The sequence below is a fragment of the Ylistrum balloti genome, unplaced genomic scaffold (genome assembly GCF_031769215.1).
Source record: "Ylistrum balloti isolate Yb309-2 unplaced genomic scaffold, AGI_CSIRO_Ybal_v1 Utg370520, whole genome shotgun sequence".
NCBI lineage: Eukaryota > Metazoa > Mollusca > Bivalvia > Pectinida > Pectinidae > Ylistrum > Ylistrum balloti.
Genome location: NW_026782333.1, coordinates 86,403 through 230,581, shown reverse-complemented (window position 1 = coordinate 230,581; position 144,179 = coordinate 86,403). Strand labels below are relative to the sequence as shown.

General features: G+C 34.7%; 3 protein-coding genes and 1 pseudogene across 3 annotated transcripts; all 4 read right to left on the bottom strand.

Moving 5' to 3' along the window:
- Nucleotides 1-3,744: 3,744 nt before the first annotated feature.
- LOC132555854 (uncharacterized) lies at nucleotides 3,745-5,627 on the bottom strand. Its single transcript, XM_060220214.1, has 3 exons — nucleotides 5,584-5,627; nucleotides 4,429-5,342; nucleotides 3,745-3,899 (listed from the first exon to the last, which is right to left on the bottom strand). Exons 1-3 carry the CDS (start codon nucleotides 5,625-5,627, stop codon nucleotides 3,745-3,747), a joined length of 1,113 nt encoding a protein of 370 aa, XP_060076197.1.
- Nucleotides 5,628-24,923: 19,296 nt separating this feature from the next.
- On the bottom strand, nucleotides 24,924-52,485 carry LOC132555853 (uncharacterized; annotated as a pseudogene).
- Nucleotides 52,486-83,842: 31,357 nt separating this feature from the next.
- Nucleotides 83,843-103,582, bottom strand: LOC132555852 (DNA ligase 1-like). The gene is made up of 15 exons (XM_060220212.1): nucleotides 103,080-103,582; nucleotides 98,992-99,102; nucleotides 94,932-95,043; nucleotides 94,326-94,438; nucleotides 93,526-93,549; nucleotides 92,876-92,969; nucleotides 91,907-91,968; nucleotides 91,320-91,417; nucleotides 88,513-88,665; nucleotides 87,969-88,072; nucleotides 87,514-87,585; nucleotides 86,625-86,714; nucleotides 86,017-86,126; nucleotides 84,814-84,913; nucleotides 83,843-84,223 (listed from the first exon to the last, which is right to left on the bottom strand). Exons 1-15 carry the CDS (start codon nucleotides 103,580-103,582, stop codon nucleotides 83,843-83,845), a joined length of 2,127 nt encoding a protein of 708 aa, XP_060076195.1.
- An 18,320-nt stretch (nucleotides 103,583-121,902) lies between these two features.
- Nucleotides 121,903-132,669, bottom strand: LOC132555839 (medium-chain acyl-CoA ligase ACSF2, mitochondrial-like). Its single transcript, XM_060220199.1, has 2 exons — nucleotides 132,603-132,669; nucleotides 121,903-126,828 (listed from the first exon to the last, which is right to left on the bottom strand). The coding sequence occupies exon 2, from the start codon at nucleotides 126,817-126,819 to the stop codon at nucleotides 125,104-125,106; it is 1,716 nt and encodes a 571-aa protein (XP_060076182.1). The 5' UTR covers nucleotides 126,820-126,828; nucleotides 132,603-132,669; the 3' UTR covers nucleotides 121,903-125,103.
- Between the last annotated feature and the right edge of the window lie 11,510 nt (nucleotides 132,670-144,179).

Below are 144,179 nucleotides of genomic sequence, written 5' to 3'. Positions count from 1 at the left end.
ACTACCTGTCCTTACCATTGATGACGTCATTGATTTTGTCATGCCTATTTATAGATTGTTAGCCGTTTTCTGGTGATATTTGATAAGATATTGATGTTGTACCACCCGTTTATATGTTTCTCATCCTGGACGGTATGAGTGTCTTGCTAGGTATGCGACCCGGACGATGTTAGTTCCAAATGAACTAAATATCAGTTTATTATCAAAGAAATAAAAATGTTGAAAACTAAAGTCATCTTTGTAGTTTTTTTTTCAACAGGGCAAGGATTAGAGAAGTAAACAAAAACAGCATTCATTACGTACACGTACATATATCAGTTACCTGTGTTCGTTGTCAGACAAATGTTGGTTTATGTAATAGACAATGACGTACCATATTATTTTTTTGTGATAATATAACCATTTATGATTTTAAGCATTTGTCTTTTACCTGTTTTGTTTGGTGTAATTTCCTTTTTTGATCGCTGTGTGTTTTACCAGTTGATGGTCCTAAAGACCTTTTATATGTTGACGGGCCGTTAAGAATGTAATGATAATAATAGTCCTTAAACTCAACGACAACGCCTACATATTCACGTGAGTATGTGACATCACAACTTTCAGCTGTATTTGGACATATTCAATGTGTTCATAACACAAAGTTGGTTAGAAGATTGTTATAAGTTTGGATCATAAGCTGAATTTGATTTGATAATTAGAAATTTTAAGAAAAACCAGGAAGTGTGGAAATATACCATTTCCATTGTGCGATCATGTAATTTGTATTTTCATTGTCATTTCTGTAACACGTGATGTTTCATGGCCAATACATGACGATCTGAAACCGACAAACTTTTATAATGGAATATATATTCTAACGAAGGCAAACTACTAGACTCCAAAATATTTTCCTGTAGACGTTGGTATAGCGTATACGACTATTTAATGAATATCACAACATCCTCGATACTCTAGTGGTTACGGTCACTCACTGTCTGCGTTCCTACAACATGTCATGGCAAAATTTAAGGTTCCATGTGAACAAGACAAAAAGACCGATTTGATGTACATCAAATGAACATCGATATCACATAACCGTAGATTGTAGTGGCTTTGAAGTTTGGTGTCCTCCTTTGTACTATTCAAGAGGAGCGTTGCAGCCTGTGATTGGTCAGTTTGTTTCTCCTGGAACCAATCATATTACTTTGCTTGTACCTTCAATTTTGTCATGACATGTTCAAGGGGTCAGAGAGCGAAAATTGTCATAACCCCTGCGGGAGTATCGAGGATGTAGTGATCGTAACCCCTGCAGTATCGAGGATGTAGTGATCGTAACCCCTGTAGTATCGAGGATGTAGTGATCGTAACCCCTGTAGTATCGAGGATGTAGTGATCGTAACCCCTGTAGTATCGAGGATGTAGTGATCGTAACCCCTGTAGTATCGAGAATATAGTGATCGTAACCCCTGTAGTATCGAGGATGTAGGGATCGTAACCCCTGTAGTATCGAGGATGTAGTGATCGTAACCCCTGTAGTATCGAGGATGTAGTAATCGTAACCCCTGTAGTATCGAGAATATAGTGATCGTAACCCCTGTAGTATCGAGGATGTAGTGATCGTAACCCCTGTAGTATCGAGGATGTAGTGATCGTAACCCCTGTAGTATCGAGAATATAGTGATCGTAACCCCTGTAGTATCGAGGATGTAGGGATCGTAACCCCTGTAGTATCGAGGATGTAGTGATCGTAACCCCTGTAGTATCGAGGATGTAGTAATCGTAACCCCTGTAGTATCGAGGATGTAGGGATCGTAACCCCTGTAGTATCGAGGATGTAGGGATCGTAACCCCTGTAGTATCGAGGATGTAGTGATCGTAACCCCTGTAGTATCGAGGATGTAGTGATCGTAACCCCTGCACTATCGAGGATGTAGTGATCGTTACCCCTGCAGTATCGAGGATGTAGTGATCGTAACCCCTGTAGTATCGAGGATGTAGTGATCGTAACCTCTGTAGTATCGAGAATGCGCATTATCAGGTCGGAAGCAAAGTTTAATTTTCAAAAGCCATAATATAATCTGTCATGCTTGAAGTGTGGAAAATTGTTGGTTTGTAAGATATTTCATTTTATTACATAGTATGTGTCGTAAAAGTTTTCGGGAGCTTGTATTTTCCGGTATTTTCTGGGATAGAATGAAAAATAAAAGAGAAAAGCTTAGCCCATTTCATGATTACCGTGACAAATGCATACCTGTTCACGCAGGCTTTCGCATTTTAAATAAAACCGCCAATGCGTGGTTGGTTTCTCGGATTCTTTCGTGTGTTTTCATGTTGATACCAGCATTATCTTAATCATATGCCGGCTTAGTGCATTAAACGTTCCCCTATTCAATATTCTCTCAGTAATAAGCTTGCCTAGTGCTGTTCACGGACTTAGAAGTAAGTCCGTGTTAAGTGTTATACGTGTTGCCGTGTTCAGTAAACTGGGCTTTCAGAATCCTTTTAATTCACTGTGATGATGTCCGATTTTACCATAACGCTTTGGGGTTTTGTTGAATAGACCCGTTTCACATTCTAACTTCGTATTATCTCCCTTTGAAAAAACTCTCCGGTTAAAAAATGAAAACGAGACGCGAGGTGTTGACAACCCGTTTGACAGCTCTCATCCAATGGTACCCTGAGTTGACGTTGTACATTTAAAGCCGTTGAGCGAATCGCAGACTGTGAAGATTAGTATAAGTGTTCACTGCATTGGTATTGTAAGATCAAAATAGTTGAGTATCATATCTGGTTATAGATAACGAGGAGTGAATGCCTAACCGAGTGTGTGATCTCGGTGTGATGAGGGGTTTGTCAAAATGTCAGATAATAATGATAACCTTAATTTATCGTCGTGTACAGGTGAACAACAAACATAAGCTCTGCATTTTACCCAGGTATATCCATGACCCCTTGCGACTTAAACGGAGGAAACATTTCCTTCAATAAAATAGGTTTACTACCGGAGTTTTTTGTAACACGAACCCTTCATTTCCACGTTGTCCAACTTTTGTGTCCTCACAACTAAATAGTCATTAAGTTGATCAAAATTACACTCACATAGTCTTCTCAAATCATCGGACCACACACGACCTTTAGCTGATGCGTAAAGCATGTCATACTGAGTGATGATCTTCGAATTTCTGAAATAGGCAAAACGGTCGTGGCCATCTTTTTCAGAATTCACACATATCGGCTCATCAAATAATCGGGACTTCAGAGCGATACATCTTGCAACCATCATTTTCTTATTACCTTTTAACCCTTCACGATGCAGATTTACATTTGAAGCCATGTAGAATGGGAAGTTTTTACACCCTGCGCCTCATTTTTGAATGGAACTCTCCTTACTCGGTGTTCAAAAAGTCAAATAGTCGGGATCATGAAACTCAACGATTAATGGACGGCTTACGCCGTGCCGAGTTATAAACGAACAGAACCTTCATTCTTATGTTATGTATAGGCCATATAAATAAGGTTTATAGTGAGTAAGAGGGGAGACTATGGGAGGGGAGGTAACTCCCATCGCCTATTTTGTAACAGCTATGTAAATCTTCGTTGAAGAGATAGAAAAGAAGGGTTGGTGAAATAAAAGAGAAGACGGAAGCACATGGATGTGTTTTTAAGTCATTTGTGTCTTTAGTCATTAACACTTACAATATGCTATAAGCTTTGCCATTAGCACGAAGTATGTTTAGTCATATTCAATATTATATACAGATCTCTTTAATCTGCTGTCTTAGTACTGTACATTCCGATAATTTGTAGATTGTGTCGGTCTCTATCGCTCAGACTCGGTTGGAATACACAAATGAGCAGTCCAATCACACACCCAACGTAGACGAGGAACTCCATCCGAGTATAAACTTCATTTTGGGGCACTGCAACAAGCATGAAGTCAAATAAGAATGAGGTTATATATTTTAATGTCAATAATTATCAATCATTTTTACTGTCTCTTATAGATTGAACAAACACATTGAGTATGGCTTAAACATGTCCCCAACTGGTTCCCGTATGTTACAATACTGTAATGATTTCTAGAGGCGGTGCTGTTTGGTGAAACACGTAATGAACAAATTTTATACAAAAAATTAACATATTTTTACTTTAAAATACAAAAAGTAAATAGTTTTGTGTCATAAGTGGTTATTCATATTAGATAAAAGTGATTAAATGCCTTAAATGCTAATATGAATTACAAAGACACTAAAGTACGGCCTCATGACTACATCCTGCCTTTTAAACATTAATGAATTTTACCTTTTGAACATAATAAGAATATGAATGAACTTTTGAACAAAATTATCTTTTACGTTATGAACACGAAAATATCTTACCTTTTGAACGTTGAGCCAGAGACGCCTCTGGTTGAGCATATCATACTTTTTGAACATGAATATAGCTTACCTTTTGAACAATCCTTTAGGATCACTGATGATCTGTTCTCTTTTTCACCTGAGTTATAAACTACATACACAACAGTTGCTATAGAAACTACAACACTTCCTGTGATAATCGACACATACGATGATTGAGAAACATATATCATGTCCAGTAGAATCCGACTCCACAGATGTAATATTGATACAAAATAAACAGAATGTTTATTGAGGACCATTTCTAATAGAATATACAGAGTCACAACCGACGCAGCTGAGGAGAAGAGTCCAGCGATAATCAATGACGTCACGTTAGGGACACCAAGAAGTCCAACGATAAATATCAATAACATTAGTATCGAAACATAAGTACATACTACACGCATGCGCAAAACGAGACAATTACTTCCGGTAGCCATTTGTTTAAGCATTATATTCTTTAGATTAAAATAAAATGTGATAGCTAATGCAATATATCCTTGTCCATTGTCGTTTCCATGGTATGACGTCATCAAAATTGCTCCACACGTCAGAAAGAAATGACACACAATCCCTAGCGGTGTTTCCCAGATGCCGGTACACGATCGATTTTGTATAACCAAGAGCGGTAAACCAAGTAAAGCTGCCGGTGTGAAATATAAGGTCTGGGAATGATAAGCCAAATATCCAGATAAAAATATTCCAAAAGTATGACAAACCAACACTAGTACAATTCCTTCCACTTTGTCACTAATTGATGATAACGGATTGACAGTGAAAAAGAGGACAAATGAGACAGTTTCCAGGATGAACAGCAACGTTGGTGGAATAAGATAGTTGATGTCGAAAAACCATTCATCCGCGATAGCAACAAATTTATACTGCAGCCATTGACCAATCATAAACAGGATGACAACGATACAAGACAGAGCAATGCTGTTGTGACTTGCAGTTTCCGTCATTCTGAAATAATATCAAACGTGTAGTTTTAATAGAGGATGTAATGCTTCAACACAGCAGATGTTAAATATAACAGTAGGAAAATATTAATCAGCATATGAACTTATCATAAAAATCAAATTGTACAAATGTTACTCCAGTTCTGTGCGATTTCTTCGAAATCCGAAATGCACTAAAACCTTTTTCACTATATTTCGCAAGAAATCGAACCTTTCTGCGAATATTTAATTGAAAAAATACCGACTTTTCTAGCTTTTTAACGTGTTGAGGGGGCTGTGAACCGCTCATATTGTCCTCATCTAAATAAAGAAAAGAAAAATATTCACATACTATAGTACATGATGTTCCACAGAATCGTTACGGTGTTTTGAGAATACATATGCCACAATACTATTGAGTGTTTCATATATATATATTTTACTTATGATTATATGATTAAGACTGACATCAATTTCCCGTCCAAAACACACGGATATTTCCTTACAGTAATCGGTCACGTCTATTCGGGTAATTTATTTCTTCGTCTTTTGTCCTTGTTACACGGATATTGAGCTGGACTTCGGGTTTTCTTAAGAAACTGATATTTGCTTCTTATTTTGCAACGAACTAATTTATAATGTATACTAAAGTCTGACATTTTGTAGGGAATACTATTTTCAACTGGGACGCGAAGACAATAAAATCTACCGTCGGCTATCTTAATGACGTGTCGTATTTAACTGGGACGCGAAGACCGTTAAATCTACTGTCGGCTATCTTAATGACGTGTCGCATTTAACTGGGACGCGAAGACAATAAAATCTACTGTCGGCTATCTTAATGACATGTCGTATTTAACTGGGACGTGAAGACCATTAAATCTACTGTCGGCTATCTTAATGACGTGTCGTATTTAACTGGGACGTGAAGACCATTAATCTACTGTCGGTTATCTTAATGACGTGTCGTATTTAACTGGGACGTGAAGACCATTAATCTACCTTCGGCTATCTTAATGACGTCGTATTTAACTGGGACGCGAAGATGAACCCCCTCCCCCTTTCTTTTTTTTAACTGAATTTGCGATTTTTGTAAAGGCTTGTGTCCGTCATCGTTATCTCCTTATGGGATCTTACGAATTCTCTCTACCTTCCGCAATACATATATTTTCAGTCGCTCTTGACATAATCTTGTTTTTTTTCTCATATACACCGTTATCTCTCATTTTATCAATTCGGAAGTAGATTAACCACTCAAATATTGGCTTTACACGAAAGAAACACGAGTGTATTCAACTTTCAGTCACAAATTAAGAATGATAAACAACAAAACTACACAATGAAACTGATAGCAACACAACAAATAAAACTGATAGTCACGTAACCAATAAAAATTATAGTCACACAATCAATTAAACTGATAGCCACACAACCAATCAAAACTGTCAATCACACAACCGATTAACCTGACAGTCACACAACAAATTAGCCTGACAGTCACACAACCAATTAACCTGACAGTCACGCAACCAATTAACCTCACAGTCACACAACCAATTAACCTCACGGTCACACAATCAATTAACCTGACAGTCACACAACCCAGTAACCTGACAGTCACACAACCGATTAACCTGACAGTCACACAACAAATTAGCCTGACAGTCACACAACCAATTAACCTGACAGTCACACAACCAATTAACCTGACAGTCACACAACCAATTAACCTGACAGTCACACAACCAATTAACCTGACAGTCACAGAACAAACTAACCTGACAGTCACACAACCAATTAACCTGACAGTCACACAACCAATTAAACAGTCACACAATTAATTAACCTCACAGTCACATAACCAATTAACCTGTCAGTCACACAACCAATTAACCTGACAGTCACACAACCAATTAACCTGACAGTCTCACAATCAATTAACCTCACAGTCACATAACCAAGTAACCTGTCAGTCACACAACCAATTAACCTGACAGTCACACAATCAATTAACCTGACAGTCACACAACCATTTAACCTGACAGTCACACAACCAATTAACCAGTCACACAATTAATGAGACTCTCGGAAAATTACGATATATATTACAGTACACCGTCTCATCTAAATTTCTTACTCTTTTCGATACCTTTAGATTTTCTCCGGTCGCCTCCTATGCTTCAAAATTTAGTTTAGATCCTTTGCAACACAGAGAAGTCCTAGAAGGATGAAATAGCTGTGTGATGCAACTAAATTCATTGTTCTGCTCTACTCTATCTAACTCTAAATTTGTAAATATCCTACAATGTATAATTGAGATCACGCTATTATCATTTAGATAACGTTTTATTTGTATATGTGCCAGGAAATATGCAAAGAAAAAAAATGAATAAACTTCTACACCGTCGGACAGAAATATCCATACTGCCGGTGAGTGTACGATATCTTTTGCCGGAACATAAACACGTGCTGAACCGGAAGTTTGAGACGTGACTGATTGATACACTATCGGACAGAAACATCCACACTTCCGGTGAGGATACGATATCTCTTACAAGGGTAAGACAGCCTGTACACACAGAGAACATAAACACGTGCTGAACCGGAAGTTTGATACGTGACTGATTGATATTGATAGTTTAAAATAAGATGATAATCTTTGATTATTTAAATCAGTTTTAAATGCATTATAACAATGAGATTCCTGATAGTCTGATCCTCAGCAGAGCCTCTGGTTAACAACCCTGATATTCCTCCACGGGTAGAGATTTCTCTGTCTTACCTTCAAACTAGGGAAACATTCTAAAAAGTCTTTAAAATGAAATGTTGTTGGAAAAAGTAAATGTTGGAAAACTGGAAATCAAGTATATTACATGATAACTCACCTGTACCATGTACCATGGCAACTGCGTGATGTAGCACGGATTTCACGATACACAAAATGTTCTTTCGATTTTATGGAGCTTTTTGAAAATGATCGTTTAATTTGAGGCTGTACATGTAAAATATCAGATACCAGGTTGTGCTATCATATCAACAAAACTATTGTAACTGGAAGGTGTGTATTCCCATTACGTCAGATAGGTTTACGTTTAATGTGGATGGAAATGTTTAATTTCTTATATCTATTGATTTTCCATCATGATTTATGCTTAACATGTAGTTGTATCAATAAACGTTTAACATCTGCTACGGATATCAATACCTTTCAAACACTGAAGACTGATATCCATGGTCAGACAATGACATGTGACATATGGTCAGATATAGTCTAGATGTAACGCGTGGCTGATATATATGTGTACTATAAATAGAAAGACTATGGACGGGCATAGGGGAAGGAACGGCAGGTGACTTACGTTTTTTATGCCTGACCGTGTAATGTAATCGAACTTCAATCACCCAAGTAAATGCGTCATTCATCTTCCATGACAATGCTGAATGTTTTTTTTCTATTGTTGTTCAAATCAAATCAAATTTCACGTTTATTAAAATGTTCCTAAATTTATAATTTCAGTGATAAATGAACACCTGTATCTCATTTGGTTTCGAGATATGCCGGTCAAGCTAAAAAAAACAGATACAAAATAAAATTTAATGCAATGTTGTTTAAACATATATCGAAATCACACAGACCACCAACAAAACATTCGTGTTGCTAACTTAAGTACCGTATGATCAGTTAATATTTAGGGAAAATTATCTAATCTAGTCAAACAGCAAACACAAGAAAACAAATCATAATAACATGACTATATATGTATATGTATATATCATTAACTGTAATTAAATGAATAAGTAGATTGTACATTTACAAAGACACACAGGAAACCAAAAAACGATAATGGGCCATACAACTGAAATATATAGAGCATGTGACCTTAATTCTCCGTGAAAACTAGAAGGTAATATACAGTATCCCACGATGGTTAATATTAGTCCGATATAAAAACATAGTTATAATGAATAAATACAAAGTGTAAATGCACCAAGGCGATATAAATATAATATGTATAGATGTTATATGGTATTAACAAAATTCTTTGTATATGTAATGAGTTTACGACAAAATATGAAATTTCTATCACTTACCTGTCTCTGTGAAATAAGCTATAAATATCAGGTCTCCCACTACACCTTGTGTTTAGCTCATGAATCACAAATATCAACTGCAGCTATTTAAAAACTCCCTTGCGGGTTTAAACGAATACGGTATACATTAGCCAAAGTGCATATTACTGTGTTAGAAACAGCCCGAGGTTGTCTCGATTTTAATGTGTTCAATAATTATTCACATTGCCGCGACACGTATACAGTAACGATCGTAATGAGATAAGATAAATATTATTGATCTTTAAATGACAAAGTACAACCTTACCATTTATGTTTATCCTCCGTCTAGGATACAGGCAAAATACACGGTATCTACATAATATACAATGTATTTATATGATATACAACGTAACAAAACACGTGTCGGACCTGGATTCTGCATTGACTACATGTATACATAAAAGAATTCGTCGTTTCAACATACCTCATCTATAAGGATTAATGATTAGCTATGTCAACATGTAGTACACTTTAATATCTAGGCGCACGTAGCAACAGATGGAGGACCTATACATTGATGCGGAATCGGTACGTCAGGAGGGGAAAATCTTTAAAACTGTTTATTTCCGGTTCTGTACTGTACAAGTACTAATGATGTATTTTTATAGAAAAATCTTTTACTTAAAAAAGGTTTAGGATGAGTGTATTGATCTTTGGCTTGAGAAATAATAAGAAACAAAACCAAGAAAAAAATATTACTAGCTGATTTCAAGCAAACCTTTTTCCGGAAAATTACACCGTTGGACCCGACTGTGGTTTTGCACTTATACGTTAATTTTCAAAGAAAATTAATATTTCTTCAAATTTAAATATTTATCTGTTATATAACGTTTCATATAGGGCTACATGATGTTGATCAAATGATATGAGATTCGAACAAGAAACATTCTGGTTACTGGAAAGTATTAGTATGATCCTATTATTATTATAAAGGAGATGTGTGTGATGCGAATTTTGAGGTGCTCTGATGCCTACACACATATGTATTATTGTGTGGACCCTGATGCCCACACACATATGTATTATTGTGTGATGCCCTGATGCCTACACACATATGTATTATTGTGTGATGCCCTGATGCCCACACACATATGTATTATTGTGTGAACCCTGATGCCCACACAGTAAAATCGAAACCGTCTTGAAATGAGATGATTTTTTTTAATTAAAAAAGTTCTGATTAAAAAGGTCAACATGACATAATTAATTTCACGATAATGAAAACGATGTAACATTACTATGATGGCTCTGCCACTGAACATTACAACTAGCTGTTTAGACAAATACCATGTGATCTCCCTTCAAAAAGTAATCCCGATAGGAGCATTCGATCCAAGAACTTTGCAGCTGAGAGCAGGGATCTTATCACGGTGCTACCGTTTCGTTATTGATTGTAGGCCTATTAATTGTGGAGTTTGAAATGTTTAGGTTTCTTTCAAAAACGAAAATTGAACCCTATTTATTTGTTTGTTAAGCTTATTATTTAGTAAAATCGAAACCGTCTTGAAATGAGATGATTTTTTTTAATTAAAAAAGTTCTGATTAAAAAGGTCAACATGACATAATTAATTTCACGATAATGAAAACGATGTAACATTACTATGATGGCTCTGCCACTGAACATTACAACTAGCTATTGAGAAAAATACCATGTGATCTCCCTTCAAAAAGTAATCCCGATAGGAGCATTCGATCCAAGAACTTTGCAGCTGAGAGCAGGGATCTTATCACGGTGCTACCGTTTCGTTATTGATTGTAGGCCTATTAATTGTGGAGTTTGAAATGTTGAGGTTTCTTTCAAAAACGAAAATTGAACCCTATTTATTTGTTTGTTAAGCTTATTATTTATGCTGATAGAATTTACACTGGAATTTTAACACAAAGAGCAATCATGCAGTGTCTGTTGATCATTTTTGGGTGGATTTTCCTTAGTGTTGTCCTGGACTTAAAAGTTTTAACTCCTAAAGGGCGAAATTGTTGGTAGGTACAGTTTATTTGGCTCTACTGTATCTAACCTTTTTTATGTAAGAATTTAGTGTCGGCCGAAGGCTTCCTTTTGGTAGTAGGACACTCCCACCATCCACCCTTTTGTGAATTTCTTATATACGGCCCATAAATTGGGCTGTGTGGGTAAACACTCATTTGCATATATAGTACACAGTTTCGCTTAAAATCCAATGCAGCTAATAAAACCAACCTGTCGAGAGGTATTCATGTTTCAAATAACAAATTACGTAGCAATATTTTGACTTAAAAATATAGTGAGATATTGAAGCTATTAGGTTCATTTGCAACTATATTAATTTCTAGGGTATACCATGGGCTATGTCCCCTTATCTCTAGTCTTGTCGTGGGCACGTGAGCGTACAGGTAGAATGGGGTCAGTCATGGATGAGTGATTTTGTCAGACTTAGACACGGAGACCCGTGCAGTCATTATTAGTTATGTAGTTTGCTAGTGACCCCCTACAGGATCCCCCTACCAATCTGACTGAACCCCTATATTCCTGTAGGGGGTCACTAGCAAACTACATAACGAATTTATTGCACCAAGGACCCATTTAAATATATATATAATACGTCCCATCACATTTCCTGGCATCCATGTAAAAATGGCCAAGACATTCGTCCAGTCGGACTACATCGTAATCTTCAAAATCTGGGTTTTGCTGCTTTTCCACCAAATAATCTTTGAACACTTTAGCGGCCAACTTATTAGCTTTTAACGTCTTATCAGCGTTAAGTGCCAGGCGTTTTTTTCCCTTGTCTGCAGCTGTCGTCTGCCCGAACCGCCCAGCCATTTTTGATCCGAGTCAAATAGGTGCTTCGTGTAGGGGAAACAACTCGTACTAGATAATAGCAACTTCTAGGATCCACTCTAGCCAATATTCCGACACGGAACAGAATGTGAATATCGCCAATCTGTGATTTGAAATTACGAAGTGACGCCTTTCAGAGATAATGGATGGCGGCCATTGCCCCCTATATATTCAGCTGCCCCCTATAGATTTATAGGGGGCAAGCAACGTCCAATCAGATCAATGCATTCTAGTCCGAGGTGCAATAAGATTATATAGGTATCTATTGTAGCCTTCTTAGAGGTTACACACCTAGTAGTCCGTGCTTCATCCACGCTCAATAGTACAAACAAAAATAGCCACTTTCAATGATTATTGTAAAAAATAGTGTTACAATTCAGTTCAACAATATCTGTTGCATAAAAATATCACATGTTATTATATGAGTGCATATGGTCAGCTATTTCGAAGGACGTGCTAGTAAAATCGAAACCGTCTTGAAATGAGATGATTTTTTTTAATTAAAAAAGTTCTGATTAAAAAGGTCAACATGACATAATTAATTTCACGATAATGAAAACGATGTAACATTACTATGATGGCTCTGCCACTGAACATTACAACTAGCTATTGAGAAAAATACCATGTGATCTCCCTTCAAAAAGTAATCCCGATAGGAGCATTCGATCCAAGAACTTTGCAGCTGAGAGCAGGGATCTTATCACGGTGCTACCGTTTCGTTATTGATTGTAGGCCTATTAATTGTGGAGTTTGAAATGTTGAGGTTTCTTTCAAAAACGAAAATTGAACCCTATTTATTTGTTTGTTAAGCTTATTATTTATGCTGATAGAATTTACACTGGAATTTTAACACAACGAGCAATCATGCAGTGTCTGTTGATCATCTTTGGGTGGATTTTCCTTAGTGTTGTCCTGGACTTAAAAGTTTTAACTCCTAAAGGGCGAAATTGTTGGTAGGTACAGTTTATTTGGCTCTACTGTATCTAACCTTTTTTTATGTAAGAATTTAGTGTCGGCCGAAGGCTTCCTTTTGGTAGTAGGACACTCCCACCATCCACCCTTTTGTGAATTTCTTATATACGGCCCATAAATTGGGCTGTGTGGGTAAACACTCATTTGCATATATAGTACACAGTTTCGCTTAAAATCCAATGCAGCTAATAAAACCAACCTGTCGAGAGGTATTCATGTTTCAAATAACAAATTACGTAGCAATATTTTGACTTAAAAAATTAAATATAGTGAGATATTGAAGCTATTAGGTTCATTTGCAACTATATTAATTTCTAGGGTATACCATGGGCTATGTCCCCTTATCTCTAGTCTTGTCGTGGGCACGTGAGCGTACAGGTAGAATGGGGTCAGTCATGGATGAGTGATTTTGTCAGACTTAGACACGGAGACCCGTGCAGTCATTATTAGTTATGTAGTTTGCTAGTGACCCCCTACAGTAATTTTGGGGTTCAGTCATATTCCTGTAGGGGGTCACTAGCAAACTACATAACGAATTTATTGCACCAAGGACCCATTTAAATATATATATAATACGTCCCATCACATTTCCTGGCATCCATGTAAAAATGGCCAAGACATTCGTCCAGTCGGACTACATCGTAATCTTCAAAATCTGGGTTTTGCTGCTTTTCCACCAAATAATCTTTGAACACTTTAGCGGCCAACTTATTAGCTTTTAACGTCTTATCAGCGTTAAGTGCCAGGCGTTTTTTTTTCCTTGTCTGCAGCTGTCGTCTGCCCGAACCGCCCAGCCATTTTTGATCCGAGTCAAATAGGTGCTTCGTGTAGGGGAAACAACTCGTACTAGATAATAGCAACTTCTAGGATCCACTCTAGCCAATATTCCGACACGGAACAGAATGTGAATATCGCCAATCTGTGATTTGAAATTACGAAGTGACGCCTTTCAGAGATAATGGATGGCGGCCATTGCCCCCTATATATTCAGCTGCCCCTATAGATTTATAGGGGGCAAGCAACGTCCAATCAGATCAATGCATTCTAGTCCGAGGTGCAATAAGATTATATAGGTATCTATTGTAGCCTTCTTAGAGGTTACACACCTAGTAGTCCGTGCTTCATCCACGCTCAATAGTACAAACAAAAATAGCCACTTTCAATGATTATTGTAAAAAATAGTGTTACAATTCAGTTCAACAATATCTGTTGCATAAAAATATCACATGTTATTATATGAGTGCATATGGTCAGCTATTTCGAAGGACGTGCTAGTAAAATCGAAACCGTCTTGAAATGAGATGATTTTTTTTAATTAAAAAAGTTCTGATTAAAAAGGTCAACATGACATAATTAATTTCACGATAATGAAAACGATGTAACATTACTATGATGGCTCTGCCACTGAACATTACAACTAGCTATTGAGAAAAATACCATGTGATCTCCCTTCAAAAAGTAATCCCGATAGGAGCATTCGATCCAAGAACTTTGCAGCTGAGAGCAGGGATCTTATCACGGTGCTACCGTTTCGTTATTGATTGTAGGCCTATTAATTGTGGAGTTTGAAATGTTGAGGTTTCTTTCAAAAACGAAAATTGAACCCTATTTATTTGTTTGTTAAGCTTATTATTTATGCTGATAGAATTTACACTGGAATTTTAACACAACGAGCAATCATGCAGTGTCTGTTGATCATTTTTGGGTGGATTTTCCTTAGTGTTGTCCTGGACTTAAAGGTTTTAACTCCTAAAGGGCGAAATTGTTGGTAGGTACAGTTTATTTGGCTCTACTGTATCTAACCTTTTTTTATGTAAGAATTTAGTGTCGGCCGAAGGCTTCCTTTTGGTAGTAGGACACTCCCACCATCCACCCTTTTGTGAATTTCTTATATACGGCCCATAAATTGGGCTGTGTGGGTAAACACTCATTTGCATATATAGTACACAGTTTCGCTTAAAATCCAATGCAGCTAATAAAACCAACCTGTCGAGAGGTATTCATGTTTCAAATAACAAATTACGTAGCAATATTTTGACTTAAAAAATTAAATATAGTGAGATATTGAAGCTATTAGGTTCATTTGCAACTATATTAATTTCTAGGGTATACCATGGGCTATGTCCCCTTATCTCTAGTCTTGTCGTGGGCACGTGAGCGTACAGGTAGAATGGGGTCAGTCATGGATGAGTGATTTTGTCAGACTTAGACACGGAGACCCGTGCAGTCATTATTAGTTATGTAGTTTGCTAGTGACCCCCTACAGGATACCCCTACCAATCTGACTGAACCCCTATATTCCTGTAGGGGGTCACTAGCAAACTACATAACGAATTTATTGCACCAAGGACCCATTTAAATATATATATAATACGTCCCATCACATTTCCTGGCATCCATGTAAAAATGGCCAAGACATTCGTCCAGTCGGACTACATCGTAATCTTCAAAATCTGGGTTTTGCTGCTTTTCCACCAAATAATCTTTGAACACTTTAGCGGCCAACTTATTAGCTTTTAACGTCTTATCAGCGTTAAGTGCCAGGCGTTTTTTTTTTCCTTGTCTGCAGCTGTCGTCTGCCCGAACCGCCCAGCCATTTTTGATCCGAGTCAAATAGGTGCTTCGTGTAGGGGAAACAACTCGTACTAGATAATAGCAACTTCTAGGATTCACTCTAGCCAATATTCCGACACGGAACAGAATGTGAATATCGCCAATCTGTGATTTGAAATTACGAAGTGACGCCTTTCAGAGATAATGGATGGCGGCCATTGCCCCCTATATATTCAGCTGCCCCCTATAGATTTATAGGGGGCAAGCAACGTCCAATCAGATCAATGCATTCTAGTCCGAGGTGCAATAAGATTATATAGGTATCTATTGTAGCCTTCTTAGAGGTTACACACCTAGTAGTCCGTGCTTCATCCACGCTCAATAGTACAAACAAAAATAGCCACTTTCAATGATTATTGTAAAAAATAGTGTTACAATTCAGTTCAACAATATCTGTTGCATAAAAATATCACATGTTATTATATGAGTGCATATGGTCAGCTATTTCGAAGGACGTGCTAGTAAAATCGAAACCGTCTTGAAATGAGATGATTTTTTTTAATTAAAAAAGTTCTGATTAAAAAGGTCAACATGACATAATTAATTTCACGATAATGAAAACGATGTAACATTACTATGATGGCTCTGCCACTGAACATTACAACTAGCTATTGAGAAAAATACCATGTGATCTCCCTTCAAAAAGTAATCCCGATAGGAGCATTCGATCCAAGAACTTTGCAGCTGAGAGCAGGGATCTTATCACGGTGCTACCGTTTCGTTATTGCTTGTAGGCCTATTAATTGTGGAGTTTGAAATGTTGAGGTTTCTTTCAAAAACGAAAATTGAACCCTATTTATTTGTTTGTTAAGCTTATTATTTATGCTGATAGAATTTACACTGGAATTTTAACACAAAGAGCAATCATGCAGTGTCTGTTGATCATCTTTGGGTGGATTTTCCTTAGTGTTGTCCTGGACTTAAAGTTTTAACTCCTAAAGGGCGAAATTGTTGGTAGGTACAGTTTATTTGGCTCTACTGTATCTAGCCTTTTTTTATGTAAGAATTTAGTGTCGGCCGAAGGCTTCCTTTTGGGAGTAGGACACTCCCACCATCCACCCTTTTGTGAATTTCTTATATACGGCCCATAAATTGGGCTGTGTGGGTAAACACTCATTTGCATATATAGTACACAGTTTCGCTTAAAATCCAATGCAGCTAATAAAACCAACCTGTCGAGAGGTATTCATGTTTCAAATAACAAATTACGTAGCAATATTTTGACTTAAACAATTGAATATAGTGAGATATTGAAGCTTTTAGGTTCATTTGCAACTATATTAATTTCTATGGAATACCATGGGTTATGTCCCCTTATCTCTAGTCTTGTCGTGGGCACGTGAGCGTACAGGTAGAATGGGGTCAGTCATGGATGAGTGATTTTGTCAGGCTTAGACACGGAGACCCGTGCAGTCATGATTATATAGGTATCTATTGTAGCCTTCTGAGAGGTTACACACCTAGTAGTCTGTGCTACATCCACGCTCAATATCACAAACAAAAAAAGCCACTTTCAATGATTATTATAAAAAATAGTATTACAATTCAGTTCAACAATATCTGTTGCATAAAAATATCACATGTTATTATATGAGTGCATATGGTCAGCTATTTCGAAGGACGTGCTAGTAAAATCGAAACCGTCTTGAAATTGGATGATTTTTTTTTAATTAAAAAAGTTCTGATTAAAAAGGTCAACATGACATATTAATTTCACGATAATGAAAACGATGTAACATTACTATGATGGCTCTGCCACTGAACATTACAACTAGCTGTTTAGAAAAATACCATGTGATCTCCCTTCAAAAAGTAATCCCGATAGGAGCATTCGATCCAAGAACTTTGCAGCTGAGAGCAGGGATCCTATCACTATGCTACCGTTTCGTTATTGATTGTAGGCCTATTAATTGTGGAGTTTGAAATGTTGAGGTTTCTTTCAAAAACGAAAATTGAACCCTATTTATTTGTTTGTTAAGCTTATTATTTATGCTGATAGAATTTACACTGGAATTTTAACACAAAGAGCAATCATGCAGTGTCTGTTGATCATCTTTGGGTGGATTTTCCTTAGTGTTGTCCTGGACTTAAAGTTTTAACTCCTAAAGGGCGAAATTATTGGTAGGTACAGTTTATTTGGCTCTACTGTATCTAGCCTTTTTTTATGTAAGAATTTAGTGTCGGCCGAAGGCTTCCTTTTGGGAGTAGGACACTCCCACCATCCACCCTTTTGTGAATTTCTTATATACGGCCCATAAATTGGGCTGTGTGGGTAAACACTCATTTGCATATATAGTACACAGTTTCGCTTAAAATCCAATGCAGCTAATAAAACCAACCTGTCGAGAGGTATTCATGTTTCAAATAACAAATTACGTAGCAATATTTTGACTTAAACAATTGAATATAGTGAGATATTGAAGCTTTTAGGTTCATTTGCAACTATATTAATTTCTATGGGATACCATGGGTTATGTCCCCTTATCTCTAGTCTTGTCGTGGGCACGTGAGCGTACAGGTAGAATGGGGTCAGTCATGGATGAGTGATTTTGTCAGGCTTAGACACGGAGACCCGTGCAGTCATGATTATATAGGTATCTACTGTAGCCTTCTTAGAGGTTACACACCTAGTAGTCCGTGCTTCATCCACGCTCAATAGTACAAACAAAAATAGCCACTTTCAATGATTATTATAAAAAATAGTATTACAATTCAGTTCAACAATATCTGTTGCATAAAAATATCACATGTTATTATATGAGTGCATATGGTCAGCTATTTCGAAGGACGTGCTAGTAAAATCGAAACCGTCTTGAAATTGGATGATTTTTTTTTTAATTAAAAAAGTTCTGATTAAAGAGGTCAACATGACATATTAATTTCACGATAATGAAAACGATGTAACATTACTATGATGGCTCTGCCACTGAACATTACAACTAGCTGTTTAGAAAAATACCATGTGATCTCCCTTCAAAAAGTAATCCCGATAGGAGCATTCGATCCAAGAACTTTGCAGCTTAGAGCAGGGATCTTATCACGGTGCTACCGTTTCGTTATTGCTTGTAGGCCTATTAATTGTGGAGTTTGAAATGTTGAGGTTTCTTTCAAAAACGAAAATTGAACCCTATTTATTTGTTTGTTAAGCTTATTATTTATGCTGATAGAATTTACACTGGAATTTTAACACAAAGAGCAATCATGCAGTGTCTGTTGATCATCTTTGGGTGGATTTTCCTTAGTGTTGTCCTGGACTTAAAGTTTTAACTCCTAAAGGGCGAAATTGTTGGTAGGTACAGTTTATTTGGCTCTACTGTATCTAACCTTTTTTATGTCAGAATTTAGTGTCGGCCGAAGGCTTCCTTTTGGGAGTAGGACACTCCCACCATCCACCCTTTTGTGAATTTCTTATATACGGCCCATAAATTGGGCTGTGTGGGTAAACACTCATTTGCATATATAGTACACAGTTTCGCTTAAAATCCAATGCAGCTAATAAAACCAACCTGTCGAGAGGTATTCATGTTTCAAATAACAAATTACGTAGCAATATTTTGTCTTAAACAATTGAATATAGTGAGATATTGAAGCTTTTAGGTTCATTTGCAACTATATTAATTTCTATGGGATACCATGGGTTATGTCCCCTTATCTCTAGTCTTGTCGTGGGCACGTGAGCGTACAGGTAAAATGGGGTCAGCCATGGATGAGTGATTTTGTCAGGCTTAGACACGGAGACCCGTGCAGTCATGATTATATAGGTATCTATTGTAGCCTTCTGAGAGGTTACACACCTAGTAGTCTGTGCTACATCCACGCTCAATATCACAAACAAAAAAAGCCACTTTCAATGATTATTATAAAAAATAGTATTACAATTCAGTTCAACAATATCTGTTGCATAAAAATATCACATGTTATTATATGAGTGCATATGGTCAGCTATTTCGAAGGACGTGCTAGTAAAATCGAAACCGTCTTGAAATTGGATGATTTTTTTTTAATTAAAAAAGTTCTGATTAAAAAGGTCAACATGACATATTAATTTCACGATAATGAAAACGATGTAACATTACTATGATGGCTCTGCCACTGAACATTACAACTAGCTGTTGAGAAAAATACCATGTGATCTCCCTTCAAAAAGTAATCCCGATAGGAGCATTCGATCCAAGAACTTTGCAGCTGAGAGCAGGGATCTTATCACGGTGCTACCGTTTCGTTATTGCTTGTAGGCCTATTAATTGTGGAGTTTGAAATGTTGAGGTTTCTTTCAAAAACGAAAATTGAACCCTATTTATTTGTTTTTTAAGCTTATTATTTATGCTGATAGAATTTACACTGGAATTTTAACACAAAGAGCAATCATGCAGTGTCTGTTGATCATCTTTGGGTGGATTTTCCTTAGTGTTGTCCTGGACTTAAAGTTTTAACTCCTAAAGGGCGAAATTATTGGTAGGTACAGTTTATTTGGCTCTACTGTATCTAGCCTTTTTTTATGTAAGAATTTAGTGTCGGCCGAAGGCTTCCTTTTGGGAGTAGGACACTCCCACCATCCACCCTTTTGTGAATTTCTTATATACGGCCCATAAATTGGGCTGTGTGGGTAAACACTCATTTGCATATATAGTACACAGTTTCGCTTAAAATCCAATGCAGCTAATAAAACCAACCTGTCGAGAGGTATTCATGTTTCAAATAACAAATTACGTAGCAATATTTTGACTTAAACAATTGAATATAGTGAGATATTGAAGCTTTTAGGTTCATTTGCAACTATATTAATTTCTATGGAATACCATGGGTTATGTCCCCTTATCTCTAGTCTTGTCGTGGGCAAGTGAGCGTACAGGTAGAATGGGGTCAGCCATGGATGAGTGATTTTGTCAGGCTTAGACACGGAGACCCGTGCAGTCATGATTATATAGGTATCTATTGTAGCCTTCTGAGAGGTTACACACCTAGTAGTCTGTGCTACATCCACGCTCAATATCACAAACAAAAAAAGCCACTTTCAATGATTATTATAAAAAATAGTATTACAATTCAGTTCAACAATATCTGTTGCATAAAAATATCACATGTTATTATATGAGTGCATATGGTCAGCTATTTCGAAGGACGTGCTAGTAAAATCGAAACCGTCTTGAAATTGGATGATTTTTTTTTAATTAAAAAAGTTCTGATTAAAAAGGTCAACATGACATATTAATTTCACGATAATGAAAACGATGTAACATTACTATGATGGCTCTGCCACTGAACATTACAACTAGCTGTTTAGAAAAATACCATGTGATCTCCCTTCAAAAAGTAATCCCGATAGGAGCATTCGATCCAAGAACTTTGCAGCTGAGAGCAGGGATCTTATCACTGTGCTACCGTTTCGTTATTGATTGTAGGCCTATTAATTGTGGAGTTTGAAATGTTAAGGTTTCTTTCAAAAACGAAAATTGAACCCTATTTATTTGTTTGTTAAGCTTATTATTTATGCTGATAGAATTTACACTGGAATTTTAACACAACGAGCAATCATGCAGTGTCTGTTGATCATTTTTGGGTGGATTTTCCTTAGTGTTGTCCTGGACTTAAAGTTTTAACTCCTAAAGGGCGAAATTGTTGGTTGGTACAGTTTATTTGGCTCTACTGTATCGAACCTTTTTTATGTAAGAATTTAGTGTCGGCCAAAGGCTTCCTTTTGGGAGTAGGACACTCCCACCATCCACCCTTTTGTGAATTTCTTATATACGGCCCATAAATTGGGCTGTGTGGGTAAACACTCATTTGCATATATAGTACACAGTTTCGCTTAAAATCCAATGCAGCTAATAAAACCAACCTGTCGAGAGGTATTCATGTTTCAAATAACAAATTACATAGCAATATTTTGTCTTAAACAATTGAATATAGTGAGATATTGAAGCTTTTAGGTTCATTTGCAACTATATTAATTTCTATGGGATACCATGGGTTATGTCCCCTTATCTCTAGTCTTGTCGTGGGCACGTGAGCGTACAGGTAGAATGGGGTCAGTCATGGATGAGTGATTTTGTCAGGCTTAGACACGGAGACCCGTGCAGTCATGATTATATAGGTATCTATTGTAGCCTTCTGAGAGGTTACACACCTAGTAGTCTGTGCTACATCCACGCTCAATATCACAAACAAAAAAAGCCACTTTCAATGATTATTATAAAAAATAGTATTACAATTCAGTTCAACAATATCTGTTGCATAAAAATATCACATGTTATTATATGAGTGCATATGGTCAGCTATTTCGAAGGACGTGCTAGTAAACTCGAAACCGTCTTGAAATTGGATGATTTTTTTTTAATTAAAAAAGTTCTGATTAAAAAGGTCAACATGACATATTAATTTCACGATAATGAAAACGATGTAACATTACTATGATGGCTCTGCCACTGAACATTACAACTAGCTGTTTAGAAAAATACCATGTGATCTCCCTTCAAAAAGTAATCCCGATAGGAGCATTCGATCTAAGAACTTTGCAGCTGAGAGCAGGGATCCTATCACTGTGCTACCGTTTCGTTATTGATTGTAGGCCTATTAATTGTGGAGTTTGAAATGTTTAGGTTTCTTTCAAAAACGAAAATTGAACCCTATTTATTTGTTTGTTAAGCTTATTATTTATGCTGATAGAATTTACACTGGAATTTTAACACAAAGAGCAATCATGCAGTGTCTGTTGATCATCTTTGGGTGGATTTTCCTTAGTGTTGTCCTGGACTTAAAGTTTTAACTCCTAAAGGGCGAAATTGTTGGTTGGTACAGTTTATTTGGCTCTACTGTATCTAGCCTTTTTTATGTAAGAATTTAGTGTCGGCCGAAGGCTTCCTTTTGGTAGTAGGACACTCCCACCATCCACCCTTTTGTGAATTTCTTATATACGGCCCATAAATTGGGCTGTGTGGGTAAACACTCATTTGCATATATAGTACACAGTTTCGCTTAAAATCCAATGCAGCTAATAAAACCAACCTGTCGAGAGGTATTCATGTTTCAAATAACAAATTACGTAGCAATATTTTGACTTAAAAAATTAAATATAGTGAGATATTGAAGCTATTAGGTTCATTTGCAACTATATTAATTTCTAGGGTATACCATGGGCTATGTCCCCTTATCTCTAGTCTTGTCGTGGGCACGTGAGCGTACAGGTAGAATGGGGTCAGTCATGGATGAGTGATTTTGTCAGGCTTAGACACGGAGACCCGTGCAGTCATGATTATATAGGTATCTATTTTAGCCTTCTGAGAGGTTACACACCTAGTAGTCTGTGCTGCATCCACGCTCAATATCACAAACAAAAATAGCCACTTTCAATGATTATTATAAAAAATAGTATTACAATTCAGTTCAACAATATCTGTTGCATAAAAATATCACATGTTATTATATGAGTGCATATGGTCAGCTATTTCGAAGGACGTGCTAGTAAAATCGAAACCGTCTTGAAATGAGATGATTTTTTTTAAATTAAAAAAGTTCTGATTAAAAAGGTCAACATGACATAGTTAATTTCACGATAATGAAAACGATGTAACATTACTATGATGGCTCTGCCACTGAACATTACAACTAGCTGTTTAGAAAAATGTGAGAGACTCCTGAAATTTGTCAGCAAAGCCTAAAAATATGACATCGTTACTACATGAAAGGTACTCGTATATTGTGTAAGAGTTTACACGGCATGACTGATCATTGCATAAAGTTGATACCTTTCAGTCTGTTTATTTCTAGTAGACGTTATAATTTCATATTCAATTAACTAATCTCCATTCAAATCCTTTATTTCTGTATATATATTTTTTTCCAGAATAATTCAACACACGAAGCATATACACGTGGATGTAAGTCATTTGAAGGACTATCAACATACTAATTATGTCTTTAATTAATTATTATTTAATAAATTAACATTACAGTATTTGTATTTCTCTAATCCACATGATACATGACGTGTTTTTGTCTTTATCTATTTTTTTATTCGCGGACAATAATAACATATACACACATACATGCAATTTTTGATAGCGGAAAATGAAAACAAAAAAATCAAATATGTGCGCTCCAGAATGCATTGATCAATATTATTTAACTATTGAATAGAATTCAAACGGTATCTTTACTTTTATGGGAATTTCCCTCAAAATTCTAGCAAACAACATCGTTTGAAGTCAGGAATATTTTCATAATGTGCATTACTTATCAGGACTAGTATTTCAACTCGAATATCAGGTTATTAACACAGACAGCTGATTTATAGAACATATCTCCGATACAGCTGTGTACGGCCATACAAGTATCAATTTGGGAATCGGTTCAAATAACAAACGAAGGTGATGGTGTGTCACATACAGATATCTGTATATTTAAATGAGGTCACTGCAACCATTTCTTCGCCTTGACCATAGATACTAAGCAACAACGTGACATATATTTCTCGAAGTATTTTTCAATAAAAAAAAAAAAAATACAACGACGAAAACAATAGAGATTCTATATCACCAGAAGAGAATACAAATTATTTCACTTGGGAGCTGGTATAATTATTAATGCTAGTACATTGTTTGAGTGAGTAACATTTGAGATATAATGGCTTCTGTACTGGTTTGACCAGATACAAGATGCGGAGTTGTGAAATATTTCATGGGTGTAGAGGTCATCGCTGTCTCAGGAGCAAATCAACCACTATCGATAGTCCACAATAAACAATAAGCAACGTCTGTACAATATAGCGTCCAGAGATTAACGAGAAAGTACCATATAAATACCATTTTTACCATTGAAACCAGATTTTTAATTTTAATTTTTAATCTTTTTAATTGGAAGTGTTTTGTTTTAAAAAGTAGAGACGGAACCCCTCTCCCACCCCCCCCACCCCCCACCCACCCCCGCACGCATAAAAAACACAAGAAAAAGAATACAAATAAATGAAATATGTCTGCAAATTATTTATTTTGAAATTTTTCATAATCAATTAGAAATATAACCAGTTTTATATAGAAGCGTCATAACTGATCATAACAATACTGGTTTGCGATTGTAAGTTTACGCGATTTCTTACCACAAAATGGTGTAGTAGTTTCTAGCAGAATGGGTATAGCTATCTCTATTGTCTAATGGAATTTGAAACAACGAAATGCCATGTGTACAATCTTCAGAGGCTATCTGCAATCAGAAAAGATATCATTCAATTGTAGGACTTGAAATTGGCATTCAGAACCATGATATTCAAAAGCTTGTGTTATGGACAAGGTTTAAGGATCGATACCTCAACGAAATGTATTTCAAATTCATAACATGTATATAAAAATCAAATTCATTAAACGATGGTATGTATTGTTAATATATCATTTATTGAACTGATCTGTAAGCTTATGAAATTGGGGGGAAAAGTATCACGCAATCAGCGGTTTTCTTTATAAACATATTACTATGGACATATAACCTAAATCATAATCGAAATATATCTATCAAAGCAATGTATAAGATAAACAATCGTGAATGTAATATTTCACAAAGGAGACACAAACACGGATGTCATATTTCATCCCAGAGACACAAACGTGAATGTCATATTTCATACCAGAGACACAAATGTGAATATCCAATTTCATCCCAGAGACACAAACGTGAATGTCATATTTCATACGAGAGACAAAAACGTGAATGTCATATTTCATACCAGAGACACAATCGTGAATGTTATATTTCATACCAGAGACACAAACGTGAATGTTATATTTCATACCAGAGACACAAACGTGAATGCTATATTTCATACCAGAGACACAATTGTGAATGTTATATTTCATAATGGAGACACAAACGTGAATGTCATATTTCATACCAGAGACACAAATGTGAATGTCATATTTCATCCCAGAGACTCAAACATGAATGTCATACTTCATAAAGGAGACACAAACGTGAATATCATATTTCATACCAGAGACAAAAACGTGAATGTCATATTTCATACCAGAGACACAATCGTGAATGTTATATTTCATACCAGAGACACAAACGTGAATGTTATATTTCATACCAGAGACACAAACGTGAATGTTATATTTCATACCAGAGACACAATTGTGAATGTTATATTTCATAATGGAGACACAAACGTGAATGTCATATTTCATACCAGAGACACAAATGTGAATGTCATATTTCATCCCAGAGACTCAAACATGAATGTCATACTTCATAAAGGAGACACAAACGTGAATGTTATATTTCATACCAGAGACACAAACGTGAATGTTATATTTCATACCAGAGACTCAAACATGGATGTCATATTTCATCCCAGAGACACAAATGTGAATGTCATATTTCATACCAGAGACACAAACGTGAATGTTATATTTCATCCCAGAGACACAAACGTGAATGTTATATTTCATACCAGAGACACAAACGTGAATGTTATATTTCATACCAGAGACACAAACGTGAATGTCATATTTCATACCAGAGACACAAACGTGAATGTTATATTTCATCCCAGAGACACAAACGTGAATATCATATTTCATACCAGAGACACAAACGTGAATGTCATATTTCATACCAGAGACACAAACGTGAATGTTATATTTCATCCCAGAGACACAAACGTGAATATCATATTTCATACCAGAGACACAAACGTGAATGTCATATTTCATCCCAGAGACACAAACGTGAATGTTATATTTCATACCAGAGACACAAACGTGAATGTTATATTTCATCCCAGAGACACAAACGTGAATGTTATATTTCATCCCAGAGACACAAACGTGAATATCATAATTCATCCCGGAGACACAAACGTGAATGTTATATTTCATACCAGAGACACAAACGTGAATATCATAATTCATCCCAGAGACACAAACGTGAATGTTATATTACGATGGCATGTTTGTACTATATATTGTATATAATGGATCATTAATTAAGCTGTATCTTTTGTTTAATTTTTAATTGTAGAAGATATTTTTAGAATGAACTGTGTAAACTATAGCTTCAAATCTAAGAATTTTAAAACTTAAAATGCTTAATAAACGGTATCTACAACACAAACTCCAGTTTTTGCGCAGTAACACTATATACATTAATATGTTCTCTCACACTTCTATATATAAGATGAATGAACACGACAAAATACAATGAATGCTTCATGCGAAATTGTTCTGAAAGACGGAAATTTGAAGGATATCGATAGCTATATCACTAACGCTTCTTTTAATATGACGCAGAATATACTGGTCTATTTTCATGTCTTTTCGTCTTAATAACAACACGACTTAATTGTCATAAAAGATAAATCTTATGTTTGAAAAAAATAACAACTTGTCGTTCTTAAAAACGTTTGTAACAAACAGGAAAAATATGTTGTATCCCCCAGAAAGCCAGACCAGAAAAAAATCTTTTTGTACAATATATACATTTGTATAACAGATAGGTTAGGTTTAACTCACAATCACGTTTATCCGTTTTTACAAACATGGAATTTTTAGATATGACAAAATATGTTATCAAATCGAAAATAGTCGAGCTAATTAATAATGCAAATTTTTTTATGTGACTTACAGTCATATGGGTAGCGTTGCATCCAAGGAACACCCCGGCCAGTCCATCATGTGTGTAAATAGATCCTGCAAAGGAGGCGATGGCGGAATACTTTGGTATGCTGTCACAATTTGGAACCACCTGGGGACGTCAGAAACAAAACATTATCTTGATAATCTCTTTTGTTCCTATTTGTGTGTTGTATTTAAACAAGTCATAATATATGTTCTAACGCAAAAAAATCATGTTTGCACATCTTATTGCGAAATGAAGCAAAAATCCCTCAATAAAGATATAACAACCCTTCTATACTACTGTGAACATCTAACCAATCTGCCATAATCGTTTCACGATATATTAACTCACTAAACAACAACAGAAGTTATCGAGTGAAGGTTCTCTTAAACTCATATCAGTGTCATACATATGTTTATATATTTGATTTGCGCTTGCTTTTGATAGCGGCATTTTTATCAGGAAAAGTCTGACGTAATCGATTTCCGGAAAATGATAATCAGTCTGTTTTTAGTTAGCAGCGATAACAAATTGATTCTTGAAGCCTTTTTTAAATGATTAAAAACAATTAACAATCTCAGATGCATCAGGGAGAATTTTGATATAAAATTCGTGAAAACTTAACAGGTGCATTTTCAAAACGACCAAAAGAAATCTTGTAGGCTAAAAAGCAAATACATGGGTAAATATATTAGAAAATACATATCTTGTTTTTCTCACTTACCTGTTGTCCTTTAGTCCACATGGAGGAGTCGGTAGCATTACACAGCCTCATTGGTGCGGCTTCAGAGAGGGCGTGGCGTCCATCACTGCACGTGAATGGTCCTTCTTGAAGCACGTCGCCGTAGGCCAGGCCGACCGTCAAGGCGAGAGAATCACACATTCTGACATCTATTTATTGTAAAACAGAAATCAATATGCATCCGTAAACTGACAATTAAAGTATGAATGTATACATATCATTTAAAGCTTGGTACGAAGAAAACTGGACTACTGTCAGTTGTCTGTCGTAGCTAAACATTTACAGTAAAGTTACTGCAATCTCTTTATTGTATTATCATTTATGGCACTGTTACTTTATGTTTATCTGTATTTGTGGAGAAGTCTAACATAAGTTGGCAAATGCCTGTGTCCTGTAAGGTATGTCCCCTGTTCTATTGTATACATATATATTGAACAAAATAAGTTAAGGATCATAAACTTGAAACAGTGCAGTTTTACATACAAATAATAATATGATTATATTTTAAATTTTAATGACAGAACATTCATTTTAGTCTTTAATTACACAAAACAAATTCATTTGTGGTAATTGCTACCAAGAGCAGATAACCCTGAGTAACAGCACCCTTGAAATCAAAGTGTAAGAGGAAGTAGAGCAAGTTAATCATGTAGACAAGGAAAACTCATCAAACTGCAATTGGCAGTTTAATAGGCAGTATGACCTCCGTTGACATCAATAACTGCCCTGCAACGTCTGCACATGCTCCTTATTAGTCGTCGGTGGCTGATCTGTGGGATGCGCTGCCATTCCTCTTGCAGAGCAATCATAAGCTGTTGGCGGTTCTGTGGCGGATTAGGTCGAGCTGAAACCCGGCGTTGCAAGGTGTCCCAAGCATGCTCGATAGGGTTCAGATCAGGAGAACGACTTGGCCAGTCCATGCGAACGATTGCTTCACGTTGAAGATAGTCGTTGACCACACGAGCACGGTGAGGACGAGCATTATCATCCATCAGAATAAAATCATGGCCAACAACTCCTGCAATGGGCCTTACTATAGGGTGTAGAATCTCGTCCCTGTATCGAACAGCTGTTAAAGATCCATTGTCTATGATGTAGAGGTCTGTATGGAAGTCAACACTGATCCCTGCCCAAACCATCACTGACCCACCACCAAAGCGATCATGCTGGACAACACAGCAGTCTGCATAGCGCTCTCCTTGGGTTCTCCATACCCTCCTCCTACCGTCATGGAAGTCAACACAAAACCTAGACTCATCTGTGAACATAACATTTCTCCAATGACGTAATTGCCGATTCAAATGATGAGTGGCCCATTGATGTCTGGATTGTCGATGACCTCTGGATAAAATTGGTCGGACTGCTGGTCTTCTAGCTCGTAAATTAGAGGCATGGAGTCTGTTTCTGATTGTCTGGGATGAAATCCTTAGATTTGTAGCACGCTGAAACTGAAGATTCAAGACAGGAGCACTCCAAAACCGCTGACGTCGTGCCGTGATGCAAATGAATCTGTCCTGTCGGGTTGTCGTACAGCGTGGTCGTCCAGATCTGGGGCGTTGACGGACGTTATTTGTCTGTTGATAGCGATTCCATAGCCTACTAATCACGCTCTGAGAAACATGAAGCTGTGCCGCCACATTTCGTTGAGTTTGACCAGCTTGAAGGAGCCCTATAGCTCGCGCGGCTTCCATATCATTTAAATGTCTTCGCATGATTAGTTTTTCAAGTTTTCGTTACAAATTGATTAAATGTTTCCAAATTCAACTTTTTTTAGCTTAGAAGTAACAGAATCAAAACCTGCAAGATTCCTCTGTAGTAATAGACCAGTCAGTTTTTCACACCACCATAGTTAACTAGAGCGGAACGGCAAGACCTTCAGATGCACGTGCTTTCACCTTTGACATGACTTTAGGTACATATTGGAGAAACTACGAGTGCAATTACCGGCAATACATGATTTGAATTTTTAAACATATTATGGTCACAATTTATGATCCTTAACTTATTTTGTCCAGTTTATATTCTCAAATTACCTGGTGCAGCAGGAGCCGAAGTTGGTGGATGAGTCGGCGGTAATGTTGATGCTACTGTGAATAAAACCAATGTAATGATATGGAAATATGCGTAAAGCAAAATTTATTTCTTTATTTTAAAATGTTTACTTAATGTTAGAGAAAGTGGGACGTTAAATTTTTTTGTTACAAACACCAAACTAATGGTAAATCATATCTAAAATTTTGAAAAAGCTGTTACGTACTGTTGAGGGTAACAGTTTTAATATTCCTTGACAGAATTCCACTTAACATAATGCAAATAATTTGACAATCTTTAATTACGATTAAACGAGATTTCTGATTATACTTATTATATAAACAGGTATTACCAACACTGGATGGAGAACATGTGCACGGGTTGGAGACATGAGAGGCTGAGACTGAAAGTAAATAGATATCCATTTGTAATACCTGTGTCAATTTAAATGGCATTCTTACATCCTCCAAGAACTTTATTTTGACAGGTCATTAATTTTCCCCGATGATATCAAGTACATTTGCGTTGATTTTTTCTTTTTTTTATTCATTTTTTTATTTCATTTATCTATTTATTCTATTTTTTTGGATTTTGGGAAAAAAATATTGACTTCATATTTATCAGAGTCAGATATTTTCTCAAGTTTTTGTTCTATTACATCATATTTTGCACTTTTCATCAAAATAGCATTAGAAATCCGTATGTACATTAAAATTTGATATGTATTAACCTTTATAGTCCCCCCCATTGACAACCTAGAGATAAAACCCAGGAGTCGGGTGTAAATGGGCAGGAGTCCCTTTTCCAGCTGCATGTCAATCTGTCCTTATTTTTTATTTATTTCTACCTTATGTTTGGCAATTTCATTTTTAATGTCATTATAAACAAGAAGATATGAATTATTTGAGAAATATGAAGAATAAAAAAAACACCTATGTGATTGTGCTATTTCTTAGTTCAACGGACAAAATATTGACGCACTATGAGACATTGTTACATATTTATAACTCAATCAACCCAGGTGAATTTGATCTCATTCTCTTTATTATAATGTACTGAACACCTAACAGTTTAGATATCTAAGACACGACGAGTATACTCGGAGATACAGCCATTTCACGTGTGTATATTTTTTTCCATATCTTTATATTTTCTCGGTCATTATGTCATTCCGTATATAAATATGGCATGAGACAAACAGTTGACAAGATTATTTTTAAAAATAATACCTATACCACAAATATTTTTTTTATATTTTCTCGTTCATCATGTCATTCCGTATTATATGGCCAAATTTGAGCAATTTTGAAAGAGAAATAAAAAAAATATTTCATTAATCACCTGTGTGATTGTGCTCTATCAGAATCTATATATCTTTGTTGCTGTTGCAATGTCATTGATCTTGTTGTTTGTGAATGTGTTTATAGGTGTACATAAGTAATCTTCAAAACTATTATCTTTCAACTAAAACATCAAAACAACTAATTACACATCTATAGAATATGATAATACGTCTGAAGACATTATATCACAGAGTCGTATGTCCAATAGGTTATAGTCACCTGAGGCACTGACCTTAATTGTAGGAAATTTCAGACACTTCCGTAACTAATAAACAACATTAAGGAGTCTGACGAGTTAATTGGTTACAAATACACGGTGTTGGTCAGTTGGTTTGTCAGCGGACGGATATTATGGGAGGCCCCTTAAAACACGGTCGAACGGTAATAAATCACTCACTTCAGACCAGGGAGTCGTCTCTAGATTACAGAAAAGTCAACCCCCGACGACTCCAACCCATGAGGGGAGTACCCCTTTACGTCGCCAGAGAATCGACAAACGTCGATTGGACAATGCCCGGCGACGGGCAGAGTCACGGAGACGAGAAACCTTCATCATCATCATCATCATCATCATCATCATCATCATCATCATCATCGTAATAAATCACGGGCAGAGACGATAAACCACCACCACCTACACCACCACCACCACCACCACCATCATCATCATCATCATCATCATCATCAGTATAAATCAGTTCGTATTTCGACTCGACAACGAGTAATCATAGCAGCACAGTTGAGCCTTTGTATCTGTAACGCACTCTTGACTCAGGGAGTCAATATTACGGGCTATGACTACACTGTATACCATTAATGTTGTGCAAGTAAGATTTGATATAAATTCTTCATAGCAGTTACTGTCATGCATGTTTTGTTCATTTATAGGGAATTACAAATATTATAAAAAAAAAAAAAAACGAAACAAACTAGTTCATTTAAAGTCGAAATGTTATAATTACATGTATCTCATTTAACTTATTCCTTCGCATGGAATTGTTTTCAATCTATTTATCATACTCACGTTTTAACAGTAGTAGCAGTATATATCTTATATAATTATAGATTCACATTTTTCTGACGATGATTATTCGTTTTACGTATAGTTAAGATAAGTAACCTATTGATGTAGAATATAGATCTTGTAAACAGAGACAAAAGTTTTGCTTGCTCTAACTTACTCTTGTCGCATTGGTCGAATTGATTTTAATCAAACTACAAATATTTATTTCTCAAGCATCGTTTCAGATATATGTTATAATAATTGAACAAAGTAGTAAAGGTTTCTTAATGCTGATGACAATGAGAAAGGAAAGTGCATGACAAAAAATGACTTAAAGACGTGCATCATTTATGAAAATTACATTTGGAAATTTTACTTAGGTATGTAAATGAAATGCTATGTATTCTCCTGTCTATTAATAGTCGACATGCGTACCGCTCAAGCAGCACCGATATACGAAATGGCGACTTGATAAAGGACAACAACGAAGTAGAAACTGTAACAAAATAAGGCGTGAACAGCATTAAAGAGTTCTGGGTCAGTTATTGTTTAATGTATATCAAAATTAATCCCCCTGTCCTGTGATAGCGACACAGGATGCCGCCCCTGGTCAAATAGTGATGGTCAAATATTATTCACTATAGTTTGTAAATTAATTTGTCATTGAATTCTGACGTATTGTGCTGGTTATGAAACTGACCCTGGTCAAAGCGGCGATGGTCATCCTTTATACTGTTTATTATCCATAAGATTTATAGAGATAATAATCATTCACAGTTTACGTATACTTCGACTCTTAAATGTGGTATACAAACTGACCGTGGACAAATAGTATGTCACTAAAATCTATTGCTTGACCACAGCTTGAAAAGCCAGATGTTCCACTAAAATTAATTACTTGACCATTGCTTATAATACCAGGTAGTATAAATACGACACACGAGAGAGAGAGAGAGAGAGAGAGAGAGAGAGAGAGAGAGAGAGAGAGAGAGAGAGAGAGAGACAGAGAAGGGGGTGGGGATGGGGTTATAATCAGGATAAAGATTCAGTGAAAAATTTCCTTGATAAGGATGCAATCGAGCTTTATATACAATATTTATATAAGCCTTGGTAAATTTGAGGACATGACTTACAGTAAACAAATAACTGTTGGAAGTTGTTCATGGATTATAGACATATAGTTGTTCCAAAAGAATTTGCTGCAACCTTCAAACTACCATAACGTACCCGTCGTGAACTAGATACAAAAATTATATGCGGGGCGTTAGCGCATGCGTGAATATCTTATCAGGTGATTGCCTGTTTCCGTTGCAGGAGATGAAAACATTGCATTCGATACCTCATCTGCTATATTTTAAGGAGTATTGCTAGCGCGGGGAATACATTTTCCAGTGCGAAAAACCAAAATTGTCGTAACTCGGCAATAAAATCTGTATTATTGAAAATTTGACCGAGAATAGGAGAGCAAAAAAAATTTTTGAATTTAGCCATATAATTCGTTTTCTTGTTTGTCTCATCAATATAGAAAAAAATCAATGTAATTTGTTGTATATGATTGTAATATTAAGGGAAATATAGGTGTTCGTTTCCTTATGAAAAATAGGGGTAGGGATATAAAATCGTCTATGCGATAGCGCATGCGCGAATATATGATCCGGTGCTTATCTGTTTTCGATACAGGAGTCGCTAACGTTTGATTTACTGTATGTTTTGGGATAATCATTCCGCTATTCGCGTTTGAAATGCACCATTTTTTTTGAAAAAACAGCTGATTTTTAATAATAATAAAAAAATAAAAAAAATCAGGAGTAGGGGAGATAAATGTGAAGTCGACTTGATCTTCCCATTGTTTTAGTATATCGTGTTTGGTACCATTTTAAGCAGAAGGAAATTATCTTATGTATAATACTATTTCGTAGCGTAATATGCATTAAAATTATATTTGATCGAAATTATGCCCTTTTTGAATGGATTTTTTCTTCGCTTTTCAGCTGATATTTTCATCTATATAACACTATTTCAACACCAAATTTAACAAAACTTAAATATTTCTGAAAGAGTATCGCAAAACCTTCAATTTCCTATGACAGTTGCAATTATAGCGTGATTATCGACTGAGAATTGACAAAAAAAACCAAAACAAAAAACAATGTGACTGTAAAAAATTATGAAAGTTATTAAAAGTAGGGTCCTCTGAAGTCGGAGTAGGGTTTCAGAAAAAATTGGGGAGATGAGTAAAGGGTTGGAGTAGGGGAGATAAATACAAGTTTAAACCTATCTTCCTGTTATTGCATTCGAATATGTTTGACAGTTTTGTCATCAGCATGAAAATTACCTTTACGATGATATTATTGGTTCTTGTTATAGGTTAAAAATCATGAAAGTTATGCGTGATTGAAATAATATAACTTGGATGAGAAGGAGAAAAAATTAAGGTCAGATAGTAATAAAAAATCCCATAGGTTCAATTCACACACACAAAAAAAAAACTGTCGAAATGTTGAAGCCCGAAAAATCCTTTTAAGAAAGTACAGCTGTTCAGCGTAGGCATTCGTAACCCCATGGCGGTTTTCATTTCTCGGAAGCTGAGAAACAAACTGGTCTCTGCTGAAGTGATTGTGTCCTTGAGCAACACATCTTACTATACTTGTTCTAAATGACATGCGATGCGTTTCACTATGTTGTTCAGCAAGGACGTCATGAGGAAATTCCGCTTCAAATGACCCTGGCCGATCACGAGGCAACACACTCAGCAAGTATCCTAGTAGCAATATTGCTGATGTTAATCAATACACATTTATCGATACACAGGAAACATATAACAGCCCAGCCTTTATATTGGCATATCTAAATGTCCATCATTAACAGTTCATATGAGTAACTTACCTTGGAGATGTGAGATAGCGTCTTTTTGGCAGTAGGAATAACGATGATTGATGTAGTGAGGAATGGCAGACAGATCGCTCCACACTAACGAAATATAAATAATGCATGATAAACAAATTCTATCGTGTTATATGTAGCTACTTATAAATATGTAAATTGGCTTATTATGGGTATATTTATCTGTACAAATACACATTATTGATGACTCAATAAGTACAATAATTGAAATGCTGGAAGAGAAAGATAAAGTGCCTGAATGAAATGTTACAATCTTCCGTTGGGCTTTTAAGTATTTTATATATATTTAAGAGACAGTGGTCTCAAACGATACATAATGTAACAGTGTGTTTTATTTGCCCGTTGCAGTCCAATTACAACACTACTAGATGGGCACTGTAAAGATGAGCACAATGACCTTGTCCATTACAAGTTCCGGCTCTTTCCATCTCTAAATTGATTCAATCTTATATACATGTAAGATTTTTTTCATTCAATGCAGCTTCATGCGTAATTGATACTGACCAGAATGTTGCTGTTAAGGTCAATATAAGTATTGCTTTTTTCATGTTCTTTGAAATAAAACCTAATATAAATTAATTTAATTAATTGCTCTAAAGTATCTAACTCTAAATCTTTAGGGCAAACGTTTATTTGAGATAGCAGGTGGTAGACTCTGCTGGTGGACTTAAGTCCCTGAGGTTGGTCATAACCTGCACGCCACATTTTGCTATTCAGTCGAATACTGACAGAATATACACATGTACTTGACTATCTGATATATGAAAATTACGAAATGTATGTAATGATTGGGTAATGTACCTCTCCAAGGCCTCAACATATATGTACCCTTAGCGTCGCGTCACTGACGAGTCCTAGAAGGACGGAACAGCTGTTTGATGCAGTTTGACTCTACTGTATCTAACTCTAAATTTGTGTTAAAAGCTGCTATTCATCCGTGGTAGACACTGTGTTTGAAAAATCTTCAAGATGTAGCAACAGTACAAGTTAATGTCATTTCAGTTAACAGTTTTTGCTGTTGAAGGCCTGAACAAAATCAAAACATTGACATCAGTTTCATGTGATTTTAAAATATAAAGGTAGAGAGGTTCTTTGTAATTGTTGAAAGAGCAACACAGCCTTGCTCGGCATTGGCAACACAATAGTACACACTGAACAGTATATAATTATCAAAACATAAAATGTACAAGACTGCTTACATAATACAAGCACACACACTGTCATTATTTAATATATACAGTCTATAAATGTTCCCTCTAACGTCCTCTTTATAATCAACACATCTGAGATAAACATGTAGACATGGGCATGACCAGCCCACCTGGCTAGTGCACATCTCACACAAAGTGTACGGTTACTTCCATCATCTGAACAGAATTATATTCCAAGCAACAAAATCGACTTTAATTGGCGACAAGCAACTACAGTTTAAGCTGTTCTCTAGCAGACGATTACTTGTGATGAACTGCTCGATAATGAGGGTTCCGTATTACCGTCACACATTGATAGCAAATAACTGACCCTGTCTTGGTCAGATCTGATGTGTACTGGCAGGTCTGTATTCTTCTCATCAAACCCACGGTAAAAACAGTCAGTTATCGGCGTTTTCATCCATGGCACGACCTTTGGAACTTATACTTCTCCGTATTCAAAAGATACGAGCGGTTTCCGCCATGTTTCAAAACCGTCTCTTTGGAATCTCTCGTAACTTTTCAAAAATTACTCATCAAACTCGACTCGTATAAGGCAATCCACTAAGCAATTACAAAGTACAAGAAGCTCTGTATACCATGTATATGTACGAGTGTGACATTCTTATCTTATCAAATGATTTTACAAAGTCTCTCTAAATGAAAGTAAAATGTAAAATAAAAAAGTTTCTACGCCCCGAGTTACTCACCGGTATGATGTGATGAACACACCTGATTGTGTGAAGTCAACCGTGACATCAGAGCTGTACAGAACATAACAAAATGATTTTAAATGAACGAGGTAAAGACAGGTTACACGATCAAATGATAACATACAAATTTTTAAGTTTTGGATGACAGATCAAAATTTTGTAAGCCACAGCATTATATTTGAATATGTCATTATTCATATTGATTAAGAATTACTATCTTTTCTATCTAGCAACGATTGCAAAATACAGCAACGGGGTTTATAAAATTAAATAACTCCTGTTACTTCGGATAAGAGCGCACGTGACATTTTTCTGTACAGGAAAACCGAAATAATCACAGGAAAGCCTAGATGATAGGGCAAGTAACCATATTCCTTCTATTCGTTTACCATCGGGAATATCGCTGATCCCGTTTTACTAAAACCAAAAGCTCGTGGGCTACATCATATAACGGCAATATTGCTTTAGCATGGTCATTCAGACGTTTTAATTCATTCGGACAGTAGCATTGTATTAAGAATAAACACATGTACTTGACTTTCCCCTAAAATTATGAGGCTAGTGCACCTCCCGAGCTCGATTTTGATATTCTTTTGATTGCTTTTGATTTTCCACAGCTGTCTCCCAGATTTCAAACTTTTAGACCCTTAGCGTAGTCTTGAAATACAGAAGTAAAATGTCATTTACCTCGTCGTTTGGCTCTCCTGTATCTTATTGTAAATTTGAATTAAAACGAGCTTTTCACTTATCTTTTTAATAATGCTCTTGTAAGGTAACGTTTGATTCTTCTCGTGTTGTCAGGTTAAATCATGTCTCCCAATGACTAGATGAATATCCTTAATGACCATGATTAATTTTGTTTCATTAATTTGAAGTTACACATGAAAATGTTGTAACCATATTGAGCAAAACATTCAAATAACCCGGATACTACAATAGAAATGTGTAGTTATTTAATTTCATAAGTAAGATATTTCGTGTTTGTGCCGTTTTGAGCTAGATCCCTAGGTTTCAATTTCGTGCCTTTCTATTATTCGATATCAATGCACATTGATTCGCTGCAACATGTGTGCCGGGTATCTAATTTCGGTCTATTTTTAATGACTGCGATTACACTTGTGTATAGCAACATTAAAGCCCAAGAGATATTACCAGCTATAGAAAGTATAGGGTAGTGATATTATTTAGAGAAAATCTTTGGCAACTACTCTCTTAGTGTGAGCAACCAACGAAACGATCGTTTTAAAAATTGGATCTGAGACGCGGAAAACATTGTGTTAAACGACAACTGACAATGTGTCACAATGACAGATACTGATTTGAATTTGGTCGGTATAACGGATAACTTGAAGAAAAAGGAGAAAGCAAAAAAGCTGTATATATAAACCACGTACAAGTATTAATTGATTCATCATGGACAAAATCCACTTGCTTCATCCTGTTACAACATGATCCTAGCATATCGTAGGTTTCTTTCGAATAATCTGGTTCCCTCCCTCAAAAAGACCAATTTCACGCTTAAATCCGGACAACAAGCGTGGCTAGTGTAGGTTGGGTTACTTGTGTCGCATTTATTATAAATGATTTAAGTTTATAATTCTATATACACATTTAAAGTTCGGTGAATTTGTCACCTCCACTGGCGAATAAAATCTCTCCAAAATCAGTTTATTATGACGCAACTATTTTAGCTTACAAATAAACGGTATATTTAATACTTTATGATGCGTTCCGATCTGATGTGTTAGGTACATTATTATTGGATAATTCAGTACAATTCATGAATGAAAAAAATATGACACGCCGATGGCTTAAATGTACTAAAGCAGGCATGCAAACTTACCATAGTAATGGTGGTCGTTTTTGCAGTCTTGGTAATGTCCTGAAAAGAAATATCTCACAAATATATTTCTAGCTATGAACACAATATACTAACAAGATAACTACATACCACTGGAGTTATTAAGTCAGTAATAATTTGATTCAGTTATTAGTCGACCAAATGACTTCAATCATTAGTTGTACGTTGGAAGTGCCATTAGACTTTGTCAAAAATGACTTATAAAGATCAATATACTATAAACCTGCGATTTGATTTTGTTTTCTGGAATACCATCGACATAAACAAACGAACAGTATCTGGTCGTCACTTTGCTGACAAATATCGAAGCTACGACTGGAAATCTCTTTAAAACATAGTAGATTACATTATTTAATTGCAAAAATAACGATCGTGATAATATACTAACGGGGTTTTAGACCTACCATTCAGGGGTCAATTCACTGATGGACGAAATAACACTTACCGTGTGGGTCATTGTACAGTCGGAGTGAACTAAATTGGGTATTACACGTGCAGTTGGATGGTGTATGAGAAAAATGTCCATAGGTATCTGAAACACAATATATATTCGATAGATGAATAATTCTTTGTGTACGGTTTGGTAAATCAGAAGATATACCACTCATTAAAATAAAACCAGTCACACTGCAAAATTCAGGAATGACTTCCAACTACAAACTGTAGAAATAATATATTACAAAAAGAAGATACCAAAATTCCAAATTCCAAAAACCAATATTAAATTAGCTGGGGGCAAAGTAAAATTGAAATTACAAAGATGAAAGTGTTCCTGATCGGTAATAACCCTCTGTTTTATTAATGACACCATCCATTTAATATTTCCTTAACATCCCCATCAACCGGCATATCTCGAAATTCATTGCTGTGAGTTTATCCGTGAGCTGTCAACATTTACACAGAATCTTTGGCTATCGAAACGAATTCGATACGTAATCCCAAACAGTCATTTGTCCTTTTTTCATAAGATAGTTCTCAAAACCAGAAAATAAAGGCGTTCGTCAAAATTAGTGTTATCTTATGATGTGGTAAATTCAAAAGAGGATATTCGTAGGTAAGACATTTGTTTGGAGATTCCTTTAAGATGCCTTTCGTGGAATTAGAGTGATTATCGAAGCTATTACTGATGGCAGCCTTATAACATTTGTCGGCATCAAACTGAGAGCAAAAACTGAATATCTGTTATGTAATCTGATAAATCTTCATGAAACAAGAAAATACGTCATTCCAACTGACTTACAATCCAAAATCTGAAGTGTAATTCTACAGTACTGTATCAAAAGTGATGATATTTTCATACCAGGTGTCTCGATAAAGCAGGAGACGCTTTCTTTTTCGGAACGCATGATCTTATTCCCTTTGGTTTGTTATTTCATATAAAAAGGTGTAATTGTCTCTCCCTTACATCGATATGATAATAATTCGATGTAAAATGTGATTATATTTCAATTCCAATATACTTACTCCTTAGTCTGGCGATAATGTGTGTTCTGCAGTAGACACGTAGAGACGACAGATCATCAAGGTATTTCCATACTAAAACACATAAGATAAGAAATGTCCTCATATTGTTTTCTTTTTATTTCATCAGTGTTGACTTAAAAAGGGAAACAATAACAGAAATAAGTTATAAGAGTTTTCATTCTGTCCAATCTTTCAAGCTAGGTCTACCTCATTTTTTACGATATAAATAAGCTTTATATTTCTCGGGAGCGATTTTTCGCGCTGTATATGTGCAGAATTATTACGTTTTCAAAAATGGTTATACTTGAATATTAGTGCCGAATGCAAATAAAGAGTGTAAAACCGCCTGGTTCCTTTGGGAGACACATTTCTACTCGTATTTTCTATTGTTTTTGGACAATTGTCACTGCATTAGTATTTTAGTAAATTATGCTCACAAAAGTCAGTCCTAAGTCCAAAGTTGCTGCAGAAAAATAACTGATACATTTGTGTTTGCTAGATACTGACTTAATCTATTTTAGTCCAGTGACCTTGAACAAACAATATTTGACTTATCATCCCAGTATACTACTAATCAGATATGTATCCCAGGAAGTGATTTTAATGTTACCAGCCAAAGTTATAGACGGCATACAGCAACAAAAATGTGTAACGCTACTTAACAAGTACTGATAACCACTAACTAATGTTGTTACAGATCACATGGAGCAACGGTAACGAGGCTAAACCTTTCAACCTAGTTTAACGCTACTTACAATGCACTGATAACCAGAATGTCACTAACTGATGTTGTTATAGATCACATGGAGCAACGGTAACGACGCTAAACCTTTTAACCTAGTTTAACGCTACTTACCCTACACTGATAACCAGAATGTCACTAACTGATGTTGTTATATATCACATGGACCAACGGTAACGCCGCTAAATCTTTCAACCTAGTTTAACACTACTTACTATGCACTGATAACCAGAATGTCACTAACTGATGTTGTTATAGATCACATGGAGCAACGGTAACGACGCTAAACCTTTCAACCTAGTTTAACGCTACTTACCATGCACTGATAACCAGAATGTCACAAACTGATGTTGTTATAGACCACACAGAGCAACAATAACGACGCTAAACCTTTAAACTATGTTTAGCGTCTAAATACTGCCTTATAGATATTGATATCTCAGTTATAATCTTATCTGTCAATACGATGTTACCCATTTAATATTTGGCAAAATAACACACACTACCTTGTGCAATAATTGATAATACATTTCGCATACCTTTTCTCATTTACTTCAAACGGAAAGTTCCCTCTTCTATAACAGATCTGCATTTGATTATTTTTTAATAAGTTAAGATATGATCCAATCCATGTTACCTTCATAATGACTGACGCAGGTGTCATGTTCAATCAAATTGTTGAGATCTACAATAAAAAAGAAAGTTTTCTTGAGATCATGACGTTTATAAAGATAAGTTTGTATTGTCAAGAGTTTTCGTTTAATTCTTTATTTTCTTCATATTTTGCCCTTCTTTCATCAAACTTGATTTTTAATTGTCATGTAGGGTTTGTTTTTGTTTTTCTACTTCCGTGTATACCTTGTGTGGTGTACGATTTAATACATCTAGGATGAAGTGCCCTTTGTGACTATTTCTGTTTTCCTTTACACAAATTATCAAAATCCAGGCTGAGTCTGGAGACTATTTCGATTTCTAGAAGCAAACATCATCTCAAATTATCAATCGGTTGGAATAATCTTCAAGTTCAAAATTCAGCAAAAAACATAAAGAAGAAATATCAACATGACAACATAATCAAAATTCAAACTCCTTAAAACTAGGGGAAACTATGAAAAAAAGAAAGGTTTACACGGAGACTCGTGAAACAATTACAAGGAGAATAAGACCAGGTGTTCCGGTAGTGTAAGCATGTTCTGCTTCCTCGACGACACCACAACACATGTATTGACACTGCGGAGTATGCTCTTTAATGCCAAATGTTATTTGTAACTGAAAGTTATACGTTATTAGAGTGATGTTACACACTGCTGATAGACTTTAAGATCAAGATGATTTTCGTAACTTGCATACCACGGTTTAATTCATTCGGAAAGTGACTTGATTCAGAATATACATGTACTCGTGTACCTTAAACTCATTTGAAATTATCAGATGTATGAAAAGTTGCTTCGATCATTTTTCATGTCCTCCGATCTCCACCTAGGTTCAAAACGTAGACTCTTATCACTGACGACTCCTAGAAGGACGAAACAGCTACTGATGCAGTTTTATTATTTCTCCCTATGATAACTAATTCTAACTAACTAATTTGTGTTTAAAGGTGTAATTCATGTATATCTTTCGTACAGTCTTGAATATACGAATTAACAAAATTGGTTTAAGACGAAATGGGTATAAAAATGTTTCCTGCCAATGCAGGTAAGATAGGTATTTCGACGTACAAAACAGTATATATATATATGTATATATATGGCTTGAAATGATTAACCATGTAACAATGTATTGTACTGTGCAAATATGCTTTCATTTACTAACAGACGGGTAGAAGTTAAAACCAACAAGCTTTACAACTAATTGACAATACTATGATTTAGCATCATCAAGGAAAAACATTCTGAACCTGGACAAGAGGTGGAAAATACATTTTTTATAAAGCCAAAACTTACATCTGTACTGTGAATACTGCAAACACGAATCGGTTGTATGTTGGGACTGGAGCTGTGTGTTTCCTCCTCCGCCTGATAACGAAACGTCTTAAAGTTTAATGTCTGACCATACGTTATTTCACCCTCTAGTCATGAATGATAATAACAACTTACAAAAATATTTCAAATAAAGTTAAGTTCATTGCAGTCTTTCAGAGGCATAATGCACCCATGAATGTATGATAACTGAGAGATTCGGAAAATGCGTTTTGTCTGTAAGACACTCTGTAAGACCCTGCTGTTATGCAATCCACAATCTGATCAGGTGCAGGACGTGATGACATAATACTTCAGAGTAAATATGAATCAAAGATGTTGAGGGTTATTTTTTAATCTGGCATTGATTCCGAACGGATGGGTAGGACGGAAATGTTTAACATTATATGCCCGATGCAGTAAATTACAAAGATGGTGGTCTACACGGATGCTATGAGATAACTGTTGATGAAGTAGAAGAAAGGGTAAACCTGGTCAGAAAAAGAGTTAACAAGGACGTTTTCTACGTTATTATCTAACTATACTATTACAAGTAGAATGATATTCTTAATGCTGTTCATAGTGTGAGAGGATAAACAGGTGATACTTTGATGTTTTAATATTTACCGGTTGTTGAACTGCAGGAACATTTTCCGTCATGGTTTGTAAAGAACTTTACTGAAAATGTTAATTCATAAACTCTAGTAAGGCATTTAGTCAGGAGAACAACACGATAAAGGAAAGTTTCAAGATTTTTGGGATTTAACTCAAAATATCATGGACACATTAAATGACTTACGTTAATAGATAAAGGAATTCATGGCTTCATTATGTGTTTTAGTTTTAATGTCTCAGTAATAGAATTGTTTAAAGCATACATATGAGCAGTCTTACGATAGAATTGATGAACCAGCTCGATAAAACAGCTGTTTTCTGATACTGCCGCTAGTTTTTCCCATTCTGAAAAAAATAATAAAATTATAATTAGAAATGAGGATTTTGTGGAAGAACTATAACAACAGTTGATTCGTACCCTGTAACGAATCATATTAGCAGACTTGTGAGCATGTATTAATTTAACTGAATGATTTTAATGGTGAAGATTTTTTTCTCAACGATTATAGATATAGAGAGTGCGGGTCCTGGACACATGATCATTTCATCTTGATGCAAACGTTTTTCTTTTCACATCAATTTGAAGTTACTGGTACATTTTAGTTCGCGTATAAAGCAACTTCATTCGTATTTTTCTTTAATGCAATTTTCAAAATGATTGACATTGACTATAAACTATTACATGTTATTGTTAATTTCTACGATAACTGTTTACGTTGATTTTGTAAACTATTTAAAACTTCTATACCATGTACATTATAAGCAGAACATTTAACTGTATTCAGTACTCTGAAACACCGGAACTCAATTTTTCCGCTTTATCTTTGGCGTAATACTTAGTATTATTTCTCTCCCGCTAAGTAATTAAGTAATAATGCGGTATCCACACATTTATCCTTCGGCTGACGGAAATGTTAATCTATATTTACAAATTATTTCCTGTTTCCCTTTCAAAGAGATGATGCAGAAATGATAAAAAACTGGTTGTGGTAAATGAATGATTTTATAGAGTCATGGCGCTTGAACATAAAATCTGCTAGTTATCTCAAAGCGTAATGGGGTAATAGTTGGTTTCTGTTTCATATCATATAACGTCCTACCAGCAGCTATGGTCATTTAAGGATTGGTTCTCGGTGTATGGGAGGTGAGTGCGCAATACTGAGTGCATGTGATTTTGGGAAGTTATGATGTTCGTGTTAGCCTGTTTTCATATGCTATTTCACTGAAGCAATCTGCAATCTTCATGACACTCAGCATAGTTACATTAAACTTATAACGGACGAGGTACTGAACAATGCTAAGCTAATGTTAGACCTTCTTATAATATATGTCACGGGCAGGAGACAACACGCACACCTGTCCTTCCTTCCAGAACTGGACGCCAAAGGTGATAATAATTCATAATTTTGACCATTGTAGGTTTCATCATTATAAGTTCACATTACACTGTGGAACAGCGGCCGTCGTCCGTCCGGCGTCAACTTATTTATTTTTTCTTAATAACAAAACGATTCGTGGTATCAATAATATTGGGATGAAGTTCATACACTTGTTGAAGCAAATGACATTGACCCAATTTAAACGTCACAAAGTCTATAACCGAGTTGTCTAGGGTCATGATCATATTCCTGATGAGTACTTTTATCCGGCCACTAGACAAACGGAAAAGCGCTTTTGAGAGTTTTAACTCTGAAATGAAATCTTTTCAAGATTACGTGGTCAAATGTACTAAGAACTTCAAATCAAATAGTCGCTATCTGTACAGTAAGCGTGTCAAACGTGTAGAAATTGACTTAACAAAAGTATTCTTTGTAAGGTGTAGCACAGATGAGAGATTCAGTCCCAACAGGCTTGATCTGTTTAGTTTTATTTTTTGTAAATTAGTGTTAAATACTACATAATATCCTTTCACGATTTTTAATGAACTTCGATCAAATTAAGTATAGATAAGAACAAAGAATGTGTAAGATTATCTCTTGAATTGATTTGAAGCGGCAATTAATTACAATAATAAAAAAATAAATAAATGAAAAATAAGAAAAGGCAGTCATCATGATTTTTTTTATACAGCACTTCTAAAACCTTAAAAACTTCATGCTATTCTGCAAGGACGAAAAACTTCAAATATGAAATAATTACTACATTATAGTGAACAAGTCTATGGTTTTAGAAGAGAAAAGTTGACTAATCTATCCATATGGCGGCTATTGTTTTTTAATTTACATAACTCGAATTTTGTGAATCGGTCCTTTGACTGAAATTGACCAACATATCATTAACTTCATTTTAACACTGAAATAAAACCTTTCCATCAATCATACATGTAACGAAAATTTAGCTTTAGAGCGGCACCGGATACATGAAAAATCCTTGTGTCAGACCTCTGAAAGATGTTCTAAAATAGATGTCTCATTTTAGTTGATATGATATATGTGAAATAATATTAGTAAAATACCTTAATAAAAGTTTGATTCCATCATGAGGTAGCATTCTCGCATTAGGAAATATGATTGTAGAAAATGGTAATACGGTAAAAGCTTATTTTGAACAGCAATAGGTGAAACTATGAACCCAGCTCATCATGTTTTGTTCAATATATCAATCAAACAGTCTTTGACATATTTTTTGTTCTATTAAATAAAAATCAGAAAAGAAACTTCTAAAATAATTGTTTTTTTTTACAAAATTTAGAAAATGTTTATCGAGTTATAATTACCTTCAGCGTGATTCATGCATCTGCGTCCTAGAGAAGGATTGCTGGAATTGAATGTCGTGGAAAAGATATCTGTACAAAAAAGAAAAAGACAATTTTCTTTCGGTGTGAGTAAGGCTGTCAACTAGACGACAGTAGCTTCATACTGTGACAGGGCATACATACACCTATATGAAATATTTTTTGCCATGTATTCCGATTTTCCCCAGATTATCGGTCAGCCATAGAGACCAAAAAAGTTTATTTTACATGTTTTATTCAGTGCGAAATTAATTTATCAAATCTAAATATCGACTATTCCTTCGGGAAAGGTAATATGTAGTTCAAGATTCATAGCTATTTCTATGCTTGCAGTATTTATCTACGACAGACAGACCGACAGACAAACAGACTAATAAGTTGAAATGACGATATGGTCAAGTATCGGTACTGGATCCGAACAGGCAAATGTTTACGGAATGCGTATTACTAGAAGAAATAATACATGATTATGGTACAATAATCGCCCATCCTCCCCTTATATATAGATAAGGTCAATAAGAGAAGAAAAGTATCATGGCATGGCTGTCTTCTTTGATTCTGACTATCGGAGATATTGCTACAATAAATTCACATTAATCCTGGAATCATTTGATGGAATTGTTATTTTCGAACAATGTGGCATTTCACTTAGAACTCTTTCGATACCGATCTTTGGACAATACTTGAGAAAATACACGCACTTTGAAAAAAAAAGGTTACAGCATAAGATCTGAGTGCTACCATTGAACAGTTATAAAATCAAATTCTTGACCAACGTTAATACAAAAATATATTTATTATTGTGGATGGAAACGTGACAGACCTCTAAAATCCTTATCAGTTCTTCTGCAATGTCCAAGCGTATAAGCTGAAAATAATTATGAAAATAATTTCAGAAATTTGAAAAACCATGACCTGCGAATATGCATAAGAAATAAGCTACTTCAAACAGATCACAGATATAAACATAATTGTTATTTTTTGATATCTTAAATTATTAACACATAAACTACACATATAAAACAACAGTTTCAATTCGGTTTCAATAACGGGATAGAAAAAAAGTTGAACGTAAAATTAAAGATTCATTTAAGCAAAATCACATATGTTGTGTATTACGAATATTTCGCCTATTTCGTAATAATACGAAACTTAATCAAAATTCCAACACAAAACGTGGAAAACAAACATATCTTTGTAAAGATAAAGCACATATGTATTATCTAGAAATAAACTCATATTAGATATTAAATGATTTAAAATTAAAAAGTCCAACAAGACTTTTGAGAAACCCCACAGATATTCAGAGATTCTTTACCAAAAATATCAAATATTAAAAGTAAATCACTCACTGGATGATGGTGAATTAGTGAGTGTTGTATTAGTAGTAGAACACCCGCAGCTAGTACCTACAGGATGCGCTTTAAAGTAATCTACAATACAAGATATGTTTCATTTATACTTTGTTATAGCAATGATCCAAAAGAGAGATCAAATATAATTATCTGATGATCAAAGTCAAGAATCGTCTTATGCTATCATGATCGAAATAGTTTTTACCAACTATCTTCATAGGCACTTTACACAAGAGGGTTTGTCAACTTAAACGTTATTCTATTTATTTTGTAACGATAGAATGGACAAGCAATTTTTGGAGTATTTCTAACCATTCAAGTGTGTGGAATTAAGTATATTCATACACATTCATGTCATCGTAGGAATTCCCAATGCTTAAATAGCTAAACTAAAGCACATTATAAAATTACGTCGTAATAAAACAGCTGTGAACATCAATGTAAACCTGAACGAATTCAAAGAACGTTTTCACATAGTGTCATCAAAATATAAGCTATATGCAGAAAGCTACAAGAAATATTAAGTATTTACGTGAACGATGTATTTTTTAATACTTCTGTCAAAACTATCACTCAGAAATGTAATTGACTTGCGGAACTACCGAGATGCATTGATGTTGAGTTTCTAATGTTTCTACAAAACACACAAGTGAATAGCACCTATTGATAATTTAGAATTAGATACAGTAGGGAGGTCTAGGCTAAAACTAGTAGCAGTGTCATTACAGGTGCTAATATAAATATAAGACCTTTCAGTACAGAAGATTATCTAGAATACCTCGGATTTAAAAATCCATTAAAACACGAAAGTATTTTATTTCATATCACAATCGAAGAAAATTGTACATTTATCTTTTAACCTTTTATATATTTCACAGAAATTATGTCGAATCATATGCAACATATCAACCCTGCAGATCGAGGAAACAGCAATTTTGCTACGCATAGAAATAGGGTATTAACAATGGAGAAATGTGCATTTACCTCTAAAAATGTAATACGTACATCCACACATTTGTTTTACACACATCCCACAACAAACACACATTTACCTCTAAACTTTTCACAGATCTGTATAGAAACACACATTTACCTCTAAATTCAATTTGTGTTTGTAGACATATTGTTTGGGTAAATTTCTTTGAAGGAGTTATTTTGATTCCTAAAGTGTACATACACACACACAATTTACAAAAACTCAAAATAAACATTTACCTCTAAACGTTTGTGAACACAGGATCACACGACTAACACACATTGACATGTAAAAGTTTGTACACACAGGATCCCACAACAAACACACAAACACACATTTACCTCTAAACGCTTGTACACACAGAATCCCACAACAAACACACATTTACCTCTAAACGTTTGTACACACAGGATCCCACAACAAACACACATTTACCTCTAAACGTTTGTACACACAGGATCCCACAACAAACACACATTTACCTCTAAACGTTTGTACACACAGGATCCCACAACAAACACACATTTACCTCTAAACGTTTGTACACACAGGATCCCACAACAAACACACATTTACCTCTAAACGCTTGTACACACAGGATCCCACAACAAACACACATTTACCTCTAAACGCTTGTACACACAGGATCCCACGATAAACACACATTTACCTCTAAACGTTTGTACACACAGGATCCCACAACAAACACACATTTACCTCTAAACGTTTGTACACACAGGATCCCACAACAAACACACATTTACCTCTAAGCGTTTGTACACACAGGATCCCACAACAAACACACATTTACCTCTAAACGTCGTTTGTACACACAGGATCCCACAACAAACACACATTTACCTCTAAACGTTTGTACACACAGGATCCCACAACAAACACACATTTACCTCTAAACGTTTGTACACACAGGATCCCACAACAAACACACATTTACCTCTAAACGTTTGTACACACAGGATCCCACAACAAACACACATTTACCTCTAAACGTTTGTACACACAGGATCCCACAACAAACACACATTTACCTCTAAACGTTTGTACACACAGGATCCCACAACAAACACACACATTTACCTCTAAACGTGAAACTTGTACACACAGGATCACACACCCACAACAAACACACATTTACCTCTAAACGTTTGTACACACAGGATCCCACAACAAACACACATTTACCTCTAAACGTTTGTACACACAGGAAAAAAACACACATTTACCCTTTAATACACACAGGATCCCACAAAAACACACATTTACCTCTAAACGTTTGTACACACATTCCCACAACAAACACACATTTACCTCTAATGACACACATTTACTCAAGGTTGGATTGGATTGCAAAACTAGGCTGATAGAGATGTATTCCTGTGAGTAGTAACAAACCAAGCGGAAAACTTTTGTTGTGATGATAAATGTTTTGAACATTTTTTTATGAAGTAATTCAAAGGCATAGCAACCAAAAAAGGAAAATTTTGAAATACGATTAAGATTCTTTATTTGACCATTTAGTATTTAATAATCTAAGACTTTATGCTTCGATAGAGGAAGTGTCGAGGAAATATATAAATAAAAAAGGAGGGTTTGCCGTGCTTAATTTGTTATAATTTTCTCCAAAGTAATCAATTGTTTTTCCATGAACAAGAAACAAGCTGAAATATTTGTTTTCAGATCCTAAAAATCAGGTAAAGTGGAAATTTATGAACTTAAACTCTGTGATATGTGGTGATAATACGTGCCAAATTTAGTTGACATTTCCTTAAGGCTTTTAAAATAATAATCAAGTCAAGTGCCTTTGTGACGTAAATGTGTTGAAATTGTAGGGGCTATTTAAAGAATCGTGCTGTCTACTACGCCGTCAAAAAGATATTCAACAAGCATGATTTATTCAAAAACTTAAAAATACGCTTTTTCTGCCTATAAGTACAATTAAGTATTGGATCCTGCATGAATTGGTGCACACATATGTGCGATAGCTCATTACGTGCAGTTTCTCTACTATACACACATCGTGCAGATATCGTGCGCACATCGCACAACTAGATGAAAAAAGCACAAGTTCAGAAGAAAACTCATTTTATATTGAATTCTGTTCTTTTTTCGGTTAAATATCAGAAGAGTACATCTTTAGAAAATGCATGATAATGGAAATAATTTTCTAAATATCAGATAGACGCTGATGGCAGTCTTGAATATGCTATCATTCGCAAAATGTTGCATGCCCAAAAAGATGGAATATTTTAAATTTTTCATGTATTCCAATATATTTTAGATATCTGTCACATACCGCGAAACAAAAATTAAAGTTGTCCTCGATAGCATGTTAATCATCATATTAGTCATATAAACAAAACTAGCAAATATATTTATTGCTTCCTTAAACATACAAAGAAATCATTTCTGGTATTCTTACCTATATCCTTTTTTGCAATGTAAGAGACCATTGAAGGTAAAAGTATTGACTTACCGCTTGAAGAAGAACACCTGTGACACGACAGAACGCATTTGTTGTACACGTCTGTAGAGGTATGGCAATATCCCTTACTGGCCCAGATGACACAGTTGGGATCGCTCTCTGTACATGTTGGATCTTGGAATAGAAACGAGCAGTGAAGTTATATAAAGGATTGATGTTTTAAAATAAAGTATGATTAGAGGACTGTAACGACACTTAGATGAGAGTGAGGAGAGACAAATCACTTTTCACGCAGCGGTGACAGGAGATAAAAAGTTGAAAACAGAAAGGTTAAATAGTGGGAAAGGAAGAGAATGACGAGATACAATAAATAAAACACTAACATGTCAGCATTATCTTAGTCCAAACTTAAATTCAATCAAACTCGGGCAGGGGTTTTGCTATCCAGAAACGGAAATTCACCGTAGGAAGTTTTAAATCATTACGCTTATCATACAGTTGAGTGGAAAGCTGCTCTATCGGAAATGGTCGAGGTAAGCGTCCTTGATTTTAAACTCTGGTGGTATTTATGATAGGGGTTTTATCTCTTGTTAAAAAGCATGACGTCAATATATCTGGAAGTAGAATTAAACGAATTTGCTGTTGATGTTGTCAACCAGAAACTCGATTAATTTAATGCTTTCATCCTCTGTACATTTCTGCTTTGATTTGAACGCATGTTTCATGCTGCAGTATAGTTCACAACCATATATTTGTACCTTCGTTCTTCTTTTTTATGAAAAAAACCCAGCTCATAACAAGATAACGAGATGTTCTTTCGGGTTAGAATGGTATTTGGTGGTGTACAGAGATGAAAAACATCGGTACAAACAGGCAAAATTACAAGCCTCAAACACGTCCAACTTCAAATCGCACACAGAATATTTCCCAATGCCACCACTATGAAGGATGTGAAACTTAATTTTCATTAACCCGCATCTTTTAAAGCCTTGTATTCCGAGTTTGTCCGTCAGTTGACGACTTCTTTCACGGAAATCGTAATAGTGGGAACGAACAGACTCCTGAATATCGAGTTAACCTCGACATGTAAACACGTCAGGTTGATGATGCAGGAATGATGCTGTTCAGAAATGGAAAATTCACAATAGGAAAATTGAAACCATCACGCTTATCATAGTTTCGTAGTAGGAAAATATTTGGATAGCGGCTGATGTAAAAGAGGAGGTGAAGACTAAGAGAACAGAAAGTGAACAAAATGGCGCAAACGTATAATCCGATTTGTCAGCCACAAACACTATTTCATCCTGCGAGTCATGCTGACATTGCCTGAATACTCCTCCCACATGTATTTTTGCTGTTTTCGGCAGTGACGAAAAACAGCTGTATTTTAGCACGTGCATTAGTAATCTTACCGGAACAAAACACTGAATGACGTAAATATTATATTTTGTATACATGCTTAATTAAGCGATTGTTTGTTAAAAGACTTAATTTTGTCAAGACTATTTACGAAAATTCATGATATTGTTGTTCGAAACAATACTTTGGGCGAACGACAGGCATGCTGAAATATAATGTCGATGTCAGGTATGAAAAAGAATTCATGATAAACTGTTGCAGTTTCGATAACTAGAAAAAGAAAGTTGCCGGAAAAAACGCTCGCACCTTTTGTCTTTCTCTACCCTCGCCAAACATATCTTCTATTTCGGAACATAGGTGGCTGATCCCTATCATATGTGCAAAATTGCAGAAAAATGAAAATCCAGAACATCACTTTATTACCAGAGTTGTAATGGGACGTATACTCGGTTCAATGAGATTGTGCTTAACATGCCAGGAGCCTTTAAACCAGATCAGAAGTCCGATTGCAAAAAGCACGTCGTACCACTGCCACACATCAATGCCGTAAATTGGTCTTAATTATGAATTAGAAGTATGATAAGTATTATTATTGTTGATAATTAAGTTTCATTTTGCTTCAAAATAGTTATATATTTACCATATGAAATGTCTAAAGTGCTGAATATGAATATTCAATATCTAAACATTAGTGTACATGTTCCGTTGTTTGGTCTATAATTTTTTCAACCAATGCAAGGTAATTAAGTATTTTGAAGTATATTAACTGCCATTTTATAGTTCACAGTACTAGCGCAGTATCTAAGATTTCCCCTGGTTACAGGTATGAAGTGATTTTTCTTATTTGCAAAAGTTTCGGAAACTCCTGCAACATTTGTAGGGTATGTATGTATTGATGTTATTTATGAAATGAATATTATGAATCCAGTTCGTTAAACGAAAATAATACATTTGATAAGGTATTATTTATTTGTTTAACGAGATTAATGTTCACTATAACGGCCTTTTAGCGGAGGAGAAAAGATAGGAAAATGAGTAGAGAGGACATAGTATAAAGTGACGGGAGAGAGTGGAATATAGAGAAGAGGAAGAGAGGGGCTGTATATATAAACAGATATTTGTTTGTTTGAAGACAACCCCCTCAGGCTAATTATAGAGAAGCAGCTAGAAACCTAGTTTCCAAGAGAGGAAGAGGAATGTTTATTGAAGTCCGTAAAATGAATCAATTGATAGTCCTTACTTATTATCTAATCTTGTTCAAGCATACTAAATATATCTTATAGCAAATCTTCATGACATGCATACTTTATCTGTATACAGCGTTATCAAAATTTGATATGATGATTGTACGGCTAGATAACGAAAATTGTTTTTGACATACATTAATCTTACCTAACACTGAATAATCCCGAAGTATCCGAAATGTTTATCTTCAACAAGGTGACTATCGCAATGTAACTAATCGAGAGAGTGATTTTCACCTTGTGTCGAGGGTGACTAAATGTCATGACAATGAAAATACTGAATAAGAAATAAGAACATATTTACCAACTGCATGAAGTTCGTCAAGGAAGGATGCAAGTAGAATAAAGTATCCTAAAACAATGAAACGTGACGTATTAGTTAAAGTCTTCTTCTATAACACACACAACACGGTTATACAATAGTTATTCCCTCCAGTGGACTTGCGCTTATATATTTGTATGTTTTCCTTTGTGTGTATTTTTTATGTTGATCTTAAATGATATTCACATCTTACCAATAAGATTTGATTTTTCATTCGTTTAATTTAATGTTCGTTATATACAAGTATGTCATTTGATAAGTAACTAGAGTTCATAATTATATTGACTATTGGGCAAGATTTCGGAATAAAAGGACACGTCACTCAAACAAATATATACACACATACAGCCCTATTTTGAAAATGTCATCATAGATATAGGTATAATCCACTCAGTAGTATAAATATAAAAATACTTACCACAATAGTGAACTCTTAAGAGTTTCATGACGATTTTTATCTGAAACAATAGAGCTGCTCAGAGACATAGACGATAAGTTTTACACCATTATCTAGCTCATGACCTCAGAATGCTTATCACTGGCACCTTTAGTGCATATGTGGGCAGGCAACATTAGAAGGAACTTAAGACCAAACCATGTACAGGTTGTAATTTCTCAATATTATATAAAACCTCCAAATTTTACCTCTTCATTAGTAATTACCGAACACATTTTAAATTGTCTATTTCATCGAACTACAAAGTGATCGTTTTGAATACATACATAAGTAAACCAATGCAGTTCCTCCCTACTTCGCTAACTAAATAATATTCATCATTGGAGAAAAAACTAAAAATGCACTGTTTGTGAATCTGATGTCAGATGCATCTAACAAGCCAATACTGTATATAAGAGGTACGGTAGTAGAGATATTGAAATTTGGCGGGAAGATGATAATTTAGAGGTATTTAATACCATTTGCGGAGAAAATGACGGAAGACTAATATGTACAAACCAGTTACTGAACAAAGGTAAAAAATCAACAAATGTAAAATTAATAAAACAAAATAGTTCAATGTAGAAACGTCACAAATCTCCTTATTTAGAAACATCACAAATCCCCTTATGTAGAAACGTCACAAATCCCCTTATATAGAAACGTCACAAATCCTCTAATGTAGAAACGTCACAAATCCCCTAATGTATAAACATCACAAATCCCCTTATGTAGAAAGATCACAAATCCCCCTATGTAGAAACGTCACAAATCCCCTTATGTAGAAACGTCACAAATCCCCTAATGTAGAAACGTCACAAATCCCCTAATGTAGAAACATCACAAATCTCCTTATTTAGAAACATCACAAATCCGCTAATGTAGAAACATCACAAATCCCCTAATGTAGAAACATCACAAATCCCCTAATGTAGAACCATCACAAATCCCCTTATGTAGAAACATCACAAATGCCCTTATGTAGAAACATCACAAATCCCCTTATGTAGAAACGTCACAAATCCGCTAATGTAGAAACGTCACAAATCCCCTAATGTAGAAACATCACAAATCCCCTTATGTAGAAACATCACAAATCCCCTTATGCAGAAACATCACAAATCCCCTAATGTAGAAAGATCACAAATCCCCTAATGTAGAAACGTCACAAATCTCCTAATGTAGAAAGATCACAAATCCCCTAATGTAGAAACGTCACAAATCCCCTAATGTAGAAAGATCACAAATCCCCTAATGTAGAAACGTCACAAATCTCCTAATGTAGAAACGTCACAAATCCCCTTATGTAGAAACGTCACAAATCCCCTAATGTAGAAACGTCACAAATCCGCTTATGTAGAAACATCACAAATCCCCTAATGTAGAAACGTCACAAATCCGCTAATGTAGAAACATCACAAATCCCCTTATGAAGAAACATCACAAATCCCCTTATGCAGAAACATCACAAATCCCCTAATGTAGAAAGATCACAAATCCCTTAATGTAGAAACGTCACAAATCTCCTAATGTAGAAACATCTCAAATCCCCTAATGTAGAAACATCACAAATCCCCTTATGTAGAAACATCACAAATCCCTTAATGTAGAAACATCACAAATCCCCTTATGTAGAAAGATCACAAATCCCCTAATGTAGAAACATCACAAATCCCCTAATGTAGAAACATCACAAATCCCTTAATGTAGAAACATCACAAATCCCTTAATGTAGAAACATCACAAATCCCCTTATGTAGAAACATCACAAATCCCTTAATGTAGAAACATCACAAATCCCCTTATGTAGAAACATCACAAATCCCTTAATGTAGAAACATCACAAATCCCCTTATGTAGAAACATCACAAATCCCCTAATGTAGAAACATTACAAATCAGCAACTGTAGAACCGTGCCAAATCAATCAACGTAGAAACGTTACATAAGTAACTTGGATAAGCCACAAATTACTAATGTAGGAAGGTGGCAACAAATCTGTCACCATAGTAATTTCACAAATCGCTCGACGTAGAAACGTCACAAATCAACAACTGTCGACAGGATACAAATCAGCATCTGTATAAAGATCACAAGACAGCTACTCTTGCGAGGCCACAAATCCACTGGCATAAAAAGGTTAAAAATCAGCCACAGCAGAAACGTTACAAATCAGCTACAATAGGAAGGTTAACTCAACCAATGTAGAAACGTCACAAATCAGCCAATGATAAAACGTCACAAATCAGCATCTCTAGAAATGTCGTAAATAAGCTAACGTAGAAACGTAAATAAATCAGCCAATGAAGAGACGTTACAATTCAACAAATGTAGAGACATCACAAAACCATACACCATTGAAGATCATTAATAAACAACAAAGGAGAGGTCAACGTCACTTATGTAACGATGAGGTCCAATCTTCTGTGAGAAAATCTCATACATAGCAGGCGCTGATTAACAAAGTTTACGCACGGGTGCAGCTGACTCATAGATAATTCTTTCATTATTATTATTGTGTATTGTCGTCAAATTTCATTTCGTGATCGCTATATCGCATATATATATATTTACATTTTGTACAGCATTATATTTTTATGTACACATTTCGCAGCCGACAATATCAATGCACGCAAAGAAGACAGTTATATGTTTTACCCGTGAAAACCGCCGTGTCAACACATCAGATACAGATTGATTTAAGATCTAAGATTTAAGTTGTAACAGATGGACATAGTTATTTGTGTTGGATCGGTACCTCTGTAAAGAACAAACTTCTGTACACATAATTACAATACCCCTATATTTTTTTAAAGAAAATTTGTATATGTTATGTGTAGGATGAAACTACCATGTCATCTGTCAAACAAAGAAAAAGAAACCTGCACATGAAAATCAATATCAGTTGAAACAAACTTTTCCCCCACATGACCAACACACAATTCCCTCTATTGCACTCAATTTTAGTAAATGATTATGAAAAATGATGTTTTGTCAAATTGATTTCTTTCTATATATGTAATATTGCCTGTCATTTATTACTGATAATCAATGATAATTAATAAGTTACAGATTAACACATTTTTCAAAAATATTTTAGATGGGTATATGTGTATTTTGTAATATCATTTGCGTCTTCAATCTATTATCTAGACTTATACCTTGATTTAATCTTGTCATATGATATAAAAAAGTTTTTAAAAATAGCTATGCGTAAAAAAGTCCTTTAATACAGGCAGCCGAACGGTAATATTTATTTGATCTGAAGCTTCGATATGGTTTTTTTTAAATACCTAGCTACGATTTATACCCTTTCAAGTATAACAATTAGATTATATATTGTAACACAATACAACGATGGAAGCCAAGATATACGTCTGCAAACCATTTACTTATTTTACCACATCAATTACAATAAATTACAATAAATTATAATTTAATTTCTAAATTGAAATTATAATTATTTTTCATTAAAAGAGCGTCTCTAATCATCATCAAGACGGTAGATTTCAAAAGTAAAGAAAATCGTAAGAGTTTTCTGTTGTTACCATGTAATGGTGTAGTAGTTATTTGCTATATGAATATAGCTGTCTCTGTTGTCTAACGAGATGTGAAAGAAAGAAAGGCCATGTGTACAATCCTCAGAGGCTATCTGCAATCAAAAACAATAACACCCACTTAATGCTAGTTTCTATAAAAGCAAATTGATATTGGCAAGCATATATCAGCATTGGGTTGTACAAAAGACATACAAGATAGTACATCTGTAAAAAAAAATATGTGATAAATATTAATGATATGTAATATGTATCATTTCAGTCATGAAAACCTAGAGAATATATTTAAAGAATAATTATATATTTCTTGAATTATTCCTGTAAAGCACGATTTCATATGATAGAGTTGTTAAAATTCAAAATGTTCGATAAAAACTTTTTGCAAAATGAGGTAAATAATCAGGTTTTATTTTCTGTAAGATTAACATTACAAAATACAAGTAGTAGTTCATTCAAGATTGTCCTGATAGAGGTAAAGTATGAAGAATACGGAGCAGATGAGTATGTGTTATATCAAATGTTACCTCACTTTTCTATTAAATTGAAGCAAAAATGTTTGCTCATTTACTTTTTTTATTAAATTGAAGCAAACTATCCTAGTCCTAGCTTCTTCCTTTTTGTTTCAATTAGGGGGATTTTAAATGATTTTGATAAAAGATGGAATAATCTTAAATCAAATTTATCAAAAAAGAAAAATTATATATTTTTATATGGAAATTTCCCCGACTTCATAATATGATACAATTCATAACAATATAAATCTTTCTTAATACGTATATAAAATATAAACTTTTACAGCGTTGTGGTTTCTATGACATCACAATAACTGTTACAGCATTCTGATGGTGTAATATGTATTTACCCTATTATACGATAAAGTCAATTGTAGATTGCAGTTTCTAAGTAAATACAATTTTTGTATCAGTTTCGATTATAGGTCTGCATATATTCAAAATTTTACTTCAGCATTTTATCAAGTGGTCTAAGTGCTTAATAATGTAGTATATACATATTGTAAACATTGTACAACACGATAAACTGAAATAGTTCGTTGACAATGAATGATAAGGTAAGTATGTCATACATGTTTTGAGTACAATCAAGATAAGAAAATATGGCCTTGCCTGAAAAGTCTTATTATCTATATTTGCACAGTCAGACTATCCGACTTTTTAAAAGTAACCCATGGATATTGACAAAAGATTATAGAAATAAAAATTATGTCCCAAAATAAAAACGAAAACACATTTTCAGCTGTAACCTACAGAAATGTGTGTATCGTTGCATCCAAGGAACACCCCGGCCAGTCCATCATGTGTGTAAACAGATCCTGCGAATGACGCGATGGCGGAATACTTGGGTATACTGTCACAACGTGAAACTACCTGGTGACATCAGGAGAATGAAGAATTTAATTCATATATATATTTCTGTATTATTTTGTAAAAAATTGTTTTCCAAATAAGCGCATGCAAGAAAAATGGAAATTGAAAACCTCGGCATATTTCAGGCAAATCAAGCTATCGTGTATGTATCACTGTGAAAGTCGGTAACCATAATCTATGAACTTTTTTGGTTTTGCAATGCTTGCCAACAATTTTATATAAACTTATCTTGCAGGAGTGGACTGAAGTGAGTGATGTATGTAAATGTATCTCATCCTGAGAACTGTTCTATATCTTTGTGCGATACGAACTTAAAAATGGTTGAAACTTATACTTCTGTCCGTTTGTTTTTACCTTGTTTTCAGTTTGGAACATAACACAGAAGACCTGTTTTTGATAAGATTTATATAGCGTGTGTCGTCGATAAAGTAAAAACAGTTAACCTCTCTGGAATAACTAGTCTTATTCTCCTTATATTTTTTTAGTAGTGTAAATGAGGTTTTGTTCATGTTTCCCTAATTTCGTCGAAGGTTAATTTGAATTTAGAGCCTGTTAAAAGTCGATATTTTTGTATTTGTTCTTTTATGATAAAATAATTACACGAATGTATCTTTTTTTTATTTTCTAAAACTTAAACAAATTTACACAAATTTAAACAAGAATACAGAGTTTGTGTCCCTTCATTAAATCATTCTATATTTTGATATAAGTTAATATGATTTTTTTCATTTTTTTGCATGAGTAATTGTGCATTCCGTGATTATTTTTATTAATGTCTGTGATTTTTTGTTAGTTTTGTTTTTAGTTTAAATCCTATTGTTGTTTAATATGAAGTTTGTAGTTTAAACTTCATTCATGTATGTAACTTAGTAGATTTTAACTAACATTATTTTACTAACCAGAGGACCATGTGGAAGAGTAACCATTGGCTAAACATGTTTTATATCCTCAATAAATAAAGTTTATTATTATTATTATTACCAAGAATGTTCAATAAGGTTGAATCGGCTCTATGGAATGCACGAAATCCGAGAGCTTTACGTTTTTGAGCTTGAATACAAATCGTAAGATAAAGTTCATCTGGACTTGTGTCTGTTTATTACATTTGTTTATACATTTTTTGCTATTTCTGCATTGAATACACATTTTTGTAAACAAAATCCTGATGTTATTGCTTAATGTAGAATGGTAAATAGTATTTTCTGAGAATAAGAAATAACATACCTGACGCTGATCATACCGATCAGTGCAAAATAAAATAATCAAACATATGAAACAGGATGGATATCAAGACGAAATTCGCGAAATTTCATCTGATTCATCTTGTGGAATAAAAACAAATACAAATGTGAATTTGATACATGAACCTTTCTCTTATTTTATTTTTCCCACTGACCTGTTGACCTTTGATCCATACGCTGGAGTCAGGTGCATTACACAATCGCATTGGTGTAGCTTCAGAGAGGACATGGCGACCATCAATGCATGTCAAGGGTCTTTCTTGAAGCACTTCATTGTATAGCAAACCGGCAACCACGGCGGTTTTGTTACACATTTTGACATCTATCAATAAAAATATGAAATGTTGCGGGTTGTGTTATTTATAATACCCAAGTGGGATTTTCAATAATTCAATCTTTATTCTGATCGCTAATTTGGATACTGTACTGCTGCGGCAATGAAAATAGAGTAGGTGCTCTGTACATTATATCTTATATTTCCGAAATACCTGGTGCAGTAGGAACCGAAGAGGAAGGAAGTGTAGGATGAGTCGTGGGTGGTAAAGTCGCTGGTGATGTTGATGCTACTGTAAATTTGACCATACATACATATATAAGCGTAAGGTAATTCATAAGGTGTTAGTTAAGTCTTATTCGAAAGTTTAATAAAAGTATTAAAATAATTTTGAGGTTTACCCTTATAATATTCGTTGGCAGAATTTCAAGTAATGTATATAATAGAAATATTTTGGCACAGCATTTGATTACGATTAAATATTATTTTGGAATATTGATTATACAAGATAAAAGAGAATTCACCGACACGAGATGGAAAACATCTGCATGGATTGGAGACATGAGAGACAGAGTCTGAAAGTAAATAGATATCCATTTGTAATATTTGTGTTATTTTTTAAAATAAAGTACAATAACTTTTGATAACAGTAAATCTTCAATGAACTTCACCTTGATTGTTCTTCATCAGATCATGACTTACAAAAGTACGAATCAGTATATCATAATTAAGTCGCTTTGATTCATTGTGACATTGATAGATTTAATATACAGTTGTTTTTAATTTTCATATAATTTTGAATCATTATTTTTGGTAACGTCGCAAGACTGCTAGAGGAATTCTGGCAAACATGACATCATAAATGCGATGTTCTTGTGTTATGTTTAGTGTACTGATAATCACTTCCTAGTTGTTTACCCCAGAAGCACAATGAAACTGTCGCGTCGTAAGGACCGACTTTGAGGATTAGGTCTTTTTCAATGTTTTAAACTTTCTAGGTTTTAGCACTTCAAACGCGATGGATGACTTTCAGGGGAGTTGTGTTAAGGGCTATATTTATATATACATATATATATAAAACCGTTACACAATAAAGAATAATACAGTATTTAGATTCCTTCTGAGCAAAAATGCCACCCATCTGACAGCAGTAATTTACGTAAAATGCCTACATAAACGGAGGTGATGATACGTTGTGTGTTTCGACGCTCATTGAGCTTTCGGTTATTCTTTTTTTCGATCGGACTTCAAAAATGACGACCAGAGTCTCTGAGTGGTTAATATACAACATGCTATAAGTTGATCAGATTGAAAGGAAAGTTGGTACGAGTTTTGATAACAGTATAATGATTTGTTGGAGACATTTCTGTCCAAAATCTAAGATGGCCACCACAATTAATGTTTAAATGCTTTCCAATTTTGATGATAATTAATGCATACACTTGGTCAGATATAAGGAACACAACGATGCAAATAGTTTATTTAATTGAACAGCAAACATGGTCGCAAAAAATGTTTAAACGTTGAAATTATGATATTGGTAATTAAAGGCTTTTGACTATGTAATGAACCCATTTCTAGATATATAAGCTATCTGCTGCCCAGTGTTGTCTGCTAGAGTCCACTGACTTACCTAGGTCATGCAAGACTCTTTGGTCTAGAGTATGCACACCAGAGGTCAGGTGTCATGCTCTAGTGTAGATAATCTTACTTGTTGAGTAGGATTATTTTCTACTTCAATTAACATTACTTTGCGATAGCAGGGATAGTTTTGGGGTCTTAGGTAACGGTCTCGGTAACAATTAAATCTTGTTCATTAAATGTTTCACCCCGACAGCTCATGTGCCACAGAGCCCCAGTACTATACAGATATATAAAGATACCCATGACCGGTTTGTATGAAGAATTAGAAATTTGGGTATTGATAAGAAGTAACCTTCACAAAGAACCAATGTATAAGCAATCGATTTGCATACCGATCTTTATAAAAAAAATCATGTTAATTTATCTGTATTATGTACATTGTTACAAAATTTCCCTTTTCTTAAACTTTATCAAACTAAATATATGCCTCTTCTAAACGCTCTATTGGGCCTGCCTGGGATTATTAGCAACGTGTCTTCACTTTATTTTTAAAAATTGTCGATGTTTAAACCACATCCTCCAATACTACTTATGCGTGCCAACCCCTAACGAAACCGTCTATGAAAACAATTTGAATTTGTTGTTGGCTATTTAGACTCCTATCCAGGATTATTTGTATGAGTGTCACCCGGAAATGTAATCAAATTACGCCCCGTTCCTTCGCTTTACAGATACAGAGGATCTGACATACCTTAACCATCCAAACAGTTATTCCGGAAGATCTGAGTTGCTACACAGGATCCAATATATACAAATATAATATCTTACCATCTAATACAGCTCAATTTAAATATACAATTTACACAGGATATGTATGTCATATATACAAACAGTAACAGCCTATCATTTATATTGCCTTATTTAAATGTACATCAGTTCATTGGTATAACTTACCTTTGAGATGTGAGATAGCGTCTCTTTGGCAGTGGTAATGGTCGTTGTTGTGAGGAATTGCAGACAGATCGTTCCACACTAACGAAATATAAATATATTTATATTCTATCGTGTTATATGAAGCTACTTATAAGTATGTAAATTGGGTTATTATGGGTATATTTATCTGTACAAATTCACATAATTGATGACCCAATGAATACAATAATTAAATATGTGATGAGAAAGATAAAGTCCCTGAAATAAATATTACAATTTTCAGTTGTTATTTAACCTCTGTATGTTTTGAGAGGTGTTCCGTAACATTTTATCTTATTTTCCCTTTGTCCTCTATTTACAACACTACACAACGGTCTCTGTAAGGAGATGTCACAATGATCTTACTATTACATGTATAGGCTATTTACTGGTGTAAATTATAAGATTTTTTTTACACATGAATAAAATCCCTAAAATGTTATTGGTAAGGTAAATATCAATTGTAACGGGTTAAAATTCTGACGGGTTAAAATCCTCTCCAACATATATCATCAAAATTCATCAAAATCAATACATGTTGGGAAAAAATTCCAACTGAATGTTATTTCAATTCATAATATACGCTGTTGTACGCAGTGAACCAGCTATGCCATCGCTTTCATACGACAAATGTAAATTCAGGGAGCATATCATAAAATATCTCGATGTTCTTATTACCGGGTTCCTAGAGATAGAATGATAAAGGACTTGGTAGAATAAATGTCATTTTGGCCCAACATTGTATTTTTTACGTTTTTGTCAGCGTGCTCATGGACATCAACAAGTTGTATATTCCAAATATCAAATACCAGCGTAAAGTACTTTTTGAGATACAATTGTTCCAAAGAGGTATACAACGAAGACAAGGTTGTAGAAGTTTAGCGACATATTACAAATCGATGACGTCACGTTAAGTACAATTACAGCTACTAGGTAAGTATCTTAACAACACCACTAGACTTTTCTTGGAAGCTTAGTCTGCATGAAAATTCACAGACATATACATTTTTGGTATTAATTGGTTGGAGCTACCGTTGAACAGATTCAGCTCTCAGGAGAAGCACCATGTAAGAGTCATTTTCCACTTTGATATTTGGATAACTGGCTGAGTTATGACGAATTTAATCCTATGCGATCGCCCGCGGTTCACGTATTGTGTGAACCTTCGTTTTTATTATAAACCTTCGTTTCTTACGAGCGATGTAATCTACATAGAGTCGATTCGTACATATAATTCAGCATTATTGCGCATAGGATTTTTAACGACGGAATGAAAGAAAATTTGATGGATCTCTATTTCACAAAACGCTCAGTAAAGTCTGCGACACAAGTTGATATATTGTCCGTTCAGAATGTAATGTTGCAAACGCACAAAAACACGCTGAATCCACGTGTAACGATTAATATGCATTTTCGGGGCCGTGATCACATAATAACATCGGTGACGTCAATGTAGTTTAGAAATAGCGAAAGTAATGTTCGTTTGCACGTCTTTTTAGGTATAAGCGTCTACATCTTACATCATAATTTTGATAATATGGATTCTGGAAGTTTTGTTTTCTATCTGGTGTAAATATGATAATGTCACACAGCCTCTCCCATAGTTTAATACTTGCCAATATTTCATGTTTTGCACTATGTCTGTGGCGCCATTTTTCAGGCTTCAGAGAGTTCGTAATTAGTGCGACCGTACTGTCGTCCTAATATGTAGATTTAAAATGAAAATCACCCAAAATATAAACAAAAATATACCTATGTCTTGATATTTTTTTGTTTGTTTTGTTTTATCTTTGTAAATTTTGTACTACGTCGATATATAGGGATAATTGAAGCTCTTATCCTACCAAGTCCTTTGCATGAAACTAAAGTATCTGTTATACAAACTTGTAATAACGATAAAAGATAATAAAGGGCAATTTATTTCCAACATTTCTGTACAATGGCAGAAAGATAGTAAGAGGGAGTAGGTTTGTTTACTGTGCATCAAATTTCTAATTTGCAACCAAACAGGTTTGTTTTTTCAGTTTCAGACACACATTTAAGATATTCGAATACATCTATCGTCTAAACACATATCTTTCCCATTATATTTCATTTAACCAAAGTAAAATGTAATATACAACAGATTTTGCATGTTGGTATACTGACCAATATGATGCGAGGAGCACACCTGACGAAAGGAAGTCAATCGGGAAAACAAGGCTGTTCAGAACATGAAAAGTGTTAAAAGAATTACGAGAAAATGACAAGTTCCATGACCAAAAGACTATAAACTATACAACATCAACATAAAGCCATGAACATTCGCTATAACGTAGTTAAATCTGGACTAGATAGGAACTTTTTATTATCTAACCATAATTTCAAAACAGGTCATATCACCGTTAAACACTCTTGTTGAACCGCATAAAAACACACGAGAAGTCGTTCTGTGCTAAGAAACCAGTAACTGGGGGAAAAACCAATGTGGTCGGATTGGTGACTTCATGCAATTTCAGTATTCGTATTCGTATTCGTGTTCAACCTATGATATCGTTTATATCACGCTTACTTAAAGGGAACGTCGTGGGTTACCAACTAATTTAAGATTTGATTTTTAGCAACGTAATTTTTTTTTATTCTTTTTAAAACTTCTCTGATCAACAGGTCAGAGACCGTGTTCCAAGGACCAGAAAGTATACTTCATCAATCTAACTGTTTTCAGTTTACTGATCTAAAATTATATATGACAATTTAGTAACCGTCGAGAAACATATTCTAAGAACCAGGAGATTGCTTTAGGACATGACATCTGTCTTATGCAAAAACATTTTCGCTAGTTCACAGGCATTAAATAATGCACTTTCCAACTACTCTCATTGCAACTACGGCAAAAAATTAACAAAAAGAAAGATTTACACGGAGACTCCTGGAAAAGGACAAGGAGGAGCAAGCGTCATCAGCTGCATCGACGCCAACCAGCATGTAAACCTGTGTCTATTCAAGTAGGGTATATCACGTTATTCAAATGGGAACAAGGTATATAACAACACAACCAATTACCAGGCTAGTGAGCATCAAACACGTCTAGCTTCATATCTCACATAGAAATAGAATAATTCTTAATGGGATCACTATGACGACCGAATAAACTTTCCCATTGTTTCCATCAACTGGCATGTAAACCCAGCATAAACTAATGCAGAGCTTACAACTAATTACAAGGCATGACCAATGTTGCCTGGTACAACATGAAATGTTCGAACAACGGTCGCTTGACTTAATAAACAAATCTGGCCGAGTAATTCGAGTTTGATACTGTAGCAAGAAAATGAATCAGCTTTCTATTATTCAAATATGCCACGCTAATATCTTTAAAGATATCAATATGCTTAACTTACAATAGTAATGGCGATCGCTTCTGCAGACTTGGTAATTTCCTGAAAAGACAATATCAGATATATATAAATATACTTGTGAAATCAATACGGAAACAAGATACTTTACACCAGCATGTGTCGCCTCAGGTTATTTTCGCCCTTGTACTATTATTCACGAATTATCCTAATTTTCATTTCTCCCTCTGATGATTATATAAAGGGGTTATATAAGTGTATCAAAGTAGCCCCCCTTAGATTAATCATACATGTTCATGGATGAAAGGAGCTAAACATAAACGTGTCACAAACATCACAAGAATCACAACAATGACAATTCAATTATCAATCAACCCAATTATTACTACCATTTATAACAGTTTTGAAGGGTCAAAATTATTAATTAAAGCTCTCATACTGACTGAATTTGAATGAAAAAACCCATTCATTTTTATCATTCAGATCAATTCACAGATTGATGAAATAAGGCTTACCATGTGGATTATTGTAAAAAAGCAGGGCATCAGTGTGGGTATAACAAGTGCAGTTTGATGGTGTATGTGAAAAATGTCCATAGGTGTCTGAAATACATGTTAAAAATGATTTTGCTATCTTCGAAGAAAGAAGAAAATCGCATAAAAAGCAAAGTTAGAAAAAAAAATGAAAGAAAAACACAACTCAAACCTATTGGGTTTTTTTATAAAGAGTTTTTCGGATAATCAATTATTCTTGCTATGGAATTTTGGTTATACAGCGAAAAGATCAATCATTAAACCAATTACAGCTACAATGTTTAATACAAAAAGACGTTCAGCAATTACTCTCATGTATGTAGATTTTAAGAGCTCCAAAGTGCTTTTGAGCAATTAACATCCTCCTCTAAAATCATTTCTGAATTTGATTTTATCACAATGTACACCAGCATACCTCATTCCAAACTGAAAGAACGCCTTCGTTCTCTTGTTAAGAAAACTATATTTTCCAAGAATGACTGTACAAATATGTGGTTGGGAACAATGCTGAACCATATTTCGTACATCTATATCAAAGACGAAATATATGAAGGACGAAATCATAAAAATGATCGAGTTTCCGGTTGACAACATCTTCGTTGAATTTGATGGTACGTTCTTCAAATAGAGAATTGGCATACCTATGGGAAAGAACAGTGCCCCACTGTTGGCAGACCTGTTTTCAAACTAGACAGGATTTATACTGATGACGTTTTGCTTTAAAATACCAAGAAATGTATTGACCACGTCCATAGTACATATCCACCAAAATTGGAGGGGCGTGAAAGACTTTTTCCTACATAGAAACTAGCATGGACGACATTCAACTTGGCTGTATGATAAGCGTGATGATTCCAATTTCCCAATTGTAAATTTCCCATTTCAGGAGAGCAACATTCCTACATATCAAACCTATAGTATTTACATGTCGCAATTGATGCGATATCCCAGGGCCTTTTCCCAATAACACGATTTTCGTACAAGGAGATGTCAACTGAAGGACAAACTCGTAACACAAGGTTTCAAATTATTCAAGTTGATAAAAATTATACGAAAGTTTTAAAGTCATCAAAGTGATCTCATTAAGATTTTTTTTAATTTCTTAATGCTATTTTGTTTGCATGTTGATTCCGTTGTTGTATGCCGTTCCCATTTGAGAACGGGACATTACTTGGATTGACCAGGGTTTATTTGGTCGATAAAGCAGTAGCCGTACGCTTACTCTTCCGAAAAACCTGGTCTTTTTCACCTTGTGCTTTTTCAGGAGTCTCCATGTAAATCGTTCATGGGTTCATATTTGACATTGTTTTCTTGAATACGAGTTTGGATTATGACATTTTGGTATTTTCTTGTTTTTTTTTTTTTTTTGTTTTTGTTTTTTTTTTTTTTTTTTTTTTTTTTTTTTGTTTTTTCTTTTTGTTCCACAAATGGCAAATATCATATCCACTCTTAACCAAATAAAAACACAAACAAGCAAGAAAATACCGACATGTAAAAACAAAATCTGCAATTCGATAATCAGAGCGCAAATTAAATTCAATCACGTATATTCACTGCACTATAATATATCTAGTAAAATGACATATACATGTCAGGTGTTGTTGATAAAGCAAGACATTCCTTCGAAATGCATGAATCTATTATCTTTTTTATTCAGTTAATCAAAACTTTCCAAACGTTACATCTATCTATAAAATAATGCTTCGACTTGAATTGCCATTATATTTCTACTTAATATACTTACTCTTTAGTCTGTTGATGATTTGTATTCTACAGTTGGTATCTAGAGAAGACAGGTCATCGAGAAACTTCCACACTAAACAAAAACAAGATCAAAAGAAAAGACGACTTGTTTCGTCCAACTGCTTTTGGGTAATTTATTAAGACATCATATACTTGTGTGTCATTCTTCATTTAACAAAGTCTATTGGTCGATAGAACCCAACTAAAGTGTAATTAAATGTTGAATTAATTTCAGAATTGTGATCTCGACATGGTTTAGAGTTGTCCATTAGAACAACCCTTTTAGCGCATAATTGTAATATCTTTGCATATGTTAAATATACCGTAGAACGTTTTTCATAGGTAACGCTGTCAATAATCGATTGTGATGTCATGATATAAAAACAATGCTATTACGTCATGGATTGACAATGTCGAAACAAAAAAGCTACCTACATTTGATTTTCCTCTCATGTTCTTATGTAACATTTCTGAGTTATATGAAGGAAGTATATATAATTTGTTTTTTTTATTTCTTGAAGTATTTTGAAACTAATATCGAAGATTCGTTGCAGAGAATCTCCTCAGTGCCATTTTTCTTATGATAATAAGGTAAAACAAACTTTTGTTGAACATGAACATTATGTTGCAAACTTGTGAAATAAGCTTATAGTGTAAGGTATCATTATGTATATCATTAATTCAAAGTGAAGCGCATGAGAGTATTTATTTTCGCGAAGAAACTAGAAACTGATTTATAAGGATATATCTGTTATCATCTCATTTGCCAATAACATATACCCATTAAAACTGCATTTGTTGATACAACCTCCCATTGTTGTGATATAACTTAGACAATTTTCAATACATTTCAGATGATTGTTTTCTTCAGTGAGTTCAAGCAGACATTCTTGGTTCTATACCAGATATGCATTTATGCACTTGGAAACCGGTTAAGATATCAAATACTGGTTACCTTCAAAATGGCTGACGCAAGTGTCATGTGCAACCAATCTGTCGAGATCTAAAATTCAAAAAGAAAAAAACTTATTTTGACATATCTTTGTGTATCAAATAAGTGTATTTTCTCTGTGTAATTTTTCATAGAATTTGAGTTTGAGGAGTATTCGAAAACAGAAGTGAATACCACGCCATAATTCATCGTTAAATACACGAGAATCCCTAGAAGGCGACTGATGAAACTCAAAATGTGATCGAAAGTCAAGATATAGAGGTGGACTAGCCCAATATTTCGATAAATTTCCTGATTTTCTTTTAAATGGTAATTTTATAACAACATTAACGTAATATGATATGATCTGTGCTTTTATTCGAATTTATTAAAACATGACATGAAGATAACGGTCAATCTCGGAGGCTTAACGTCCATCAGCAATGTCTACTCTCTGATTTCTCAAAGATGTGCAAACGACACAAAAATGAATACCACTTTTCAATATAAATTTGGTTTCAAAGCAAAATGATAGAACAACAGATATATTAAAGCTGTAAAGCGTGTTTCTTATCGTTAAATGCTATGATAAGATGACGGAAAATTGCAAGTAATATGGATGATATTACTTATATTGCATAAAGATCCTTTTAACAGAAGTATAAGAAAATGAAATACGTATTGTTTCATGCCAAAGAAAGTGAAACAATGCGTTTGAAAATGACGTACGGTCGAGAAAACGTTGTTCGGAGGACAGAGAACAAAACCATGATTCATATTTGACTTGGCACGAATTGGCGCATGCCAAATCTAAATCTTGTGTGCCGCATTATTAGCTAAATAGCGATATACTGTCTAAAGATGACTTTCAGTCAACATTAATTAGCAGCAGGATTTGCTTATTAATTTCTATTTTACATTTACAATGACAACATTGAGAGCAGAAAGAATGAAAAATAAACTTTATTGTATCGTCATTAAAAAGTCATAATAGTGTGTGTAGACAGAAATTAATTGTTTGTCCCATCAATACAAATATAGCTGCCCAAACCTAATTGTTCTTCCTAATCTTGCGACTTATACCAATTTTTACCCTCGTCATTTCCTGTCTTTGAAACTGATTCTGGGAATTCCAAGTATCAATGTATTATTCTAACGTGAATAAATGATGTAATGATACAAATAAATAGATATGAAATGCGCATTTCTTTTATTTCAGACCCCATAAATATTCCAAAATTGAGAACAAAAATCTGAGATCTTTTGGTAGTGTAACTGTGGAAGCTGTCACCACGAAGGCTCATTCTGTCGAGATTCATGTATATTTCTTATGCTTTGAACGCGTAAAAAATGTTTTTAGACTCCGTACAGAATAAACTTAAGATATCTTTGAAATATAAAAAGCGTCATTGATTAAACAGTTTAAGTAGAGATTTTGATAAGGTTGAAACTAAACCGACTCCAGAAACGGTTTACTCGACAGTGAGCTATAACACACTGAATATGAGGGAAATGCTTAAGGATGTACTCCTTTGGGGTTTGTCGACTGTAACATTGAAAATGGACCTGCGATGAAAATGAATCCGGAGTCCCTTCAGATATCAATAATCGATCCTGGTTTTCTCCACACGTTGACCCCCGAGCTAAGATCCCAGTGACTGGGGATGATCCCTGGGTTCAGACCGGGTCATCACAAGTCCCTGGGTGTTAGCTAGAGGTCGACATCCTATATCCAAATATAAATTTGTTTGGGAATGGAAAGATACATACGTAATTTAAGAACTGATCCTTGGATTATCCTTAGTCCATTAAGTCTTTGCACGTGGGCCAAAGCGTGTAAACATTTGAGACCCCCTCAATATATAAATACATATACCTTTGCTGGAAATGGAGAGACGACACACATGATTTTAGAAATGACTCTGGTCCATTTCTAGCCTCAAAACAGTCTAAATCCCGTCGCAAAAAGTTAAAGTTGCTTTAGTCGTAAATTAAGAAACCAACACACTCATGTCGCCATATTATTATGCATTTTGACACTATTTAGCTTGTCGCCGTTGTTGCCTGAAGTGAATAGTGTACAATTCATGCTATGAATTGTAATTACGATTATTATTGAAAAAGTCATTAATACGTGAAAATAACAATTTTCTTCTCCGAGTTTTGAAATTTGATCTTTTTTCTGCAAGCTAACTCTGGAAAATAAACCCTGAAAGAGAATCATTTCCTGTTACAGATATTCTGATGCTTAAACCCGAGAAAGCAGGCCAGAATCATACTGATGTTTCCTTTTAATTTTCTTTCTTAAACCAAGTTATTAAAAACAATACTGCCAGAAAAAAGTTTGATACTGTTTTGTGTTTTTCAAAATCTCAATGGAGAACATCCTTAGAGTTAGGTATAAAAATTTAACTTACATTGGTACTGGAAATACCGCAGGCATGAGTCCGTTGTATGAGAGTAATGATGTACGTCTCTTGTGTCTATTAAAGAAATGAATGTCTTAAAGGTTAAGCTTAAGAACACGTTATTTCACCTTCTGGATATGCAAAGCAATGACATAAAAATGGTGTTTTAAAAAGTCACTTAAATACATAAAGACATAAAAAGGCATCGTGCGATTATTAGAATATTCAGATAAAAAAAAAGTAGGAGATGAATTCAAATCAGAATCAGACATGCGTAGAACTTGATGCTATGATACCTTAGAATAAGCATTAATCAAATCAGTTTAAGGTACCTCGAAATATAGCATTAACTTGGAACGAGACGTGACGCCTCAAGACGGGACGGTCGGACATGTTTAACACTCTAGGACCCTTCCATAAACTAACAACATCTTAAGAGGCACGTTACTCTTTGAAACATCGCAAACTCTCAAGTTGTCATGTTCATTAACATAAATTAGTGTTATTTTCTATGGCTCATCTATTGCTAATTACTATGTATTATACATCCTGCTTGTCATTGTTTATCGATTCTTATCAATGCAATATATCTATATTATTTGGTCAATACAAAGCAACATAAGGTATAGTCATGGTCAAGATAGTGGCCAAGAAAAGTCACTTTTCAAACTTTTTCTGTGAATATTTGATAAATCACCCTACGTCAAAGGCTTATTTTGTCAAATTAGCTATCGTGATGTTTAATTAAAGTGCTAAATCTTACTTGTGTCACACCTTTAAGACTATAACTGCTTCAGTAAGGCAGTTGCTTATGTGACAGTTTTTTTAAAGAAGAGCTTAAAGAGAACATACTTGTGTGAATAATGTTAATTGAAAGGAACTTATGTCAATGGTATTTATGCATATACTTTTATCTTTATTATGCATCAATTCGCTGTTTTAATACCCCAGAGACGTTCTTGTGGACAATATTTGCTTATACATACATTCTTTGGAGATGATGTTACAAAAGTGACGATGTCATAGTGTTGCAGCATCAGATTATTAGTTTAAAGCATAACATATATCAAAAAATTGTGTTTACTCAATCACACACAGTATACCCAAGGTAAGTTAACGTACGTTATAGTACCCTGTTTAGAAAGACTGATATGCATATGCTGCACTGTTACATGTTCTTGAAATTCAATGCCAATTGCCCCTTCAATGGCTCTAATTTCATTTCGATGTTTTCTCCTTTTACCTTCACCACTGCGATCAATCTAGAGAACATTTGCTTCTCGAACAGATATACGTCTTTGCATGTTACTTTCAAAACTGATATCTTCTTATTTGATAACATTGCACAACCGAAGCGGAATAGTTTCCTGTTTAATAAAATGCCTGACCTGTCGAATCCATTCGAACTTTCATTATCGATAAGATACAAAGTACCATTTGATTTAATCAAACAATATCATTGTCAATGAAGACTTTGGTTTTGATACGTTTTCCTAATCAACTGTAAACAAATTATAGCTTTAAGTCCTATACATTTATATAAATTCATCAAAAGCTACTTTCAAATTATGACAGTGGACAACAGATTATCTTGACACACGTCATAAGCATAGTTTCATGTAGTAACAATAATCCTAACCTTCATTGTACACTCACTTGCTAAAAATAGTGACTACGTTAAGTAATACACGAAAAAATCCCTGAAATAATTTCATTTCCGTTACACAAGAACGATTTTAGTAAACAAACGGATTCCATCAAACCATCACAACCATAAGCACAAAAAAGAACGATGATCTTTATTTTTTTTAACATGTTAGCCAATCTTCCAATTTCATTCTCCAGCATCACCGCGTAAGCTCCCTCCGGAGAGTTTAAAATATGAACACAATATCGAGATCACACGCATTTACAACAAAGAAATCGTGAAAAAGCTTAATCTACAAACGAAAGCATCCAAATGTGATACAATCTCGCGCATTTAGATAATAGAAAAACGTGTTTGCAATTTGAACTGTACAGAAATGTCATCATAATATCAGAAAAAGCAAAAATTGTTTTTAAAATATATTTACCCGCTACATAACGTCCGTCAATGAAGACTACCAGTAAAACTAGGTATCCTAAAACAACAAACAAAGAAATAGCGCCCTTATTGATGTTTATAGTCTAACTTAATATGTGGTTACTATTTATCAATACATAAACTGAGCATATGGTTTTAGGCATGTACAGGCATCTTATGGAGTTTGTACTAACACATTTCCTTGTAGAGATATATAGGTACTAATCAGAGAAAGACTTGTGCTCTATAAATCTCCATGTTTTCATTCGTCAAATTCCGAAACGTTTGTACATGGCATTTTGTAAGCAATATGACCTCATTTGAATTTGGAATATTAGACAAGATATCCAGATAGTAAGGTGAGAGGTCTCGTATATAAACTACTTTGTAGTATATGTAATTATAAACAACAACAACAATAACTCACCAAAGCAATGAATACCACGACTTATCATGGCTGTATATTCTGAAACAGCTGTTCCTGATTACAAAGACCTTTAAGGTTGTCTACATTATCTTTCATGCTCTAGATTTATCATTGATGCTATTTATATATGTGTAGACATGTACTTTAAAAAAATGACCATCTGTTTTTGATTCGGGATGTTAAAACCAAATGATATACACGTATGTGTAAATTGTCACTTTGAATAATTCATCTTTATTTACAAAATATTGAATAGGCATTCGAACAAAATTTGATTATCGTTTGGAATATACGTGTCGAAAATAAATAACTGGAATTTGTCATTAATTACTTATAATTTTAACCATTCTAAGGAAACACAATGCGCAACTTGTAAACTGTGTTAGATGTGTCTATCAGGGCAATATCACATATGAAATGTGTAGTAGGTTGTTTGTTAATTGTCGTCGATTAATTGAAGTTACAAAATTGCCATAACGGTTAAAAATTAGCCAACGAATGAAAGTAACAGATCAGCCAACTTAAAGAGGTCACAAACCAGACAATGTAGAAAGGTTACAAGTCAGCGTAAGACAAAAGGCTACAAACCAGCCAATGTAGAAAGGTTCAAAGTCAGTGTAAGACAACAGGTTACAAACCAGCCAGTGTAGAAAGGTTCAAAGTCAGCGTAAGACAACAAGTCACAAACCAGCCAATGTAGAAAGGTTCAAAGTCAGTGTAAGACAACAGGTTACAAACCAGCCAGTGTAGAAAGGTTCAAAGTCAGCGTAAGACAACAGGTTACAAACCAGCCAGTGTAGAAAGGTTCAAAGTCAGCGTAAGACAACAGGTCACAAACCAGCCAATGTAGAAAGGTTCAAAGTCAGTGTAAGACAACAGGTTACAAACCAGCCAATGTAGAAAGGTTCAAAGTCAGTGTAAGACAACAGGTTACAACGCAGCCAACGCAGAAAGGTCACAAGGTAACCAACGAAAATAGAATACAAATCAGCTAACACAAATGTATTATAAATCAGTCACAGTAAATATATCACAGATCAACCATCGTAAATATATCACAGATCAACCATCGTAAATATATCACACTACAGCCATCGTAAATATATCACAGATCAACCATCGTAAATATATCACACTACAGCCATCGTAAATATATCACAGATCAACCATCGTAAATATATCACAGATCAATCATCGTAAATATATCACACTACAGCCATCGTAAATATATCACACTACAGCCATCGTAAATATATCACAGATCAACCATCGTAAATATATCACACTACAGCCATCGTAAATATATCACAGATCAACCATCGTAAATATATCACAGATCAACCATCGTAAATATATCACAGATCAACCATCGTAAATATATCACACTACAGCCATCGTAAATATATCACACTACAGCCATCGTAAATATATCACAGATCAACCGTCGTAAATATATCACAGATCAACCATCGTAAATACATCACAAATCAGCCATCATCGCAAACCAGCCAACGTAAATGTAACACAAATCAGACAACGTGAATATGTCACAGATCAGCCCACATAAGTGTATTAAAAATTAACCAACGCAGATATATCAGAAATTAGCCATCGTAAAAAAATTACAAATCACACAGACTTTCTAACACAATATCATTCGTGAAGATGACCTTTAGCAGTCGACAGTAATATCATCAGAGTATACCAGCATGTTTGATGGATGGAATTTTCTCTATGGTAATGTTTTCAAGACTTCATTTAAGTCAAAAGAGAAACCATCTAAGACTTATGACGTTTCTAGCTGGAACATGACGGTTTATGTAATAAAGAGCAGGGATATATAAATCCGACTGCAATTAAGATGCATTAATCTCCTGTCCTCGTAACAGTCCGTGTAATATGTAGGTGTGTACGTAATCAGAAGTAACCATGGTCACATAAGGATAATTATTTTCTACAAATGTGCTGATTCAATGTTTGCAGATTTGAAAATGCACCCGTCAAAACTCTAAATGAGAGCACATTAAAATAGTGAAGGATTCAAGCTCCAGTTGAGTAGCAAAGTTTTGGCTGCAGATTCGTGTTGACCTCTGAGGTGACCTAACGTAACTAAATGACAACTAAACATGTGATTGTATGTTTCTATAAATGATAATACTTAACATTGAAGCAAGATAAACAGGTAGATGACTATTTAACCTTGAGTGAATTGAGTGATTATCGGACGTTCTACACGTGGAAAGGCACGGCACTGCTAATAAAGCAAGATGGATTTCTCTTCCAAATCTTGTGGATGCAACCAGGAACCATGGAAACAAAAATATCAGTAAAACTGATGAATGCTCTCCGCAAATGACTTTATTTGACATTACTGGACATTAATTACAGAATCATTGCCAATTTAGATATGGTGTCGCCTGTCTGACGACTTAATGGAGGATGAATCTGTAGGGGAATGGAATTATATATTCCGGGAGTAGGACGAAACGTTCATGGAACACTGACATCCAATCACACCTGTCACACAAGATGGCGTTCAGGCACGAACACGGGAAGTACATGTAACTGGCACATGCATGTTTCATGTTCCCGATGGCCAAAGCGGCAATTTGATAAGAGAAAATACGACCAGAAAACTTTTTAGATATTGAACAGGTGATAAGAGAATCTACCAGTCATTGTTTAACGTGGTTCTCGTGAGGAAGAAATGTGTCTCATTAAGATTCTGTATTGATAACCGCATGCACAGTTCATGTATCCGCAAAGATGTGGTCGGTAACCTAGGCTTCCGGGTAACTCACCGAGTGGGCTTTGGTCTCTGTTGTGTTCTTGCCACATTCTAAAGCATGATGGGAAAATGTATGTGGGATATGTGTATGATGAAATGCTTTATATAAGTTTTGCTTGTACTTTTGAAAAACACCTTACGCGGTTGGGCTAGGCCTAACCTTAAACTAAAACCTCGCAAGTGCTATCTTTTCAAAACATCTGTGGCATATTATAGACATGAAGTATCTAAGGAGGACATAGGTACAGACCACGAAAAGGTGTCTGCGGTCAAGGACTGGCGCCGACTGCAAAAACGTAAAGGAACTGCATTAGATATCATATTCCTGAATGAAAGACATTTGAGACGTTTCAAGTGAAGTCGATAGTTTTTTTTTTTTTTTGTATTTGTTTTATATTATTATTTCGTCACTAATCACGCTTTCAAATGAATATATCACATTTTTAAAAATTTTGTTGAGGCATAAAAAACTGTCTTTTTATCCTCTCGATCTGTTTAATTGACCTCCAGAATAAGCTGTATGATAAGGCTGATGTTTTCTAGTTCTCTTTTGTAAACTCTCCATTTTCAGATGATTTAATCTCTGCTCTGTTGGTTCCATTGTGTTATACCTTGTTCTTATTTGGGAACGTTACATTACTTACTCGAATTTACAAGATGGCGGATGTAGATGAAGCAGAAGACGCTATTCTTCCGAATACCTGGTCTTACATTCCTTGTAAATTTTCATGCATGTAAATCATTCTTTCGCTCATATTTTGCCCTAGTTTTATTGAATTAGCATTATGTTAACATGTTGACATTTAATTTATCGGTTATTTAAACACTTTATCTGATTATCAAAGTTAAACTATTGATGTGATTTATACCTTTTATCTGAAGTATACTTCAGTTTTATTGTTACAGATAAACGTCATTACAAAGTCACCAGTGACCAGTAACGGCTGTTCAGGTAAATAGTGTGTGTTCGGATATATCAAAACTAAAAAGTCTGCCAACAGAACTTTCTACTGACCCATATCATGTACATAAACAACAATAAAAACTTACTTTAATTCGATATTTTATTGTAATCTGCACATCAGAATACAATCATCAAAGCAAAGTTTCTATCACAGATCTGCATAAAAACATGTTAAAAATCTTTAAAAAATTAAAACTGAACATGGATTTTGTAAATTCTAGTATCATAATTGTTTATTTTCCAAATCAAAACTACAAAGCAGTTTATTTTGACACTTTAAACACAACTACTGCCTTCCAAGAAAACCAAAGACCTTTAAGTACTTGGTCACTTATTTTATCATTAACAACTGAACCACCTCTGATCTAAAACTATTCTTAACCTTTTTGCTCAGTTTTATTCTTATCTGAATATTCACCTTTTCTTTATCTACCAATAAACCCCTGGAACTACAAGCTAACATATTTACTATACTTAGAGTCCTCTGCATATATGTGTAAAAGTTATCTGACTGCTCTTGTAAGCCTTATATTTTGTGTACACTGGATTAATTACTTTCAAATGGCAGAATAGTGAGATCCAACATTCATATGAATTTCAAAAAAATTATATTTTCTATAAACCTGGCACTATTTTTTTGGTCATCATTTCTTCATGATTTCAGAAATATTTATGTAATTCAATTCAAAAATGAAGTGTAAGTTTCTGCAAGTGTGCTTGTTAGCTCCTGGAAACAATTCTGAGATATTTTTTATCTAAAATTTAAGACTTTCCAGTGCATGTAAATGTCATTGCATTCACAACTGGATGAATGACAAAACAAGAAAATTCAAATAACATTAATCAATACTCTATGATTATGGTAAAACCCAGCATAAAGCAACCTTTTCGGACACAAAGTATAATAAGTAAGGATAAAGAAAACACAGAATGATTTTGTTCCCCTTCCAGCAAGAAATTAATGCAGAGAAAACAAATTACTGTACATTTTTATTTTTCAACAAAGTGGATCTCTTTGTATCAGCAGATATACCAATGAAAAACAGATAAATTGATTCCATTTGGAATTATCTTCTTCTCAAATTAAAATGAGAGAAAACAATTTTCATGAAACAACCCTCAAAAGATCGATTAAACCTTAATTCATGAAATGATTTTTCAAATTCATAAAAAATTTTACTATAATTTTCTCAGATTACTTTCACATTTAGGAGAGAAAATCCATTTGAAATCCATATAACATTATCAAAATTCATATATTTCAAAAGAAAAGTATTGTGGAAAACCTCTGTAAAAATATTTACCTTTATCTATTACATCTTGACTAGATATAATGATTTAATCAAACAATGATGACCACGGTAAAACCGGTGACTGGTACAAATCCCAAGTACATTGAGTTTCTATAAAAATCATTAAATCACAAATTCATCTTGACGACATATTATTTACAAAATTGTCTCTTAAAGCATTACAAAATGCCCTATTTCCTTCAACACGATATATTTCAAAACTTCATGTCAAATTTATCAAGAGGAAAAAAGTAAACTTCAAAAACCTTAATTTTCAGAAAAATAAAAATTTCTGAAAAGTGATAAACTTAACTACAAAACACCACAAAATAACACAAAACCCCACTTGCTTAATGCCAATTCCTGCAGTTTGAATGAAATCATACTAAAAAAATTAGGCAGGTATAGAAAATAGAAAATGACAGAACAGTAACAATATGATCCACATTTTGTCTTCCAACAGGAACTACAGGTACAGTAAAATCAATCTATTAAATATTTGGTCTTGATTTTAAAATTTTAAAATGTTGGTTTGTAATAAATTGATTTTGATGACAGTTATTTTAAAAAATATTGTAAGAATTTTGAAAGTTTCTTAATTGAAAATACATGAACATAAAAAAGTGTACATAAAATCACGGAAAATACAACCTTCACAAACTAATTTAACGGTATCTGTCTAATTTGTCGATAATTAAAGGAACTAAACGGTTAGATTTTGTTATTTTTCCCATGTGTTTGATTCGGCCAAGCATTGTAACACTTAAAATTAGACTCTTCACAAAATTATAAAACCCTCTGAGAGACATTGATAAAGATTATCAGCTTCAAATTAACACTAGTCAAAACTCGTTGTGGTGTCTACCATCCATCGTTGTTTTGATCGGAGATTGCCAAGTTTATCGCATGATCTTTCTGAGCCTCGTTTTAACCCGCCATTTTTATATGATTTCCGACTTTGTATAATTATATAATTAGCCAAAACTTAATTAGCCAGCCATGTTTCAATTCTTACTTTGTAAAATGACCTCTTGTTTAACACTATACATGTAACAGAGCGTAATGAAATAATTTGAATTAATCTGAATGTAAAATTGCATGACTGTGCAAGGGCATTGTTTACTGTCTCTGAATGATAATGATAAGAAATAGTGTTGGGTCATTCCTATTTCATTTTAATTTTTGACTTGTTAGTGAAATGCTTATGCAAATTCTAAAATATCATAATTAACAGAACGTGCTCAATTTTTAACAGATATTCAAATGTTATAATGCTTTTTATCAGTTATGAAATGAACATCTAACCATTTAGTCCCAGACAGATTTTTATGTTATATTTCATCAAATGGAAAGTGATATCTGAAATACATACACACATACCTAACGTATGTAAAACATCTGAATGTGCTGAGATTCAATTCTTCTAAATTTGCATCCATCTTGAAATACAACATATAAATCTTGAAACATGATTATAAATATTTAAACTTTTCAAGAGTTTCCTGACAACTATACATCTATACTTGATATAACTTATCTAAAATATCACAAACTTTACCCTATAACTTATATATATATGTCAATATTCATCCTTGAGATCTCAATTCTAGTCAAAGATAAACAGTTATACCATCTAAGGAATATTAAAAACAAAACTTATAGTGGAACACTAATCAATCATTTAGTTTTAAAATGAACTTATGAATCATAGCAATAATATTAAAAAACATTAACAATTGTTCAACCTTAAAAAAATATTAATGTTTAGATGTTAAGTTTTCTAAAAATGTAAAAAATATTCATAAATAATTTATATCCAATTTCACTTCCGATATGACTGCTGACTCTCCTATAAAATACATATTTTGGCTTATGGAAATCTAAATATAGAATAACAATTAATAAATATTAAATAATAAGGTCATATCTATACTGATGGCAGCTGATTCAAGGCAGAAACTTTTCAAACTTTTGAAAATTGAGATTATGTATTATCTTTTTATTTCATTTCTTTAAATTAAATTAAAAAAGATCACAAATCTAATGTTGCAGTTAATCAAAACATTCTAGTCACGGATGCACTTCTTCATCTCAACTATTTAATTATGTATTCGTTACAGAAAATAAAAAAGTCATTTTTAATTTCTGCTATAAACTAGCTCAATATTAGATTTCTTTAATGGCATGACTGAAAATGTTAAATTAAAAATATTTTCCTCCATCAACCCCTTTCTTTTTTACAAAATCTAAAAAAAGGTATAAACTAGAATTATTTCTTAAACAAATATAATTAGGGAGTACCTATCTGAATATTTGATAAGAGAGAGAAAAAAGAATTCAAAGTAAAATGAAGGATGTCATACACAGTATCTTTATATAACTATTCACACTATACCTGTACACAGCATGAAAACATTTTGCTTTTACATTAAGATTGAATACTCCAACCAAACTAAAACACTTGGTTTCCCCTACCGTTTTGTAAAATAAGACACAGTGTCAAGTAAAGCATGTTATAGTCGATTCATTTCCTAACTACTTGCTGATTGGCTGGATTCACCCTGCTGCTACATAGCATTAGATACAGTACAATTATACTACAATTGATATTTCTTTTCTCTTTTAATACAATTAAGTCTTTATCACCTAATTCAGGTAGTGTTTTAAGACAAGACATGTTATCAATTTTGTGAAATTTTGTAAATCATTATGGTTGCTATACAGAAAAACATCAATTTTAAAAATCAAGGTAGAAAGCCTTAGACAGAAGAATGTGTGTATGTCATGATTACATAATGATAAATAAAGAATTTGTGTCAACATTTTAAGAATTATTAACAATTTGGAAAAAAAGTTTAAAAATAACTGGAAACATCACTCCAATGAGGTAGATCTACACACTAAAATGAAATGGATAATACCGCTACAAATCTTTAAAATATCAATATTTTTACATACTTTTTACTTATCTTTCCATAATTTGTGACTCACTGCCTGTGTACAATGTACCAAATTTAATGTTTTAAGGAAATAAGAATCCCTACTGACAAATATCGAAGCAATAAGCAGCAAAAGTTAGACTAATCCCCAGGAAATAATCCCAAAGAAATTAAATTGAATTAATGGCTAACACTATTTGATTTTCTTGTCATAAACTAATCTCTCTGACTTTGAGTCAGAGGTAAAGAGTTGATTCCCTTGGCTCATTGTAGGACTAAAATATAAGACGATTATACATGGACCATGGAACCTTAAAAATTGGCACAATTTTTCTCTAGAGTATGATAGTCTTGAGACAGTTTCTCTTTCAGCATAACATTGTCAACAACTTAACTTTGCAATGTTTAAAATTTTCCTTAAAGAAATTTTTTTTTGGTTTTACACTCCTCCTATAATAATAAAAACTACATCTTGTTTTGTGTCATATCAAATAAAATTGAAATCACTGTCCCAGTGAATCACTGATTTAGAAATCATCACCTCCATCTTCATCCTCCTTTTCGTCCTCCTCGTCATTCTCCTCTTCCTCTTTTCCTTTTTCATCCTCTGCCTCTGTTTCCTTCACCTTCTCTCTGATGTCCTTCATCAGTTCGTTTCTCATTCTTTCCACCTCTTCACTGTCGCCTGGCAGAATCACAGATGGACTGATGAGAGTTTCCTCATCAGCCTCTTCTCTCAACATGTCCTCAAATTTCCCAGCGAATTGCTGAGCACTGTCAGTCTCGGCTCTTGTTATGGGGGCACTGCCAGGACGCTCTGGTTTGGGCTGGTTAGGAAGTTGTTCTGATGAAGGTTCAACAGCAGGACTTAGACTGACATTTGCTTTGTGCTTAGATTTGATCATGGACTGAAAACACAAAAACCAATCAACATGTAACACAAAGATATAGTTACACATTTCATCTTTGAAGATATATATATAAATGTTTGAACCATCTTTATGTTTTCAGAGGTTTGCTAAGATGATAAACCATGGTCATACTGAAGTTGTCAACACATTTATCACATCTAATGTTAACTTATTAAATACTAGCAAAATCTACTCATTTTAAGGTATGATAGTAATACCCTAATTTGGTATGGCGGAGAATTAATCCTCATGTATTGACCAGAAGTTGGCCAACACAACAAAACATACTCATTGGTGGATTTATTTGAATGAAAATAAACTTCTAACCAAAGTTTTCACTTGTTGTGTAAGCTCTTCAGATCGTCAGTCAACAAAAGAAATTTGAGACAGGAATAAACAAGTTTTTTTTCGAAGTATCTATATAGGAAGAAGAGAAAAACCACACTGATTTTCAGAACAGGTGCCCCAATACCCAGATCAAGGTCAGTGTAGATAAGGATTACACAGGGAGGTTGTACTGGATCATGTTGTATTACATTTACAGTACATGAATTATTTATCGTAGCGTTGTGTAAATTTATTCTTACATGCATCACTTCCTTAGCAGAGGACACTCTTTTGGCCCGAGACGCTTCACCGATGACCTTTTCGTTGTATAATTCTTCACATTTTTCTACATACAGTCGACTGCGATAGAAAATAAGATATCACTTAAGACAATGTAATCAAGACATGCTTTTGATATAAGGTATTCAATTTTGTGAAATATGTATCATTTATAAAAATCCTCACTGAGCAAGGAATGTAGAACAGCCTGTCAGTTTAGTTAGAACTTTCAGTACGAGTGCATTCACAGTGTTAAGACATTTTCCAATTTTGTCATCCGAGTCAACTGAAACAAGCTGAGTAATTCTTGTTCAAGGATACAACACAGTGACTATACTGGATTTTGACTACCATCATAGCCTGACTTGGTAACACAAGACCATTGTGCTTCGCATTTCAGTAACAAAGTTTATTTTTTTTTAAGCATTAATGATAACTGATTTTAAAAACTAATTCATTGATTGGAAAATAGAATTTGAGAGTGAATTTACATTATGTACATAAAATAGTGTCATCACAAACATTTTGTATAAATGTATAACATACATATGATATTTAATGGCTTCCCATTGAATACACTGTATCACATGTATTTCATGAGTATTATACAGTATCTAATATAGTTTTCCCCAAGTGTGAAGCATGCATGAAAATCTGATATGTTTTGTTGTACAAGTGAAATATGTATACTATTCAACAGGAAACCATTAAATTTTTTTTATTACATCTTTAAAAAAAAAAATTTGAAAAAGAGAGTCAAACCAAACAATATGATATAAAAGCGATGTTCAAAAATATATTGTTCACTATCTGATGTTACACTTGGGAACAAGATATCATCACTTTGAATGGGCTAGTTTACCTCGTATTCTACTGTTTTTATATATCAAATTATAGAAATCCAGAAATGCAGAAAATAATTGGTGGAAAACCAACTTATTCAACCTTCAATTCAATTGTGTCCAAACAGGAAATATGGTGAATATCAATGCAATGACTAGAAGGCACCACTCAGGTTGGTCAAAATAACAAACGTTATATCATCAGTGGAAATGATCATACAGGTTTTATAGAACTGATAAATTCCTATATTTTAATCATGGTAAAAATATAACAAAAATCTATCATAATGTCACATTCTTAAACATCATATCCTCATATTAAAATACTGATCTTCAACGCACCGTAATTCTATATTCTGTGTCATTAGGTCGTGTATTTTCTTCTTGTACTTCTCATCAACGCCTGACACTTTGTCCTCAAACTGTTCCTCATATGACATCAGCTTGACCCTCTGTCACCAAATAAACAGGTTTCAAACAATACACCAGTTTTCATTTTCCAATCTTGTATAAATAAATTTGTTATATATCACTGTCTAAGTAGATATTTAATGTATAATGATACCAACTATTTCTGTTTCTAAAACATGTGTTATTTGTGCCATCAGTACAGTATCTATATAGTGATAAAGCCAGGTCTGATAATAAGCCCATTCAAAATTATTTGAGTTTCAAAATGCTTTATCATTATCTTGTAATAAGCCCACATCCAAGGGGTCAACACACGATATATAACTGAAAGTCAGATGGTGGGCTCATTACTGGGCAAGACAATTATGATGAGACCAAACGTGAGCTCATGCTAGATAAATATGTCATTTTTGTTTCAAAGATAATAATTTTATCCCTTTATTAATGACACCCAAAAAATTTCATTTATAAGTGAAAAATAATCTAATAAATTCTTTCTCCTGCAGTGATTCAAAGATCATAGAGAGGTTGACTCTTACAGCGTCAGCAAGTTCCCGGGTAGTGTTGGCCATCTGTTGACATGTCGAGTCATAGGCAGTCTTCACTTGCTCCATCTCTGCCTTGACCTCCTGAAGACAACATAAAATAAAGTTAAGAAATGAGTTAAATACATAATTTTCAAAGGAAGCACTTTTTTTCATTGAATTTCAGTATATAAACATCATTACTACTGATCAACTAAATGATGACTGAAACCAACAACTGATTCACCGTTCTAGGGGTTGTTGATATATTTACCCATTTCACATCCAAATTATATGATTTTTCTATAAACAGTATCTGTAATCTAGATCTTAACCATAACCTCTGCAATAGACTATTGAGCAATGTGTCAACTTAAAGCAAACCAAAAGAAATCAAGTTTGCTAAAGTGATGACATAAACTTAAAAGAGTGACAGACATGAGGATCACTATAGTTATCTCCCTTTAATAGCAGAGGAATTGAAAATATGCAATGAAAACTGAGTACAACTTCAACTTAATTGCATTTGACAAATGAAAAGATACAATATCAAATCACACTGTGTGGAACACATCAAACACCTGTCATATTAATAAATCACAACTAAATTTAAATCTCTTATTGTTTTAATTCAAATTTCAGGAAACATTTCATTAGTATGTCTGATTGGTCTTTTAACATTTAATGAATTCGACCTTCATTTCTGGTGTCATTGATACATGAACAGATGCTGTCTCTCCTAGATCACCATATCAGACTTTCTGTGGTTTACATTTACATGGAATCCGTTGTTCAGATTTCTTATCTATTTATAATAAAGTCAATCAACATCATCACTCTCAAGTCTCATCAACAGGTTGATACATCAATATTTTATCAGTTTTCAATGTTAACATGCTCTCACCTTGAGTTCTGCTGTAGTTAACTTCAATCGCTCTAAGTCAGCTGCCACATTAGAAAACCGCCTGATAACTGACTGTAGAGATAAAAAACAATTTAACATAATGTGTACTGCTTGATTATGAAAGACAAATGAAAAAGAAACAAGCTCTTCAAAAATTTGTTTTGCTTAAAAGGTAGTTAGGAGAGGATTTTACAACTTATTGAATTCAGCAGAAATTTCCAAAACTTTCTGTTCATAATAATTCTCTCATGATTTCAAGATCGCCTTGTATAATGAATATGTAGAATCCATGAGAAAAATATTTTATAAAACATTTAGTTCTCGCTTTGACTGATTATCAACAACAATTTTGGGTCACAGATTAATAATTTAGATGATGAAATTCAAGGGCGATAACTCAATGAAAATCTAGCATCAAACTGTACAGTGGGCCATTCTATTACAAGTCTACATACGTCTAACTCTTTCTTGTGTTCTTTGCGTAGATTGTCCAATGCCCGAGCATGCTCCTTCCCTGATGAAATCCTCTCCGAATTTTTTTCCTGCATCATCTTTGCCTCTGTAACAAAATTTATTTTTTTCTGATCATAATATAGAGCTTTAAATGAGTTTTCATCCTGTATGAAATTTTATGAGACAATTCTTATAAGGTTTTATTTTTGCAATTACTGACATAAAAAATTTTAACTTATGCAAATTAAATAAATGCATGTAATGTATTCATGTATAAGTATGCAAAAACATAACGAAAAAAAGGTAATGATAGTATCAAGTTCAAAACAAATCATGTCAACCAAAATTTTTTTCTTAAAAACTCCCAGACAAGAAGAAAATTCATGTACTTCATTTTTAATGATATCACAACTTAATTCTGTTAAGAACAACACTGTGAATTAAGTTCTTGCTCATCCGTTTTTTCCCATTACCAATAAAATGGCTAATCATTTTACTATTCCTCACAAAGAGCAAATTTTTATGGATAAGTTGGATGATTCTTACTGAATTCATGCAGGGAGTTCATTTTTTGCTCCTCCAGTTCCACGCTGAGGTCATGCTCTCTCTTATTCCACTTCTCATTCATTTCCTCGTGAAGTGAGCTCTTGTATGATTCAAATGCACCTTGTAGAAACTCGATTTCTTTCTTCATCTTGGCTGTGTAAATAGAGTGACAGAAACTTTACATTCCAGTAGTGTCTGACTATATCTAAATTATCATTGTATTAGGGGTATGTACACTTTGTAATTCTTCTAATAATTTGTTTGGAGAGGAAATAAAGATAGTTCATACTGATTACTTACTGATCTGAGCTTCTGTTGTAATCTACATTATTTATCTCTGCTATAATCTACACTATTTATCTCTGCTGTGATCTACATTATTTATCTCTGCTGTAATCTACACTATTTATCTCTGCTGTGATCTACACTATTTATCTCTGTTGTGATCTACACTACTTATCTCTGCTGTGATCTACACTACTTATCTCTGCTGTGATCTACACTATTTATCTCTGTTGTGATCTACACTACTTATCTCTGCTGTGATCTACACTACTTATCTCTGCTGTGATCATACTGATTACTTACTGATCTGAGCTTCTGTTGTAATCTACATTATTTATCTCTGCTGTAATCTACACTATTTATCTCTGCTGTGATCTACACTACTTATCTCTGCTGTGATCATACTGATTACTTACTGATCTGAGCTTCTGTTGTAATCTACACTATTTATCTCTGCTGTAATCTACACTATTTATCTCTGCTGTGATCTACATTATTTATCTCTGCTGTGATCTACACTATTTATCTCTGCTGTGATCTACACTATTTATCTCTGCTGTGATCATACTGATTACTTACTGATCTGAGCTTCTGTTGTAATCTACACTATTTATCTCTGCTGTGATCTACACTACTTATCTCTGCTGTGATCTACACTATTTATCTCTGCTGTATTCATACTGATTACTTACTGATCTGAGCTTCTGTTGTAATCTACACTACTTATCTCTGCTGTAATCTACACTATTTATCTCTGCTGTGATCTACATTATTTATCTCTGCTGTGATCTACACTATTTATCTCTGCTGTGATCTACACTATTTATCTCTGCTGTGATCATACTGATTACTTACTGATCTGAGCTTCTGTTGTAATCTACACTATTTATCTCTGCTGTGATCTACACTACTTATCTCTGCTGTGATCTACACTATTTATCTCTGCTGTATTCATACTGATTACTTACTGATCTGAGCTTCTGTTGTAATCTACACTACTTATCTCTGCTGTGATCTACACTATTTATCTCTGCTGTATTCATACTGATTACTTATTGATCTGAGCTTCTGTTGTAATCTACACTATTTATCTCTGCTGTGATCTACACTACTTATCTCTGCTGTGATCTACACTATTTATCTCTGCTGTATTCATACTGATTACTTATTGATCTGAGCTTCTGCTGTGATCTACACTACTTATCTCTGCTGTGATCTACACTACTTATCTCTGCTGTGATCTACATTATTTATCTCTGCTGTGTTCATACTGATTTCTTACTGATCTGAGCTTCTGTTGTAATCTACACTACTTATCTCTGCTGTGATCTACACTATTTATCTCTGCTGTGATCTACACTATTTATCTCTGCTGTGATCATACTGATTACTTACTGATCTGAGCTTCTGTTGTAATCTACACTATTTATCTCTGCTGTAATCTACACTATTTATCTCTGCTGTGTTCTACATTATTTATCTCTGCTGTGTTCTACATTATTTATCTCTGCTGTAATCTACACTATTTATCTCTGCTGTGTTCTACATTATTTATCTCTGCTGTAATCTACACTATTTATCTCTGCTGTGTTCTACATTATTTATCTCTGCTGTGATCATACTGATTACTTACTGATCTGAGCTTCTGTTGTAATCTACACTATTTATCTCTGCTGTGATCTACACTATTTATCTCTGCTGTGTTCTACATTATTTATCTCTGCTGTGTTCTACATTATTTATCTCTGCTGTAATCTACACTATTTATCTCTGCTGTGTTCTACATTATTTATCTCTGCTGTAATCTACACTATTTATCTCTGCTGTGTTCTACATTATTTATCTCTGCTGTGTTCTACATTATTTATCTCTGCTGTAATCTACACTATTTATCTCTGCTGTGATCTACACTATTTATCTCTGCTGTGATCTACACTATTTATCTCTGCTGTGATCTACACTATTTATCTCTGCTGTGATCTACACTATTTATCTCTGTTGTGATCTACACTATTTATCTCTGCTGTGATCATACTGATTACTTACTGATCTGAGCTTCTGTTGTAATCTACACTATTTATCTCTGCTGTAATCTACACTATTTATCTCTGCTGTGTTCTACATTATTTATCTCTGCTGTGATCTACATTATTTATCTCTGCTGTAATCTACACTATTTATCTCTGCTGTAATTTACACTATTTATCTCTGCTGTGATCTACCTTATTTATCTCTGCTGTGATCTACACTATTTATCTCTGCTGTAATCTACACTATTTATCTCTGCTGTGATCTACATTATTTATCTCTGCTGTGATCTACACTACTTATCTCTGCTGTGATCTACACTACTTATCTCTGCTGTGATCTACACTACTTATCTCTGCTGTGATCTACATTATTTATCTCTGCTGTGTTCATACTGATTACTTACTGATCTGAGCTTCTGCTGTGATCTACACTATTTATCTCTGCTGTGATCTACATTATTTATCTCTGCTGTGTTCATACTGATTACTTACTGATCTGAGCTTCTGTTGTAATTTTATACTGATTGTGTTCCATACTCAGTGAGTTTGTGAGTTTTTCCATTTCCTCTTGGTTGTCCTCCTGTAACTCTCTGTAAAACAGATAATCCATAACTATGTGTAATTGATGTACATCCATTTTTCAATATTAATCAATTTCCACATTCATCTGATATTAGAGGAACCAAAATATAGCTGTATTGCAAAGACAATAAGGCTGTATTTCTTGGGAAGGATAACACTACACATTTTTGATATGAGCATATGTAATAAATGAATACAAAATTAGTATGTAATATCAATCCCAATTTCAATTCCGTATATATCATTGTATTTTATTTTAATTTCACTGAACATAGTAACATTGATGTTGACCAATCACATCATAAATAACAAAAACAAACATATATTTTTCTTTTTAAAAAAGTTGAATTTTTTGTAATTCCAAGCATGAAAATTCATTAAAAGTTACTTGCAATCCCTTTAGAAATAATACATGTAATATAAAGTTATGAAAAAAATGCCTTATTTAAATTATTAAAAGAATGCAGTGAAAACCAAAACCTGTTTTTAAAGTTTACCTCATATTCTCCTTGTGTTGATTGTTTAATTCTTCTATCTTGTCCTTGAGAAAATCTTCTGCCTGAATGAAAAATGAAATAATGGGTTTAATATGAACATTAATAACAAGCAAATGATTGGTATATATAGTTGTCTCCCTTACCCTCTGTTTAGTCTGTCTGTGTATCATAGGTGTATAGAGTTGTTTCCCTTACCTTCTGTTTAGTCTGTCTGTGTATCATAGGTATATAGAGTTGTCTCCCTTACCCTCTGTTAAGTCTGTCTGTGTATCATGGGTATATAGAGTTATCTCCCTTACCTTCTGTTTAGTCTGTCTGTGTATCATGGGTCTATATAGTTTTCTCCCTTACCCTCTGTTTAGTCTGTCTGTGTATCATGGGTATATAGAGTTGTCTCCCTTACCTTTTGTATAGTCTGTCTGTGTATCATGGGTATATAGAGTTGTCTCCCTTATCCGTCTGTTTAGTCTGTCTGTGTATCATGGGTATATAGAGTTGTCTCCCTTACCTTTTGTATAGTCTGTCTGTGTATTATGGGTATATAGAGTTGTCTCCCTTACCTTTTGTATAGTCTGTCTGTGTATCATGGGTATATAGAGTTGTCTCCCTTATCCCTCTGTTTAGTCTGTCTGTGTATCATGGGTATATAGAGTTGTCTCCCTTACCTTTTGTATAGTCTGTCTGTGTATTATGGGTATATAGAGTTGTGTTTCCTTACCCTCTGTTTAGTCTGTCTGTTTGTCATGAACATACCAATATATATTTCTTAACCCTCTGTTTAGCCTGTCTGTTGGTCATGCATATACAAAATCGTCTTCCTTACCCTCTTTATGATCTGTGTATAACGGGTATACAGAGTTGTTTTTCCTTACTCTCTATTTAGTCTGTGTATAATGAGTATACAGAGTTGTCTTTCCTTACCTTCTGTTTAGTCTCTGTGACATTAGTATACAAAGTAGTCCTCCTTACCTTCTGTTTAGTCTGTCGATGGTTTAGTCTCTCCTCCTCTAAGAACAGACTAAGGTCTGATATCTGCTGCTGTAGTTGACTTACAAGGGAATCCCTAAAGCCACAAAAAAATGTCGTATATTAACAATTTTGAAAAAATGGATTTTGAATTCATTATCAGAAGCCATGTTATCAAAGTTTAATAAAAAGATCTTGCACATGTTAAAGTCAGTTCCTTCATAACCTATTAGTAGTAATGAAGATTGATTTGACTTACAAGTATACACTGAACAGAAACATGTATAATGGACAAAGAAAATCATATCATGTTGATTTCATTTTATCAATTGAAACAGAAAGTATGAAATGGATACTCTGAAATTAAGATGATTAAAAACTTGGTTAAGTCTTACAAAACATCAAGAAGAATATACTTTAAACAGTCATCATGACTGAATTGAAAAAAGTTATCCTACAATAATCCTAGTTGGGGCCAAACAGATTCTTACTTAACTTCAGGGGAAGGATTTATTATAGGACTATGACTTAGAATTAGTTGAAATTCTACATAACAGCAATATGTAGGGGCGGGCTTATTATCAGGCATGGGTTATTGCTGGATATATATATATATGGTATGTTTATCTCGTCAGTTCATTGGTCACACTCACCTTTCATTACTTGCTTGTTTCTTCCTATAAACAAATCAATCAACAATTGATATCAATTTACGAACCAAGGAAATTGCGTTTATAAAATATCTACCAAGTATTAATTTGTATACAGTGTGCCTATATGGTAAATTAACTACATATATACCATAAAATATAATGGACAGTTAATTAATCATCATAATCAAGTGTCACCCAAAAATCAAGGATTTTTTCTCTTTTGCTGAAATGCGTCATTTAATCAGATCTCCCAACACATTTTACACAGTCACTGTTGGTAAAATTACAATATTTTAAAAAGAAAAACAAAAGTTAACTAAATTAACAATCAAACAGACTTTATGAAAAATAATCTACAAAAGTATCAAATTCTCAATGCAAGCTGAATATTTGAAAAGAAGAAGAACTCTTCACCAAAAGAACACCAAATTGAACTTTATCTATTTCTAGATAATCACACAGTACAACATCTGGACATTTCTCCTCTAAAGAAGCGGATCGATTGATTTCATCCTAATTACTAAAAATAATTAAAATAATAAAATTTCATTCTAATTTAAAATAAAATAATTGTTTATATCTATATTGATTATATGACAGATAATGTACCGAAGAAAGATTAACCTGCAGAATAGGAATTGAGTTGACATATTATCAACAACTCCCATAGTTATTTCATAGGACAATGCTGATAAGAATACATTCTGGGATATTTTGCTTAATCATTTAAGAAAGCTCTTGAAATAATTGAAGGAGAATTATTAAGGAATCATATTTTTGATAAAACTGTTTATACTCACTGTGATTCATCCACAACCGGATCGAAAAATTCATCTTTGATTGTGACTGCAAATTTACTTTTACTTCGAGACAGTAGGTATCCGGGGGCAACCACACAGGGTACCATTGGGGGCTTGAAAAAATGGACAATATTTAGATTAACTGACTAGTTTAAACTCATGCATTATGATTGTGATAATATTTTAGCTATCACATGTTTGGGAATCATCCTTGTTTTACCCAATAGCATACTGGGTCACCCACACTTAAATTATGGTTAAAATTTTAAGTAAAATATGTTTCATCATATAATGACCAAACTGACATTTCCTTCTTCCTTCTTATTTTGGAAGTTAGATTCTGCACATAAACCATTATATGGAGATTTAACTTGAGCAAATAATTTTATAATTATATAACGATTCAGAATTCTCGTAGAGTTGTGCCCCTTTTATAAAATCTTTATCAGGTGTCCTCAATTTTGACAATATGATATTTATCATGTTAGTAATAATGCTTCAAAAGAGACCACAGAAAATTTAATCATTTTTTTTTCATATCAGTTAGTACAATACTATCCAAAAAGATCATATAGAATGTTAATGACGAAATAAAACACTTTTTACCTCAACATTTTTCATCCATGGTGGGGCCTTCGCTGATCGTTTGTGTGGTATGTGTGTCTCCAAATTGTGTCTCCGTGTTGGCTCATGTTCTACCTGGAAAACTCGGTCACACCTTGAAATAGATATCAAACATCTGTTTCTTTATCAAAGCCAACATAACATATATCACAGTTTCTGTGGTGTGTATATTTTGAAAAAATCAGTATTTCATTTGTGACAGCAAAACTATAAAAAATTTATCAAATAACTTAATTTCCATGACAATAATTTGAAACTTATGTAACTGATATTTGTGCAATTGAAAATTTTGATTAAGAAAACATCTGTTCAGTATTGAGACTTAAATCAAACAATTCTTCTCAAAATACATAGATTTTAATTTGATTAATTTCATCAGATATCCATTCAGAATTTTTGTGTTTGAACTTTTTAACATGTTATATTATGATTGGAATGGTTAAGGTATATAATACTCAAGGTCCAATCAACAGCCAGGGTCATTTAAGGAAGGCCTTCCCATGTATGTGAGGTGAGTGTGTTGTAATTGTATGTTATAAAGAAACTGTGATTTGTTCATGGAACCTCCTTGTGATCAGGCGGAACTGAAAATATTGTTGATGGCCACCAGCAGGACAATCCACTAGGTTATGTTATCCTGACCAGTAGGTATAATTCTTTAACCCTACCAGTAGGTAAAATTCTCACACTCTACCAGTAGGTAAAATTCTCATACCCTGCCAGCAGGTACATTTCTTACACCCTACCAGTAGGTATAATTTTTACACCCTACCAGCAGTTATAATTCTTACACCCTACTGGCAGGTACATTTCAGCAGGTACATTTCTTATTAGGTACTTCTTACATCTTACCAGCAGGTACAATTTTTACACCCTACCAGCAGTTATAATTCTTACACCCTACTGGCAGGTACATTTCTTACACCCTACTGGCAGGTACATTTCTTACACCCTACCAGTAGGTACAATTCTTACACCCTACCAGTAGGTATAATTCTTTCACCCTACCTGCAGGTACAATTCTTACACCCTGCCAGTAGGTATAATTCTTTCACCCTACCTGCAGGTACAATTCTTACATCCTACCAGTAGGTACAATCCTTACACCCTACCAGTAGGTATAATTCTTACACCCTACCAGTAGGTACAATTCTTACACTCTACCAGTAGGTACAATTCTTACACCCTACCAGTAGGTACAATTCTTACACCCTACCAGTAGGTATAATTCTTTCACCCTACCTGCAGGTACAATTCTTACATCCTACCAGTAGGTACAATCCTTACACTCTACCAGTAGGTATAATTCTTACACCCGACCAGCAGGTACAATTCTGACATCCTACCAGTAGATACAATTCTTACACCCTGCCAGTAGGTACAATCCTTACACTCTACCAGTAGGTATAATTCTTAAACCCAACCAGTAGGTATAATACTTACACCCTACCAACAGGTATAATTCTAACACTCTACCAGCAGGTATCATTCTTACACCCTACCAGTAGGTACAATCCTTACACCTTTTTTATTTCTATTACATTTATAGGAAATAGAATTATCAACACCAATACAAGAGCATGTAAGAGAAAGTAAAGTTGTTATCAAGAAGGAACAGCATATAGTATGTTTTAATTCATTTGAATAGTGGCTAGGTTCAGAATATATACATGTACTTGACGTTGTTCTAAAATTAACTGATATATGAAAATTGTGTCTAGATTTTGATGTTTCTTTTGATCACTTTCTTTTCCTCTGTTGCCTCCTAGACTTCAAAATTTAAGCCCTTAACATCACTGACAAGTCCTTGAAGGACAAAACAGCTGTATGATGTAGCATCACTGACGAGTCCTAGAGGAAACAGCTGCATGATTTAACATTACTGACGTCCTAGAAGGACAATACAGACATGTCCTATGAATGATATAGCATCACTGACGAGTCCTAGAAGGACAAACAGCTGTATGATGTAGCATCACAGACAAGTCCTAGAAGGACAAACAGCTGTATGATGTAGCATCACTGACGAGTCCTAGAAGGACGAAATAGCTGTATGATGTAGCATCACTGACAAGTCCTTGAAGGACAAACAGCTGTAAGATGTAGCATCACTGATGAGTCCTAGAAGGACAAACAGCTGTATGATGTAGCATCACTGACATGTCCTAGAGGGACAAAACAGCTGTATGATGTAGCATCACTGACGAGTCCTAGAAGGACGATACAGCTGTATGATGTAACATCACTGACGAGTCCTAGAAGGACAAAACAGCTGTATGATGTAGCATTACTGACGAGTCCTAGAAGGACGATACAGCTGTATGATGTAACATCACTGACGAGTCCTAGAAGGACGAAACAGCTGTATGATGTAGCATCACTGACGAGTCCTAGAAGGACGATACAGCTGTATGATGTAGCATCACTGACGAGTCCTAGAAGGACGATACAGCTGTATGATGTAACATCACTGACGAGTCCTAGAAGGACGATACAGCTGTATGATGTAGCATCACTGACGAGTCCTAGAAGGACAATACAGCTGTATGATGTAGCATTACTGACGAGTCCTAGAAGGACAATACAGCTGTATGATGTAACCTAGAAGGACAATACAGCTGTATGATGTAGCATCACTGACGAGTCCTAGAAGGACGATACAGCTGTATGATGTAACATCACTGACGAGTCCTAGAAGGACAATACAGCTGTATGATGTAGCATCACTGACGAGTCCTAGAAGGACGATACAGCTGTATGATGTAACATCACTGACGAGTCCTAGAAGGACGATACAGCTGTATGATGTAGCATCACTGACGAGTCCTAGAAGGACGATACAGCTGTATGATGTAGCATCACTGACGAGTCCTAGAAGGACGATACAGCTGTATGATGTAGCATCACTGACGAGTCCTAGAAGGACAATACAGCTGTATGATGTAGCATCACTGACGAGTCCTAGAAGGACGATACAGCTGTATGATGTAGCATCACTGACGAGTCCTAGAAGGACGATACAGCTGTATGATGTAACATCACTGACGAGTCCTAGAAGGACGATACAGCTGTATGATACTTAAATTAATTGTTTGGCTCTAGAGATTTTAGTTGTATTTTCAGCTGTGACAATATTTGGGTAACCTATATAAACGTATACAATGGTATATCAAAGTAGGTATAAAGGTTTAGATAGGTACCCTAAGTACATACCTTAACATAACATAGACATTGTAATGTATTACAGACAGATCTATATTATTTCATGGGTGTGTTTGTACCGTTCCTTAGTTCACAGTTTTGACATCAGAAGTCTAACATCACAGTCTTAAGTAAACCTAATTCTATTTAATCCAAGAAACCTGCATTCCAGACAATGACTTGACCCATCCTTTTAGAAATTTGTAATCCCATGCAACTCTGCAACTTGAGAGTATAACAGGACTGCATGCAAAACCTGTCTCAAGATCATGAAATGCTAATGACTAAATCCTTGGGTTGAAATGTAATATAACTTACTGTGAGAGAAAATGACACAAAACGTTTATATCAAGGCAATGTTTGTTGGGTTAGTCATCCTAACTGAACAGCCATCGTCATTTTAAAGTGAGATCTTGTAGAACCTGGTGACTACCTCAATGAACAACATACGGAAGGCGTGCCACAAGCCCTTCAAAGCAATAAGAGCAAAGTGTCATGCCCAAGGACACATTGCCTCATCAGCACAGAATGGTATATTTCTCAGCTTCCCAAGAAACACAAAATGCCATGTAGGGAGTGTCAAACCACACATATTGGAATTTCTACTGAGGATACATAGGTCACGCTCTAACCCACTGAGCAATTGTGGCTGATTAAAATCATAGAACTTTTATATTATATTCAGAACTAGAAATTGATTACAGTAAGAAATGTCATGACTGAAATGTATTTTTATTGACATAATATGTCAGATTAAAGGCCAATTTTAATAAAGAGATATTTAAAACCATTTTTAGTAATCTTATATAAGTTTCCTTAAAATCACAAAACCTGGACTTACTCAGAACGAGGTGACACAGACAAAATGGAAGCCGCTGTTTTAGGACGGTGCATACGAGCTGGAGATCCTGATCCATTCTGGAAAGATACCCTCGTAGCAGTAGGGGTCGATCTGGAACACAAATTGGAAAATGTTCATCAGTTTTATTACATAAAATTAATGTAACCACTTAAATGTCTAAAATACTATTTTAATTTTTCTATAGATTCTGTAATGATTCATGATCATATATGGGCCAACAATTAAGTAGGCCCATATCACCAGCCCCAAAGTAAAGTGAATACAGAAAACAGATGGTCGGGTGGCGCAGTGTTAACGCGCTCGCCTTTCACCTAGCCGACCGGGGTTCGATTCCCGGAACGGACGTGAAAAGGTAAGGGGTCACCTGCCCGACCACGTGGGTTTTCCCCGGGTACTCCGGTTTCCTCCCACAATAAGACCCTCGCGCGCTTACATCCGGGCCAACAAGAGTGATTAGTATAAGTTGACATAACTTGTTTCGCAATTGTTGTAAAATAAATAAAGTTTAAAAAAAACAAAAAAAAAGATGTAATCACAGTATTAAGATTTAAGTCATTCTTGAGTACGTTACAAATAAATGCACTGTTACTATTTGGATTCAGTCCTAAAACTGAGAGACGTTTTATGCCCTATTCCAAAGCAAATCAAATCTGTGTGACATCGTCTTTACCTGAACAGTTGAAGTCTGGACATTAGAAACCTAAGATATATTGAACTCTTCCAAAGTATTCTCATGGAAGAATGTGTAGTTGACCATTTTATCAACCATCAGAAAAATCCCTGAGGAAACAGTATCACTAGAATTATTTCTAATTGGGATGGAAAATGACTGGAAGGAAAGGACATGGAAACAACCCTTCTCTCCCTGTCAGTCAATGAGAAGAGAGAGAGAATGTAGATGTACAAGCAACACAAGTGCACCACCGGCAACAGAGAATAATTTTTTCAAGCATTATTGGCTTTAGTGAAAGGTGTACTCATGGCTCCCTGCAGATTTGTTTTTTTTAAATCCCAATAAAGTGAGGCAAGGCTCTGGAATTTTGGTTGTATCATTTTTGAGAAAATTGTAATTAAAATTGTTAAGCCTGTGATTATCTTGAGGAGACTGTGATGTCAGAGAGCCTGTGATGTCTGGGAGCCAGTCCTGTTAGGAGCCTGTGGTGTATAACTAGGAGCTTGTGTACATATAAGGGGGGTAAGAAGGGTCCTGTGATATATCATCTAGGCACCTGTGACATTTAGGAGACTTTAATATCTAGGAGACTGTGCCTATCTAATAGCTTGTGTATGTCTCAGAGCCTGTGATATCTAGGAGCATATGTATATCTACAATATTGTATGTGTTTCTAGGTCCCTGTGTATATATACAATATTGTATATGTTTCTAGGTCCCTGTGTATATATACAATATTTTATGTGTTTCTAGGTCCCTGTGTATATATACAATATTTTATATGTCTCTAGGTCCCTGTGTATATATACAATATTTTATGTGTTTCTAGGTCCCTGTGTATATATACAATATTGTATGTGTCTCTAGGTCCCTGTGGCTATATACAATATTGTATGTGTCTCTAGGTCCCTGTGTATATATACAATATTTTATGTGTTTCTAGGTCCCTGTGTATATATACAATATTTTATGTGTCTCTAGGTCCCTGTGGCTATATACAATATTTTATATGTTTCTAGGTCCCTGTGTATATATACAATATTTTATGTGTCTCTAGGTCCCTGTGTATATATACAATATTTTATGTGTTTCTAGGTCCCTGTGTATATATACACAACATTATATGTGTTTCTAGGTCCCTGTGTATATATACAATATTTTATATGTTTCTAGGTCCCTGTGTATATATACAATATTTTATGTGTCTCTAGGTCCCTGTGTATATATACAATATTTTATGTGTCTCTAGGTCCCTGTGTATATATATATATACAATATTTTATGTGTCTCTAGGTCCCTGTGTATATATACAATATATATAGGTCCCTGTGGCTATATAAACATTTTATGTGTTTCTAGGTCCCTGTGTATATATACAATATTTTATGTGTCTCTAGGTCCCTGTGTATATATACAATATTTTATGTGTCTCTAGGTCCCTGTGTATATATACAATATTTTATGTGTTTCTAGGTCCCTGTGTATATATACAATATTTTATGTGTCTCTAGGTCCCTGTGTATATATACAATATTTTATGTGTCTCTAGGTCCCTGTGTATATATACAATATTTTATGTGTCTCTAGGTCCCTGTGTATATATACAATATTTTATGTGTCTCTAGGTCCCTGCGTATATATACAATATTTTATCTGTTTCTAGGTCCCTGTGTATATATACAACATTTTATGTGTCTCTAGGTCCCTGTGTATATATACAATATTTTATGTGTTTCTAGGTCCCTGTGTATATATACAATATTTTATGTGTTTCTAGGTCCCTGTGTATATATACAATATTTTATGTGTCTCTAGGTCCCTGTGTATATCTACAATATTGTATGTGGTTCTAGGTCCCTGTGTATATATACAATATTTTATGTGCAATATTTTATTAGGTCCCTGTGTATATATACAACATTTTATGTGTCTCTAGGTCCCTGTGTATATATACAATATTTTATGTGTCTCTAGGTCCCTGTGTATATATACAATATTTTATGTGTCTCTAGGTCCCTGTGTATATATACAATATTTTATGTGTCTCTAGGTCCCTGTGTATATATACAATATTTTATGTGTCTCTAGGTCCCTGTGTATATATACAATATTTTATGTGTCTCTAGGTCCCTGTGTATATATACAATATTTTATGTGTCTCTAGGTCCCTGTGTATATATACAATATTTTATATGTTTCTAGGTCCCTGTGTATATATACAATATTTTATATGTTTCTAGGTCCCTGTGGCTATATACAATATTTTATGTGTCTCTAGGTCCCTGTGTATATATACAATATATACAATTATGTGTCTGTGTATATATACTATTTTATGGTCCCTGTGTATATATACACAATATTTCATATGTTTCTAGGTCCCTGTGTATATATACAATATTTTATGTGTCTCTAGGTCCCTGTGGCTATCTACAACATTTTATGTGTTTCTAGGTCCCTGTGTATATATACAATATTTTATGTGTCTCTAGGTCCCTGTGTATATATACAATATTTTATATGTTTCTAGGTCCCTGTGGCTATCTACAACATTTTATGTGTTTCTAGGTCCCTGTGTATATATACAATATTTTATGTGTCTCTAGGTCCCTGTGTATATATACAATGTTTTATGTGTCTCTAAGTCCCTGTGTATATATACAATATTTTATGTGTTTCTAGGTCCCTGTGTATATATACACAACATTTTATGTGTTTCTAGGTCCCTGTGGCTATATACAATATTTTATGTGTTTCTAGGTCCCTGTGTATATATACAATATTTTATATGTTTCTAGGTCCCTGTGTATATATACAATATTTTATGTGTCTCTAGGTCCCTGTGTATATATACAATATTTCATCTGTTTCTAGGTCCCTGTGTATATATACAATATTTTATGTGTCTCTAGGTCCCTGTGTATATATACAATATTTTATGTGTCTCTAGGTCCCTGTGTATATATACAATATTTTATGTGTCTGTGTATATATACTAGTGTCCCTGTGGCTATATATATACAATATTTTATGTGTCTCTAGGTCCCTGTGTATAAATACGATATTTTATGTGTCTCTAGGTCCCTGTGTATATATACAATATTTTATGTGTTTCTAGGTCCCTGTGTATATATACAATATTTTATGTGTCTCTAGGTCCCTGTGTATATATACAATATTGTATGTGTCTCTAGGTCCCTGTGTATATATACAATATTGTATGTGTCTCTAGGTCCCTGTGTATATTTTATGTGTTTCTAGGTCCCTGTGTATATATACAATATTTCATATGTTTCTAGGTCCCTGTGTATAAATACAGTATTTTAAATGTTTCTAGGAGCCTTGGTACAATACAATACAATATTATACATGTTTCTAGGGGCCTCATACTTACAAGTAATTCACAAGTAACTTCCTAGGATCCTCATCATTTTTTAACTGATGTGATTCAGTTTCCTGACTTAGTTCACCATCAACAATATTGCACATTCCATTTTCCTCCTCTATTAATGGTTTTGTCTTAAATTCTAGTTTTTGCTTTGACGCTGTAAGTTGTTCATTTGATTCGGAACTTGTTGATTTTTTATCTAAATTCTTAACTGGTGTTTTATAAACAACCGCATTATTACTTGGGTATTTCAGCACTCGCTCATACAATCTTCCAGAATTTTCAACAGACACTTTTGTTTTTGTAGGGTTTTCCAGATTCACAACAAATGGCAATTTTTCCACTTCAACGTTCTTTGAATATTTTATCGCTTTGTCAGAATGATCATCACCAAATGTATGGAAGGTCAAAGATCTTGAATTATTTCCAACTTGTGGTAAAATCCACTCTGTTGAATCCACAACCCCTTGTTGCCAAGACGATACAACAGAACTCTGTGTTTTAATCATGATTTCGAATTTTAAAACAGCAGATATTATATCAAACTTTGAAAAGTATTGGTGATGTTTGCAATAAAAATACAATAAGATGAAATTTTTGTAAATATTTTGAAAATCCTGCTAAACAAAAAACTATAAACACAAACTACTACAGTACTTTTCAAGCTCAAATACTCTTAAACTCATCTGATATGCCAGTGGTAGATTTTATATCTGACCTTCATGCAATTTCTAAATTTATAAACTGACGATAATTCCCTCATTTTTAACATCCATACATCCAATGAAAGCACTTCAGTAAATCCTATCTTCACATATTTGAATATTCTCACACATTGCTTCCAACTCCAACTATTAGTCATAATATTACAAGACCTTCCAAATGTCAATAAAACATCCTGCAACTACAGGACACAGCCGTGTTGTAAAAATAAACAGACCAAAATATCAAAACCAAAACTTTCTTTTCAATATCATACTGTCGACTGTAATATTACACAAATCTCCCAGTACTACTTGAAAACACGACCAATTAACACATCATAATTCCGATCTGAGTCGAGCCATTACATACACATTTAAAATCCTTTCAAAAATTTTGCACTAGGTAAATGAGCTATAATGGTAGTTGCCCAAACATCACGTTTCAGAAGATATCTGGTGTATGTTAGCCTGTCATTGGCCCAGACATTTAATCAGTACGGAATCTGTTATAAAAATTGTTTACACTGGTATATTTACAGTGACTTTCAGGTTATTGATGTGTATAATGGTGTAGTCTTTCAAAAAAAGCTTAATACAAGCTGAAAGAAAATATATACTACATGTGCTTTAAAGTTTTGTAAGCTTTTACACACAATGAAATGAAAATTGTATTCGAAGAGATATTTTGTCAATAAAAACCCATTGTATTTTACCTAAGTTCTGAAAATGATCACTAACACATATTTAATGGACAAAACCTGATACCCATTTTTCAAATTGATCTATTTTTAATGAATTTTAGTATATTTAAAATAATCAATTAAGTACAGATGACTCAGGTTAATTTTAATGCCTTTCTGTCATGTGAGTGTGACAAATTTGTCAGGCAAAAATTTACTCAAGAAATTTTTGATTTTGGCAAGTCATGTAACATAATTTCAAAAATTTTGACAAGTCCCGTTACAAAGAGATTTCAGTGAGTCCCAAATAAATAACGCTAGTCAAGAACTCAAATATTTTGCCCCAAAAATCCATGATTTACTAATTATGTCAAAATTCAAGAATACACATTAACCAGAAAACTTTCGTGTTATGGATATTTTTGAAGTTCTTTTTTTCATTTTTTTTTATTACCAGACCAATGATTTTTATATCATTAGATTTTTATTATACCTAAATCACATAAAGATAAAAATACCAAATATCTTGTACATGTATATCCTTTCATGTTTGAAATAATTTCCATCCTGTAAGTATCAATGATGACAGGGCGAAGATTAACCTTAACTAGCCATAATGAACATCTTATTTCTGGGAGTAGGGTAATACACTTACTAAATTAGTGAGGTTTATAGACTTAGACTTATAGGTTTCTGAATAAGCAAGTGTTCAAATCTACATACTAAACATATTGTGGACATTAATACAGGGGGTTTATGAATGTGACTCAAACGGAGATAATACCATTTAGCCATCTTTTTTTTAAAATAATCCAATCCTTAGATTCTTTCTCTAATTGTTAAATTTAAGCCTCTGATGTGGAAGATCAAAATTGATAAACTAATGTAATAAAAACATGAAAGTAAAAGTAAGTGTAGATAACACAATGTGAAAAGAAGGGAGATAATCCACTCGAAAAAGGAAGCAAGTGTTGATATTTGGTTCCTAAAATAAACTATAACAAAGACCACTTACACATACCTGCTCAATGAAAGAATATCAGTTTCTTGTCCTGAAGTTTAATTACATTTAAGTTTTAAAGTTTGAATTTTATTTTCAAAATCAAAGTTAAACTAAATTTGTTTGAATACAACCCAGTAAATATGATGCATGGGAATATTTTTATGCTAAAAAATTTTGGCAGGTAATATCAGTAAATCACAACAATATGGTAATTTTTAGAAAATAACAATTGATATTTCAATCTATAAAAAGATTAAACATATTTCTACAACTTTAAACAACCAGATTCTGAAGTCCCTGGTGTAGAACCTCACAGAACACTGTTGTACCTAGACCGAGAACATCCTGGTACGAAGCTGCCTGACATGTAGATCCATTTTATTTTTTAGACCAGCGTATTAAAACTGATCTATTATATCTGTTGACAAGATAACAGATAGTCTTTGTATACATTGATCACATTAAGGCAAAATATGATTAAGGTTGATAGAATCTCTGGAACACAACAATTTAAATGTACCATATAACACTTGGCTATGTATAGAGAGTCCTCTTATGCTGAATGGTGTAAGCCCCACCTTAACAATATCTTGTTATTCAGTTGATTCAGGCTACTGAAATTTGCCTTGGCCTATATAAGGGTCTTGTCAACCAGTAACAGTAATTATGGTCTGGAAAATAAAATGGATATGCCTGCTAGCTTTGTACCATAGTGTGTCATGCCCTATATATTGTGTACAGTTCTTGGTTTATAGGTAATAGAATGTACATAGCTCACAGATAAAATTAAAGGGGTTTACCAGAAACTCATATTTCCTATAAATTTATCAACATTCTCTTTTTATTTCTCTTCAAGATTTATTGTCCTAGACAGGATCAGTTTGAGGCAGGTTTTCCTTGTCGTAGTTGGTTGCTACCTCACTGAACAACATATGGGAGGATTCAATTCAGAGAAGGACACAACCATGTCAGCACACACCTGAGAAACACAAACCATCATGGCTAGGGACAGTTTAAGTAAGGTGTAAATGACACTGACTGTTTACTTGGCAATAAATATGTGAAACAATTAGAGCATCCCCAGGTTAGGATGTTGTACTCACAGAGTGCAGTATTTAACACTATTGGATTAACACCATTAAAGATCAGTCATAAAAAAACAAAATATATGACAATGAAAATCACACGAATAAATGTGTAAAGTATTCATTGCCACCAAATTCAATAGCGACAATGTCATGATCAATCTTCATCCCATCGAAATGGAATTTCAAGATCACTGACAAAAGATCAAATAAAAAATAATGAAAATAGAGTTTTTATTTCACGGCCACCATAAGAAATATAAAAAATGTCCATGTCTTCAAGTTAGAAATGGCCATTTGTTTTACAGTGTTATATACAAACTGTCATCTCCATTTTATTTTTCACGGTCATGAAACATGGAAGGAATTATACTTGTATGAGAAATCATGGCCATGATATTTTTTTGAAGGGTTTGAAGTTATGTTTATGAATTGAATCAGTTTACATGGAAAGTTTATCCTAAAAACATCACTACTTTTTAATGGCATCATGAAAAATATTTAAATATGATTTCATTCTGTAACATAATTTCATTGGTTAATTTGATTTTCATGGTTATTTTAAAATTTGTTCAATGGACTTTGTTTCCAATAGTGTACTAATGCCTTTGAATATTACATTTATACTCTTCACCAATACTCGTACTTTTGATTCAGCAATTTTGATATATCGTAAACTGCTTCAGCATTTACTCAGAATTAATTGTTTTATCTGCAGCAGCAAATTAATTTTCAGCCATTTTTTACTTACGTAGTATAATATTCTCTATTGTTAAATTTCCCAATCATTTAAATATCAATCCTTAATAAAGTCAACCATATTTTATCATTTTTTGTCTGACAAAAGGCAACAGCAAAGAAAGTGAAAGTTAAAAATGTGGCAAAAGTTTCAATGAATTTTAATTCTGTATGCTAAACCCACACACATGCACCATTACAGTGTATGCTGTAACTATTTTATCATAGCTTACATGTAATCTTTCCACAAACTGATTTCAGAACTTAATTCTATAAGCAAAGATATTAAGATTTATTTGTGCACTAACTTACTTGGAATCTCCTGTCATGATTTCAGCTCTCAATGCAAACGAAAGGACTTGACATAATAATTGGTAAAACTGCAATACGCAGGTATAAACGAATCCAAATGCTTACTAATCAGAAAGGATCGGACATATTCCTTTCACTAGCACATTTAACACTTTAAACATTTGTCATTTCCACAACTTTTTTTATAATGTGAAAATTACAGTTCCTGCCAATAAAGATCTTGCAGATTAAATTAAATATTCTGTATATTATATATATATATTCACATGAGTAAAGAATTAAAGGGTTATTAATTCAAGTCAAACTTTTGTTACAATGCACAACTAAATACTTTAATAGGATTGCTAGTCTGTACTTCTACTGAATGATTACCTTAAATATATTGCAGTAATAGTCAAATTATTTAAATAACCACTCAATGACCTTATGCTGACTTTATACATAAACATGTCCGGGATTGTGGGAACTCTTTGGATTTCATTTCAAATCCAGTTCATTGGATTTAAAACATAAATAAAGGCATGATTACATATATATTGTAACTTTAGGGGATATATTCACTTTCCTGTTTAGAGATTTGAGGCAGACACTATAATAGTTAAACAATTATTGTAAATATAGAATTTCCAGCTTGTAATGAATTGTAGTCAAACAAAATGAAGAAAACATGACATCTTCTGTAATACAAATGTACTATATTACATTTGTAATATTAACACAGTTTTAACACAATATCTAGACTGTATCTGAAATCATCTGACTTACTTCTCACCTTTAAAAAAAGGTCAAATTTATGAAAATTGTGAATATCATTTTATACATACCAACAAAACAGTTAATAATACTGTATGGTTATCTATATTTTCGGGGAACTAGTACACACCAAACACCCTTATTTTTTAATTATTACCTTGCATGTAGCAAACATTTAAAATGAATTTTCAGATTTTTTAATTCAGTGTAAGACATAACAAATAGAGGTAAAGCGTTTTTAAAAAACCACAGAAATTCAGCCCTACAAAAATCTATGGTTTTACAGTATATGACTTGGATGGTGTTATATGATTACCTGTACTCGCCGAAAGGAAAGAGCTGATACATTTCAGTCAATCGATGTGAGACGTCGAAATTACGTGTTTTGCATCTACTGTCAATGATGTTGTATATTTCTCAAGGGAGAATCACCGGTTGTATACACTTCATGGTACAGGTGTAAGTCAAGTTAAAATTTCTACACTATACATTAAATCCAACATACAAACAGGTGGAGAATTTTGTGTCCTCTGCAATCCCAATCAATCCAAACAAAGGAAGAATGCCATAAAACTTGTCAAAATGTTGATAGAAAACTTCAAATCTTCATCTTTCCACAAAACTAATGATATATTACGATGATAATTTCACGTTTCTGTAAATACTTTTACACAGTTAAGCACCTGTTTCTATTAAATGTATTACCAACCTTGGACCAAAAATCCTAACCAGTGTTTGAACGGCGTTTCCTGTAGTACATATCCATTGAAATTAACACAAAACAATATGGCTGATAAAACAAAAGCATGAAAGTTTCTATCATGAATAAGGATAAGAGATGAACAGGGTTTGTTTATGTCGTTCATGAATACATGAATCACATCAATCAATATACCCTTTAGGAGACTCAGGATCTGCTTGGCGCTCTCATTCAAACTCATTTTCACATCGATAGTGTTTAATGGGTCAATGTTTTTCACATCAGATAACATTTAAACAGTACACATGATTTGCTATGGGTGAGATAAATCTGTGAGGCAATCCATCAGTGACTTTCAAGTATGTGTTATAAATAATGTGTAATTTGATTTAAGTCAGATTTACATGAAACATCAAAACCTGTTATTTGCCATTTACTTAATGACTGACCGTTTCCAAGACCTTGTCATTCATTATCAAGGAAATAAATTGGTAAAAATATTTTCACAACTCTAAAAGTTATAGTTCGTCAGTGAAATTTAATAGACGCTACAAAACTTCCCTAATAATCAAGTTTAATGGGCAAATTTGGATATGAAGTATTCATTAGTCAATTCAGAGTCCTCTTGGAAACAAAAATAAACAATGATTATAAATTATGATTAATCTGTTGAACTGAAAAATATTTAAAGAGTATCAAAATCTAAGAAAAAACTATTAGAACATCTATGAATTCTGTGTTCCTAAAGCTGTGCAAACAAATATGAAAATTCTGAGAAACTCTTGTAAAAAAAATGCATATCTAAAGCACAATCATCTACACAGAAAATATGACCTGGGTTTTTCTATTTATCTGTTTGTTAAGTTAAACTATAAAGATTGCTTTGAATCTATAAGATTTACATTTACATGTACCAGAAATGGCCAGGAGGATTTTTAATATATTTCACATAAAATCTTCATAAGATTAAAGCAAGAAATTATAATCCCATTTGTATAATTCCAAACTTGTCCAACAGTTCTTACACCTGCAATATTTGTACCAAGGTAGCGTCACAGAAATCTATGGCTCAGTTCCTGACACTTCTATAAACAGTCATTTCATTATCTACATCACATCACTGGAAAATCACTTTCAAATAAACAAACAAAAATTCCAACAAAGATTGAACACAAAGTAAGTCCAAGTTCCTTCCACAAGTCAAGTATACATCCTCAACACCTCCAATAAATAACATTGATGCCCTTCAGTGTGCCGTATATATTTAACTCGTAGACTTGCTAAAGCGACTCTTTTCAAATTTAAATTCGATAAAATGTGGTTATCAACTCAGTCATAAATTTATCTGATAGAGCACTGAATTCAATTTAAACCTTAAATTTATCCAGGTTTAAAAACCAGAGTATCGTTAGCCTGTTACATTCTAAATAGTGAAAACAGTACCTGATATATATCTTAATATGAAAGATTTAATTAATATTGATTTGAAAATTTTCACTAAATTACCACATGTATTAATTTTGCTTAAAAGATCCAACATGTACATGTCGATACTAAAAATATCAATAGTTTACACAAAATTTGAAATAGCCTTTCATGGGATAAGTTTGTAGAATCACAATAATTAGGATTTATCAATTTGCTTAATATTTTAGTGGAAATATTTTGCTGTGAAAGTGGTTTCCTGTTTAGTTATGAAGATCCAAACAAATTTCTGTCAGTGTTAATTCATATGATAGTACATGAACAGCAGTGGATGAAACTTTGGCTAATGGTTGAATTTTAAATTTGGATACCTCATGAAAATAGCTGAGGTACAGAAACAACAAAAATATCACACACGTCAACAGATTCTTAATTCAAAGTCAAATTCAATGAAATAAGGGCAAAGTATGAATAACATAATCTAACAGTCGGACATCACAGGAAATAACGACCAGCTACACAATATAATATAATGACAGGTCATATAAACACTGTGATGATGATGACAGCAAGCAAATATTACTTTGCTTTGTGAATTTCTCTGTTCCCAAAAAATCTACGTTGTGGGAAGAAAACTATATACATACATTAAACAGTACTGCACAATTTTGTATTTCTTCAGCAACAATCCCATGCCTGGTAATAAGCCCACCCCAATCTTTCACTAGTCGACAGAATTACAAAACAATTGTGTATCTTATTGTACAGCAATAAGCTGACTTATTAAATTTTAGTCAAAAGTATGTTTGTTCCCTTATTACAGAAACTAGAATTATCAAGAAATGTTATTTCATTGCCCTGCAATAAGCAATAAGCCCACCTCCTGACGTTTGTATAAAATCAAGTATGTTTTTACCCCCCCATCCCCCCATTCCCGAGGTTTATTGCAGATTTATAATAACATAAATGTAATTGCTTCTTTAAGACCATGTAGAACATGTTTCATGGTATCCCATAGAGTGGCTCTTGAAAATTTCCTCTGCGTTATAGGAGCCCACAGTGTGGTGGACACTACATATTTATGCTCAATATACATATAAGAGTATCAACCTTGTATAAATAGCGTGATTGTGCTGACACTGAGCTGGGTGTATACATAAATAGCTTTCCCTTATTGATCAATTCAATATAAACAGCCGAGGCCTTTGAAGTGAAAGTGTGCCAATAGTTTGAAAGTAAGCCGTGATTTAAAGAAATTGTTCAAATCAAGTATTAGTCGCAATAAATATTTGGGAACATTTCTAAATGTGCCTGTCACTCCATTTATACAAATATATAATGTCATGTCATTTCTTCTTTATCAAAAGCAGTAGAAGTGAAATGTTTCTGCAAAACTTCAATACTGAATTAAGTTTGATCATTAAATACATTATAAACATGGCAATATGAAATTCACATGTTGACACCAAAAGAACCAGTCAATATCTTATATTGAATACCAAGTATTTATATTGGTATTTCACACAAACATTACTGATAACTCTAATAGGATTCGCAAATAGACATATCATTCAAACAATGATTAAAAAAAATTCTAAAATGTTTGCGAAACATTAACTTATATATATCAATCACTCAGTACATAAAATGTAAATTTACAGGATTGTAGCGTAATTTGAATAAGGCATAATGATATATTTAAGTAGACATATATCTGGGTAATAAGATTTAATTGTACATCATGTAGTTGTCATAAAATAGCACTTTAGCTCAAGTCAGCTTACAAATGACAAACAAACTTATGTATACATGCCAGTGACATGGGCAAAAGCTATTTCCCATATTAAGAATGGTTAAACTGACAGGTGTTTCTAGTATAGAGGACCAGTATATCTGTCTCAAAAAACTCTGTGATTGTATTCCATTTACCACAGAAACTTCCAGGACAACCATTGGAATTCACGGGACTCAAGTTTCTTTAAGCACTGAAGTACTGTAAGCAGCATCTAGAAACATATTCTTCGGGTAGGTATAATATCAATAGAACAGAAGTTATTATAAGACAACTAGTAGATCTTTTACTGGTTGGGTTATAAGAACTTCTATTCTACTGTCAGCAGTCAGTCGAAATTTAATTCAAGTGCTTTAAACGGTCACAGACCAATTTTTTGGTGACATATTGACACAGAATTAATTTGTGAGGACAAGGCAATGTCAGCTATGAAAATATGTGCTATTCACTGTTTATATGGATAGAAAGTGAACATTTTGTCAATTATTGTATCATTGAGAGAGACTGGCAGGGGCTTGGAATTGTCTAGTATTGGTATTTATTTCTTTCCATTACAAAACCCCAGGGAAGATAATTAATGACAGTCTGACAATTTACATAAATGAGATTCTACATCCAACTGTTTTACTATTTCTTTTTTTGCAAACACCATGACGTTCAGTTGATATTCTACATTATGACAATGTTTATGCACACACTGGTTGATTGATCAGTGACTTTCACTGTCAGCAAAATATTTAGATATTTTCCTGGCCTGCCTTTTCTTCTAAACTTCACCTCCATTGGATACTTGTGGGATATCAATTAGGACATGCAATGCTAAAACACAACTGCAGTCTATAAGGATCCAATGTCTCGTCTAGGTTAGTCAATGTCAAGAATGTGTCGCACATGTGTGGCAGTGCATGGTGGACAAAAAATGGGGGAAAAGGCAGGAGGGGTGTTATTATTGTAAATGGATAACATTTGTTTCAAATGACCTTCAAATAATTTTTTTTTTCAAAACATCAAATTTTCAAAACTTTCCAGTTTTCATTTGTGTTTGTATACATATTTTTTTGACTATTGCTAGAACATTACACATGTATAACCACTCATTTTACTAAGAGTGCACGAAGTTTTGGAAAAAAATTAGAATTAAGTCCTGTCTTCCTTTCGACTGATTTATCTTCGTATAATTTTCAGAGAATTTTCACAAATTATTGATGTAGATGTTACTATCAAAATCAAATTTATCAAATTTCAAGGACCTAGAACTTAAAGAGAAAGTGTTAACTGTGTGATAGCAATAAATCAAATTAAAAAATCATTTCCAACTCTTACAATCTTTTTAAGAAACTGTATATAACTGTATAGCTATGGATTATACAAAGTTTACTATTAATTGAAAAATTTGTTAGATATTACATAATTCAATGCAGTGATCATTCCCAACAAAAATAAAACATGTGTGTCTGTCCACTTAGAAAGAAAAGCAAGATTTTAAAAAGAATGGTTTTCAGTGTAATGGAAATGAGTGTTAAAATTCAAAGTAACCGAAATTCAAGTGACCAAAATATCTAAACATCTTCAAATAACCATTTTTTTCTCAACTTTATCTGAGTGTAAAATAGGAGAAAGCATTTAAAAACCAGATCCTTCATCATTTTCTGATATATTTGTGTATTGTAACACATATAAATAGAAACTTTAAGCATCAAGCTTATATCAATCACTCTAGTTGGCCTGGAAGGAAGTGCAGGAGGGGTCTGAGTGTAGGAGGAAACTGGAATACCTGGGAAAAACCCACATGATTGGGGCAGGTGACCCCCTAACAAATTAATATACATGTATTTTACACTACACATTAAAATACATGTATCTTAAACAAACATTGATTGTTCGAGAGGTTAATTTCACATGTTTTGATTCTAAAACACTTTTGTCTTGACATATTATAATGGCAGATTAAAACATGTCATATTTTGAAATATCTCGACACAGCTTGCTAACAAATATAGTGTACATCAATGTTTACTGACCAAGTCCCTGTAACTACAAGATACAACAGATTTTCTGTCTAATGTTACTTTGCTATAAAGTCTAAACAAATTATTAGATCTCTGAATGTTGATGTCTTTGACATAAGGGGATCTAAATGACTGAATTTGGAGCATGCATATTGACTTATTGGGTTAGTTGCAAGACTATTTGAGTTACTTCCCCTGAAAAGAATAGTCCTACACTGTACATGTATGTATTCTGCAGTACTACATTAATGTTGGGCGTTGAGTATATATGTCAAATACAAAGTTAGATTCAATTGTACAAATAAAATACTGTATATGTCACTAAAACCATTTTCTTAAGAGCCTATTAGATTAAGAAAACAAAGGAATTTTATTTACAAAACATGAAAACATAAATTATATATATATCTACTAAACATTATACAGTTCTGTTTCATATAGTTTTAATGAGGACAGAATACATAGACAGTGTACCTGTATATGCATCAATTCTTGGGAAAACTAGTGCATTTTCAGATACAGTATGTTGTTGTTTAGGGATTTCTGGTTTGAATAAACTATTTTTAATAGGAAAAGTGTCACTCGTAACAGTCTCTTTTTTTCCTTGAATTTTTTTTCAGTTGTGAGAAATTGTTTTGTACCATACACATTAAAAAAATATAGTGCTTTTTGGAAGCATTATTCCCTGAAGCAGTATTTTTGTATGACAGATATATAACAATCAACAAGCACAAAATCAGACTTTCCTTTAACAATTCGCTAAGGAAAGGAAAAGTAACAGAGCAAATTGTGAGAAAAAAACTTGATTTATGCAACAGGGAATGAAGCAGAAATCTAACCACAAAAACGGGCAAAAAATTACTCAGACACAGTCAGTGCTAAGTTCTACATGAGTTACAGTAAATTATACAATTAAACATGATGTCAGATTGAGACAGGCAGTCCCAGGAATAATGATGGCTCTGGAAATGCACACCATTGTAACATATGATACTGAAGACCAAGGTAGACCAGTGCCTGTTTTGTCTAATTTTGGGAGGAAACTGATGTTTGGTGGGAGAGCAATTGTCATCACAGTTAATGGGTCACCTGCCATGTACATTTGGTGTGTAAGTCACAGTCATCAGTGCTATTGATACCTACAGACTTTGGATAGTTGAATGTTCAAATGTAAAAGTCACTGTCTCAACAGCTATGGGTCACTGAACTTTTGATGTGACAATCACTGTCAAAGAGCATGGGTTACCTATCTTGGTTGTGCAATGTGATAGTCACTGCTGTGGAGATATGAATTTTTCTACATTACACTCATCTTAAATGTTGCTGACTCTGTTGAAAGAGCGAAGATTCCCTGCCTCTGACAAATATCACTGGAGCTGTGAGTTACTAACCATAGACGTTTGATTTGAGAGACATTTTGCGGAGGAACTATGGTTTATCTTACTTGTATGATGTGAAAGCCACTGTAAGAAGAGCTATGGGTAACTTACCTTGGATGTTGATATGAGAATTACTGTTGTTGGAGCTATGGTTAACAAGGGTAAGACTCACAAAAGGAGCTATACAGGTGAGCTTTCTTGAACATTTGATGCATGAGCTACTGACGGGAGAGCTATGGTTTGCCTACCTTAAATGTCTGGTGTGATAGCTGTCAATACCTCAGTTGTTTGAGGAACATGTCACTGTCTGAAAGTTTAAGGAGTGAGTCATTGTCGAAGGAGCTATGGCTTACTTACCTTGGACGTTTGATGTAAGAGCCACTGTCAGAGGAGCTATGGGTGGTTTTACTGAAGGAGTCTGCTTGGTACATTCCCACACGGCTGGATGGCCTTGCAGGGTACCCAAGTACATCTGCACTCATAGTGTAATGTTTTCCTGAAGACAAACATGCGGAGGTCAAAATATGTGATTAAAATCAATGTAAGTGGGAGTTTACCATTTATATTTGAATAACTCACAGATGCCTCAAAATTTGTATTCTTTTTTTTTTGCCTCAGCTATTCAGGTAATCAAAGATTGTAAAAAGAAATATGTCATAGCAATTCTGAACTTTAAAAAATCTACATTATTGAATATTCAGGGGAATAATTAAAGACATATGTTAAATGATTAATACAAATGTTTACATAATAGACTTTTTTTTACGTCTTATCTGATATATTATAAGGTCTGTCCCTGATACCAGACTTGTAACAATCTTACTGAAATATCATTTTTCAGACCAAAATAAACCAGTTTCAGATTAAAATATGACAATCGCTAACAAACGAGAACATAATGATTATCTACAAAAAAGCAGAAATGAGATAGGAGCAACCCAACACTATTACTGTTCAGAGAATGTAAACAATGTGTTTGCACATGTGATTTTATCTTCAGATTAATTCAAATTAATTCATTTTGCTCTATCATGTGTATAGTGTGAAACAAAAAGTCATTTTACAAAGTAAGAATCGAAACATGACTGGCAAATTAAGTTTTGGCTAATTACATGATTATACATAGTGAGAAATCATATCAAAACGGCAGGTTAAAACGAGGTTCTAAAAGGTCACATGATGAACTCAGCTATCTCCAGTCAAAACAAAGATAGGTGATAGACACAACAGTGAGTATCCACTAGCGTTAGTTTAAAGCTGATAATATATATCAATTTCTCTTAGAGAGCATTATAATTTCGTGAAGAGTCTAGCTTTTAAGTATTACAATGCTTTCCCGAAATCAAATGCATGGGGAAAAAGGATGAAAATCTAACCATTAAGTCCCTGAAGGGGGGGGGGTGTTAATATCCACTAGCAGTGTCTACCACCTGCAAATCCTAAAAATATTGTACGAACGACACACAACTGAATAGCATTTTCAATAATAAACTCATATATAATATGAACCTTCAAATTCTAGGTCCCTGTAAATACCTTAGAAGTCTGATCAGCGACCCCATTCATACAACAAGGTCATATTTTCATATATGAAAGTGAAACTTGATTCATTAATATATTATAATCATATTAAGAGCATGTGTTGAAGTCACTGACATGTTTAAGTATCTTAAAATATATAGTTTGAAGACAGTGCATGCCAGTCTGTACACAATATACATGTGTACCAGTGACAAATGAGGGAAATTCAACTCTTCCTAACTCAACATTTCTTTTAAATGTGAACATGACATTTCGTAAATAGGAATATAGTGGTTAAATTATCAAGATGTCTTTTTATGTCGCTTTCTTTATTAGGTATTTTAAAATATATCATCTGACGACACATATTTTCACTTATGTCTACAGACAATCACAAATTCTCCGTATATCCTTCTTCAGAATCATACCATCTAAAATCTAAAACCTAACCTTGTATCCTATATATCTCTTTATGTCTTTTAATCCAAACTTCGTTCTGTCAACAATATTTTTTTTCTCTTTTCAGTTGTCACGTACTCACTCTCATTTCTTTAACACTATTAATTAGGTCATGTAACAATTGATGTAAGAATATACGTTTAAATATCTTAATATATATTGTCAAATAAAATAGTCAGGCTGTTTTTGAGTCAAGTCCAATTAACTATGAACCGTCCAAACAAAGTATCAACATGTGTGTTCGTAAAAATGTCACCTCGATAACGGAACAAAATCACTGCCAGGAAAAAAAACTAAAATTAGGACACACTTTAGAATGGATTTTAGCAACATAATGATATACAATACATCGTGAAATTTATATGAACAAATGCTTAAATGGTTTGTACGCCGTATTAACTACAGGAATTATAACTTACCTGTATTGGTTACGTTTTATCTAGCCAGACACTTTTCGATCAAAACAGAAGCCATGTTTGTTTCCAGGTACGCATCATCTTTGTCACAAATACGCTGTCGTAATAGCTTAGAAGCAAACACATTCGCGACAATGATCAACACCAAAGAAGAGCGTGTTATGGCGGGAAAATAGAGTAAACGGTGTATTCCAGGGTAATCACTTCCAGAGTGCATTGCTGTACCCCAATAACACCCATGCAAACGGCCCCACACCATTTCAAGATTTTTGAAAAACGTATTTGTGTCCAACGACAAATTATTCCATTATTTTTCTGTTTTGTTTGTATAACTGTTTTAAAAACAGGTGTTTGTTCATATGGTAACAAATGTTAATGTTTATTTAGCGGAAGATTAAGTTTAAGTAAACAGTCCCCAACCGTCGTGTTTACATTTTTTACTTCACTGTTCAACTACCGACATGTTTTTGAGACAATATGATATACATGTAACAATTAATATATCATTATAATCTTATACGAAGCTGGTTTCTTATCTTAAAATGTAAATCTATTGCTGGACCTTATGTAAATTTGCACTAAATTATTCAACGATTTTGGCATTTCATCTGGATTTTCAGAAAAAAATAACTGTATCATCAGCATACAAAAGTATAAATAAAATGTATGTGAATCTGAAGTTCACTCAAAATGATTTCGTTTAAATTTTCAAGAGGGGCACTGTCTATTGAAAACGTATACTGTTCCAGGTCATTTAAAACAAGAGTGCCCTGGACACAATATACGCCGCCACAAAGTATAACGATCAAGAAAAACCGTAAAATCGCCACTTCCAGCACATCCACCTACTGTAGTAGTGACATTGAGCAAGTTTCGTGAAAATCTGATCATAAGTTTAGGAGGAGTTACATTCACAAGGCTCCACTATGAGCAAGCTACAGGTACAAAGTTGAAAATGGCATAAATCTTACAAAAATCAAAGAACCGAAAAATCGCCTCTTCATGCACATCTGCCCATTGTAGTAGTGACATTGAGCAAGTTTCATGAAAATCTGATGGCCAGTTAAGGAGGAGTTGCGTTCACAAGAAATAGACGTACGTACGGACGGACGGAGAAGATGACGCCAACATACGACAGTCTCCGGCGGCGTACACAATTGGAAAACAAAAATGGGGACATGGTTTCCCCTTGCCTGACACCGATCAGACAGGGGGAAAAGTCCGAGGTTTCTGAATGAAAGCTCACACAAGATTTAATATTGTAATACATGTGATAAATTACCTTAAAACATTTACGACTTATTCCGTTGTTATTCAATTTCTGCCAAAGTCCCGTTCTCCACACTGTGTCGAAAGCCTTACGGAAATCGGCAAATGTACAATAAAGCTTATTTACCAGAGGACAAATATCTCTCCCTTTAGCGCGAAGATGTTACCGTCTCGTGTCCGAAAGGAATGATTTTTTTTGTCATGCCGACGTTTATTTAACTCGTTCACTATCATCTGTCGGTGTGAGGTGAGGGACTCTACTATCATTGTCCTGTGCTCGTTACCCTTCACCATTTTCTGTTTGTCGAGAACCATCTGACGATCATAGTATCGCACAAATCTAGCGATGATTGTAACTGTACTATCAGAAATTTGACTCAAGATGTGACATCTAGATATAGCATGAGGGGACATACACGAGCTCGTATGCCCTTACGGAACAGGCATATCAAAAAAATTCAAAGAAGTTCCTCTCGATATCATTTTGATTCTCGATTTTCTTTTCCAGTAGATCAATACAGTTTTTCAGTGTTGCTTTTTCATTTTCATGCACTTCCACATTCTTTAATGCTACTTCTTCTCTAAGAGATGAGGGTCAGATAGAATTTTACTCTCAACACAGCTGGCTATCATACGACCTATACTGTCGTTGGATTCCATAATATCTTTAACCGAGCTCTCGATCATAGGGCGAAACTCATCAATCAATGTGGTCTTCAATACCTGAACGACTAGATGTGATACAGGACCCACAAGCTCATCTACCATGCGTGTAATAACATCTGGTTTTATTGGGATGTCAGGCTTTAGTGAACAAACTCCTTCTGAATGGCCGGAGGACTGGGTGTGGCTGGGCGGGGTTTCGGAAATTTGCGCTTCGAATTCGAAACATTAGAGTCTGGACTAGAAGAAGTATCTGGGGTGAGTCTTGTAACACCGGTTTGTACAGGAGATTAATAAATCTTCGCTTGGTCTTCAGTTATCGAAACATTTTTCAACACCGCTCACCTGAGACGTACATGTACGTGAACGCGCTCCGTCCACGGTGAGTCCATGCTTCGACATATTCATTGTCCTCCAAAGAATTCAAAATTACTCCACAATAAACACAGAAAAAACCGAAAGTTCCGCCACATATCTGACAAAAGTTTTGTGAACATGACACAAATTGAATCTGAAAAATCAACAGAATACAATCTTCGACGTACAAACAGACCTGTCCTCTATGCCATCACGTGATTGAACAACTGCAACTGTAGATTAAATAACATAAATTTGCTCATGCATTAAACTTCCTTTATGTTATTTTACAAATAAAAGATATTTAGTTTTGTTTTGCCTTTAATATCTAATCTAATATTAGATACAGAGTAAAAAATAAAGAAAAACATATTTCTACCTTCTTCTACCGCATGCGTGCCGACCCTCACGATCTGATGACGTCACACATGTTTTTGGGCGTCATGAATATTAATGAGTTGAGTGAGGCTATTTTCCCACATGAATCACTCCGCTCGTGTGCGAAACCTTGTGGACAAGACGAAAAGATTTATTTGTTTCTTTGATGTACATCAAACGAATCTCGAGGTCGCATAACGGTATATTGTAATGACTTTAAAGTTGGATGTCGCTCCTGTGTAATCTTCAAAAGTCAAAATAGATTATTGATTCTAGATCTATTGAATGTAGAATTTGAAATGTCAATTTTCCTTTCAAAATGGAAAATTGAACTGTATTTGTCTCTTAAACTTATCATTTATGGTAATAAAAGTTACACTAGTGGAAGTTTAACACAAGTCACTTCTTGGGGTTCAAAATTGTAGCCCCTAGGTATTACTTATCCTATCGAGAGGCTCTACTGTAGCTGAGTTTTTTTTAATGTAAGGACATATTGACGTTTCGAAGACTTCCTTTTAGAGCAGAGCCACGCCCACCGTGCACCTTGGATGATTGGTTAAGAGGTTTGTTGTCTCTTTGACTCCTTCCATCTTCGGGTATAGTCTCACCCCCGGATGTTGTCTGCCGACCCCCACCATCCACCCGTTTTAAGTATTTGTTATATGGTTCCATAAAGGGGTCTGTTTGGGTATAAATTCATTTGCATACATGGTACACAGTTTCACTTATAATTCAATGCAACTAATAAAATTAACCTGTTGAAAGTTATTTCTGTTTAAAATAACAAATTAGGTAACAATATTTTCACGAAAAGCTTAAATATAGTGAGATTTTGAAGCTATTTGGTTCATTTGCAACAATATTTATTTCTACGGGAGACCATGGGTTATGTCCCCTTATCGTCAGTCGAGTCGTAAGCACGTGAGCGCACAGGTAGAATGGGGTCAGTCATGGATGAGTGATTGTATAAGACTTGGACTAGGAGATCCGTGCAGCCACGGTTATATAGGTATCTTGTGTACCTGTAGGTTACACATCTACTACTCCGTAATAGTACGATATATAACATGTCGGACTTATTTCGAATTTGAATCCGTGATAGAATAAATAACCATGCTCAAAATCACAAACAAAAGATAATGATTATTATAAAAATCAAAGTGTTACAAATCAGATCAACAATATCTTATGAATAAAAACATCATATTTTATTAAAGCAACAAGTCCGTATTTTTTTTGCTAGTTTAGTATAATGATATACAATGTACTACATGCGATGCCCGCCGACATAATTATCTTCTTATACCAAGTCCTGAAAGTCAGGTAAATCAGAGAAACGTATTTCTACTTTTCCTAAGTGTTTCAAATGCTAGAAAATGCATATTGTATCTATTTTGATATCTGATTATTGTAATTATAACATTATAACGTATCAATTGATATATTCTATACGATGGTTGTATTATGGAATATTTTGAATTGCAATATTGTATCAATTATAGTTAATTAGCGTTGCTGTCTTTATATACCATTTTTCTAAAAAAAAAAACAAAAACAAAAAAAACAAAAACAAAAACAAAAAAAGATTCATAATAAATCTTTTCAAAACAAGCAGTAAAGTTGAAATCTCAATTTCTGTACCTTCCATTCATTGGTGCAAACTGACCCCTCATGAGGTATGTAGTGTCATCCTCTGTGCCCCACCCCAGTATTTATATTTGTGAAATAATACGAAACGGTACCAATAAATGAAACAGCACACACAAGTAAACACGCCATCCCAAACGACTAAACAGGAAGAAAAATAAACAAAAAAATTCCACATTTAAGACTCTACGTCTAGTATATATTAAACATAAAGGAGGCCTCTGGGTACAACAGATATGGTCTGGTTTACAGTCGGATTCGGGTCTTGTACACTGGCTTGTAGCATATAGAGCCATGTTGGTGAGGGCAATGGGTAGGAACAGTTCTGTATAATGATTATACATGATTGTTTAATTCAAAATCTTAAATCTCACACAACTAAACTCAACACGCAACTATACATACAACACAACACAATGCACATACAAACCAAATAAACGCTATACAAGACCCCCTCCCAGCCTACCCCTAGCACCTTCCCAACCCCATCCCTTCTCACACATTATACAAAAAGTACTTCAACATAAATCACGGGTTGTACATACTAGTATATATTTTAGACCCCTTAACCATTTCTATAGTCCGCACAATTCCTACTGATCCATCTTTCCTACATCCCCCAGTAGTAGCCGTCCTTTCCTACCATCGCTACCCTTTAACATAGGAAATCTAAAATCATCTCATAACACTCATTCGATCAATAAGCTACATCGTAACAAGTCTACTTCATTAACGTCTTAGTAAATTCCTACTAACACCTCCAATCTCTCCCGATACTAACCTCACAATCACAAAAGGTAATCTGATAAATGTCAGAAAGTGCACAGTTACATGAAGAAAGGAACAATATGGATTACAGAAAGTATGAAAAAGTGAACAGTATATAGAGTGGCAGATGGAAATGGAAAGAAGAATTACACTGGCATGGACACCAAATAAACAGATCACCACCAGTACCATACTAACTACTAACAAATAACCCATAGTCCATCGGATGGGACTTAAAATGGTGGCCCGTGTGAGAATGCCCAACTCGCATAATAAAGATCCCTCTGTGGCTTTTCGAAAAAGAGCAGGCGTTATAACACCGACCAAGATGTAAGGGTTAGGTTAGTATTAGGGATTATTTCATTAAGTAATTTTGACGGACTCTTCAGAAAAATATGATAATAAATAGAGTTTACGACATCATAGATATGATCACAACATATACCTTTTTACTTAGTAAACTGAGTAATGGAGAGTTTAACTTTCCTTAATCATGAATTATTAAATAAAGTGACATAAAAATATATGATCATACTACATAACATACGAAGTTTCATTTCCATACATGAAAAATGACAGTTCTGACGATATTACTGTCGCGTCAAAGACAGCTCGACAGACAGTTGTACGTTTTAAACAAACACCATGGGTACTTGTGATGCGTCTTCAGACACTATTGCCTAAAATACTCGAGCAAGTTAGCGACATCAAAAATATATTGCTATTATGATCGAATGAAGCGAAGGGCAGTAACTCTGAGAGATCAATATGCATGATGGAAGGTTAGAGATCAGCTTTCGCAGTCGTGTTTGTGACGAGGGAGACAGAAAACCACAAATTGCATGCGTTATTGTATCATTTAAGATTGAAATATGGAATTATGAAAAATCATGACCAATGTTTTTACAGATTTGGAACACCGTTGGGTAACGTGAAATTTTTGTGGTAAATGTGGGTTTTAAGGGTTTGCTTTAAAACACTACTTCTAATTTTCTGTGGCAATGAGATGGAATTTAACCCAACGTGTCACATTCTTAATAAAAAAAATATGGAAAAGAGTTTCTCTGTCTACTTATCATGCTATAAAAATTATTTCAATTATAACGTGTACAGAACTTTAATTTTATGACAGATTTTTAACTGATTACATAATGAAAAAATCGATTTTTTATTATGTTCGCTGGGTTTATTGCATTATGAACAGACGTACTTGTATCTTGAATTGTAAGTGAACATGAAAGTAAAAATGTTAGAGGATGTCTAAAACAAACGCTACATATAAAAAGTACAATATACCACCTACTGGGTATTGGAATGAGTCAAAATCATACAAAATACAAACATTTATTGACATACAGGACATTTCCGTGATAAGCTGCATTCTGCCACCTACATGTACATATATAAATATGCCTGAGAAATATTCCGAATCTAACTTATTTCCAATACAACACATTTCCAGTTTAAAATGTTGATACTGAGTGTTTACGGAGGGTAGCAATACAGTTCAAATAGTTTGTTTGATAGCCACCATGTTTTGGGACTTTCAGAGAACCCGTGACTACGTGGAAAAGAACAATTTGCTTGATTTTTATTTTCATTCAGGTCAGGAAGGGAGATAACTACACTTTCTGCTAAGATACTACATTTAACATCCAACTAAAACATATTAATAAATTTTAGATTTTACAACAACGTATACGTGTATGTTAATGAATAGATAGTTTATACATAGTGTAAATAAAACCCACATATGTCTATTTAATGATCTGTATATATAGTCTTTGTTCGCACTTTCCAGTTGATGACACCAAATCATATCGGCTGCTCCGAGATTAAACGATCCTAGATAAGTTTCAATATGTTATACGAGGTCTCGACACTCGTAGTTGCTTTTTCCGCTTAATGAAATATTTTGATTGACCATCTGTAACAACTCTGTCTGTACTTAAATTACAGTATTTGGGGGTTTTCAAATCGTTAAGGCATCTTCGTGTTCACGAACTTTCGCTAAACCTAATTTCAAGGTGGCTTTTTCTGCAACAGCTCGTTTGTTTGTTTTCCCGTTGGTTAATTTGGGGAATTCTTCAAACACCAAAAAATACTTTGGCATTTCTCCAAGACTGTCCAAAGTGTTTGTAACGAATAGGTTCTCCTGACAGAACTGCTTCACATCCTCTGGCATGAGATTCTCACCGGTTGTGAAGCACACGCATACTTCTTCGTAAAGTCTCTTGTCTGGTACAGCTACAATACAGACATCTTTGACCGCCTTCATTTTCTTGAGAAGGTACTCCAGCATACCAGGGTATATTTTGCGCGTGCCTCTAGAGATGGCGTCAGTTTCTCTTCCAATCAGTATTAGATGTCCATTTTGGGAAATTTCACCAACATCACCCGTTCTAAACCACTTATCCTTAGTGAACACTCCCTTTGTTAATTCATCGTTGCCAATGTAACATTGCATCGCATACGGTGTGCGGACTTGAACCTTACCCACGGTTCCCATGGGAAGTGGCATCTGCTGAGCGTTGACTACTCGAACTTCTACCCCATTATAGGGCAGACCGACGTCCCCGGCTTTTAAAACCTCTCCTTGCAACACGGGGCCGCGCCGGGCAATAGGAATGCATTCCGTGCACCCGTAAACAACTAAAACGCTGTGACAAAATCGTTCAGTTATACGTGTATAGAAATTGTCAATCATTTGCCCTCCGGTGGACACGTGACGAAGTCTAAACCCATCGTTCGTGAGAGCTGGTGGTAACTCAAGAAGATCCTGGATGATATATGGAAAGAACAAAGCTTCCGTGCATCGTTCTTCCTTGATCACCTGCCATAGTAAATCTGCATGTTTACCGTTCATCGTTATAGCCACGTCCATGAAAACCCTTGTGTTACTTCCGAGTATGTCCAGGATTGGAGAACCTCCAACCCAGCTGAAAGGTCGATCGTTGTACATTTTCATTTCATAATCCACTGAAGTCGGCACCCAAGAAAAGGGGAAACTTGCGAAACTAAAATGTGAATGGAGGACCAGTTTTGGATCTCCTGTGCTCCCAGATGTTGTATAAATGATAGCGGGATCATCAGGGAAGATGCTTGGAAGTTCCACTCCCTTCGTATCCTTTGACAATACTGCAGTCAAGGTGTTGGTCTTGGTAAAACCCTCCAGATTAGTTTCGCGGAGGAAGATTACGTTAATCCGATCTTCCTCTCTTCTATCATCCATTTGCACATTGCAATGCTCCAACATTGCCTTCATAGGAGCAAGAAGACAATCGTCCTTTCCTTGGTCAACTAAAATATACTTCGCACCACTGATCTGAAACAGTTTCTTCACATCAAGAGCTGTTTTCATATTAATAGTGCAATGCAATACCGCAGCCCCAGCCAGGAGTATCCCCAGAATTCCCACAAGCATCTCGAGGGTGTTTGGACCTATAAGGGCCACCATATCGCTCTTCTTAACTCCTTGTGACACAAGGTACCTTGCCAGTTGGTCAGCCTGTTCATATAGACTGGCATTGGTCAAAACGAACCTTGACCCGTCGAATTCTCGAAGAACAAAAATTTCCTGGTTCGGACGTTGACGGGCATTCTCTTGTGCCACCTTCCCTATTGTGGTATATCTATAGGGTTTGACAGGTGGCGTGTGGAGATAGCTTAGGCACGACGAATCAGCCATCTTGTCACTCTGGAAAACGAATATAAGAAATTACCTCTTGTTGTTAAGTATCATTACGTTTGCCATGTTAATTACATGTAATCGTCCATTCCTGATACAATTGTATATATATGTATATGTGTGTGTGTGTGGTTGTGTGTGTATAATGCAATCGGCTAATTTTGCATCAACAGAGGTGTTCGGTTTACAGTAGACTGACCCCTGTTTCTAGAATATTAAAATTTATAAACAAAACTGAGTTTTATAATTTTAATATTTTGGTTATTCTGATTCCTAAATGGGCATAAGCCAGTGTAAGAATTTAGCTATGGAATTCTTAAAAAAAAAACTTCAGGGCTGGTAGCCTAAGTTTCAAGGGGATATAGTCTAGTGTAAGAATTTAGAGGGCATTTTGTTTTATTTTGTATATTTCATTTCACATTCTCTCTACACACACATATATATTCTACACACACACACACACACACACACACACACACACACACACACACACACACACACACATATATATATATTATATATACATATATATATCGATATCTATTTCTAGAAGTAGGTTTTTATAAGTGATAATTATTTTGTAACATCCGTCTTTCTTTTTAACATTAAGATTATCTTTAAATAACATCAGTCATGCATATTAACAGCAAACAACAGGGTGGAAATTTTGTATATTTTGGTGTTAATTCTGAAATGACCTACTATACATTTAACTCTCACTTTCTTTATCTTTTTCATGTATTCCATATATACTGGACAAAATAAGTTAAGGATCATAAATTGTGACCATAATATCTTTAAAAATTCAAATCATGTATTGCCGGTAATTGCACTCGTAGTTTCTCCAATATGTACCTAAAGTCATGTCAAAGGTGAAAGCACGTGTATCTGAAGGTCTTGCCGTTCCGCTCTAGTTAACTATGGTGGTGTGAAAAACTGACTGGTCTATTACTACAGAGGAATCTTGCAGGTTTTGATTCTGTTACTTCTAAGCTAAAAAAAGTTGAATTTGGAAACATTTAATCAATTTGTAACGAAAACTTGAAAAACTAATCATGCGAAGACATTTAAATGATATGGAAGCCGCGCGAGCTATAGGGCTCCTTCAAGCTGGTCAAACTCAACGAAATGTGGCGGCACAGCTTCATGTTTCTCAGAGCGTGATTAGTAGGCTATGGAATCGCTATCAACAGACAAATAACGTCCGTCAACGCCCCAGATCTGGACGACCACGCTGTACGACAGCCCGACAGGACAGATTCATTTGCATCACGGCACACACACACACACACACACAAATCTAAGGATTTCATCCCAGAAAATCACAGACTCCATGCCTCTAATTTACAAGACCAGCACACACACACAATCCAGACATATATATCATTTGAATTGGCAATTATATTGGAGAAATGTTATGTTCACAGATATATATGACGGTAGGAGGAGGGTATGGAGAACCCAAGGAGAGCGCTATGCAGACTGCTGTGTTGTCCAGCATGATCGCTTTGGTGGTGGGTCAGTGATGGTTTGGGCAGGGATCAGTGTTGACTTCCATACAGACCTCTACATCATAGACAATGGATCTTTAACAGCTGTTCGATACAGGGACGAGATTCTACACCCTATAGTAAGGCCCATTGCAGGAGTTGTTGGCCATGATTTTATACTGATGGATGATAATGCTCGTCCTCACCGTGCTCGTGTGGTCAACGACTATCTTCAACGTGAAGCAATCGTTCGCATGGACTGGACAAGTCGTTCTCCTGATCTGAACCCTATCGAGCATGCTTGGGACACCTTGCAACGCCGGGTTTCAGCTCGACCTAATCCGCCACAGAACCGCCAACAGCTTATGATTGCTCTGCAAGAGGAATGGCAGCGCATCCCACAGATCAGCCACCGACGAATAATAAGGAGCATGTGCAGACGTTGCAGGGCAGTTATTGATGTCAACGGAGGTCATACTGCCTATTAAACTGCCAATTGCAGTTTGATGAGTTTTCCTTGTCTACATGATTAACTTGCTCTACTTCCTCTTACACTTTGATTTCAAGGGTGCTGTTACTCAGGGTTATCTGCTCTTGGTAGCAATTACCACAAATGAATTTGTTTTGTGTAATTAAAGACTAAAATGAATGTTCTGTCATTAAAATTTAAAATATAATCATATTATTATTTGTATGTAAAACTGCACTGTTTCAAGTTTATGATCCTTAACTTATTTTGTTCAGTATATATATAGTACCTTGTGTGTGTGTACACATGTGTAATGATGGGCCGTTTGGCCAAAAGATCATGATAAACGAATGTATGAATAAATACAGTACATATAGTAAATGAAGCATATGTAAATAACAACTGTAAGGTATTCACGGTTCAATGAACACACACTAACAAAGAAACATTCAGTATCCCTATATTATACTCCCGGGAAAAATGTATATCTTTATTTTGGAATCAATGTGTCTGACTGATCGTGCTTGATTGGGAAAATATACCGCTTGATTAACTCGGGGAATTCTATGTAAATGTAATTAACTTAAACAATTGAAACAGTGTAGGAATAATACAATTTGGTAATTACCACATATAACCAACCTTGATGAAAAACTTATGATTTGCTATTCTATCAATTAATATTATGATGGTTTTACAATAGAAAATGTTTATTTTGTTGATTATATTAGAGTTATAATGAAATTAAATATCAGATTCAGTTTGACACCACAAAAAATAGCAAGGACGGAAATCGTTGTTTGCTATTTCAAAAAAATGTGTGAGAAAATATTCTAATATTGTTTGTAGTATGTTGAACTGAGACTTGCCCGGGGGTGGGGGTTCACAAAGCGCTTGATATAGAAAAATTACCTGTAATGTTTTGCAAGAGAATCTTGGGAGTTGAAAAAAAGACGAAAAGCATTATGATTTATCAAGAACGTGGCATACTACGTTCATAAATAATTCGCAAATTTAGATGTTTTAAATATTGGCTCAAATTCCTTCTTTGTGCCATTCGCTGCCAAGCTTATTGAAATACTTTTACTGCCAGAGTGAAAGGAAGGGCGGTAACTCTGGGCGATCTGAATGGCTCAGACTTAGAAACTCCGATAATTGTATACTAACACTTGTTACGTAGATATGATTGAAATCGGGAGCGAATAGATTGATCGTAAAAGGAATAAACTATTTATGATAGGTTTAGGGTATTTATGGGAAAATGGTAATAATAACAATGATGTTTTCATCATCAGCTATATAATTTGTGAGAAGTAACGATTGGTATAGATCAAGACTAATCGCAGACATTACTTTTATCATGTAATTTACTGAACTGTCTGCGAATTTTGCCACGTTTTGGCAAAACATGCGAAAAAATAATGTTTTAGAAGAGTAATTCATTCATTATGATCATAATCATATTTGATACAAAACAGCCCTATACAAATGCTCACAGGTGACTAAAACCCGTATTAACAGCATGTTCTATTATTAGATACCAAATATGACATATAGGTAGGTATTTAAATTATCCAAATTGCTCCTATTAACTAAGATGACGACTTCTGAAAATGGCGAGAAGAGTTTACATGTAATCAAAGGACCAATGGGCATAAACGGTCATCTTCTTTACAAAGATATTAAGCAGGAACAAAAAGCCTAATGGGCATGCATTGCTCAGCAACTTGACAGCAAAAAGACTCATACAGGTATACTACAAACCTAATATCTAGAAGTCGTTTGAAAATTTGAACATATTTGACCATCGTGACCTTGAAAGCGGATAAAGGTCATCCATTTCTATAAAATCGGTAACCCTTAATCCTAGCATGCTACAGACACAATAATGATAATATGCTCCATAAAAAACGTTTAGAGAGAGAGAGAGAGAGAGAGAGAGAGAGAGAGAGAGAGAGAGAGAGAGAGAGAGAGAGGAGAGAGAGAGAGAGAGAGAGAGAGAGAGAGAGAGAGAGAGAGAGAGAGAGAGAGAGAGAGAGAGAGAGAGAGAGAGGTATACAAATACCATTTTCAATGGTTTGTTAGACGGTTGATCAGTTGGTACGGAGTTGATTGGTTGATTGACAGGTTTGTCGTCTCCGTGAGACTCCTCCTGTCGCCGGATATCGTCTCACCGACGAACATCAGTGTTCTGGCGACGTAAGTAGGCTACCTATATCCCCCTCAGAGGGATGGAACCGTCTGTTACGGTTATGAGGTCTAGTAGTGCCTTATCATATTAGTATGAAACATGTCAAGAGGTTGAAATGAAGGATAAGGGGCCATAGAGAGATCTTTAGCGTGCGAGTAAGGGCAGTTCTCACAGGGGCCACGGTTTGAAGTCCTGTTCGCCGGACTATAGTTAGTAGTTAGTGATCGATCGGTGAAGGTACAATTGTAATTAACACTCTTTTTTTTTTTTTTTTTTTGATGTCCCATCTTGAATCCTTTCCAATCATTCGACTAAGTTACTTGACTACTTTGCTAATGTCATTTGGCTGTATACATCTGTTCATTCCGACTTTTTATAATAATATATGTGATTAGTGTAAACGTGTTGATTAAGAAGGCATTAAGAGGTTAGGGGAAGATAAGTAACGTTGAATAGAAAATGATTAGAGTGAGAATTACTACAACGGTAGTATGGCTGGGTCATGTTTTAGGCTATGTATTTAGACGGAGAAATGTGTTAATTCTAACTGGTTACATTTTGGAGAAGGAACACAGAAAAAATTAAGAGAAGGAGATTTCCGACCTCCCAGAGTATCAGGTTACGTCACTAGTGAATGGATCAGAACTAATCGGCCAGGATGTCGTCTCTTTGTGTATCCGACCGGATTTGTTGGGGTTTTTTTTATCTATTTGTGCAAACATACAATCACTTTTAACATGTATTCCTGACGAGAAGATAAAGCGGTAGAATGTATTGTGTTGTTGTTACGTAATAAGAATATTTGACGATGAAACAAAGCTGCAGTGCACACTGCTTGTGGTGTATAGGTGTCTATTACGTAATTTGATATGTTACTTTATTTTTTAATGTCTCCCTTCGACATTTCCGCTTCTCTACCTAAGGTCAGAAATAATATATTGTTGCTAGAGAGGTTCGTCTATCTATACAAGTTATCTCCCTTAGTACATGATTATACGCTGCTCCATCTGGTTTAACATGCTAAGAACGTCAAATATAGAGACAAACTGATACAACACCAAATACCACAATATAATCATGTAGTTATTCAACTAATATCAGAACGAAAACGAGATGAAATTAATTAATACGAGTTTTTTTTAACTTGTGATGGTTCCGACAGGCCATTTTTAGTTTGCCTGGTTGTTTTCCTGCTTCTTAGTGTGTATAGCAATTTTTTTAAAGTTTTCTCCGTCTCTTTTGTTTAATTGCCTAAGAAGTTCTGGGGGTGTCAGATATCACGTTTTGCTTGGTTGTATGACAGTACGGATCCGGCCCTGTTACGTATATCAATTATACCCATGCACAAGTAAATTTTTGTTGCCCGAGGCATACCACTCCAGGTGCGTAGCTAGCGTCGCTTAGGCTCCAAGAGGGTCCAGAGCAGGTCCCTGGTGGTACATTAGCCAATCATTTCCACTAAACCGAACAAAATTTGCTATCCTATTTGCCAATACTGTATTGTGTGTACGCATGATTTGTTTGCACGAAGTTTTTGGAGCGTAGTTTGATGACAGCTGAACTGCAACATATCAACATTTGCTACATAACTATACATCAATCGATCAATTGTGCAATATTTGAAATGACCTACCTGTTTACAGCCTTTGCGCACACTAGCTAAATACAGGTTTGAAGACTCGGTGTATTTCAGATTATACATTGATAAACCTATAGAATGACGTTCTGATAAACACAATTACATAATTATAAACGAAGTTTGACCTTGGTGATCACGTGACATTATCGCAGTGGCTGTATGTGTGTATATATTACGCACAAAGCTTTATATATTATTTTCAGTAAAACGTTTGCTTATTACTCGCTTATGAAGGGTTTCGTGTCTGATACAAGATCGACTATTTGGTATCACCAAAGTATTTTAGTTCTTTACGGAAAAGTTCAATCAAGGTGTAATCTCACTAGATGGTCTCTTTCAGGAACAATGGAAGTTTGCCCTTGCAACAAATTATATAATAGTTGATAGGCGATTGTTGCTTAACATAAGCGAGTGAGGAAACGCATCCCCAAAAGTAAACCTAGGGATACAAAGCGTACAATACCATTAAGCAAGGAGACAGTGAGCAGCATTAAAAGAAAGCACCGACTATGGTAGAGGTATATGCAAGATAGAAGTAAAGAAAAGCACATGGGATATTGCAAGGCAAGAAACAAGGTTAAAGCGCTAATAAGAAAGGAACGTAAACAAAAGGAGCGACAAGTGGCTGAGTCTGCAAAGGCTAATAGCAAAACTTTTGAAAATATGTAAACTCAAAGAGAAAAACTAGGAGCGCTATTTCAGAATTACAGCCAAAGACACAAGAGGGGACCTTCATAGCAAGAGCGGATGAGGAGAAAGCGGAGGTGCTTGCAAACTGTTTGGCGGTGTTTTTACTGAAGAGGACTGTGAAAATATGCCAGTTTTAGAAAGAAAGGTTGTAACAAAGGATTCTATTGAACCTAATACAATAGAGGAAGTAAATAAGCTACTCGCCAAGCTGAATGTGACGAAATCACCAGGACCACACAAATTGCAACCAAAAGTATTACATGACCTACGCAGTGTGATTGATGAGCCTATTTTCAAAATATTCGAAAATCGTTAGAGACAGGATTCATACTAGAGATTTGGAAAACAACAAGAATTACAGCGATATTTAAAAAAAGGGAAAAAAGTTCAGCTTCTAACTATAGACCAGTCAGCCTGACCAGTATTCTCTGCAAAGTAATGGAGAAAACAATAAGATCACGTATTATAGACTATATGGAAAAAAACAATCTATTTAGTGACAAGCAATTTGGATTTCTCGGAGGGAGGACAACAGCAGTACAATTGTTGAGAGTAATAGATAACTGGACGGAAATCCTAGACAAAGGAGGAGTCATAAATACAGTGTACATGGTCTTCATGAAAGCCTTCGATAAGGTTCCACACCGTAGACTTATGATTGAAAATGTACAGAAAATATGAGAGATTATGTGTCTGGGTGGAAAATTTTCTATCAAACAGAAGACAATGTGTCCAAGTAAATGAAGAGCAGTCAAAATGGCATGAAGTTACCAGTGGGATACCTCAAAGATCTGTGTTGGAGCCAGCTCTATTTGTCATTTTTATAAATGATCTACCGGATTGTGTACTATCAAAAGTGTATTTGTTTGTAAACGACACGAAAATTTTCAGAGAAATGAAGGACGGCAGTGATGCGTTACTACTACAACAAGACCTCAACCAGCTACACCAGTAGAGTGAAAGATGGCTGCTTAAATTCCATCAAGATAAGTGCAAGGTCTTATCCATTCAAAATAAAGGGAAGCAGGTTGAGGAATCAAATTTTAGCATGTTAACAGAAGACAATAGCAGAAAGATTTTGGAAAACGTTGACAGTTAAAAGGATATCGGAGTTACCATCGATAAACATCTCACATTTGAAAAACTAATACAATTACAGGTCAACAAAGCAAATCAAATAGTTGGACTTATTAGGAGAATATTGTTATACATGTACAACAAAACCTTCTACCTACTGTTCAAGGTACTAGTTCGGCCCTACCTGGAGTATGCTAGTTCGGTCTGGTCACCATACAGAAAGTGGGACACGGAGCTACTAGAGAATTGCAGAGAAGTGCAACAAGAATGCTACCACAGCTTAAAGACATGAACTATGAAGAGAGAATAAAGATGCCAACACTTAAATATCGAAGAAGGAGAGGCGACATGATCGAGGTCTTGAAAATAATACAGGGAATATAAAATAAGAAAGTAACAGAACATCTACTGAAATTAAATACAGCCAGGAACACCAGGATGAATTCACTAAAATTCAATAAACAGCAGTGCAACAGGGACGTCAGGAAAATTACACAAATTATGATAAATTGGAGCTGCCTATAGAGGACCGACAGGTCCTGCATGCAGAGACAACATAAGGCAACAAAAGGCAAGGCAAGGGTTAACATGTTCCGTGAGGTAACGACCGTTCAACTTCACCGAGTATTCACAATAGCTGTATATATAGACGATGTACAAAAATGTCTACAATGTAAGATATATTTGCAGAAAACAAATCATTTTATCATGACAGAGAGGTATATGTGTTTCATACGTCTTTGATCATGACAAATATTATTATATTTTAGAATGTAAAATGTCTTGATACACAAGATACCTAAAAAATTCTTTATGTCATACATGACCAATTAGTAAACACATTATCGCTATTTAGTACACCGCGTGAAGCACCATATGCTACCCCGCAAATGTACGTCCTTGTTTTATATATCACATCGGAATATTCTCAATGCGATGAAGTACCTATAACCGGTAATGTTTCTTCACATCACTTATATATTGGTCAAATGTGCAATATTTGAAATGACCTACCTGTTTACAGCCTTTTCGCACACAAGCTAAATACAGGTTTGCAGACTCGGTGTATGTGTTTCATAATGCACGTAATTTTAGATGTTTTGTGAGTCGTCACACTGCATAAAACTAGGTTATTAAACAAAGGTAGGGTTTCCAGCAATGATAATGCTTCATAGAAGTCGATCTAAGGATTTGTTCTCCCTTCAACACCACTCACAGATACATTGCTTGGTGCCATCACAGTTGATTGCCTTGGCTTTACATATAATCCAAATTAATCGATGACACACTTGCCTAATTACCTAATTACGTAACTTAAATACTAAACTATGAACGTCGATTGTCAAAACTTGCATAGCTTTACATTGTATAATGTAAACAGATCAAAAGTATAAATTCAGTGCTTATGTGCATAACGAGCCGATTTCAGATGATGCAGTGATAAACGAATAGAATGACGTTCTGATAAACACATTTGCATAATTTTGAACGAAGTTTGACCTTGGTGATGGCGCGACTTTATCTCAATGGCTGTACGTGTGTATATATTACGCACAAAGCTTTATATGTTATTTTCAGTAAAACGTTTGCTTATTACTCGCTTATGAAGGGTTCGTGTCTGATACAAGATCAATTATTTGGTATCACCAAAGTATTTTAGTTCTTTACGGAAAAGTTCAATCCGTGTCCACCAGGTGAAATTTCACTAGATGGTCTCTTTCACGAACAATGGAAGTTTGCCCTTGCAACAAATTATATAATAGTTGATAGGCGATTGTTGCTTAACATAAGCGAGTGAGGAAACGCATCCCCAAACGTACACCTAGGAATACAAAGCGTACCATCCCATTAAGCAAGGAGACAGTGAGCAGCATTAAAAGAAAGCACCGACTATGGTAGAGGTATATGCAAGATAGAAGTAAAGAAAAGCACAGGGGATATTGCAAGGCAAGAAACAAGGCTAAAGCGCTAATAAGAAAGGAACGTAAACAAAAGGAGCGACAAGTGGCTGAGTCTGCAAAGGCTAATAGCAAAACCTTTGGAAGTATGTAAACTCAAAGAGAAAAATAAGGAGCGCTATTTCAGAATTACAGACAAAGACGCAAGAGGGAACCCTTCATAGCAAGAACGGATGAGGAGAAAGCGGAGGTGCTTGCCAACTGTTTGGCAGTGTTTTTACTGAAGAGGACTGTGAAAATATGCCAGTTTTAGAAAGAAAGGTTGTAACAAAGGATTCTATTGAACCTAATACAATAGAGGAAGTAAATAAGCTACTCGCCAAGCTGAATGTGACGAAATCACCAGGACCACACAAATTGCACCCAAAAGTATTACATAACCTACGCAGTGTGATTGATGAGCCTATTTTCAAAATATTCGAAAATCGTTAGAGACAGGATTCATACTAGAGATTTGGAAAACAGCAAGAATTACAGCGATATTTAAAAAAAGGGAAAAAAGTTCAGCTTCTAACTATAGACCAGTCAGCCTGACCAGTATTCTCTGCAAAGTAATGGAGAAAACAATAAGATCACGTATTATAGACTATATGGAAAAAAACAATCTATTTAGTGACAAGCAATTTGGATTTCTCGGAGGGAGGACAACAGCAGTACAAGTATTGAAAGTAATAGATAACTGGACGGAAATCCTAGACAAAGGAGGATCATAAATACAGTGTACATGGTCTTCATGAAAGCCTTCGATAAGGTTCCACACCGTAGACTTATGATTGAAAATGTACAGAAAACATGAGAGATTATGTGTCTGGGTGGAAAATTTTCTATCAAACAGAAGACAATGTGTCCAAGTAAATGAAGAGCAGTCAAAATGGCATGAAGTTACCAGTGGGATACCTCAAAGATCTGTGTTGGAGCCAGCTCTATTTGTCATTTTTATAAATGATCTACCGGATTGTGTACTATCAAAAGTGTATTTGTTTGTAAACGACACGAAAATTTTCAGAGAAATGAAGGACGGCAGTGATGCGTTACTACTACAACAAGACCTCAACCAGCTACACCAGTAGAGTGAAAGATGGCTGCTTAAATTCCATCAAGATAAGTGCAAGGTCTTATCCATTCAAAATAAAGGGAAGCAGGTTGAGGAATCAAATTTTAGCATGTTAACAGAAGACAATAGCAGAAAGATTTTGGAAAACGTTGACAGTTAAAAGGATATCGGAGTTACCATCGATAAACATCTCACATTTGAAAAACTAATACAATTACAGGTCAACAAAGCAAATCAAATAGTTGGACTTATTAGGAGAATATTGTTATACATGTACAACAGAACCTTCTACCTACTGTTCAAGGTACTAGTTCGGCCCTACCTGGAGTATGCTAGTTCGGTCTGGTCACCATACAGAAAGTGGGACACGGAGCTACTAGAGAATTGCAGAGAAGTGCAACAAGAATGCTACCACAGCTTAAAGACATGAACTATGAAGAGAGAATAAAGATGCCAACACTTAAATATCGAAGAAGGAGAGGCGACATGATCGAGGTCTTGAAAATAATACAGGGAATATAAAATAAGAAAGTAACAGAACATCTACTGAAATTAAATACAGCCAGGAACACCAGGATGAATTCACTAAAACTCAATAAACAGCAGTGCAACAGGGACGTCAGGAAAATTACACAAATTATGATAAATTGGAGCTGCCTATAGAGGACCGACAGGTCCTGCATGCAGAGACAACATAAGGCAACAAAAGGCAAGGCAAGGGTTAACATGTTCCGTGAGGTAACGACCGTTCAACTTCACCGAGTATTCACAATAGCTGTATATATAGACGATGTACAAAAATGTCTACAATGTAAGATATATTTGCAGAAAACAAATCATTTTATCATGACAGAGAGGTATATGTGTTTCATACGTCTTTGATCATGACAAATATTATTATATTTTAGAATGTAAAATGTCTTGATACACAAGATACCTAAAAAATTCTTTATGTCATACATGACCAATTAGTAAACACATTATCGCTATTTAGTACACCGCGTGAAGCACCATATGCTACCCCGCAAATGTACGTCCTTGTTTTATGTATATCACATCGGAATATTCCCAATTCCATGAAGTACCTATAACCGGTAATGTTTCTTCACATCACTGATATATTGGTCAAATGTGCAATATTTGAAATGACCTACCTGTTTACAGCCTTTTCGCACACAAGCTAAATACAGGTTTGCAGACTCGGTGTATGCATTTCATAATGCACGTAATTTTAGATGTTTTGTGAGTCGTCACACTGCATAAAACTAGGTTATTAAACAAAGGTAGGGTTTCCAGCAATGATAATGCTTCATAGAAGTCGATCTAAGGATTTGTTCACCCTTCAACACCACTCACAGATACATTGCTTGGTGCCATCACAGTTGATTGCCTTGGCTTTACATATAATCCAAATCAATCGATGACACACTTGCCTAATTACCTAATTACGTAACTTAAATACTAAACTATGAACGTCGATTGTCAAAACTTGCATAGCTTTACATTGTATAATGTAAACAGATCAAAAGTATAAATTCAGTGCATATGTGCATAACGAGTCGATTTCAGATGATGCATTGATAAACGAATAGAATGACGTTCTGATAAGCACATTTGCATAATTTTGAACGAAGTTTGAACTTGGTGATCACGTGACTTTATCGCAGTGGCTGTATGAGTGTATATATTACGCACAAAGCTTTATATATTATTTTCAGTAAAACGTTTGCTTATTACTCGCTTATGAAGGGTTTCGTGTCTGATACAAGATCAATGATTTGGTATCACCAAAGTATTTTAGTTCTTTACGGAAAGGTTCAATCCGTGTCCACAAGGTGAAATTTCACTAGATGGTCTCTTTCAGGAACAATGGAAGTTTGCCCTTGCAACAAATTATATAATAGTGGGTAGGCGATTGTTGCTTAACATAAGCGAGTGAGGAAACGCATCCCCAAAAGTAAACCTAGGGATACAAAGCGTACAATACCATTAAGCAAGGAGACAGTGAGCAGCATTAAAAGAAAGCACCAACTATGGTAGAGGTATATGCAAGATAGAAGTAAAGCACAGGGGATATTGCAAGGCAAGAAACAAGGTTAAAGCGCTAATAAGAAAGGAACGTAAACAAAAGGAGCGACAAGTGGCTGAGTCTGCAAAGGCTAATAGCAAAACTTTTGAAAATATGTAAACTCAAAGAGAAAATCTAGGAGCGGTAGTTCAGAATTACAGACAAAGACACAAGAGGGGACCTTCATAGCAAGAGCGGATGAGGAGAAAGCGGAGGTGCTTGCAAACTGTTTGGCAGTGTTTTTACTGAAGAGGACTGTGAAAATATGCCAGTTTTAGAAAGAAAGGTTGTAACAAAGGATTCTATTGAACCTAATACAATAGAGGAAGTAAATAAGCTACTCGCCAAGCTGAATGTGACGAAATCACCAGGACCACACAAATTGCAACCAAAAGTATTACATGACCTACGCAGTGTGATTAATGAGCCTATTTTCAAAATATTCGAAAATCGTTAGAGACAGGATTCATACTAGAGATTTGGAAAACAACAAGAATTACAGCGATATTTAAAAAAGGGGACAAAAGTTCAGCTTCTAACTATAGACCAGTCAGCCTGACCAGTATTCTCTGCAAAGTAATGGAGAAAACAATAAGATCACGTATTATAGACTATATGGAAAAAAACAATCTATTTAGTGACAAGCAATTTGGATTTCTCGGAGGGAGGACAACAGCAGTACAATTGTTGAGAGTAATAGATAACTGGACGGAAATCCTAGACAAAGGAGGAGTCATAAATACAGTGTACATGGTCTTCATGAAAGCCTTCGATAAGGTTCCACACCGTAGACTTATGATTGAAAATGTACAGAAAACATGAGAGATTATGTGTCTGGGTGGAAAATTTTCTATCAAACAGAAGACAATGTGTCCAAGTAAATGAAGAGCAGTCAAAATGGCATGAAGTTACCAGTGGGATACCTCAAAGATCTGTGTTGGAGCCAGTTCTATTTGTCATTTTTATAAATGACCTACCGGATTGTGTACTATCAAACGTGTATTTGTTTGTAAACGACACGAAAATTTCCAGAGAAATGAAGGACGGCAGTGATGCGTTACTACTACAACAAGACCTCAACCAGCTACACCAGTAGAGTGAAAGATGGCTGCTTAAATTCCATCCAGATAAGTGCAAGGTCTTATCCATTCAAAATAAAGGGAAGCAGGTTGAGGAATCAAATTTTAGCATATTAACAGAAGACAGTAGCAGAAAGATTTTGGAAAACGTTGACAGTTAAAAGGATATCGGAGTTACCATCGATAAACATCTCACATTTGAAAAACTAATACAATTACAGGTCAACAAAGCAAATCAAATAGTTGGACTTATTAGGAGAATATTCTTATACCTGGACAACAGAACCTTCTACCTACTGTTCAAGGTACTAGTTCGGCCCTACCTGGAGTATGCTAGTTCGGTCTGGTCACCATACAGAAAGCGGGACACGGAGCTACTAGAGAATTGCAGAGAAGTGCAACAAGAATGCTACCACAGCTAAAAGACATGAACTATGAAGAGAGAATAAAGATGCCAACACTTAAATATCGAAGAATAAGAGGCGACATGATCGAGGTCTTGAAAATAATACAGGGAATATATGATAAGAAAGTAACAGAACATCTACTGAAATTAAATACAGCCAGGAACACCAGGATGAATTCACTAAAACTCAATAAACAGCAGTGCAACAGGGACGTCAGGAAAATTACACAAATTATGATAAATTGGAGCTGCCTATAGAGGACCGACAGGTCCTGCATGCAGAGACAACATAAGGCAACAAAAGGCAAGGCAAGGGTTAACATGTTCCGTGAGGTAACGACCGTTCAACTTCACCGAGTATTCACAATAGCTGTATATATAGACGATGTACAAAAATGTCTACAATGTAAGACATATTTGCAGAAAACAAATCATTTTATCATGACAGAGAGGTATATGTGTTTCATACGTCTTTGATCATGACAAATATTATTATATTTTAGAATGTAAAATGTGTTCATACACAAAATATTTAAAAATGCTTAACGAGATACATGACCAATTAGTAAACACATTATCGCCATTCAGTACACAACGTGAAGCACAGTATGCTACCCCGCAAATGTACGTCCTTGTTTTATGTATCACATCGGAATATTCCCAATGCGATGAAGTACCTATAACCGGTAATGTTTCTTTACATCACTGATATATTGGTCAAATGTGCAATATTTGAAATGACCTACCTGTTTACAGCCTTTTCGCACACAAGCTAAATACAGGTTTGCAGACTCGGTGTATGTGTTGCATAATGCACGTAATTTTAGATGTTTTGTGAGTCGTCACACTGCATAAAACTAGGTTATTAAACAAAGGTAGGGTTTCCAGCAATGATAATGCTTCATAGAAGTCGATCTAAGGATTTGTTCACCCTTCAACACCACTCACAGATACATTGCTTGGTGCCATCACAGTTGATTGCCTTGGCTTTACATTTAATCCAAATTAATCGATGACAAACTTGCCTAATTACCTAATTACGTAACTTAAATACTAAACTATGAACGTCGATTGTCAAAAACTTAGAGGTCAACAAAGCACACCAAATAACTGGGCTTATGAGGAGAACATTCTTATACCTGGACAACGGAACCTTCTGCCTTCTGTTCAAGGCACTAGTTCGGCCCTACCTGGAGTATGCTAGTTCGGTATGGTCACCATACAGAAAACGGGACACGGAGCTAGTAGAGAATGTGCAGAGAAGGGCAACAAGAATGCTACCACAGCTCATGAAGAAGAGAGATTAAAACATTAAAGATGCCAACACTAAACAAATTACATGATCGAGGTCTTGAAAATTGGAATATATGATAAGAAAGTAACAGAACATCAACTGAAATTAAATACAGCCAGGAACACCAGGTCCACTAAAACTCAATAAACAGCAGTGCAACAGGGACGTCAGGAAAATTACACAAATTAATAAATTGGAGCATACACAGGTCCTGCATAGACAAGGCAACAAAAGGATTAACATGTTCCGTGAGGTAACGACCGTTCACCTTCACCGAGTATTCACAATAGCTGTATATATAGGCGATGTACAAAAATGTCTACAATGTAAGATATATATGCAGAAAACAAATCATTTTATCATGACAGAGAGGTATATGTGTTTTATACGTCTTTGATCATGACAAATATTATTATATTTTAGAATGTAAAATGTCTTGATACACAAGATACCTAAAAAATTCTTTATGTGATACATGACCAATTAGTAAACACATTATCGCTATTCAGTACATAGCGTGAAGCACTATATGCTACCCCGCAAATGTACGTCCTTGTTTTATGTATAACACCAGAATACTTCTGAATATTTCCAATTCCTTGAAATTTCTTAAACTGGTAATGTTTCTTCACATCACTGATATATTGGTCAAATGTGCAATATTTGAAATGACCTACCTGTTTACAGACTTTGTGCACTCAAGGTAAATACAGGTTTGCAGAGTCGGTGTATGTGTTTCATAATGCACGTAATTTTAGTTGTTTTGTGAGTCGTCACATTGCATCAAATAAGGTTATTAAACAAAGGTAGGGTAAGAATTTGTTCACTCTTCAACACCACTCACAGATACATTGCTTGGTGCCATCACAGTTGATTGCCTTGGCTTTACATTTAATCCAAAGCAATCGATGACACACTTGCCTAATTAACTCATTACGTAACTAAAATACTAATCTATAAACGCCGATTGTCAAAACTTGCATAGCTTTACATTGTATATTGTTAACAGATAAAAAGTATAAATTCAGTGCATCTGTGCATAACGAGCCGATTTCAGATTATGCATTGATAAACCTATAGAATGACGTTCTGATAAACACAATTGCATAATTTTAAACGAAGTTTGAACTTGGTGATCACGTGACTTTATCGCAGTGGCTGTATGAGTGTATATATTACGCACAAAGCTTTATATATTATTTTCAGTAAAACGTTTGCTTATTACTCGCTTATGAAGGGTTTCGTGTCTGATACAAGATCAATGATTTGGTATCACCAAAGTATTTTAGTTCTTTACGGAAAAGTTCAATCCGTGTCCACAAGGTGTAATTTCACTAGATGGTCTCTTTCAGGAACAATGGAAGTTTGCCCTTGCAACAAATTATATAATAGTGGGTAGGCGATTGTTGCTTAACATAAGCGAGTGAGGAAACGCATCCCCAAAAGTAAACCTAGGGATACAAAGCGTACAATACCATTAAGCAAGGAGACAGTGAGCAGCATTAAAAGAAAGCACCAACTATGGTAGAGGTATATGCAAGATAGAAGTAAAGCACAGGGGATATTGCAAGGCAAGAAACAAGGTTAAAGCGCTAATAAGAAAGGAACGTAAACAAAAGGAGCGACAAGTGGCTGAGTCTGCAAAGGCTAATAGCAAAACTTTTGAAAATATGTAAACTCAAAGAGAAAATCTAGGAGCGGTAGTTCAGAATTACAGACAAAGACACAAGAGGGGACCTTCATAGCAAGAGCGGATGAGGAGAAAGCGGAGGTGCTTGCAAACTGTTTGGCAGTGTTTTTACTGAAGAGGACTGTGAAAATATGCCAGTTTTAGAAAGAAAGGTTGTAACAAAGGATTCTATTGAACCTAATACAATAGAGGAAGTAAATAAGCTACTCGCCAAGCTGAATGTGACGAAATCACCAGGACCACACAAATTGCACC

Excerpts from the sequence above, each read along its gene's own strand:
- LOC132555839 (XM_060220199.1), bottom strand. The coding sequence starts at position 126,819 with ATGGCTGATTCGTCGTGCCTAAGCTATCTCCACACGCCACCTGTCAAA.
- LOC132555852 (XM_060220212.1), bottom strand. The coding sequence starts at position 103,582 with ATGATTAAAACACAGAGTTCTGTTGTATCGTCTTGGCAACAAGGGGTT. Across the intron at positions 94,439-94,931 it reads CATGGATGAAAAATGTTGAG|CCCCCAATGGTACCCTGTGT; the intron begins GTAAAAAGTGTT and ends CATTTTTTCAAG. Across the intron at positions 84,224-84,813 it reads CTGCTAAGGAAGTGATGCAT|TCCATGATCAAATCTAAGCA; the intron begins GTAAGAATAAAT and ends TTGTGTTTTCAG.
- LOC132555854 (XM_060220214.1), bottom strand. The coding sequence starts at position 5,627 with ATGAGCGGTTCACAGCCCCCTCAACACGTTAAAAAGCTAGAAAA. Across the intron at positions 5,343-5,583 it reads CACGTTAAAAAGCTAGAAAA|AATGACGGAAACTGCAAGTC; the intron begins GTCGGTATTTTT and ends ATATTATTTCAG. Across the intron at positions 3,900-4,428 it reads CCTAAAGGATTGTTCAAAAG|TGCCCCAAAATGAAGTTTAT; the intron begins GTAAGCTATATT and ends TGCTTGTTGCAG.